General features: G+C 36.2%; 1 protein-coding gene across 1 annotated transcript; it reads right to left on the reverse strand.

Moving 5' to 3' along the window:
* Window positions 1–2,292: 2,292 nt before the first annotated feature.
* Window positions 2,293–109,529, reverse strand: LOC148941388 (uncharacterized). Its single transcript, XM_089104542.1, has 6 exons — window positions 109,477–109,529; window positions 87,640–87,842; window positions 49,782–49,908; window positions 19,259–19,521; window positions 4,536–9,232; window positions 2,293–2,941 (listed from the first exon to the last, which is right to left on the reverse strand). The coding sequence occupies exons 2-6, from the start codon at window positions 87,821–87,823 to the stop codon at window positions 2,387–2,389; spliced, it is 5,826 nt and encodes a 1,941-aa protein (XP_088960668.1). The 5' UTR covers window positions 87,824–87,842; window positions 109,477–109,529; the 3' UTR covers window positions 2,293–2,386.
* Window positions 109,530–144,179: the final 34,650 nt, after the last annotated feature.

Here is a 144,179-nt window from a genome sequence, read left to right on the forward strand (position 1 = left end):
ATCATTAACATGTAATTTTTATATATCATTCGTATGAAAAAGCTCGTAGGTACACTGCATTTGTTTTTTTTTTTCTCTATTGTGTCTACTCTAGATTTTTTTATTGAACCATCAAATATCTTCAATATGCATGTCTAGTGTCATTCCGTCGATATAGTTGTAGCACAGAGAATTTCCTCTGTTTCTATAGGTTACAAAGGGATAGCCCAGCGGTCTGAAGCTTAACCAGGATGATGAAAAAAAAGAATATACAATCAGAAAATGATTCTGTAACTCTATAACTGGGCTTTCGTATAAATTAAGTTCCAGCTGATTCCTTAACGAAACTTCTCGAAATTTAAGGGTAAAATCTACATAGAAGTACCAGAAAGAGGTTCAAACCAGGATGACAAAAAAGAATATACAATCAGAAAATGGTTTTGTAAATCTATAACTGGACTTTCCAATAAATAAAGTTCCAGCTGATTCCTTGACGAAACTTCTCGAAAATCCAAGGGTAAAATCTACACAGACGTACCTGAAAGAGATTCTTGCAAAGAGGTACCAGAAAGAGGTTCAAACCAGGATGATAAAAAAAGAATATACAATCAGAAAATGGTTTTGTAATTCTATAACTGGACTTTCCAATAAATAGACTTGCAGCTTATTCCTTGACGAAACTTCTCGCAAATTTAAGGATAAATCTACACAGACGTATCAGAAAGAGGTTTACAAAGAGGTACCAGATAGAGGTTCAAACCACGATGATAAAAAGAAGAATATACAATCAGAAAATGGTATTGTAACTCTATAACTGGACTTTCCAATAAATGAAGTTCCAGCTGATTCCTTGACGAAACTTCTCGAAAATTTAAGGCTAAAATCTACGCATACGTACCAGAAAGAGGCTCTTGTAATTTTTTAACGATTCTTATTGGTCTCGCTTCAAAAATATTTTGTCCTTTTGACAACTGCCAAAAATAGAAACAAGCAAGAGTGGAAGTTACAAGTAAAATCTTAGAGATTGTACTTCATAAGTACCCGGTAAAACTCCCCGGTATACTTCATAAGTACATACATCATAATAACCCGGTAAAAGAGCTTGATAGACTTCCAATATTTCGATCCTGTAGAAAATAACCCTTTTATAAATACCATTTTATAAAAGAAATTTAAAACCTTGAGGTTTCAAAACGAGGTAGTTGAATAGCGGCATATCAGACCGCTTTAAGTGCCTAAGGCCCATGAGTATAGGAATAAAAAATGTACTTTCTTTTCATAAAAGTGAAAGTTACGCTCTGATCTTCAAAGTGGGTGCAGATTTTTTTTTTTTTTTGCAACTAAAGAGTCACATAGTTATAGAAATGCAGTTAATAAGACAGCTCTAATAAAAATAAAATTATCTTGAAGTTTTATTAATTACATAAGTAGATAATCTAATTTAAATTAATCTGAAATTAGTAAATCTGAAATTAAGTTCACATTTTATTGGCTTTCTTTTAAAATGCTTGTTCTTTAACTTAACGTATTTTCTATTACCACAATGTTTATGGTAGCCAATGTCTTTTCCAGGGGGGGGGGGTGGACTACGTAATGGCCAGGGGGGCCATTTGTTTTGTGTATATGCTTTATTGCTCATTAGTACTCTCCTCTGTTAATTTGCCTTTTGGTTTGTCTATCTATCATTCTATTGCCCACTTTATCCTCTTCACTGGCTGGCATATAATGCATTGATTACAAGGATCGGTGGGCCAGTTACTGAGAAACAAAAATTAAATATAAGACAGATGCTTTACTGTGTCCACAGATACATTCAAAATTTAATTTATAGGTTTTAAATCTATAAAATCAACAAAATATTTTAAGATGCTGGAGACAGCAAGATTATTGAAAGACTGCATGTGGCAAAAGATTAGGAAAGGAGATTGAAGCTCCACTTGCTCTTTGTTTAACAAGTATAATTGGCTGCATGTGGCAAGTATAATTGGCTGCATGTGACTGCATGTGGCAAAAGATTAGGAAAGGAGATTGAAGCTCCACTTGCTCTTTGTTTAACAAGTATAATTGGCTGTATCAATAGCCTATATGTTTACTACTAAAAGAACACTGTTATAGGTCAATAAGAACTTTAAAGCAGTACAGAATAGTCTTTTCAACTATTTTATCTAAATCGGAAACGTTTAGTCATCAAATAGTGATCAGATTGCCTTTTCTACCATTTAGTGGACAGATTAAAATATACCATTTTGTTTAGCCTTATACTGTTAGATGTGAAGTAAACACTAGCCATAAAGATTAAATACCTGCTAAATGTCAGAATTCAAAATTTTAATTGCAGCACGCCGAAAGACATAATTATTTAAGTGATTTAACAATTTAAACACTCCTTTTGAACAGTTATAACATACTAGTAGTTTGGTGGTAAATAATATTCCCACCTTGGGCCTCTTGGCACTCTCATTCCAAAGAAGATAATAAATAGCACGAGTAGCAACAAACACACCATTAATATCTTAGAAGAATCTTGCTCTTTTGCGTCTAAATAGATCCCACGATCTTCCAAGTATTCATTCACTCTAAACCACATTCCTTCAACAATGTTTCTTAGTACGAGTTGGGATGCTGAAGAAACGGTCGTAACTGCTTCAGCAGCTATGGTTCCAAGCTCTCTGGCAGATGTTGTTGCAAGTTGTGTAGCTAGTTCACGAACAGTAGGGTTCAAAGATTCATCTGGGGCTCGAAGAGATGAAAAGTTTGAAGGAGCCTTAGAGACGGCCTCTTTAGATTCATGGTCTTCATGTGTGTTCTTCTGTTTTATTACCTCAGCAGAAACAGGTGTTTCACTTCGTTCATGCACATGAATAACTTGCTGAGGAGGAATTTCTGGTACTTGTAGCTGAATCGTGCTTGGATCTACCGTGACAGTTACATTAAGAGCCCCAAGACTCTGTATCTGGTTCACCTGAAAAAACCTTTCACTTTAGGATGCATAAGGACAAAGAACGAACAAAAGACTTTGTTTCTATTGGAAGTCCAACATTTTGGGGAAGGTAGACACTTAAAAAAAGAGAAAACAACACGTCAATTAAATGAAAACCAAGAGCAAAGTCAATATCAAGTGAGGGGGGAGCAAAGGCTACAAATTCAACACACTCCGTGAGTCCCATTTCAGAAGTCTCATATCAGAATTGTAGTCACTGCATAGGTACCAGATAACACAAGCTCTATCAAAATGAAGGAATCTAGAGGTGTTATGAAATATAAGCATTTTGAAAACAACCTTAATGTCTCGAATTTTGAGTATATGCTCTAAATTACCAACAAGAATAAAAAACCCTTCGCTTGCTTCACAAATTTCGTTCGAAGGCTCAGCTGGGAGGATGGAGGTGACACAAAGCTGCCAAAGCTGACTCTTTTTATAAAATAATTATATTTACGTCCTTCTGCTACATTTGCTTGCTACGGCCGCTTTGTTCACTTCCTACCCTTACATACTTGTTTTCATAATGTTATATTTCAGGTGTTTCGGTTTTGCTTTGATTTTTTCTCTGGTTAATGCTTTCAGTTTTGTAGAGTCTTTATCCATCTTGATCGTTCAAAATTGCTTATTGCTAGATTTCTCTTTTGTAGCTCAAAAAATTAAACGTATTACTCAATGCTAAGGAAAATGTAAACACCCACGCACTTGAGCGTTTGGTTTGGTTGATCTTTCTTTACATAATTGCTAAGTTTCTGTAAGGATTTTTTACAGGAGTTTCCGTAGTGGTGTAGCAAAAGTGTAAAACCAACTAAAAGGCTTGGCTAGCTCAGAGGGTAGAGTATAAGGCTCCCAATCTTAAGGTCACGGATTTGACCCAAATTTAGGCCTTTTGCCCATCAGCAAAAATTGAAATATTGTAAATAAATAATTTTCGAGTAAAATTTGTATTTGTGGAGGAAAAGTGATTGTCAATAGTTTTACAAGAGGGTAGAGTATAAGGCTCCCAATCTTAAGGTCACGGGTTTGACCCAACTCTAGGCTTTTAGCCCGTAAGTGAAAATTGAAATATTTTGAATAAATCATTTTCGAGTAAAATTTTGTATTTGTGGAGGAAGAGTGATTGTGAATAGTTTTACAAGTGCAGTTAACAAATCTGATTAATGGGAATATTTTTCTTCCAATCGTTTTCTCCATGTGTGTAGATTAAGTTGAATAACTATTCAAGCTTTAGAGTCCTTTCTCATTTGAGAAAATATGTAAATAAGCAGAAATCGAACTCTTGTTGTTGAGTTGAGATGAATTTATATGGGAGTTGAATGAAAAACTACTTTAGCAGGTATTGTCTAAGTCACAAAGGCATCCTAGGGTCCCAATTTCTTAAGAAATAGGAGGGTTGCTTGGACATCCGACTGCAAAACCGAAACGGAAAAATGCATTTTTACTCCACGAATTACCCATCTCCCGTCCCCAAATTGGCCCAACCTGGCAAGGGCAAGCCAAAATGTAGTGTACTGACTAAAAAAGTCCATGGATTGTACTGGACTCGTCACTCTTAAGTCATGATTAGTGCTCTTACCTGTATTGAATTACCAGCAATATCCTCTGTTGATACTGATCGAGCCGAGAGACATCCAACAGTTAGTCTATCTACTTCAAGCTCAGTAAGTCTCATTCTTTGAGGTAGGTCTACCCGGATGGGAGGAATTTCTGGAACACGAATAGGTATACTTAATGGAAAACGAATGTCAGGATTCTCAATATTCGATTGGATACCAACAGACTCTTCAGTTCTGGAGATTTCAACTCCACCTGAATCTGAAAGAGGTCTGCCCATCATATTGACAAGTGGTTCAAATTCAATTGAAGGTTCAGTTTGGATTGATATTGACACCTCATCAATAGGAGTGAAGCACTCTTTTTGCGTTGTTCTAGGACTGATGAGTATTATTTTGTCTTCTATGCCCTTGTCAATATCTGTTTCTAGGTTATTTTCGACTTCATTCATTATTTCATGCAACTGTTGATCTTTTTCCGTGCTTGAATTATAGGCCGAGGAAGAGTCAGGATTTAAATTTATAGGGTCTGACCGAATGTCTGAAGATTCAAAAACTGGGTTAGTTAAATTTAAATTTATTGTGTGTTGTCCAAAAGTATTTTTTGTAACTTCTGATTCCGCATTTTTTACAGGAAAGCCTGATGTACTTTGAGTGCTTTCTCCGTTTAAAATTAACTTTCTGTCAGGTTCAACCGAAGCTACCATTTGATGTTCAATAATAACACCATGTTCTTTTGTAGATGGTATAGCAACAGCCTTAGAGGGTTTTTGATTGGAGTATTTTACATCCACGGTGATACTATTATCACATGGTGAAACTTCAGGGGTACTAAAACTATCCCTTTTTCCATATTTGGATTTTTCTGCTTGTGACCTGTCCTGTACGGTTTCGCTAACAGGCGTAGAAGAACAAGAGAGAGAGAAGCTTAATTTACCAGTTTGTTCATTTTCATCATTTTCTTGATTCCATTCAGTGGAGATTATTGTGGACAATGGACATGGTCTTATGTTTCTATGCTGGTCATCCTCAGATATTAAAGCAATATCACTTGCCGAGTCACGATCACTCCCATTGTCGGACTCTAGTTTTTCCCGTTTCTTCTTCGTCCTTGGGAGAGGTGGAAGAGGTCTTTTATTCATACGATCCACAATTTCCCGTGACTGCAGCTCCTCAATGTGATCATTTTCACATGGGTGTGTTGATTGCTTTTTCTCTTCAGACGATCTGCGACGAGGTCTCTCTGGCCTGAGAGTACAAAAAGTAGATTCACATTGAGAATCAGTAGGCTTTGCATGTTTTTTTCTTCTTGGTACTGTGCAGTATATTTCTGTCACAGGGCGACGAGATGGGCATATAGGGTATTCGTACTGTTCACTTTGATCATCCGGGACTGGTTGGGGTGGACGTGGAGGCTTCTTTTTCATTTGTTGTCCAACTTTTGTTATTACTGCGTAACCATATCCATCATCAACTGCTGAGACAGGATTTTTAATTTCAATCCATTTTACTCTGTCATTCTGAAAGGAGTCATCACCTTCAGGAACAACACTCAATTCATCAGGCCTTAAGCAGGGCAATTTCTCTAGACTTTCCTTTTTGTGAATTGTACAATTTTCCAGGTCATTATCTGTGCCCAACAAAGATTTAGATACATTTGAACTTTCTTTAATATTTTCGGAAAGCTGCTTTTTGGATGATTCCATAGGCTTTTCTCCTGTGCTCTTTGAAGATTGGCTACCTTTTCTTCTTCTTGGTAAAGTAGTAGGCTTTCCCTCATTTTCTTGTAGAGAGTCATTTAAATTTTCTTTTGATACATCGAATCGAATAGATTCATTGGGGTCTTTTATTTCTTGCAGCTGATTCTTTGATGCGTTTACTTCATTTTCTGTCTTAATTCTGTTTTTACGTTTTTGTCGGGGGAAGGAATTAATGCTTGGATTGTTTTCCTCATTTTCTCTGACCGTTTTGGACACGTTCTTTTTCCTTCTGGGAGCTGTGGTTATTGATTGGGCAATGCTTTCACTATCCAAAGTATTTAAGTGACTATGACGTGGTTCTTTCGGATTTCTGAATTTTTTTCGGGGCAAGGTAGAAGGAGTCTCTTCAGAAAGAGCAGTATTTGAATTTAAGACATTTGGTAAGTCTCTTGAAAAGCTTTTCCTTTTTCTTAGTGGTATGTTTTGATAAATATCGGTCTTCGTTGACAAAACAGCCGTTTTCTTCTTTGCTCTGGATCTTGATGGTCTTCCTGGATTTATGGTTCGAATGTTGTAATCTTCTTCAGAAGTCATGGCAGCTTTTATCTTTTCGTTGAATATTTCGATATCAACGTCAATTGATTTAGGGATTGAGTAATGTGAAACATCAACCGGAAATGGATTTTTCATTTCTAACTGTGTTTCAACTCGGCAGTTTTCATCCGAAAGAGTCCTTGATTTCTTGCTTCGAATGGGTCTTAGTGTCTTTTGGTTTTGTTCATTTATTGAATAGCATTTACAGTTTTCTATTACATCTGTTGGAGCATCTGTTGACAGAATCTTTGAGTGTCTTTCTGGATGTGATAAAGATAGAGAAAGGACTTCCTTGTCCGAAGTTTCCTCTTCTGTATTTTCTTCCACAACAGTATTCGTTATTTGAGGCTCCACAGTTCTTTCATCATTGCCATGCTCAATGGTAACTTCGACTTGAGAGATTTTTGTGGGCAACTTTGATTTTCTCACAGGCTTTTCAATTATTTCATTTTTTAGAGGTACATCTTCCAAGAAATCCTTTAAAATATTGTCTTTTTTGGCCATTGAATTTTGACTGTTTTCAAAAAGCTGTTGAGTTGCTTTGGTTTCAAAATCGACCACAGTAAGGCCTACGTCTTCGTTACTCATTTTTTCACCATTTCTTTTTTCTACTACAGCTTCTTTGGATTCTATTATATCTTCATTATGCTCAACTTGATGGGCTGGTAATGATTCTTCTAAATAAAGCTCTGGATCATAATTGAGAAATTCCGAGTTACTTAGTGCCTGATTAACTGGCGGGTCCACTCTAGTTTGGTTTGGGTGGAAATAATTACTAAAATCTTCGGATGTGTCAGAAATTTCAAAACCTATATTTTTAACTGGTTGATTTGACTTTGGAGTAGAATAGACAACATCACATGAAAAAGAAGGCACTTCATGTGCATCTATATCTTTTTGGCAATTGATTTCGGATCTTAGGTCGTCTAATGGACTTTCGACATCAAAGATGGCACTTGAAGTGCCTTCAAGACTATCTTCAGCTTCCAATGTTGGCATTTTATCAGGTTTTTTCTGCATCTTCAATTTTAACTTTTCACCAGTAGTTTTTAATACTTCTTTACTTTTCACGGCAGTGTTTTGCAATAAACTTTTTGACTTGTTTATTGCAGTTTTTGATTTATTAGCTGTTGCTGCAAAAGCATCTTTAGACTTTGATGCAGCGGTTTTCAAAGCGTCTCCCGATTTGGCAGTCGTGTTATTCCACATATATTTTCCCTTACTCAAAACACTTGCAGCTTTTGGCTTGTTCAATATCTTTTGTTCTATTTCCTCAAAATCAGTACCTGCTCCCTTTTGTTTTTCTTCTTCCTCAAACTCTTCAACTTTAGAAACCTTGTCAGCATATTTAGAAATTCCTTTTTCTACCACTTCTTCATCCTCCTGTTTGCTCCCAAAGTTTTCTCCAGGTACGTCTAATGCTGCTTTTCCTAGTCCATAAACCTTAGGAATTTGATCCTCACTTTCATATGTTGTCATTTGGAACGGTACCAGTGAAGGATGTGCAATTGGCTCATATCCATCTTCCACATCAATTTCCATTTTTGACTGGATTTTTTCCTTTCCGTTTGTTAAGCTTGAGAATCTTTTTTTAACTCGACTAAAACCTTCTCCTATTCTCTGTCGAATAGGGCTTGGACTCTGGGTCCTTTTCAGTTTTGGCGGCTTAAGTTTTTTCATAGTCTCTGAATTGACTTTCTGAACATTGCGTTTAATACTACTGAAACCATCAAGAGTTGGAACCGAAATACTCCTCATTGCTTCTTTGACGTTACTTCTGAATCTACGCTTTTTTTCTGGCTCTACATGATCTTTGTCTTCTCTAACTGACTCAGTAGACCATGTAGCCAATTTTTCATTTATCGATTTTTCTGCTTTGTTAGTTTTGGCAAACATTTGATCAAAAGGGTCCGATACAATTTCTTCTGGCTGGCTTTCTTGCAGGTAGTGGTCATTGTAGCTGCTAAACTGATTTCTATCAATATTTCTTAAAGTCTGCTCAACTAACTGTAATTCATCTAAGTCCTCTAATTTGATTCGTTCAGATTCTTTCTGGAGGTACTGCAGAATGTTTTCTGGCAGACTATCATCATCTTGTCTATTTAACAAGTAAGCTTTAACAAACTCTGGAAGCTCTTCAGAAAAAGATTCTTCCACTTTCGTAATATCTTCCTCTTCATCTTTTTTTCCTTGCTGCTCTTGCTCTTCTTTTTGAAGTTTTACAACTCTGTCTTGTAAATATTCAAGAATATGTTCTGGCAAGCTATCGTCATCGGTTCGTTGAGATAAATAAGCAATAACGTAGTCAGGAAGCTCCTCTTCTGACGGAAGATCTTCAATGAACGCTTGGACTTGTTCCTGCACTGTTTGATCATTTCCTTCAGCACCTTCCGTTTTGGAAATTTGGTCAGATAATAGCGCCTCTCCTAAAATGTAAAAAAAAAATATTTTTAGTTCTAGCACATATTTTGTAGATAAGGAATACCATATAAATAAGCGTATTTGTACTTTTCTTCCGTAAATCTCATGAGGAAAAAGAAACACTTAGATTACATTTACTTAAGATCATTTAATATAATATTTTTTTGGTGTAAATATTATCCACTTAATACGATGTAATACAATATAATAGATTTAATATAATACTGTTTCGGTTAATGATTGCTTACAGAATTAATTTAATAAGCGTTTAGAAAAAAAAATGAAGAAAATTAAGAACGATATTAAAATCTAAGGCGAGTAGATACATAAAGTCAAATAATAAACCAAAACAAAATTAAAATGAATGACCCAGTCAAACTTAAGATGAACAGATATTACCACAAATAAGACAAGGCTAAGATCTAGAATCTCATTTGCGCTTCATTAAAAACATGCTAATTTGAGCAGCATTTAAAATAGTACGCTATTATTGGTAAAAAATCAACATAAAAGAAGAAAATGACAGTCCTTGTCGAGTTTAAAAGAAAGACAATCAATTCTTAGAATAATTATAGGCTATTCGTGACTCCCAATTTAATTTTATTATTTCTAAAAAGTCATTCTTTGTCAAGTTTTTGTTTGATTCTATTGAACCTGAAAATATAGAAAATAATTACACTGAATGTTACCACGGATATTACCACATGTATAACCGGTACAACCCAAAGGTATTACAGATATAATATATATCATCAGGAATAAGAATGGGGAGAAGGCTATAGTGCCATTTGCGCGTAACGAAAAGGGATTTGTATTTCAAGTAGTATGTTTTTATTCATAAAGTATAAAAAATGCAAAGAGGAAACTCATTATCATAATCACGCTTAAATAAAAGACAGCACAATTCTTAGAATTCTAATTACCCTGAAAGTTTCAAGCTTCGGAAGAATAATTCAAGCCGAAGCCCATTATTAGGATGCTTGTGCACCAATTATAATCTTTTTTCTTTAAATTTTGTTCCTCTTCGCTCAGGAGGTAAGCATGTAAGTTTCAAGCCGTTCGCAAAAACGGCCCTTTTTCTGACCCTGTTTTTGAAAGGCCCGTGTCTCCAGCCCAAGTTTGCTTATATATTAGAGTCCCGTTGTTCCGAGGACTTACCGATTTAGCTTTCAAATTCATTAGAAACGAAGATTTGTCCAACCTATTTTCAGGCTCATGGACAGACTTCATTCCCTGCAAAAAAAAAAAAAAAAAAAAAAAAAAAAAAAAAAGGAAAAGATCTACTCAAATTTCAACCAGATAAGTAAATATGTTTTTTTTCAGGCCAGTATTTGGGGGCTTGTGTCCTTTACCTAAACAGTTTTTTTCTACATCAGGATACCATCGATCCAGCCACTAAAGGATATAGTGTTTTAGCCATTCAAACGAAAATTGTTTACCCTTTGTAGGGCCCCATTTCGGGACAAATCAATGTGCTTTCTATGTTCTTTGTGCACTGGGATTTAAGAGATCTAAATTTTTGGCCCAAAGATTTTTTTGTGTATTGGGATTTAAGAGATTTAAATTTTTGGCCTAGAGATTCAAGAAAAGAAAACTCAAAATTATCGGGTTTAAAAGTTGTTTTTTTTACCTTTTTTCGGGGACTGATTCCACCACTATAACTCTTTTTAATTTGAGTCCCTTTGTCTAGTGGAAGTCAGTCAGAAAAAACGAAAAAAAATTAAGCTTTTAAACTTTTCTTGACCCCAAAACTGTAGGATATAAGTTTCAAGCACACTAAAATCAAATATGTTTTTATTCTATTTGCGTTCTTTAGTTTTTGGGGAGCCAGTATTTTTTTCTAGTTTTGGGGTTTTTGGGTCTACTTTTTCAAACAACTTAAGATTAAAAGTTTCAATATAATTAATCCCAGAGAATTATGGCTCAAATTTCGAAAATGATCAGAGACAATCATTTTTCCAGCCCATTTCCAGGCCCCCTAAAATTCCCACTGTCTTAACGAAAATAGGAGATTTGTTTGGCCAAGGAAATTACCCCTGAAAGTTTTGATCCAACCAGTCGTCCAAGATAAAAGATTTCCACCTTTTTCTGCATAAGGTCTGTCAGTAAGCAATGACCAGTTTGTACAATTTGGTGCCCTTGCCCCTGGAACTGCATAGGTCCCCTCAGGCATATTTATTGGATTAAAAAAAAAAATGGAAAAATAAAAATCTGTAAATTATATCTAATGCCTAAATAAGATTTAATTTGTCTCCAAAAAACTATCATAAGTTCTAATAGAGCCACAATCACTTTTATTCTCAATTCAAGGATCTTATCAAACAGTTCGTGGTAACGAACTGTAAGTAAGGAGCGACCCGGCTAAATGGTAACTGAAAGTCTAAGAAACGGAATTTTGATACCAATAGATACATCAAAGAATCAGATTTTAATGCTGATTTCAAATATATAAGTTTCTTCAAGTTTAGTTTTACCCATCGAAAGTTACGCGCCTGAGAAAAATTTGGCTGATTTAAGAAAAAAGGGAAAAAGATCCCCTAAAAGTTATAGAACCTTAATGAAAATCCCACCATCATATTCAGTGTATCAGAGAACCCTACTGCAGAGGTTTCAAGCACCTATCTACAAAAATGTGGAATTTTGCATTTTTTGCCAGAAGAAACATCACGGATGCGTGTTTATTGGTTTTTTGTTGTTTTTTTTCCCCAGGGGTGATCGAATTGACACAATGGTCCTAGAATATCGTGGGAGGGGTCATTAGAACGGAAATTAAAAGTTCTAGTGCCCTTTTTAAGTGACCACAAAAATAAAGGGCAACTAGGCCCCCTCCCACGCTCATTTTGTCCCCAAAGTCAGCCGATCAAAATTTTGAGATAGCCATTTTGTTCAGCATGGTCAAAAATATGATAACAATGTCTTTTAGGATGACTTAATCCCCCGAAGTCCCCAGGGGGAAAACTGAAAGTTATGAACTTTACCCAATGTTAACATCTAGCTTTGGTTATTGGGAAGTATACAGACGTTTTCAGGAGGTTTTTTTTCTGGTAGGTGGGGGGAGGGTTTGGGGGTTATATGGGAGGATCTTTCCATGAAGGAAGTTTTCATGGGAGAAGGGACATTGTTATGAAGCGGGCACCGAATTTCCCAGCATTATTAAATAAAAAGATCAGAAATTAAGTAAAAAAAACAACAAGTTTATAAAATTAAACAAGTTTCGAGAAAGCCATTTAACCAAATAAAAGTCAAATTAATATGCAAATTTTGTTTTAATTATTCATGTACGGGGAGCCAAAATCAATACCTGCATTAATTCAAAAACGTTCAAAAATTAAATAAAAAAAACAAGTTTTTTTAACTGAAAGTAAGGAACGACGTTTAAAATTAAAAAGAACACAAATTATTCCGTTTTTGTCGGGGGTTTTCCCCTCCTCCACGCCTCGCTCTTTACGCTAAAGTTTGACTTTTTCGCAACTCTATTTTTTTTAACAATAAAAAAACTATAGCGTAAAGAGCGAGGCGTTGAGGAGGGGACAACCCCCTTCATAAACGGAATAATTTCTGTTCGTCTTAAGTTTTAACGTCGTTCCTTACTTCCAGTTAAAAAAAACTTGTTTAGTAAATAACTAGCTACCACAATATGAACTATGGAAATCAAGTAACTTCTCCTTATACAACGGAATATTTCAACTTATGATACAAATTCCAAGCTAGTCTATAGTTCTAATCAGACAGTTCGTGGTAGCGAACTGTAAGTAAGGAGCAACCCTGCTCAATAGTAACAGAAACTCTAAAAAAACGGAATTTTGATACCAGTGGATACATCAAAGGAATCGGCTTTTTATGCTGATTTCAATTATATAAGTTTTATGAAATTTAGTCTTACTCATCAAAAGTTATGAGAATATTTGCCTTATTTTTAAAAAAAAGGGGGAAACACCCCCGTAAAAGTCATAGAATCTTAATGAAAATCACATCATTAAATTCAGCGTATCAGAAAACCCTAGAGGCATCAAGCTCCTATCTGCAAAATGTGGAATTTTGTATTTGTGTGTCACGGATGGGTCTTCATTTGTTTATGTTTGTTTTTTGTTGTTGTTTTTTCTTCCAGGGGTGATCGTACCAACCCAGTAGCCCTAGAATATCTCGATAGAGCTCATTCGAACGGAAATTATAAGTTTTAGTGTCCTTTTTAAGTGATCAAAAAAATAGAGGGCAACTAGTCCCCCTTCCACGCTCAATTTTTTCCCAAAGTCACCCTATCGAAATTTTGAGATATCTATTTTACTCAGCATAGTCAAAAAATTTAATAAATTTGTCTTTGAGGATGACTTAATCGCCCACAGTCCTCCGGGGAAGGGACTGAGCAAAGTTGGGAACTTTGCCCATTGTTTACATATAGTATTGGATATTGGGAAGTGTACAGACGTTTTCAGGGGTGATTTTTTTGGCGGGGGGTCGTAAGGGGGTCAGGGAGAGAAGGTTGCGTGGGAGGATCTTTCCATAGAGGAATTTTTCATGGGGGAAAGGAATTTTCCATGAAGGGGTGGTCGGATTTTCCAGTATTATTTAAAAAAACGATCAGAAATTAAATAATAAAAAACTTTTTTCAACTGAGAGTAAGGAGCAGCATTTAAACTTAAAACGAACAGAAATTATTGCGTCTATGAGGGGTTCACCCCACGTCAATACCTCGATCTTTACGCTAAAGTTTTTTTAGTACTTTCAAAAGAGCTATTTATTCTAATTTAACCCTTTTTGATTCAAGGGTCATTCTTAAGAAATTGAAACAAAAATTGAACTTTAGCGTAAAGAGCGAAATATTGACGAGGGGCGAGCCCCCTCATATACGTAATAGTTTCTTTTCGTTTTAAATTTTATATGTTGCTCCTTACTTTCAGCTGGAAAAAACTTGTTTTGTTTTATATTTAGCCTAATAACATACAGATAGCTTCACTCCAGATTTGTCTACAAACTAATCATTAAATGTCCTTTTCAGAGAAAAAACGAGATTCAATCATTGGACTGAGTACATTGTGCAAGAGTGATACCAAATTACACGAAAAAAATATAACAGAAATCCTAAAATGATTCTTTTTTTTCAAAAAAAGTCCTTAATTGGTTGGCTTCAACTGTACCAAAACTCCTAAATTGTTTTGTATTTTTAGTGAAGCGCTAGTTTTCTATAATCATACAAACATAGTGAAATATTATCAGTTGGTTTATTTGCACTAGTTTTATCGATGTATGTTAGATATACTGTGAAGTAATAATATTTTTCGTTTTGAGTTTAAACTTTGCTCTTTACTTCACGTTTTTTTTTTAATTAATTTAATTAGACATCATCAATGGTGATCCTTACCTAAAACATTTCAGTGCTCTATACCTTTCAACTAGACATTTTTCCCTACAACACACACAAAAAAAGAAAATCAGAGTAACACTTTTTTTTAAATATATTCTAGACTTAACAGTGATTCAAATAGATAAATACGATACGCCTAGATTTTCTTTATCATTTAAGTGTTACTTCCACATTTTTTGTATGCACTTTTTCTGTTGCGGTTTTCCTTTTCTAAAACCTTAGTTTTCCAAATAACGTGGTTTATGCCAAGTTTATAGTTAAATGAGTCAAGTCAAGGCTGTATTCAGGGGGGGGGTTACCCGATTTCAATCCCCCCCCCCCGAAATGTTTGACCGAGTCGAAAATTAGTAAAACCTAGGTAAAAATCAGTAAAATTAGTCGAAAACTGAGTCAAAAATTAGTAACCCCCCCCCCCCCCGAAAAAAAATCCTGGATCCGCCCTTGAGTCAAGTTCATAAAGACGGTTATAAGTATATTTTATCGCTGCATTCTGTTGGATATGTTTACTGGATTGATAAGAAAAACACTCTTGCTGGCCCCACCCCCTTACACCAGGCTCTACATGGTTCAAGCGAATGCTTCATGCTCACAAATGATAAGATGAGCCAATCAGATAATTTCTTCGTTTTTTTTTTTCGTTTTTTTTCAGTGCGTTCGACTTAAAGTGTGATTTTTAATTCACTTCGAAGCGGCATTCCACGAAAATAATTTCATAGACCAAACTACCCCTCCACGTACAATTGAAACAAAATGAAAATATTGCAAAGCAGGTGGAAATTATGAATAAGACATTGAAAAATAGAAACTTTTTTATACAAGTAATAATAAAATTTGGAATATTTCAACTCCATACCCGGAATCTTTATCAACACAAAAAAAGAACGACTAAAGAATAAGCTTAAAGAAACACATAAAATGGTGATGAAAACAAGCAAAACAGAAATGATATGCAAAAACAAAATGAAAACCAAAATACTGCTAAATATATGAAAAAATGCCCTCATTTTCACCAAAGATATTTTAATTGAGAGTGGGTATACAAAAGAATAAAAATTATGTGAGCCCAGAGAAATGGCAAAAGATGAAACAGACCAGAAGATCAATAATATGTCTTTACTATTTATTCTTTATTATCAAAAAATTCAAAAAAGAATAAATAAAAACATAATATAAAAATTGCTTGTAAATCCCAACGATCTATAAGATCCTGGAAAAGAAGTAATACCGAATAAAATACAAAGTGGTGCGTCTGCAATACCTTGATCTTGTTGCATATTGTATGTTGTCAGAATAGAACAAAATAAACTTTGGGAAATAGTAATGTGTTTCAACTAGATTAACAAAAGACAATATACTCATAATTTTGGATATATAACAATATTATAACTCTCTTAACCAGTAGTTGACTTTAATTTCTTTATGGTAAGGCATGCGCAAGTTGTTGTTTTTTTAAATAAAAACTGTTTCATTTTACTACATCCCAATATTATAAGATAAATTAAGATAGCAGACATTATTTATTGTGCATTATGTTTTATTAAAAGATATACTTTATTGGAATTGGCTAAGATGTGAATTTTCTTTTGGTTTTCATTTTATTTTTGTAGACTGTTTGTATTGTTTTCGCTTTTTCTTACCTTTTTATATCAATTTAGGCTAAGTTTTCAGCTATTTTTCACCCGTTGATAAGACTTTTTAGATGGGAAACCGATACAAGCGGGCTTTTATTATTTGTACATTTTTTTTTCATTTTTTCTCGGTCTCATTAAAAATGTAACCCGTTTTTCGATATTTTCATCTCGTTTTATTTGTCAGTTAGGTTCTAATCTGATCAGACACGTAAGTACAGGGGGTTGTCTAGCCTCTGTATATTTACCGTAGTTTCTCATTTTTCAAAGTTTAAGCTTACCTCTCATTTACATCAGAAATAAAATTCACCCCCCCCCCCCTAATGTTCAAATATATACCCTGAATTGGTATATATATAGGGGTGGGGGTAAAATTCCTTTCTGACAAAAATGATTATTATATTTGGAAAGAGCATAAAAAAGGCATCGAGGGGCATGTTTACTTTATTCTTAAGTCAATAATATGAGTAACGAAAAATTTACCAGTATAAGTCATCTATTATGAGCGATTTTTAGTTCCGTATCAGGTCAAGGAGGACAAGGAGGAGGTCAAGGGGGAAGAAATTTATCTAAAAATGGGATTGGGTCCGGAAGATTTGAAATGGGTGATGTATGTAAGGGGAAATTTTATGCCTCTTGGAAAACGTAGGAAATATTTAGGGAGGGCTATTTTGAGGGATGATCCTTCAGTTACCCTATGTGTACAGAGATGGATGAGTCTTTGCATCATTTGTTTACGGGAATATAGGGAGTTGCGCTTGGAAACGTTTGCTAGGGAGGTCGGGGGGAGATATTGGATTTTTGAAATTTTGAGAAGTAGGTGTTACTTAAATATAGATATCATTGGAAAGTTCGTCCGGGTAGGTATGAGGTATCGTGATGATTTTCTTAAATAATTAGTTTTAACGTTTTTTTTTCAATTTAAGTTTTGTTGTTGTATTTTGTCGCTTATTTTGTGTATGTCACCATGGCCCAATTGGGCTTTCGTGTGAATAAATCTGTCTATCTATATATCAATCGCTTCAGGCTTAGTATTTAACCATTTATAGACTATTAATTACTTCAAATCCTTAAATCTACCTCCCTACTATCATAATAAATAAATAACGGATTGATTAAAATACAGAGATAGTATTACTTCATTTATCCTCTCCAACAAGGAGCCGGCAAATAGGAGTCCCGTTTATGGCAGGAACCTGTGCCAAGCTTTACTAATTGCTTGGCATTTTCTCGAGCGAATCTTGGCAACTTTTGAAGCTATCATTCGTGTGGCAATGACAGAGGAAAACATAAAACGAAAAGTTCAGTAGAAAATCTTTTCGATCCCATGAAGTAATCTTGGTTGATGACTTTTTTCTTTGCCTTCGTGCTTTGGTATTGACTTGAGGCGATAAGAAAAAAATGGTTCTAGGAATAATCCGTTTCTGCTTTACTTGTTTTACGGCTATAAAAGTAGATGTAGTAATAAAAGCAGATATAAAAGTAGATGCATCACGCTAGTATCAGTACAAACACTATTAAAGATTCACAGGTAAGAGCTACCACAAACAAGAGTGGGAGTAACACCTCCTCAAGTCCTCTAAAAGGTAGAAGTCATTTTTGCTCCATGGGGAACGATATGCATTCCAAATAGTGGATTATTATTTTTCAATGCATCACCTACTAGCAGGGCCGTCACGTATGGGGGGAGGGGGGACATCCCCCAATGTTTTCGGTCACTCGGTTAAAAAGAAAATCGGTAAAATCGTGGCACTTTGCGCCACGATTTTTCTGACGCCGCTAAAATTCTTAACCAGTGGAGGTGTATCGTGTGCAGCATCGTTGACCTTAGGCGCCTTGATGCTGCAGTGGAGTTTTTAGTACTAGTAGGCAGTGTCGTTACTAGCCAAAATGTTGGGGGGCGGGGGGGGGGCAATAGATTTTACCGACTGGATGGCCATTTTTACGGACTGTTTTTTTAGTCAATATAATTAGCATGGTTCTAGGCGTTTATCCCCCCCCCCCCCAGCGATTACAACCCCCTCCCGCGGAAAATACCCCCTGAAAATACCCCCGGTAAATACTCCCCCCTGGAAAATAAGGTTTTCTAAATTTAAGAATTTTACTAGGGGGGGGCTAAAGTATAGCGGGTCTGCATACAAAATGTGTTTGGTACAATTATTCTGCTTATTAGATAGATAGATAGAGAAATGTATTTTAAAGCCAAATATACGGTCATGAACATAGTAAAATAACATAAATGAAAGGCACAAATAACATAAACTTTGATCAGCGGTCATCATAAAACACTAAAATGAAACACTACATTAACCTAATAATAGTGCTTAATACTTGGAAAAAAGGTCATTTATAAAACAATTAACACTTGGAAAAAACACTTAAATTAAACATTACATTTACTTATGCTGGGATTTTTTTTTTTTTTTTTTTTTTTAGTTAACAAAATTTATAAATACCTCGCTATTCCTCTGTAATTTTTTAGTGGCCATACCTAGAAAGAATTGTTTTCTGACTTCAAACTATCCAAATACTTCACCCCGCCCCTTATGTGCAAATGTGCAAATATATAGCCCAAATTATATATTCCCATATACTCTGTCACTTGTCTTTGTCTTGTCTCGCGCTAAGCTGAAAAAAAAACTAACGAAGAAACCGGTTTGTTCTCGAGTTTTACACAGCGTAAACTTGAGTGAGTTGCCCATAATGCACAAGTGCCAAAATTCCTTTCCCCTACGGAAATAAAAAAAATAAAACTCAAATAAAATTCTCAAATTTGGAAACTTCATAACTTAATAAAACTGGTCTAAGAACACCACCGACCCTAAATAACAATTGTTGTCTTCCTTTATTCCAGCTGCCTTAGGTGTAATTTGTTACTATCGGAAAAATCTTACAATTATGCGTCGAAACATGCTCGCTCTCTTTCTTTCTCTCTCTCTCTTTCTCTTTCTTCCTCCTTTTAACTGTCTCCTGCATAACAGATATTGAAAAATGCACTAAACTTTAAATATTCTGGAGAAGATTAAAAGAGTAAAACAAACTTTTATCTCTCTGCACTTCGTCTTCTTCTTGTCTATCTGCTTCCATTCTATCCTTCACATTGATTCCAGCCATGACATGATATTCAGAATTCAGCGAGTCAGCCAAACTTGCATTATTTCTGTTTTGTGATGATGTATAAGAAAGTGCTTGGAGCTCCGGATTATTGTCACTGCTTGAGTAGCTATTTGAACGATTATGCCGATGAATTGGGCAGTCAAGTGGCACTGGACTGCTGCTCAAACTTCTATATAGTGCGTCATCACTAAAAAAAAGGAGAAAAACTACAAATAAGTAATCTGTCCAATAAACAATAATTCGAAAAGATCGCAATACACACGGTGATCACCTAATGAAACGTTCAAGAGGCGCTTTTGAAGTTTCTTGTGATCGTTCTATCTATATCGGGCAATTTTCAGAAGCTACTTTGAAGGGAATTAAAACTTAAAAACAACCATCCAAAAGAGCTGAGAAAAGGTCTATTCACCACTGTTTTGGTTTTTGGCGGTATAAAGCTTTTACAAGTTTGCGGTAATTCTGTTGGAAGTCACGACTATACGGATATCTTTATTCACACCGTTATATATATATATATATATATATATATATATATATATATATATATATATATATATATATATATATATATATATATATATATATATATATATATATATATATATATATATATATATATATATATATATATATATATATATATATATATATATATATATATATATATATATATATATATATATATATATATATATATATATATATATATATATATATATATATATATATATATATATATATATATATATATATATATATATGCCGAGAGCCCTGGCACTCGGCACGCAGCAGGCTTCTATATACAGATTCTCAATGTCGCTTGTCTTCTAACCGCAGACAAGTTGAGACAATTTGCTGTCTTTTCATATTGTGGCTTTTTTGAAGATATTTGGTTATTAAAGCTATTCCAATTCCTAACAACGATATCTACTAAGCTTCAAACTTTTCGTTTTCTTTTTTAAGGTTTTCGAATTGTTGTAATACCTTGTTAAAATATATAGAAATATTTTTGCAACTACCAGTTTTTTTTTATCTTTATGCAATCTAATGTCTTTTCATACTGTGTCTTTCCAAAGATATTTGATTATTAAAGCAAGTCTAATTTCTAACAACGATTTCTACTAAGCTTCAAAATTTTGGTTTTGTTTTTTAAGGTTTTTGAATTGTTGTAATCCCTTGTTAAATTAAATCCAAACATTTTTGCAATTGCCAGTTTTTTGCTCTTTATGCAATTTAATGTCTTTTCATAGTGCTGTCTGTTCAAAGATATTTGATTATTGAAGCTAGTCAGATTTCTAACAATGATATGTACCAAGCTTCAAACTGTTAGTTTGAAATTTTTGCAGTTACTAGTTTTTTGCCCTTTACTCAATTTAAATGTCTTTCCAAAGATATTTGATTATTAAAGCAAGTCCAATTTCTAACAACGGTTTCTACTATGCTTCACACTTTTGGTTTTCTTTTCTAAGGTTTTTGAATTGTTGCAATACGTTGATCAAATATGCACAAATATTTTTGCAATTACCAGTTTTTTGCTCTTTAAGCAATTTAATGATATTTTCATAGTGCTGTCTGTTCAAGAATACTTGATTATTGAAGCTGGTCCGGTTTCTAAAAACGAAATGTACTAAGCTTCAAAATTTTGGTTTTCTTTTTTAAGGTTTTTGAATTATTGCAATCCTTTGCTAAAATATATACAAGTATTTTTTCAATTACCAGCCTTTTGCTCTTTATGCAATTTATTGTCTTTTCATACTGCCGTCTTTTGAAAAATATTTGATTATTGAAGCTTCCCCTACTTCTAACAACGATATATACTAAGCTAGGAACTTTTGGTCCTCTTTTTTAAGGTTTTTGAATTGTTGTAATCCCTTGTCAAAATATCGAGTCATCATTTCTAATATTTACTTATTTTCGTTTTTTGGGCCTTCGTACTGACATTATAAAACTGGTTACGTCCAAACCTGTAAGCTTAATCTCCTAGCGAGTGGATTTTATCTAAAAAAAAAAAAAAATAATTTTAAGAATTTCATAATGACTTTAGCGATTCTGAACTGAACTTAAAAATTTTTCAATTTTTTTTCATGTCTTAAACACATTGCTTATCAAACAGTTCGTGGTAACAAACTGTAAGTGAGAGGCGAATCGGCTCAATAGTAACCGAAACTCTTAAAAACAGAATTTTGATACAAATACATACATCAAAGAATAGGATTTTTATGCTGACTTAATTTCTAAAAAAGGGGGAAATCCCACCATCAGATTCAGCGTATCAAAGAACCTTACTGTAGAGGTCTCAAGCTCATATCTTCAAAATTGTAGAATTGTATATTTTGCCAGAAGAAAGATCAGAGATGCGTATTTCTTCGTTTTTTATTTTTCCTTTTTTCCAGGGGTGATAACATAGTACAAGACGTCTTTGCATAAAACAAAAATTAAGGCTCTTAACGAATTTTCGCAAACTTTTGCCCTATCTAAATCGTTTATATATACATATATATATATATATATATATATATATATATATATATATATATATATATATATATATATATATATATATATATATATATATATATATATATATATATATATATATATATATATATATATATATATATATATACATATATATATATATATATGATTAGATTATTTGATTTTATTTTTGCTCATTTTTTGTTTAATGGAGTTCTTTACTTTCCTTTGAAAAACTTATTTTGTGGAAAAAGTTTTTTTTTAATTAATTTCTGTTCGTTTATATTGACATAGTTTTTTAAGACTTTATAGTTTGGCCTGCTATTTGTATGCTGGAGAAAAATTTTCAGCAGTTTTTAACAACATACACCCTTTTAAAAATCTGAACACAAATAGTACTGTTTAATTTAGTTTCATACCTCCTCTAGTTGACTGAAATGGAAAATTTGATACCATTCGCAAAAAAATCTGTTTGCTTTCTTTGATAGCTTGGATACACTTACGCTATTTTGATTTGGTTAAATTTCAAGAGCAGAAATAACCCCGAAAGTTTGAACATAATACCCTTAGTCGTTCTTGGGATACTGCTGAGATGCCTTATTGGGAATTAGCATTATCACAGTACATTTTCATTTAATCTTAAGGCAACATTTAGTTTTTAAACATAATGCGAAAATGGGAGGGTGGGCGCGGGAAGGTGGGAGTGGAAGGGGGATTAGTTAACCTCCAATCACTTTCGACTATTAAAAAGGGCATCAGCCCTTTCTATTTTCAATCGAATGAGCCACTTTCGAAGTTCTCACAACAACTCCTTCGATACGAAGTGCCCTGATCTGAACAATAACAACAACAAAGATAACACTAATCACTTTTATTAAAAAGGGCACTAGCCCTTTGAATTTCAAATTGAATGAGCCCTTTTTTGAAGTTTCTATGACAACGCCTCCTATAAAAACCTTATATGCCCCCAGGGCATAACTTAAACCCTTGCCCTGAGAGCTGTGGGGGAGTACCCTCCTCAAAAACATATTTTCCATCTGGAAATCAACTACGCTGAACAAAATGGCTATCTCAAAATTTTTATTGGATGTGTTTGGGGGAATGATGGACGCGGGGGGGGGGTAGTTTCCCTCCGATCACTTTCGACTATTAAAAAGGGCACTAGCCCTTTGAATTTACAATCGAATGAGCCCATTTTGAAGTTTCTACGACAACGCCCTCTATAAAAACCTTTATACCCCCAGAGAATAACTTAAAACCCTTGCCCATGAGGGTTGTGGGGGAGTGTCCTCCTCAAAAAAATATTTTCTATCTGCAAATCAACTAGCCTATACCGGGGAATTATGGGCGTGGGGGGGGGCTAGTTACCCTCCAATCACTTTCGACAATTAAAAGGGCACTAGCCCTTTGAAATTTATAATCGAATGAGCCTGTTTTGAAGTTTCTACGACAACGCCTTCTATAAAAACCTTATATGCCCCCAGGGCATAACTTAAAACCCTTGCCCTGAGGATTGTGGGGGACTGTCCTCCTCAAAAACATATTTTCCGTCCGGTAATCAACTACGCGGAACAAAATGGCTATTTCAAAATTTTGATTGGATGTGTTTGGGAGAATGATGGGCGTGGGGGGGGGGGCTAGTTGCCCTCCAATCACTTTCGACTATTAAAAAGGGCAATAACCCTTTGAATTTCCAATCGAACGAGCCTGTTTTGAAGTTTCTACGACAATGCTTTCTATAAAAACCTTGTATGCCCCCAGGGCATAAATTAAAACTCTTGTCCCGAGGGTTGTGGGGGAGTATCCTCCTCAAAAACATATTTTCCATCAGGAATTCAACTACGCTGAACCGAATGGCTATTTCAATATTTCGATTGGATGTGCTTGGGGGAACGATGGGCGCGGGGGGCCTGTTGCCCTCTAATCACTTTCGACTATTAAAAAGGGCACTAGCTCTTTGAATTTCCAATCAAATGAGCCCCTTTTGAAGTTTCTATGACAACGCCTTCTATAAAAAACCTTATATGCCCCCAAGGCATAGGTTAAAACCCTTGCCCTAAGGGTTGTGGGGGCGGGTCCTCCTCAAAAACATATTTTCTTCCTGGAAATCAACTACGCTGAACAAAATGGCTATCTCAAAATATTGATTGGATGTTTTTGAGGGAATGATGGGCGTGGGGAGGGGAGGGGGCTAGTTGTCTTTCATTAAAAACTTTATATGTCGCCAGGCCATAACTTACAACCCTTGCCCTGAGGGCCGTCGGGGGGGGGGCGGGGTTGTCATCCTTAAAGAACTGATTTCCAAAACTTCCAACTACGTTGAGTAAAATTGCTATCTAAAAATGTTGATTGGATGTGTTTGGGGAAAAGGTGGACGTGAGAGGGGTGTTAGTTACCCTCAAATCGCTTTTGACTATTAAAAACGGTACTAGCCCTTTGAATTTCAAATCGAATGAACCCTTTTTCAAGTTTCTACGACAAAGAATTCAATAATAAACCTTATATGCCCCCAGGGCATAACTTATAATCCTTGCCCTGAGGGTTGTGGGGTAGTGTCATCCTAAAAAAATTTTTTTTTTATCTGGAAATCAACTACGCTGAACAAAATGGCTATCTAAAAATTCGTATTGGTTAAGTTTTGGGGGAATGATGGGCGTGGGGGGGGCTAGTTGCCCTCCAATCACTTTTGACTATTAAAAAGGGCACTAGCCCTTTGAATTTCCAATCAAATGAGCTTCTTTTGAAGTTTCTACGACAACGCCTTCTTTAAAAACCTTATATGCCCCCAGGGCATAACTTAAAAGCCTTGCCCTGAGGGCTCTGGGGGAGTATCCTCCTCAAAAACATATTTTCTATCTGGAAATCAGCTACGCTGAACGAAATGGCTATTTCAAAATTTTGATTGGATGTGTTTGGGGGAATGATGGGTGTGGGGGGGGGGGGCTTGTTTCCCTCGAATCTTTTTCGACTATTCAAAGGGCCAATCAAATGAGCCTATTTTGAAATTTTTACGACGACCCCTTCCATATGAAGTGCCCTGCTCTAAAGGAAAAAATAATAAATAGTACATTGAGCCAACATCGCTTTTATATGCCCTCAGGGCATAACGTAAAACCCTTGCCCCGAGGGTTTTGGGGGAGTGTCCTCCTTAAAAACATATTTTCTATCTAGAAATCAACTACGCTGAACAAAATGGCTATCTCAAAATTTTGATTGGATGTGTTTGGGGGAATGATGGGTGTGGGGGGGGGGGCTTGTTCCCCTCCAATCTTTTTCGACTATTAAAAAGGGCACTAGCCACTCCAATTTCGAATCGAATGACCTCTTTTCGAAGTTTCTACGACAACTCTTTCTATACAAAGTACCCGGGTATGGAGGAAAAAAAAAACACATTGTGCCCACATCGTTCTTTACTGAGGCAGCGAGCTAGCGCTGCCTAAACTCATGTATTATTAGGGCGCTTTGCTTTATTATTAGACTTGGTACAGATAAAAACCCGTGAGGTAGTATTACAAATCTTACCCGTTGACTTATGAAGGCAAAGCCCTCCCTTTTTTGGGGGGGAAGGTGGCATAACATCTAACCGTCAGGAGCACTAACGTCATTTCGTCTACAAAATCCGTCATAACATCGACAGAAAAATCCGTCAGAACCACTAACCGTCATAGTATCTAAAATTTTAAAACTTTAGGTTTTTCGGGTTTAGGGGTGAAAAGGTACCTAGGTTAGGTTAAATTTTTAATTTATGCTATGCTTTGCCCCCCCCCCCCCCTGATGTGCAAATATATTACCGAAATTTGTTTCTAAACTATTATATACTTATCACTATTATATAAACTTATATTTTTTTTAGATGTTATGACGGTTAGTGGTTCTGACGGATTTTCCTTTTAGATGTTATAACATTTAGTGCTTGTGACGGTTAGTCGAAATGGTAGCACCCCCTGTTTTTAATTGTTTGTCCTGCTTGTAAAAAAGTCAGTGCCATACCTATAGGTAAAAACTATAGTTTTTCCTCAAAACCAAATAGAAATTCGCTGAAGAAGTACTTATTCAAAAGAAAATCTAGAGTTCGGTGAACTTTTCTGATAAAACAATGTTTGTGGCATGTGGTGATACAGTTCTTGCAACATTTAGTTATTTCATAAATTGATAGGGCTGGGGAATCAAACCCTTAATTACTCTGCTGGACATGTCTAAAAACGTCCAAGGACTGAATTTCAGCATCTTGGTTAATTGACTTGTCCTACTTTTAAACATTCTTGCCTTGATCATAAGAAAGGGTGTGCTAAGAAATTCTAGGTTTTTGAGAATGTGCCCTCTACCGCCTCCCCCTCTACCTCCCCTTCCCCAGCCATAGCTTAAAGTACTCGTATTTGGCAGCTGGTCCCAAACCGTTAGAAAGTCTTCAACTAGTTTCTCGATAAATCCTTTCAGCTTCATACATAAAGCACTTACTTTCTTTTCTAAAAGCTTTGTTTGATTCATCTTTTCGCTTGTTTAGCTTCCTAACAAATAGAATAGAATAAGAGTAGGGTACGGATTGAATCGATAAAGCAAAGGCCAGGTGATGGTTTCGGTGAAAAGAGTCTGCATAACAAACCCCAGGCAGATGTTGAAACTTTTATTGATGAGCTTATTGGGGTGCGCGCCTATTTTCCCTTTCCAGTCTTCCCGTGCCGAAAAGATGAATAAGATTGATTTTTATAATACCAATTCAAAATTAATCTTACGAAGGTATTGGTTATTGTTGCTAGCTTCCAATAGATACCCTATCAAGTGTTCCGCTTCCCTTCTTTCTTTCTTTCTTTTTTTTTACCTTTAATTGCAGGAATTGGAGCTTACAAGACACATGTATGGACCAGCATCCTCTTTACGCGAAATATATGAAGCTGATATAGTTTGCTTTGAGTTCGACTCCTTGATCTATTTGACTCCTTGATTTATATATATATATATATATATATATATATATATATATATATATATATATATATATATATATATATATATATATATATATATATATATATATATATATATATATATATATATATCGTTCAAATTCGATCCCTCCAATCTGTTCCTGATATAATACCGATTTATGCTATTATGGTGGTATGAGTGCACTCAGTTTCTTCGGTCTACATTGCAGCTTCACTGGGAGTAGGTTTCAGCTGTGAGTAGATGCCAAATTCTTAAATAAATTGGATACATTCAAAACTCTCCAAATTCAAAACTTGAGGCTCACTTACCTCCTCCAACACTCTTGGAGAATTTTAAATTGATCCACAATCCCTTGACTAGATATGTGAGAAACGCTATTTTGATAATCTGGTAGCATAGTATCATATATAGACCCCGGTGCCACGCCAGCGCATCGACCTAAAACCGCCACCTAGAGGCCCGGTTGACCACCATCGAAATGTCGCTACGCCACCGGCGCACCGCACGCGCGCCGCCACCGGCAGATGCGGCGGCGTTTGACTGACTTTGAATTAATTTTGCGGCAATTCTTTATTGCGTCAACCGCAAAGTCGGAGCTTTTCCTTCTCGTGTGGTTTAATATTTCGATTTTCCTGATTAGAAATCAAGCAGGGCTTGCACTATCCCCGAATTTTCGGGTATTTCTCCGAAAATGTATGCGTTAAGTATCTCGATTTTCCTGATTAAGAATCAAGCAGGGCTTGCACTATCCTTGAATTTTCGGGGATTTCCCCGAAAATTTATGTGTCACCCCGAAAAAAAATTGTTTCACCGAATCCCCGAAAATCATCCAATCACGGTGCCATCCCTAGTGATTTATCAACAGTGACTATCCCTGTCAAATATTACTTTTTACACCATGATTCTTCACTATTCTTTTGTTCGTTAATTTTCGTCTCTTGTGTTACTTTGCACATAAACCAGACAGATACAATTGCATTATACACGGTTCTTCATATATTGACAAAAGTATCGTCTTTCTGAAATTAAATTAAAAAAACTTTTTTAACTGAAAGTAAGGAGCGACATTAAAACTTAAAACGAACAGCAATTATTCCGTATATGAAAGGGGCTATCCCCTCCTCAACGCCTCGATTTTTACGCTAAAGTTTTTTATTGTTTTAAAAAGTAGAGTGGTGAAAAAGAGTCAAACTTTAGCGCAAAGAGCGAGGCGTTGAGGAGAAGACAGCTCTTTTCATATATTGAATAAATGCTGTTCGTCTTAAGTTTTAAAGTCATTCCTTACTTTCAGTTAAAAAAGACTTGTTTTTTATATAATTTTGAACATTTTTCAACTAATACAGGTTCGATTTTGGCTCACCGGCAGGAAAAATTAAAATACAATTTGCATATTAATTTTGGTAGATTTATTCCGGATATGAAGGGTCGCCCCCTCCTCAATACCTTGCTGTTTACGCTAAAGCTGTTAACACTTTTAAAAAAGTTTCCTATTTTAATTAAACAGCCCCTGTGTTTCAATTTTAGTAAACAGTCAAAATTTAGCTTAAAAAATAAGGTGTTGAATTATGCCATATATGGCATAATTACTATTTGTTTTTCAAATAATTCCGGTAAATCTGAGTCACCCTCTATGAAATATACCCCTCTCTCTCACGGAAAACTCCTCTGAGGAAATTTCATCCAACGTAAAGTGCGCCTCTCTTCCGGCAAATTCCCTCCAGACAGTTCCTTCCTCTCTGAGAATCCTCCCCTCTCTGTAAAATTGCTAGTGGACGATTCACCCTGAAAGATTCCCGTTAAAATTTTTTCATTGGAATAAGATTTTAATCTCTAATCGGTTTCTCGATCAATCCGGAAATGCCCGCTTCCGTGGAAATTATTTCCTAGAAAACAAAACGCGCGGGAAAAAGCACCCGGATAATTCCCCCGGAACATCTCCATATAAAACATTAGGCAAAGAGAATGTAAGACAATTAAAAGAATTTCCTATAGTAATTCTGTCAAAACCGCCCCAGTGCATGGGCGCCCATAAGGGGGGGGGGACAAGGGTGCGCTAGCCCCCCTGGATGAATGATGGTGTCATATATTTGCATTATTCTAAAAAACTTTCCACAGGATAAGTTTTCGAAGAAAAGTAAAGAGCTCTATTAAACCAAAAATGGGCAGAAATAAAGTCAAATAATCTTCCAATCGTAAAACAACCACAAATCACTTTCAACAATTAAATGAAACTCAAACGAACAGGAATTATAATAAATAGCCGAGTCAAACTCAAAACGAGCAAAAATTAACATTACTAGGGCTGACAACCCCCATGCCGGTGTGCGTGGACCTGAACCACCGTGTAACTGAACCACAAGCAACTGAAGCCCTGTAACTGAACCCCTGTAACTGAACCACCGTGTAACTGAACCACCGTGCAACTGAACCCCCGTGCAACTTAAGCCTCGTGTAATTGAATCACTGGGCAACTGAACCCCATATAACTAAACCCTCGTGTAACTAAACTCCCATGCAACTCAACCCCATTTAACTGAACCCCCATGTAACTTAACCCCCATGTAACTAAACCCCCGTGTAACTGAACCCCCATGCAACTAAACCACCATGTAACTAAACCCCTGTGTAACTAAAACCCCGTGCAACTGAGCGACCGTACAACTGAACCACCATGCAACTGAACCACCGTGCAACTTAACAACAGTACAACTGATCCTTCGTGTAACTGAACCACCATGCAACTGAACCCCCGTGCAACTGAACTACATTGTAACTAAACCACCGTGAAACTGAATCACTGTGAAACTGAACCCTCCTGCAACTAAGCCATAGTGTAACTAAACGATTTCACCAAAGTAGGTAATGAACCTTTTTCAAACCAAATGATAAACAAATACGAGCGTCGAAAATATCATAACAAGAAAACAACAAAACAAGCAAAGTGGTAACAAAAATTATAGTATTTAGACGGTGAGATTCGCCGTTTACCTCCCCCCCTTCACCCCCACCCCCTCCCCCCTTAAGAAACATCCCTTAAGGAAAATACCCCGCGGAAAATAACACCTCACGGAAAATACTCCCCTCCCAGAGAATACCTACCCGTGGAAAATACCCCCCACACAAAAAAATACCTCTTGCGGCTGGTTAGTCTCCAATCGCTTTCGGCTTATAAAAAAAAATGACTAAAAATGCCTGGGGGTTATCAAACAAACTCTACCTCCATCCTCCTGTCGCCTCTCCCTTAGAGCTAATTCTGTATTTATTTGAAGGCTCAATGAGAACTGAGATGTTTTGGCATCAAAATGCACCCTTTGAGGTATCTCCCTCTCTTCCTAGCTACAAAACAATCAGACAACCCCATTGCAGAAGTTTCAGTTCCTTTTTAAGTCTTTTTGATTTGTCTATTGCTTACAGATAGTATTTGTCATCGGGACACATACGGATTAACATTGGAATTCTATTTAGGATGGGGGGTTTTCTGGAGGATCTTTCATGAGAAGATTGTATTTGCACGGAGGGGGGGGGGGTCAATATTTAAACATAAATTCCTCTTTTCCACTTCCCTTAGAACTTCTCAATTAAACTAAAAAATATTTAATTTTTTAAAGAAGATATTTAAATTTTGAAAACCATAATATCCGCGAGGGGGGGTATTTTCCAGGTGATGAGGTTCCTTGGATGGAGGAGGGGAAATTTTCCGTGGGGGAGGGGGATAAACGCTTAGAGCCGTAGAAAGTGACAGGGTGAAGGAAACCCCTATTAATAGACATAAAAAAAAGAGAAATAAATCTGGATTTAAGAGTTTATGACGTCCGATTTTCTTTGTTTCTGTGACAACAAAACACAACATTTTTATAAATCATCTTGACAGTAATTTATATAAAGACTTAAAAAAACAAACAATTCCAACAAGGTTGAACATGTAAAGATTCTAACTTGTGTTTTACCCAATGTAAGCACAGTGGTTGAGTTGCACGAGGGTTCAGTTACACGAGGGTTCAGTTGCACCGGGGTTCAGTTGGACGATGGTTCAGTTGCAGCGTGGTTCAGTTGCACGGTGGTTCAGTTGCACGGTGGTTCAGTTGCAATGTGGTTCAGTTGTACGGTGGTTCACTTGCACGGGGGTTCAGTTATATGGTGGTTCAGTTACACGGGAGTTTAGTTAAAAGGGGTTGAGTTGCAAGGGGGTTGAGTTGCACGAGGGTTCAGTTAAAGAGGGTTTCGTTCCATGAGGGTTCAGTAGCACGAGGGTTCAGTTGCACGGGGGTTCAGTTGCACGGTGGTTGAGTTGCAAGGTGGTTCAATTGCACGGTGGTTCAGTTGTAAGGTGGTTCAGTTACACGGTGGTTCAGTTACAGGAGTTCAGTTGCTTGGGGTTCAGTTACACGGTGGTTCAGTCACAATGGAACCACCCCCCGCCTTCTCAAGACCAGAACATAACATAAGCTTTACTGAAAAAAAGACCGTTGATTGTCAGTTTAATTTACCTATACTGATATTTATTCCTTAAAATTAAAATTTTTTTTTTTTAAAGTGAGTAAAATTTTTTTTTTATTATTTAAATGAAAAAAAGTGAAAACATTTAAGTATTTTTTGTTTTCAGTAAAGCGCATTTATGTTCTGGTCTTGAGAAGGCCTGGGGGTTATCAGCCTTATTAATGTTAATTTTTGTTCCTTTCAAGTTTAACTCGGCTATTTATTCTAATTTCTGTTCATTTTGAGTTTCATTTATTTATTGATAGTGATTTGTGGTAGTTTTGCGCTTGGATGATTACTTGACTTCATTTCTGCCTATTTTTGGCTTAATGAAGCTCTTTACTTTTCTTAGAAAAGCTTTTTTTGTGGAAAAAGTCATTTTAGATGAATTTATGTTCGTTTTTTATTGACAAAGTCATATTCATAAAAAAAAATCTCTTCAGTTTTTTTTTTCTATAAGAATCAATAGTTTGGCCTAATTGTGGGGGTTTTGACATGCCCAATATCCCTAAAGACATAGTTGCTGGACCGTTCTACTATGCTGAACAAAACAGTTGTCTCAAAATTTTGACTAGATGTGTTTGGGAAATGAATCGGCTTGAGAGGCTGATTGTCTTCCAATCTCTTTGTAGTCTTAGAAAGGACCCTAGAACTTTTAATTTTGAATCGAATTAGCTTTCTTTATATGTTTCGAAGATATTTCTAGCTATTATAGAGATACTGCCTATGATATTGCTTATACGCCTTTTTGAAAACCTGCTTGTGTATAGTTTTTTCGTTTAATTGGAACGCCCCTAAACGCTTTCAGGAAGTTTCACCCTAATGACCTTAGCATCTTCAGTTGCAGCAATTATAGTTTTAGTATACTAAAAGTATACAAATAGTGCTTTCTGGCTAGTTCAAAATCCTCCACAACTTGCTCTTAAAGATCTAACTTAATAATATAAATTGTTCTTGAGATATTGCTTTGTCCCCTTTTTGAAAGTTCACATTCTTATAGTTTGTTTTTATTTAGTTCAACATCTGCCTAAATATTTCTTAAATTTGATTACTGAAGACATTGTTATATTATCTTTGGATTATTGGCTCCAAAATGGCCGTCTCACAATTAAGATCGAATGTGTCTGGGGAAAAGAGGATATCAGGGAGAGCGGGGGGGGGCTATTTTTTCTCCATCATGCTTGACTCTTAAAATGGAACTAGAAGTATTCATTTCCAATCACATGAGCCTCCTCTAAAGTTCACAAGACCACCTCTTCATAAAAACCTTACATCCCCCGGGGCATAACTTAGAGCCCTTATCCCCACACTTTGGGCGGTTCTGTCAACCCCAAAGGCAGTGTTATGAGATCTTTGGACTATTTTTGAACAAATGTATATCTGAAAAATTCTATCGGATGCATTGGAGTAGTAATCAACCTTATACTTCTATGGGGCCCCCGTACCAAACAGATTTTTCTGGTATTCTATTCTACAGGTCATTACACCTTTGCCAAGAGACTTACGCAATTTACGGACAATTTTTTCTGACGTAGATTTCTAGTTCAAGATATACAAGTTTTTTTTAGGTTAAATCCGTGGTCATTCATCTGTAAGTTGATTAGTAGGTTTTTTTTTTTAAAATTTGCTAATAGGTTTTTAAGACTCTTAATACGAATGCTACATGCATTCCATTTTTGTAACTAGGAGCGAGATTGTGTGATGCTATAAGACTGGTTTCGCTTCATGGGTTCATTAATAGAAAGACTAATGTTTTTGAAAAGGGTAATTACTTCTTTAGTTTACGAGATTTGCGAATTTTTTGCGAAAAGGTATTTCCGTAAAGGTATTGCGATGGTTAAGAATGCCTCACGAGTAATTAAAGAATGGGATGCTTGCATCAACAATACAAAGAATATGCTCAGATACTTAATAGATTTGACGCCTACAAGAGACATTGGTAGAAGGTATTCAATAGCTTAATTGAAAAGTAACGATAGAATGACATTGTGACTTGACCTAGCTTTACCTCTCCGATGTGGTCTGTATAATACACAAGTGATGATTTGCACAGTGTTGTCAATTTTAAATAGTTTAGAAATAAAAAAAATTAACAAGAAATGGCTGAAAAGTGTTTTGAGGGAGTTGAGTTGCACGAGGGTTCAGTTACATGCGGATTCAGCTACACGGGGATTAGTTAAATGGGGTCGAGTAGCACGGAGGTTCAGATGTACAGGGTTTCGGTTATACAGGGGTTCAGTTACATGGGGGGTTCAGATGTACAGGGTTTCGGTTATACAGGGGTTCAGTTACAGGGGGGGTTCAGTTATGTTTTCTGATTTTGTGTGTTCGCAAGAAAATAACTGGTCTTTTAGCAAACTTAGCCATAGCTACCTGAAACTCTGCATAAATATCTTCATTTTTAATCTAATTGCATAGCTACTAAAGGATCATTGAACATTTTTTCTGATTTTGTGTGACCACCCGGCACCACCGATGCCTCCTGAGTCCCCCATTATAATACTTTTTAAGGCTTTATTATATCTTTTCAGAACAAATTATTATTTTAGGGAATTATTTCGGTGAAACAGTTAGAGACATTTGAACGGTGTTGTGAGGTCCCTTACCACAACCCTAAAGGGCTCCGATCCCCCCACCCCAACCCCGAAGGAAGCCCCCGGACAGCAAAGGTTCTCTGGACCCCCAAAGGACCCCCGGCGCCCCCGATGCCTCCTGAGTCCCCCATTATAATACTTTTTAAGGCTTTATTATATCTTTTCAGAACAAATTATTATTTTGGGGAATTATTTCGGTGAAACAGTTAGAGACATTTGAACGGTGTTGTGAGGTCCCTTACCACAACCCCAAAGGGCTCCGATGGCCCCAACCCCACCCCCAACGCAGCCCCCCGACAGCCAAGGTTGTCTGGCCCCCCCAAGGACCCCCGGCGTCCCGATGCCTCCTGAGTCCCCCATTATAATACTTTTTAAGGCTTTATTATATCTTTTCAGAACAAATTATTATTTCAGGCAATTATTTCGGTGAAACAGTTAGAGACATTTTAAGAGATGATTTTAGAAAAGGACTTGAGGGTGGAACTCTGTGGTCGTTATAATACACAAGTTCCATTTGAACGGTGTTGTGAGGTCCTTTACCACAACCCTAAAGGGCTCCGATCCCCCCACCCCCACCCCGAAGGAAGCCCCCGGACAGCAAAGGTTCTCTGGATCCCCCAAAGGACCCCTGGCGCCCCGATGCCTCCTGAGTCCCCCATTATAATACTTTTTAAGGCTTTATTATATCTTTTCAGAACAAATTATAATTTTAGGGAATTATTTCGGTGAAAGAGTTAGAGAGATTTTAAGAGGGTTGTGAGGTCCCTTACCACAACCCCAAAGGGCTCCAATCCCCCCCCCCCCACCCCGAAGGAAGCCCCCGGACAGCAAAGGTTCTCTGGACCCCCAAAGGACCCCCGGCGCCCCGATGCCTCCTGAGTCCCCCATTATAATACTTTTTAAGGCTTTATTATATCTTTTCAGAACAAATTATTATTTTAGGCAATTATTTCGGTGAAACAGTTAGAGACATTTTAAGAGATGATTTTAGAAAAGGACTTGAGGGTGAAACTCTGTGGTCGTTATAATACACAAGTTCCATTTGAACGGTGTTGTGAGGTCACTTACCACAACCCCAAAGGGCTCCGATCCCCCCACCCCAACCCCGAAGGAACCCCGTGGTCCTCAAAGGTTCTCTAGGCTCCCAAAGGGGCCCCCGGCGCCCCAAAGACTCCCGAGCCTCCATTATAATACTTTTTAAGGCTTTATTATATCTTTTCAGAACAAATTATTATTTTAGGGAATTATTTCGGTGAAACAGGCCCTCATAGGTGTTTGTTGTCTGAAACCTATAGTTTGGGATGAATAGTTTGCTATTTCAAGCTTTTCTGAGCTGAAGTTTCTTAGTATTTCATAGGTGTGTGTTGTCTGAAACTTATGATTTGAGGTATGTATTTTGCTATTTCCGACTTTTCATAACCAGATTTCTTAGTCTTTCTTAGGTATGTGGTGTCTGAAACCAATGATTTGGGATGTGTGGGTTGCTATTTTTTGAATTTTCTGAGCTGGATTTTTTAGCCTTTCGTTGGTGTGTGTTGACTGAAACCTATGATTTGGGAATGAGTGGTTTGCTATTTTTGACTTTTCTGAGTTAGATTTCTTAGCATTTCATAGGTGTGTGCTTTCAGAAAATTATGGTTTGTGAGGTGTAGTTTGCTTTTTGGACATTTCAGAGCTAGGATTCTTAGTCCCTCATAGGTGTTTGTTGTCTGAAACTTCTAGTTTGGGATGAGTAGTTGGATATTTCAGACTTTTCTGAGCTAAGGTTTCTTAGTATTTCGTAGGTGAAGCTTCCACGTCAGTTTTAAGTTCACCAAGACATAAAAAATTTAAAGTTCAGTTCTAATTTTTCCATAGAAGATAGGAAAAGTTATACTATTAATGTGATTATTTTCTATGAAGATAGAAAGTTTCAATTTAATTCTAAATTTTCTTAAATTCAGTTCCGACTTTTCTCAAAGAGATGAGAAAATTTAAAGTTCAATTCAAAATTTTATCAACAAAGTCAAGGAAAGTTCAAGTTCCCTACTGAATTTTACCAAAGAACACAATTCAATTCTAATTTATCCAGAAAAAATAAAAATCTTCCACTTAAGTTCTTTATTTCACAAAGACATAAAGAAATTTAAAGTTGAATTCTAAATTTTTCAGTGGAAGATAGAAAAAGTAATACCATACTTGAGAATATTTTCACAGAAGATAAAAATCTTTAGTTCAATTTTAAATTTTTTCAATGAAGTGAAGAAAAGTTCAAGGTCCATACTGAATTTTACCAAAGAACACAATTCAATTCTAATTTATCCAGAGAAAATAAAAATCTTCCATTTAAGTTCTTTATTTCACAAAGACATAAGGAAATTTAAAGTTCAATTCTAAATTTTTCAGTGGAGGATAGAAAAAGTAATACCATACTTGTGAATATTTTCCCGGAAGATAAAAAGTTCTAGTTCAATTTAAAATTTTCTCAACAAAGTGAAGAAGAATTCAAGTTCTCTTCTGAATTTTACCAAAGATCACAATTCAATTCTAATTTCACCAGAGAAAATAAAAATCTTCCACTTCAGTTCTTTATTTAACAATGACATAAATAAATTCAAAGTTCAATTCTAAATTTTTCGGTGGAAGATAGAAAAAGTAATATCATACTTGTGAATATTTTCACGGAAGATAGAAAAGTTCTAGTTCAATTTAAAATTTTCTCAATGAAGTGAAGAAAAGTTCAAGTTCTCTACTGAATTTTACCAAAGAACACAATTCAATTCTAATTTCTCCAGAGAAAACAAAAATCTTCCACTAAAGTTCTTTATTTTACAAAGACATAAAGAAATTTAGAGTTCAATTCAAAATTTTTCGATGGAAGATAGGAAAAGTAATACCATACTTGTGAATATTTTCCCGAAAGATAAAAAGTTCTAGTTCAATTCAAAATTTTCTCAACAAAGTGAAGAAGAATTCAAGTTCTCTTCTGAAATTTACCAAAGAACACAATTCAATTCTAATTTCACCACATAAAATAAAAATCTTCTACTTCATATCTTTATCTCGCAATGACATAAATAAATTTAAAGTTCAATTCTAAATTTTTTGGTGGAAGATAGAAAAAGTAATACCATACTTGTGAATATTTTCTCGAAAAGATGAAAAATTTAAAATACTGTTCCAAATTTTTCACAGAAGATAAAAAGGTTCAAGTTCTCTTCGGAATTTTACCAAAGAACACAATTCAATTCTAATTTCTCCAGAGAAAATAAAAATCTTCCACTTAAGTTCTTTATTTCACAAAAACATAAAGAAATTTAAAGTTCAATTCTAAATTTTTCGGTGGAAGATAGAAAAAGTAATACCATACTTGTGAATATTTTCCCAGAAGATAAAAGTTCTAGTTCAATTTACAATTTACTCAACGAAGTGAAGAAAAGTTCAGTTTCTCTTCTGAATTTTACCAAAGAAAATTCTTTCTTGACCTTACCTCCTGGATCAATAAAAAAGACATATCACTCAAGAAATTATGACAAAATTCTAAGTGAGTAACAAACTGTTTCTTGAATCCTCCTCCTGAATGCACAATACAGTTATTTCATTTAAGAAATTACGAAAAAATTGTAAACAAGTAACAAACTCTTTCTTGAATACACCTCTTTGATACACAATTCAGAAATTTCATTTAATAAATTATCAAAAATTGTAAATAAGTAGCAAATTCTTTCTCGAATTCGCTTCCTGGATCAATAAAAAACAGATTTCATTCAAGAAATTATGACAAAATTCTAAGTAAGCAACAAACTCTTTCTTGAAGTTACCTCATGGATACATAATGCTGAAGTTTCATTTAAGAAATTATGAAAAAATTGTAAGCAAGTAACAAACTCTTTCCTGAAGTCACCTCGTGGATACACAATGCAGAAATTTCATTAAAGAAATTATGAAAAAATTTTAAGTAAGTAGCAAATTCTTTCTTGAATTCGCCTCTTGGATAAACAAAAAAGTCATTTCATTCAAGAAATTATGACAAAATTCTAAAATAAGTAACAAATCCTTTCTTGAAATTACCTCATGGATACACAACGCTTTATTGTTTTCACGACTTAGATACACGATGTAGAAATTTAATTCAAGAAATTATAAAAAAAGGAAAGTAAGTAACAAACTCTTTATTGATTTTCATCTCTTGGATACAAAAAACTTGGCACCTTTCCAAACGAGCGGGGATTCCCCACTGGTTCCTACACATTGCAAAAAAAGTGACGTCTCTGTGTCGTCTCGGTGTCGTCTCTGTGATGACACACACACATAGAGACGAGACACGCACAGACAAGACACACAAACAGAGTCATAGTGAGAGAGATATCCAAAAGTTGGGTTGATCTAGGTACACTTAGAGTGCCGCGCCACTCTAAGTGAACCTAGATCAACCCAACTTTTTGGATATCTCTTTCACTATGACTCTGTTTGTTTGTCGTGTCTGTGCGTGTCTCGTCTCTATGTGTGTGTGTCATCACAGAGACGATACAGAGACGACACAGAGACGTCACTTTTTTTGCAATGTGTAGGAACCAGTGGGGAATCCCCGCTCGTTTGGAAAGGTGCCAAGTTTTTTGTATCCAAGAGATGAAAATCAATAAAGAGTTTGTTACTTACTTTCCTTTTTTTATAATTTCTTGAATTAAATTTCTACATCGTGTATCTAAGTCGTGAAAACAATAAAGCGTTGTGTATCCATGAGGTAAATTCAAGAAAGGATTTGTTACTTATTAGAATTTTGTCATAATTTCTTGAATGAAATGACTTTTTTGTTTATCCAAGAGGCGAATTCAAGAAAGAATTTGCTACTTACTTACAATTTATGATAATTTTTTCCTAATCTATTGAATGAAATTTCCGTATTGTGTATCCAAGAGTTGACTTCAAGAAAGAAATTGTTACTTACTGAGAATTTTTTCATAATTTCTTGAATTAAATTTCTACATCGTGTATCTAAGTCGTGAAAACAATAATGATTTTGTTACTTACTTGGAATTTTGTTATAATTTCTTGAATGAAATGTCTTTTTGTTTATCCAGCAGGTGAATTCAAGAAAGAATTTGCTACTTACTTACAATTTTTTCATAATTTCTTTAATGAAATTTGTGCATTGTGTATCCACGAGTTGACTTCAGGAAAGAGTTTGTTACTTGCTCACAATTTTTTCATAATTTCTTAAATGAAATTTCTGAATTATGTATTCACGAGCTAAATTCAAGAAAGCGTTTGTTACTTACTTAAAATTTTTTCATAATTTCTTGAATGAAATGTCTTTTTTATTGATCCAGGAGGTGAATTCGAGAAAGAATTTGCTACTTACTGACAATTTTTGATAATTTCTTTAATGAAATTTCTTCATTGTGTATCCACAAGGTGTATCAAGAAAGTTTGTTACTTGCTTACAATTTTTTCGTAATTTCTTAAATGAAATAACTGTATTGTGCATTCAGGAGGAGGATTCAAGAAACAGTTTGTTACTTACTTAGAATTTGTCATAATTTCTTGAATGAAATGTCTTTTTATTTATCCAGGAGGCGAGTTCAAGAAAGAATTTGCTTTAGTAAAATTCAGAAGAGAAATTGAACTTTTCTTCACTTCGTTGAGAAAATTGTAAATTGAACTAGAACTTTTTATCTTCCGGGAAAATATTAACAAGTATGGTATTAATTTTTCTATCTTAAACTTAAAAATTTATATTTTAAATATAAATTTATTTATGTCTTTGTTAAATAAATAAATTAATTGATATATTTTTTTTTTCTATTGAGAAATTATAATTGAATTGTGTTCTTTGGTAAAATTCCTAAGAGAACTTGAAATTTTTTATCTTCTGTGAAAAATTTGGAACAGTATTTTAAATTTTTCATCTCTTCGAGAAAATATTCACAGGTATGGTATTACTTTTTCTATCTTCCACCGAAAAGTTTAGAATTGAACTTTAAATTTCTTTATGTCTTTGTGAAATAAAGAACTTAAGTGGAAGATTTTTATTTTCTCTGGTGAAATTAGAATTGAATTGTGTTCTTTGGTAAAATTCAGAAGAGAACTTGAATTTTTCTTCACTTCGTTGAGAAAATTTTAAATTGAACTAGAACTTTTATCTTCTGGGAAAATTTTCACAAGTATGGTATTACTTTTTCTATCTTCCATCGAAAAACTTAGAATTGAACTCTAAATTTCTTTATGTCTTTGTAAAATAAAGAACTTAGGTGGAAGATTTTTTTTTTCTCCGGAGATATTAGAATTGAATTGTGTTCTTTGGTTAAATTCAGTAAAGAACTTGAACTTTTCTTCACTTCGTTGAGAAAATTTTAAATTGAACTACAACTTTTTTATCTTCCGTGAAAATATTCACAAGTATGGTATTACTTTTTCTATCTTCCACCGAAAAATTTAGAATTGAACTCTAAATTTCTTTATGTCTTTGTGAAATAAAGAACTGAAGTGGAAGATTTTTGTTTTCTCTGGTGAAATTAGAATTGAATTGTGTTCTTTGGTAAAATTAAGAAAAGAACTTGAATTCTTCTTCACTTCTTTGAGAAAATTTTGAATTGAACTAAAACTTTTTATCTTCCGGGAAAATATTCACAAGTATGGTATTACTTTTCCTATCTTCCATCGAAAAATTTAGAATTGAACTCTAAATTTCTTTATGTCTTTGTAAAATAAAGAACTTAAGTGGAAGATTTTTGTTTTCCTTGGAGAAATTAGAATTGAATTGTGTTCTTTGGTAAAATTCAGTAGAGAACTTGAACTTTTCTTCACTTCATTGAGAAAATTTTAAATTGAACTAGAACTTTTTTATTTTCCGTGAAAATATTCACATGTATGGTATTACTTTTTCTATCTTCCACCGAAAAATTTAGAATTGGACTTTAAATTTCTTTATGTCTTTGTGAAATAAAGAACTGAAGTGGAAGATTTTTATTTTCTCAGATGAAATTAGAATTGAAGTGTGCTCTTTCGTAGAATTCAGAAGAGAACTTGAATTCTTATTCACTTCGGTGAGAAAATTTTAAATTGAACTAGAACTTTTTATCTTCCGGAAAAATATTCACATGTATGGTATTACTTTTTCTATCTTCCACTGAAAAATTTAGAATTGAATTTTAAATTTCTTTATGTCTTTGGGAAATAAAGAACTTAAGTGGAAGATTTTTATTTTCTCTGGATAAATTAGAATTGAATTGTGTTCTTTGGTAAAATTCAGTAAGGAACTTGAAATTTTCTTCACTTTGTTGAGAAAATTTAAAATTGAACTAGAACTTTTTATCTTCCGTGAAAATATTCACAAGTACGGTATTACTTTTTCTATCTTCCCCTGAAAAATTTAGAATTGAACTTTAAATTTCTTTATGTCTTTGTGAAATAAAGAACTTAAGTGGAAGATTTTTATTTTCTCTGGATAAATTAGAATTGAATTGTGTTCTTTGGTAAAATTCAGTAGGGAACTTGAACTTTCCTTGACTTCGTTGAGAAAATTTTGAATTGAAGTTTAAATTTTCTCATCTCTTTGAGAAAAGTCGGAACTGAATTTAAGAAAATTTAGAATTAAAGTGAAACTTTCTATCTTCATAGAAAATAATCACAATAATAGTATAACTTTTCCTATCTTCTATGGAAAAATTAGAATTGAACTTTAAATTTTTTATGTCTTTGTGAACTTAAAACTGACGTGGAAGCTTCACCTACGAAATACTAAGAAACCTTAGCTCAGAAAAGTCTGAAATATCCAACTACTCATCCCAAACTAGAAGTTTCAGACAACAAACACCTATGAGGGACTAAGAATCCTAGCTCTTAAAAGTCAAAAAAGAAAACTACACCTCCCAAATCATAATTTTCTGAAAGCACACACCTATTAAATGCTAATAAATCTAGCTCAGAAAATTCAAAAATAGCAAACCACTCATTCCCAAATCATAGTTTTCAGTCAACACACACCTACGAAAGACTGAGAAATCCAGCTCAGAAAAGTAAAAAAATAGCGACCCACACATCCCAAATCATAGGTTTCAGACACCACATACCTACGAAAGACTAAGAAATCTGGTTATGAAAAGTCAGAAATAGCAAATTACATACCTCAAATCATAAGTTTCAGACAACACACACCTATGAAATACTAAGAAACCTTAGCTCAGAAAAGCTTGAAATAGCAAACTATTCATCTCAAACTATAGGTTTCAGACAACAAACACCTATGAGGGCCTGTTTCACCGAAATAATTCCCTGAAATAATAATTTGTTCTGAAAAGATATAATAAAGCCTTAAAAAGTATTATAATGGAGGCTCGGGAGTCTTTGGGGCGCCGGGGGCCCCTTTGGTAGCCTAGAGAACCTTTGAGGACCGGGGTGTTCCTGCGGGGTTGGGGTGGGGGGATCGGAGCTCTTTGGGGTTCTGGTAAGGGACCTCAAAACACCGTTCAAATGGAACTTGTGTATTATAACGACCACAGAGTTTCACCCTCAAGTCCTTTTCTAAAATCATCTATTAAAATGTCTCTAACTGTTTCATAGTAATAATTGCCTAAAATAATAATTTGTTCTGAAAATATATAATAAAGCCTTAAAAAGTATTATAATGGGGGACTCAGGAGGCATCGGGGCGCCGGGGGTCCTTTGGGGGTCCAGAGAACCTTTGCTGTCCGGGGGCTTCCTTCGGGGTTGGGGTGGGGGGATCGGAGCCCTTTGGGGTTGTGGGAAGGGACCTCTAAACCCTCTTAAAATGTCTCTAACTGTTTCACCGAAATAATTCCCTAAAATAATAATTTGTTCTGAAAAGATATAATAAAGCCTTAAAAAGTATTATAATGGGGGACTCAGGAGGCATCGGGGTGCCGGGGGTCCTTTGGGGGTCCAGAGAACCTTTGCTGTCCGGGGGCTTCCTTCGGGGTTGGGTGGGGGGGATCGGAGCCCTTTGGGGTTGTGGTAAGGGACCTCACAACACCGTTCAAATGGAACTTGTGTATTATAACGACCACAGAGTTTCAACCTCAAGTCCTATTCTAAAATCATCTCTGTAAAATGTCTCTAACTGTTTCAACGAAATAATTGCCTAAAATAATAATTTGTTCTGAAAAGATATAATAAAGCCTTAAAAAGTATTATAATGGGGGACTCAGGAGGCATCGGGGCGCCGGGGGTCCTTTGGGGGTCCAGAGAACCTTTGCTGTCCGGGGGCTTCCTTCGGGGTGGGGGTGGGGGGATCGGAGCCCTTTGGGGTTGTGGTAAGGGACCTCACAACACCGTTCAAATGTCTCTAACTGTTTCACCGAAATAATTCCCTAAAATAATAATTTGTTCTGAAAAGATATAATAAAGCCTTAAAAAGTATTATAATGGGGGACTCAGGAGGCATCGGGGGCGCCGGGGGTCCTTTGGGGGTCCAGAAAACCTTCGCTGTCCGGGGGCTTCCTTCGGGGTTGGGGTGGGGGGATCGGAGCCCTTTAGGGTTGTGGTAAGGGACCTCACAACACCGTTCAAATGTCTCTAACTGTTTCACCGAAATAATTCCCTAAAATAATAATTTGTTCTGAAAAGATATAATAAAGCCTTAAAAAGTATTATAATGGGGGACTCAGGATGCATCGGGGGTGCCGGGTGGTCACACAAAATCAGAAAAAATGTTCAATGTTCCTTTAGTAGCTATGCAATTAGATTAAAAATGAAGATATTTATGCAGAGTTTCAGGTAGCTATGGCTAAGTTTGCTAAAAGACCAGTTATTTTCTTGCGAATACACAAAATCAGAAAACATAACTGAACCCCCCATGTAACTGAACCCCTGTATAACTGAGACCCCCGACAACTGAGCCCCCCAATTAAGTGAGCCCCAGTATAATCGACACCCAGTACAACTGAACCTCCGTGCTCCTTAACCTCCTTTAACTAATTCCCGAGTAACTGAATACGTTTGTTACTGAACCCTCGTGCAACTCAACTCCCTCAAAACACTTTTCAGCCATTTCTTGTTAATTTTTTTTATTTCTAAACTATTTAAAATTGACAACACTGTGCAAATCATCACTTGTGTATTATACAGACCACATCGGCGAGGTAAAGCTAGGTCAAGTCGAAATGTCATTCTATCGTTACTTTTCAGTTAAGCTATTGAATACCTTCTACCAATGTCTCTTGTAGGCGTCAAATCTATTAAGTATCTGAGCATATTCTTTGTATTGTTGATGCAAGCATCCCATTCTTTAATTACCCGTGAGGCATTCTTAACCATCGCAATACCTTTACGGAAATACCTTTTCGCAAAAAATTCGCAAATCTCGTAAACTAAAGAAGTAATTACCCTTTTCAAAAACATTAGTCCTTCTATTAATGAACCCATGAAACGAAACCAGTCTGATAGCATCACACAATCTCGCTCCTAGTTCCAAAAAATGGAATGCATGTAGCGTTCGTAGCAATAGGTTTAAAAACCTATTATCCAAGTTTAAAAAAAAAACCTACTTATCAACTTAAAGATGAATGACCACAGATTTAACCTAAAAAAAACTTGTATATCATGAACTAGAAATCTACGTCAGAAAAACTTGTCCTTAAATTGCGTAAATCTCTTGGCAAAGATGTAATGCCCTGTAGAATAGAACTACCAGAAAAATCTGTTTGGTACGGGGGCCCCATAGAAGTATAAGGTTGATTACTACTCATTGGGGGAAAATATGACTTGGGAGGGGGGTGTAGCTGCCCTCCGATAAATTCAACTCTGAAAAATGGCTCTTCAACTTCCAATTTCCAATCCAATGAGCCCCCTCCTAACTTTTTACGACCACCGTTTCCATAAAAACATTAAACGCCCTCGGGCACACATTACAACCCTTGCCCTGAGGACTGTGAGGGGTTTCTCATCCTCAAAGACATAACTTCTGGACTTTTAAACTATGTCAAACAAAATAACTATTTCGAAATTTTGACTGGAAGTGTTTGGGGAAATGATGGGTAAGGGGGGAGGGGTGGTTGCCCTTTAATCAATTTTGACTATTAAAGAAGGCACTAGCCTTTTCAATAACCAACCGAATGAGCCCTTTTCGAAGTTTCTACGACAACAAATGGCCATCTTAAAAATTTCTATCAGATGCGTTTCTGGAAAATACGACGTGTGTGTGTGTAGGGGGGGGGGCAATTTGCCTTCTGATCACTTTGACTTTTAAAAAGTGCACTATAACTTTTGATTACCAATCCAATGAGCCCTCTTTGAAGTTTATACGACCACCATTTCTATAAAATAAAACCTTCTATGCCCCCAGGGCGTAACTTACAACCCTTGACCTGAGGGCTATATGGGGGGGGGATATTTTATCCTCAAAGACATAATTTCTGAACCTTTCAACTACACCGAACAAAATGGTTATCTCAAATTATGATTGAATATGTTTGGGGAAATGACTGGTGTATGGGTGGGGCTGGATGACCTCTAATCACGTTTGACTGTTAAAAAGGCCAGTAGAACTTCTGATTACCAATCAAATGAGCCCCCTCTGAGGTTTATACGACCACCGTTTCTACAAAAAAAAACCGTATTTCTCCACAGGGCATAACTTACAACCCTTGCTCTGAGGGTTGGGGGGGGGGCTCATTCTCAAAGTCATAATTTATGTACCTTAAAACTACACTGAACAAAATGGCTATCCCAAAATTTTGACTTGATGTGTTTGGGAAAGTGACTGACGTGGGGGAGGGGGAGCTCTTTGCCCTCCATGAGCTCTTTTGAAGGTCCTATGACATTTCTTTTTTATAAGAAGTGTCCTGGTCTAAAAAAAACAATATATTGTGCCCACGTCGCTCTTTCCTATGATATTTTGTCTTGAGATGTCAATTATACAGCACTGGAAGTGCCGATTAGACCGGTTAAGCCCTCCCCCCTAAAATTCAGTCTATGGGTGCCCATGCCCCAGTGTTAAATTTCCATTAGAATATTCACTCATCATAAATTTCCCTCCCAAAGGAAGGTTCTCCCCTTAGAAATCCACCCCAAGCCCAAGCCCCCTCCCACCCAAAAAGAAAAGTAAAAATGGATGTATGCTTCCCAATAACAAATACTAAATGTAAGCAATGGGCAAAGTTCACAACTTGCAGCCCTTCCCCCGGGGACTGTGGAGGGTCATTTTATACCTAAAGACATAGTTATTAGATTTTCGACTATGCTGAACAAAATGGCTATCTCGAAATTTCGATACGGTGAGTTTGGAAAACATAGGTGCGTTGGAGAGCGCCTAGGTGCCCTCCAGTTTGTTTTCGGTCACTTAAAAAGGACAATAGAACTTTTGATTCCCGTTCGAATAAGCCCTCTCGCGATATTTTAGGACCACTGGGTTGATACGATCACCCTTGGGAAGAAAAGAAACAAACAAATAAACACGCATCCGTGCTCTGTCTTCTGGCAGAAAAAAAAATTCCATTTTTTCCATATAGGAGCTTTAAATCTCTACAATAGGGTTATCTGATAAGCTAAATCTATTGGTTTGATTTTCATTTTTTTTTTATTTTCATAAAAAGTCATTCTATGACTTTTTGGGGGTATTTTCCCTTTTTTCGAAAATAAAGCAAATATTCTTAAGCTTGTCACTTTTGATTACTTACAGTTCGTTACAACAAACTGTTTGAAAATTTAAACCATTTCAAATGCAGTTTCACAATAGCTGTAAGATTTTTACATAATTCGCAGTCAAGAATTTTATTTTTAAGTTGAACGGACCGCATACAGTATACAGGTTCAGTTGGATTTTGACATTGATTAATTAAAAAAACTTTTATTATTAATTGATTAATTTAACAAAATAAGTTTTTCAAAAAAAGTAAAGAACTCCTTTAAACCAAAAATAAACAAAAAAGAATCAAATTATGTACCAAGCATACAACTACCAATAAATAAATGAAACCCAAAACAAACAGAAATTAAAATAAGTCAAACTCAAAACGAGCAGAAATTAATATGAGTAGGGTTCTAAACCCCATGCGTTCTAAAAGCTAGAATATTATTTGTATTTTACTGAAAAAAGATCAAATGAATTTACTGAAAAAAATGTGTATGGTCAGTTTAATGAACAAAATAGAATCAAACAATCTACCAAGCATACAACTACCACAAATCAGTATCAATAAAAAAATTAAACCCAAAACAAACAGAAATTAAAACAAGTCAAACTCAAAACGAGCAGAAATTAATCTGAGTAGGGTTCTAAACCCCATGCGTTTTAAAAGCTAGAATATAATTTGTATTTTACTGAAAAAAATTCAAATGAATTTATTGAAAAAATGTGTATGATCAGTTTAATGAACAAATTAGAATCAAATAATCTACCAAGCCTACAACTACTACAAATCAGTATCAATAAATAAATGAAACTCTAAACAAACAGAAATTAAAATATGTCAAACTCAAAACGAGCAGAAAATAATCTGAGTAAGGTTCTAAACAGAGGCGCCATTTCAGCCAAACCTTAGGGTGGGCAAGCAATCGACATGGGCCCCGAAGCAGGCTTGTATAAAAAAAATTGCCTCTAGCTTTATCTACTGTCTACTGCCTACTGCCTTCCTATAAAAACTGCCTTCCGTGGGAGTTACCGTAAAAATTAAGGAAATTGTCTCAATTGCTTTGCCTTTCCTTCTTTCGCTCTTATGCCATAGGTTCAGAAAAGGCCAGATATCTGAAGAAAGCGGAAACGGTATGTGCGATGTTAAAAAAACAGCCGTTTGGGAATCTTCCACTTTTCCGAACCTATAACTTGACGAAAGCCGAAACTCTGTAGACACTCACGCTTTGACTAAAGTATATTCTGTAGCCGAATTCTTCAGCTCACTGCTTACAGTAAATACTTTAGTCCAAGTCGGAGCCATGCTCCGGCTATGACGATGCAAAACTTAGCTCGATCAAGTATATTTACAAAATCAAAAATACAACAAAATTTTGAAACAGATCAGTGAACACTCAAGGCAACAAGGGGAACCGTCGTGGTTTCATCTTCGCAACTTCGTCAACAAGCTGGTCAAAATCCAAGTTTTTAACTAAATTCTTCTCTGCAAAGATCAAAAGCAGGTGACTAAGACGATCGTCTCCTGTGGTCGAGCGCCGATAGTTTTTCACTATTTCCAGCCCAGAAAACAAGCGTTCATTGCTGGCTGTCGTGACAGGAAGTGTGGCAGCAATATGAAGAACTTTGATAATTTCATAATAGGCCACTGGAAGTGTCTCGATATTATCGATGACGTCCATTAAGTTCTTCGGCTTTGCCTTCTCCTCGAGCAAAAACCACTTGAGAATACCAGCTTGGGCCTCAAGAAGAATCTGGTCAATGTCCATTTCAGAATAAAGTTCAGAGAATTGCTTGAGGAGCCCTGCATCCATGAACATGGTAGAGCTGGGGACCAGAGCTTCGAGTGTACTGAGCACTGGAAGGTTATCTGCAAACCATGTGTCGAATTCCACAATCAAACATCTACAGTCTCCAGGTATTCTCTTTTCAGTTCTTCCGCTAGAGTTGGAGCTCTATTCTCGGATTCAGCAAAGTGTTTTCCTAAAGTCGAAGTGGTCATGAATTCTTTCAGGTGTTTGAAAATTTTTTGGATTCTTCTAGGTCGTCCCTTCTGACCGGCAGGGGAGAATTTTGTCGCGGTTCCATTCATGCCAGGTACTTCAATTTCAAGGCCCTCAGCAAACACTTTTGCGTTCTCCAAAAGCGATGCAAATGAAGTGTCAGAGTGCAGTTCAGCTATTTCCTTCTTAATTGCTTGAATCAAGGTGTGGGACCTAGATATTACCAGCTCAACTGCCTGAAGCTGCTCAGAAAGGGAGTTTGTTGTCCTCAGAATTGCTTCCATATAGAGCAACTGGAATATAACTGTGAAAGATTCCATTTTCTCTGGAGCCCAGCTGCTTCTGCTCGAGCTTCACTATCAGCTCCCTCGCTGACTGCAGACAGTACAGCCAGAACAAATTAATATCGGAGTCTTAGCTTCGATATTGATCGATACCAGTATGACCCTCTTGTCGCAGCACTCCTTTCTATTTCCAGGACTGGCAGTTGAGTAGCGTTTTGGGACTCGACAAAAAAGCTGATGTCTGGTGTTGCTGTTGGAAATGAACGTGTACAGATTTTGAACTAACAAAAAAATGAGCCAACAGTCCCAACACCTTCAACGCAGTTTGCAATGACCAAATTTAGTCTCTGCGCATGGCAATGAATGTATATTGCTTGTGGCGCTTTCGCTCTCAGTCGCGCTTTAACACGAGAGAAGGGCCCACTCATCACGCTTGCTCCGTCGTAGCACTAAGCAACACAAAATTTCTAGTCGATACCAAGTTTCGCCACTGTGTCGTGAATGAAGCTGGCTAAACTCTCAACATCCAGGCTTTTCATATGATAGCATCCTATTAGTCTTTCTTGTACTTTTCCCTCGTCGAAGTACCTCATTAGAATGGCGAGCTGTTCTTTCTTCGAATTATCTTTTGTCTCGTCGACAAGACCAGCAAAGTATTTGGCACGCTTAACTTCTTGCACTATTGTAGACCGAAGCCAAGATCCAATAACTGAAATTAGATCGTTCAGGTATTCGTGGGACGTATAGTGAAGTCAAGTTTTATCACAAAGAGTAGTGGGTTGAGGAAGGTCATCTCCCTTACATATGGAATATTTTCCATTCATTTGAAGTTTTAATGTTGATCTTAATTTCAATTTAGAAAATATTGTTTTGTTTTTTTTATTTGAACCCTCAAGGATTCGATCGATCATATCTCTTTAAATCTAACTTTCAAAATTGAAAAATTACTATGTAAAAATGATAGCTAGCTTAAAAAAGTTTAGAATTTCTAACATCATACTATGCACAGTGATGACCTCCTAGAAAGCTGGTAATTAATGATGGAGATAACGTTTGAAGATCAAGATTTAAAACTTTTAGAAAAGACTTTTGTTACTCACCCTTGTAGGATAACTTCTGGGTCAATGGCTTCGGGAAGCTGATTCTTATCCAAATGGGTCCAGGGGTAACCACCTCTGCTTCTCGATCGTCTTATGTCTTCCCAAACATACGTAGTGGGAGGTCGTACTGCAAGACAATTATTGAAGTTATCCTAAAAACTTTTCCGTTTACCTCCATCGACACAACTATTACATGTTGAGGGAAACCAAAAAAATTTTAACGGATCATAAACTGTGACAATTTAGCCGCGACAGGAGAACTGCAATATATCCATACAAACATCCATCACCTCCTAAATTTTATAACCCTCGACTGTTTTCCATCGCACCCTTCAAAATACGGGCTACCTTTTAGGCTCTGAAATTTTCTCCACTTTAATTCGAATTCATGATTATTTATATTTTAACATTACTTTTTTCCTAATTATAAACTGTGACATTCTATAGGTCTTATTATAAACAGTGCCATTTATTATATTATAAATTTTGACATCTTATTGCAAGAGCAACATTACAGCTTAAAACAAATAGATATTGTTCCATATAAGAGAAAAAGAAGAAATTTAAATTTTGTAGTTAGTGAGTGCTTTAAAGAGTCATATATGTTGAAATTTTTATTGCATAATTCGCGTCAAGACCAAACCTTTACTGCGAGAATTCCATTCCTGTTTCTATAATTATGCAAATTTTCACGTGATAATAAATTTTAATGAAATATTTAAGCAAGCATCAAATATTTCGTTGTTGCATGCATTGAAATTAAAATCTTATTCTATACATTTACGGTTTCTATTGAAAAGCTTTATATTGGTTTCTATTGGTGTTTATTACTACCAACAGTTTGATCAAAGGCTCTCTTAAACGTGAAGGACGGTAACTGCTCCCTTTTTCATCCTGCCGTTTCTTACATTTAAGTTTGATATTCATAAAACAATGGTCCGAGAATAACATCATCCCTGAAAAAAATCTACCCATACAGCTATATATTAAGTGGAGGGGGCCTGGCCTGAAATATCAAAACAATTATAGGTTCATCGTTTCCATGGTTTCCAAGCCAAATTCTAGTAGAGGGGGCCCAGAAGATACAACCGGGAGTGCAATGCCCTTTGAATCCGACCTGGTGTTACATCACCAGACTCCCTGGAATTTCAGCATTTGATTTGCGCAATAGCCCCAAGAGGTATTAGCAAGCGACACAACTAATATAAGGAAGGATTGTCAGTATAGTTGATATTAGTGTGATAATAGAATTCAAGGAGTGAGAACAGTTTGACTTTACTCTTTTATTTATCCTGCAAGATATATATTTGCAATAATGAGTGGAATGTTTAAACTATTAGAAGTTGATAGTGGAGCTGAGAGCAGCAGCAATGATACAAGAGCACCAAACATTGCGGTAGAAATCACGAGAGAATCTAGACTTTGTCTCGAGTGGGAAGAAGTATATGAAAGATACGTGTTATCTTTGAGTAAATTTAAATTGAAGGACCAATTATGCTTCGCTGCGAAAGTCGATATAGTACATATACATAGACTTCAAAGTGCTTTAAATGCAATAGTGAACTATATCGAGGACAATCGGTAATTGTATATCTGTAATTGTATATCGGTAATTGTATATGGTAATATCAGTAATTGTATATGTGTAATACATTATTGTTGTAATTATGCTGACACACACAATAAAATTGTTTTGAAATCGAAAATGTTCCCATTCTTTTTGTTTTATTTTTTTAAAGTAGGTTATCGAATATTCTTGAAGTAGAACGAAACGTGGTTAGTCTAGAGTCAGCAGTGAGAGTGTTAGGATTGAAAAATGAATAAATTTGAGAAAGAGAGAAATAAGTCGAATCTTGTGATTATGGGAAAACGTTTGATTCTAGATAACGATTTTCTCGAGTTATCTCTTCAACGGAAGATATTTTCTCAGGGACAACTTGACAATATAATGGGGAATGATTCTCCACCATTGGACTATTGTATGAAGATTTTACGACGTGACTCAAATGCTTTTACTCAATTTATTGATATATTAATTGAAACAAAGCAAAATAATATCGTGGATATACTTTTGAAAACATTGCCATAGATTCTATGTAGATGACTATCCCTTCAAAACAGGTTATGTAACGTCACAGAGTTACTCTTCTCTCTCCTATCCCCCCTCTGAATTTATCGAACGTGGATCAGTTTCTTTTTAGCTGTGAGAGAGAGAGTTGACACTGGAAACCAAAAAAATGTTCTATACATGTCCACTATGCATGTATACTCTTTGCAGTTGGTGATCATGTGAGAATTGTACAATTATTGATGAGTATAATGAAAAGTGTAAATTATGTAATCCAGGTAAATTACATAGATGATATCCAGTACAGATTGAAGGCTCTAATTCATGTCTTGGAAGAGATTTGTTACTCTCACCCTAGAGGGCAACTATGCTCCAATTGCCGCTATGACAAATGTGATCAGTGGGAGAATACTTATCCTGGTAGAATTGGAAAGAACCCTAACGTGGTCTTAAATTATTTTGGGAGGAAGAATCAAGTCTACGATTCAACTGTTGGGGTAACAAGACAATTTGGTTTCTACGTCATCGTTGTGACGACACTGCCTATTATGACTATAAACCTAGTGATTTTTATTTGGCTGTTACAGAATGTGATTCGCAACTTGAAAACACTGCATGTGATATTGCTTCAAATAGACAAAATGAAACAAGTGAATTTCACAATATGAATGCAAATAGTATCATTGACTATACAAAGAGATATGATAAGAGTGAAGTTACATTGTACTGTAGAAAAGTTGACCCGAACTTTGCAGCCAATCAAGATCAATATACAGTAAATTCAAATAATCTACTAGCTTTAGTGGTTCTCGACCGTTCCCTATACTCAGAAGAAGAAATCTAAAACTGAAGAATAAAGACATTGTTGTTCTGTATATACATTTTTTTTACTAATAAACAAATTTGCATACATTTTTAAAACACTTTACTCGTAGGGCACTAAAATCAATATTATATAGGTCTGAGAAAATATTTTCCACCATAAAGTCATTCAGACGTGGATTGTCTACTTAAATATTAAGAAACTACTATAAATTATAACCACGACATCTGAAGGCGAAATACAGTAGCCCATGAAAACCGCAACTTTTAGTCGTTAGATCCTAAACTCTCATCCGGTTTAGAACAACAGTTTTTCCACTGCTTTCAATATAGTTGTTCATACTATACTCATATCTTGAGTGCCAGACAAGTCTAGTACAATGATACCATGTCTTTTAGAGAACATTTCTTCGGTTATACCATTTTCAAATAGTTGTGAATCATGATCTAGGGTTTGCATTGTATACTCATACAATGTTCTATAGGACTTATCAAAAGATAGATTGTAGAGTGGAATTTCATTTACTTTGCAGACATAGATTTTCATCTATGTATGCGCAAACATCTCGTATTTATGCGGGCAGTCAGTACACGAACCTATTGCACTAGCGCTTTTTACAAATGCCAATGTTAATTTCGATGGAATTTCTCCATTGATAAGGGATGAGTCGGTGAAGGTGCACCAGCCTGTGGCAATATGATGTTGATTGGTGATTGTATGAGGAACAAGTACTTTAATATTATTTCCAATGGCTCTCAGTTTTTCCACTGCCAAAGCATAAGAACTCATAACCTGCTGCTTTCGTACATGTAGTATTGCCGAGGTGAGGGAGAAAGTTACATCAGGATTGGCATGAAGTGTTTTCCTAAAATGAAATTGGATGGAGCAAGCTTCAATTTTATATCCACTTTAATATTTGGAGGTAGCCATTGGGGTATATTAAATATCTCAAGAAATATTTTTTCAACTAGATGTAATTCACTAGTTGTAGCATTTTTAAGTTCATCTGTACTATTAGTATCTGTAATATATTCATATCCATTGAAGGTGCCTCTCAATTCCTTGTATCCTTGGGTGTCATTAACATAAAGTGCATATAGCTTGTATGATTTGATAGACCGTTGCTTGTGCTAACCAGTGTACCATTTATGTTGACACTGATTTGACGAAAAAAATTTTTTAATATACAATTGTCATAGGGAATTCCATCAGCATGAACTGGCACTCCATTGTCGGATTTCTTGATTATCATATGTAAATCTATAAATTTTGAAGACATTTCCATAAAGTAGTCCTCATCGGAATAAATTTTAAAGTGGATATTATCGGAGAGTGGTTGTTCATTTTATCCATGTTTTACACTCACATCTACATTTTCTGCATTGAATAGATTTAAAGATGAGGTGATTGAAGAATGCGCGGTAGATATGTCGTTGTTCAGTCTATGAAAAGAAATCCAGTTCCGAACTAACAATTCTCTTCCTGGGGCTTCTTCTTCTGTTTATTGTACGTGTCGTCTTTTTCCATTCTTTTCTTCGACAGGGGTGATGTCTTTCGTTTCTGACCTGAGTAGAGACTGATGTGTGATGCACTTTTTCCCAACCTGTTTAAAACTTTTCTATTTTGTCGGGATTTCAATTGCTCGCCAAGGGATCGTGCACTGGACCTAAGATTGTTCGAGATACTTTTTTTTTAAAATCGTTTCAAGAGCTCCAATCATATAGCCTAGTGGATTCGAAATCCGTCGTAGTCGGTGCAATAAATTTTCCAGCCAGAGGTAGTACAGAGTGAAATAGCTTAGCCAACCAAAAGCAATGACCATAGCCGGGCTTGATGATCGACCTATGTAATAGTCTATTCCATTGCCCAGTTGTCTTGGGCCAAGAGTATTAACATAGCAGTCAATATCAGGACAAATGAATACCACTTTTCTATTAGACATCTTGTTTGTTTTGAACACTGACAACGATGGGTCGAAAATGGCATGTAATCCCAGCCAAACCTTTTGATATTGCTAGGGGCTCACCTAATTCAGTTCTTAGTGTTAACTGACAGAGTTCCAAATAGGAAGTGTTTACGGAGATATATTGAAGATGCTTTATATTGTAATGACGAATATGATCTTGATTGGTTTTTCGTTCAAGAGCTCGTAGGAGGGGAACACTGCTATTGCCAATTCTGGATTTTTCAACAAATGAAGCATAAAGAAATACACAAGTGTACGAGAAGAAGGCAGGCGGGTAGTCAGCAAGAATAACATTTTTGTTTCCGGCACTTTTACCATTTATTATATTAAGTTTAAAGCCAAGAAAATTTTTTAGATTATCATTGAGAATAACCTTTACACTGGCAATGGGTGAACTAGTGTAGATCTTGCCCTCTTCCTTGGAATAGTGGAAATGAAAGGCTCCTTTTTTTACGAGCAAAAACTCTTCTACTGATAGAAGGACATATATCATTCATGGATCTAAGTTCCTGGCTAGATCGTTCAGGGGAGTAATAATCCAACCAATTGATCTGTTGATTTTTGTTATGCTTGTTAACGACTAACGGTCTATCATGTGGTCCGGCTTTCATGTTATATATACGATCTTTTCTCAGAATATTATATGTATTTTTGAGAATACAGTCGACAAGAGCCACTTCATAGGCGCCATCAAATTTGATAGTGGGAGAGAGTTTCGTCCAAAAATCACTTGTTTTATTTAGATCATTGTAGAGAGGCTCGGAGATATTGAACATGAATGTCACATAGAAATCATTGGGCATTGTTAATGTCTTCTACTGCAACCCAAGAATCCGAATCAGAGTTGTATCCTAGCCAACGAACAAGCAACTGGCTCTTGCCCCTGAAAGTACAGCTATTTAATATCTTTTCAATTTGATAAATTTGACTACTGTTTCTAACTTTTTGTAGTTCATATTCATAAAAACCGCCGAGAATCTCATCATCTTTGGTGTCTCGCAGAAGATATGCCGGGGGCTCAATGTCTAGGATTTTTTTCACTTTAAAAAGTTCAGTGGGCCATAAACAATTCCCCTTTTCAAAAAAGTTGCTGGTTCTATTAATTCGAACAGTATCGCCAACATCGAATTTTTTCTTCACAATTTATTTTCACTGGAATATTGTTTAAGAAAAGTTTCAAATGTATTTTGACTACAATAAACTTCCTGAGGGCTAGCATAGGACAGAGATCGATGAGGTCATTGGTTATATATTTGCATGATTTTATATAAATGATGAATAAAAACAGCAGTATTTTTCAGTAGAGCTTTGTATTATATTTCATCGTGGATTAACAAATTCACTACCACGGTCACTTTGAATTTAACTATAGTTATCTTGTTCAAGAATACTTTCTACAGCCTGAGCAACTTCAACACCTCTCTTTGTTCGCAATGGAATGACTTATGCATAGCGACTAAAGACACTGATTGCTACTAGAATATATTTATAGGGTGTATTGTAGCGTCTTTGAATCTCATCTAGAGTTAAATGATCTTTTTGCATTATATGCATCGGGAAAATGGCTTTAGTTCGTCGAAATTGTTTGCAACAAAGCCTGCGATTTCGATGTAGAGTGTAACTCGGTTCATTTTCTAGATATTCTTTTGCATTTTCTGAAGTGCTGTTGCTGCTTCTGCTGCTGCTGTTACCACCAACGTCAGAGGCAACTTTAGAAAGTGTTGTGGGGGAACTTAGACTTCCCACTTCACCAATATTTTCATAGACATGTTTTAAAACTTCATCCATTTTGAACGCAAACACGTAGTGTAATGCTCGCTACCCTTTTGCACACTGAAGGGTCGTGGTTGTAACAATGAGTTGGTATCAATACGTCTTCTCTTTTGTCTAGCCGCCATCCTCGTTGACGTTATTTAATCATTGCTGTTACTAAGAGTGCTAGCAACTTCTAAGATTGATTTAAAATCTTCTTCTTCTTCTTCTTTTTAAATGGTGTTGTTGTTAGATGGCTGACAAATCTACTATATTCCCTTAATTTCTTTAGAATTTTCTTATTGCCAATAAGACTTTTGGGAAAGTTTGATTTATTTAGAAATTTTTATTGATTATTGTAAAATGATAAAAATCCTTCAAAGTTGGTAGACTTTTTGCAAATTAAATCAAGTGAGTTATTGCCGTGCACCTGAGACATTTCTCGTTTTTAAGTTATATTGACTGGAAATTGATGATAATAATCACAGATTTCCAGCATAAGCAATGCTAGTACTCTTTTAATCTGTGCCCAGTAGGTGTGCGGCAGTATGTTTCCAATTGATGTCAGTAATAAATTCAATTCCTTCTCTTCTGATTGTGCTGTTGCTGTTATTGCAGAGTCTTGAGGAGATGTTTTCTATTTGGGAGGGTGGGGATCAGTGATATTGACGGTGGGTCTCTTACGATACGGTCTATGTTTGTCCACGCGACGAAGTGCATCTTGAAGTAAAACTAGCTTTTTATCATCGGCAATATTTTCATCTTTAATCAATTTGCTTACATTGTTCTCAAATTGTTCAATTGGTGAAAGGACAAGTTCTATTGGAGTCAATTTTTAGGGTTTAGCCATCTAGAGAAGACTGTTTACAAGTCCTACGATTATTGGCAGTAAAAGTGTAAAAAAGCTACCACCCGCTTGAAGGAAATGTTTTCTTTTAAAATATTTTCCTTTGTTTTTGCAAGCCAAGGCGCGCACAGCGGAACTATGTTGCTTTGTCTGTTGTCTAACACCTTCTGGCCAGTGTACATTGCCCTCAGTTAAATTTAAACAAAGTTCAGATATTAGTTTAATAAATTCTTTGCCAACACCATGTTTGAGTATGGCCTTCTTGACTGGAGGTTTTGAAGTGTTTAGAACGGAAAATAAGTGTCTATTTTCGTGTAGTTTCTTCAGTGTCATAATAGCAACTAATAGCCCTTTCTACTGTTCACCGGAAGATATACAGTAATTTCTTTGTCGAAAATATCTCTGACTACACGTAAATCCTCGGGTGTATTATGATTAACATCCAGCAAAATTTACCCGAAGGGCTTATTTGTCACCCGACTGTACGCTGAAAGTAGAAATTTGGGGGCACAGGGATTTATTTGCTTATTGAGAGTTATTAGAGAACTTGAATCACGAACAAAACGGTAGATAATATAGACGATGTAGTTCAAAGACAGGGTCCTCATACACTTGATCTGATTAAACATATTAAGTAGAACTAGGGTTATAGAAACATGTTCATGATGAGAGCGAACAGTAAACACTTGTAGCATTTCCTTCGAGAACCGTTCAATGGATTCAGCTAAATCATCAATAATCAGTCATGAGTTTGGCTCAATACTATTGAAAACGCCAAATCCTTGCATGAATTGTATTGGCATGGATGTGGCAATGGCAATAGCTTTTATTTGGTCATGGGACTCTTGCCAAATACTATAGCAATAGTGAATTTTCTTTGGTTTTTCCAAAAACATTTTATTACAATTTTTAATTATTTTAGCTAAAAGTGTCGTTTTTCCCGACATTGACGGACCACAGAGAAACGATCTGATTTGTTTTAAATTGATACATACTGCTGTTGACAGCAGTTGGACTACTACTAACTGTAAACCATACTTGTCTAATGAATAAATAATAATAATTTTCCCTAGAGTCGCAGCATATACCTAGTACGTTATTCAATAGCAACAAGAACTACAAAAACATATTTTTTCTATTATTAACAACACTTTTTGTACAACAGCAATAATAGCAAAAGAACAATTTAACATTTTTAATTTATTGACAACAACAAGAAGAAAAAACAACATGTATTCTAAGTAATGCATACAGCAATAGCAGCACAATTCAACACATTTGTAGACTAAGAGATAAAAACTATTTACAACATTTAAAAGATGAGAATCCCCCCCCAGGGCCGGGACCCCTCCCCCATCCAAGGCCGAAGGCTGGCCCGCGGGCAGGACCCCCCTATTCTCGGGGTTGAAGGCCGGCCTGCATCCGGGACCCCCCTCCCACCCCCAACCCTCGGAGCCAAAGGCCGGCCCACAGTCGGGACCCCCACCCCCTGGGGCCGGAAAGTGGAGCGCTGCAGCGGAAAAAACTCTGTATACAAAAGCAGCAGCAGCAAAAGTTAAATGATGATGATTATGATGGCAACAAAAATAGAATGTAGATTATATGGGAAATTGCTGTCCTCCCCACCCACAAAGTTCTATATTTTTTTTAATTGAGTTATTTTATCCAGACCGAGTTGGTTTGGATAGTCCATACATTCAACTCAATCTGAAGTAAGGTAGTGCCTATGGGGGAATACTTTCAAACCATCCTCGAGTAAATAGACCTTTGCGGATATGCAAGACTTGGTATTTTTTCCACTCTAACAGTATAGTTTCTAAATTGTAGAGAGTGAATGGTCATTACTTTTGCTCTTGGCACTAGACTACTCTCCACATAGTTTCTGTAGACACTCATGTTGAAATTATTTTTTACAAAGTGTGTAGGCACCCCTTTGCACGCTTGTTTTACATCTTTATCTTGTGTATCCACACAGTATACTTTTGGACCGGGAAACACCCCATTGGATGTTAAATCGCTCCCCGTCTCAGATTTTAACATTAATAATTGATTGGGGGCCTGACTTTTCACCAGATAGGGGTAGATAGTCTCATTCCAATTCGTGTAATCCATCCGAGAGTTGATGTGGGCGCCATCTTCCAAATCTTTCATTAGATTCTCGGTTTTAAATTTCAACAATAGAGAATATGTTTCACCATAGTACACTTGAACCTCCCCCTCCCTTGGCCATTGTACCTTACACATATTGTAAAAGAATGACAACATGAGTTTTTTTAAAATTTCCAGCCCTGAACTTCCTCCCGCAATATTCTTATTCAGAACAACATTTCTCTTTCTTCTGCGTAGGAGAACCATATTCGGGTCTATGATCGTGAAAGTTGTGAAGTTGGGATCGGCGACGATTCGTGCAAATTCTCTGTGGAAGGTTACAACTTCACAACGAGATCTGTTTCGTACGCTTTCACACATTTTTCCAAACGCTGAATTTAAAATAAGTTGATACATTTTTTTTTACTTTATTTTTTGCCTGTGAACGTTTACTGAAAAGAGTTTCAATAAACGTTTTCAAGTAGGGTTTCTGATCGAATTGCAGGGCTCTGTGTATTTTTGTAACCCTGAAACCATTGGTCACCATCCACTGCAAAAGAACACGGTAAACAACAATATTCTGTTTCGGGTCCAAATCTGTAATTAGTTTCTGCTTGGAGGGGGCCAATGCATGTATATTTCCTCAACCAAAGACCGATTGTATGGAGTCAAAGAGTTCTTGGTCACTAGTCTATTTACACATGGAAAAACAAAATCTTTGACAGAATCGTGGAGCTCGATTGGTATGTGACCGTCAATTTCAAAAAACCCTCCTATGGGACCATTTTCCTCGACAGTGTGAATGTCTGGGAAATCTAGGGCACAAGTACATTCAAGCCATTTGTAATTGCCACGCGGTAAAATATAGTGAGACATTGCCGAGGGGTAGAGTGAGTTCTTGTCCAGAAAAACAGCATTGGACTTTACACCGTCGACAGAGTTCTGCCCATTTGGATCAGTTTTTTATGACGCAATCCCCGTGGAAAACATATCCCCCCCCTCCTAGATCTTACGACAAATAAGTGTTGATCCACATCAGCGATTAGACCTATTTCCTCCCTACTGATTCTTAGATTTAAGTCCATCGCGAGGCTTGGTGTTGAAAAATAATAGCCAATGTCTAGCCCAAATTCCGAATAAATTTGGTCTTTGTTCTTCCAGACAATATCTAAAAGAGTTAACACATTATTTGCCAAGTACATCTTACAATAATCCCAACCATTTTTACAGCCCCCCGTAGCCCAAATCCTCTTGGAAAATTCGTAGTCTTCGGCAGTCCATTCACTATCGGTAAGTGAATTATAGAAGGCTATAATGGGGGGGGGAGTTTTTTCTCACTTAACCTTGCGCCAGACTTGTAATAATCATATGCACATATGCCTTTACAAGTCAGTAAGTCATATCTTTCATTGTCGGGAAAGCGTTGTTTACGCAGATGGAAACTATCAAAATTGGCACTTTCCTGCACTTGAATTAGTAGACTGAGAGCTTCGGGGAAAAAACTATAAAAAAATTAAAAAACAGATTTTATTCCAACATGTATACCGATTATCCATTGTCTGCCATTTGAATTCTAAAAGCAACAACTTCTCAGCTGATTCCGGTAAAATATTGTAGGTAAATGAGTTATCTACCCATGGGTTTCCTGCAACTCCCTCTCGGTGCCAGCATACCAATGCTAGTAAAATCTATTCGCAATCGTAATCTGAGCTGTGAATGAAGGTTGGAAATAAATACTACTGGTTTAATTTTGTACGGACTAAAGGATGTACTCTAGCGCTGACATCGTTACCCCCTGATAATCCTTTTTGCAATAAATGATCATGGTCACTGACTTTCCCCCTCCTCCCTTAGTCTTTTTTCCCCTAGTCCCTTTCCCCTTAGTCCTCTCTTCAAATTTTCCCTTACATACCAAAAATATTTTCTGATTTTTAATGGCCAGGCGATCCTTTGCTGATAGTATCGATGGGTAGTATGTGTGTCTCAAGTGGGAAATTACACCATTTGCTGTGACAATTAATTTAGTCAATGCTTTGACCATGAAATCTTCCTCGTCCAATGTCTCAACTATTTCTAAGAGACGCATAGTGTTACTGCTGTCTCTTTGTGCATGGGCATTGGAAACTGCAATAGCTTGATGTTCTTTGATACGATTTAGATATTGGGGGTCATTCACATCTGTGAGTTTAGCCTATCAATTTTCGATTATTTTATCATTTTGCAGAAGAATATTATAAAAATTTCGTAATCGTAAAATTGCTTGATCACCACCAGAAACTGACTCCACTGATTTATATCCGTGTCTTTTGCAGTTTTTTACATGATTTTGTAGATTTAATTTGGTCCAAAATCTAGACAAAGACATTTAGAACTAGTAGCGTACCCTCTTCTTCTTTCCCTCCACCAGAACTCTACTATCTTCCGTTATTGGATTAAAATGGCCGATTGAATTAGGTTAACTAGATGGTGTATACAACAGCAGAACCCAGTATTTCACAGATTCAATCGCTGGCGCCCTTATAGTAAATTTTACTTCCTTTTTGTTAGGGCACACATCCCATTCAATTTCCGTTGTCTATTGTAGCACTTTAACAGCAATCGTTTAATGAACGTCTGCCCGTTCAAAAATATATTTTCACTGTATTGTTATATGAAATTTACCTTTTAAACAAGTGAAATCTACTCTTGGGAAATCAGAGCCTTCTTTTCCATGCACGGCCCACTGATCCAAATTTCTCTTGGAGCTTTATTTTGCAGAGGTCGGAAAGCCGATATGAGAAATGCGTTCATAAAGCACCTTTGGCCTGCTTCGAAACAGATCCATTGGACACCCTTGCATCCTTCTAAATCAGGATTATATTTTAAAATTATACCCTCCTCCCTATGCCCCCCTCTTAAAATAAAATCTTTTTTTAAATTTACATATATTTACACTTAAATTTTCAATAAATAAAAACACTGAACCACTACCATCATCATTATAATTGTCCAGATGTGTGACAACATTGTCAACCCATTGCATGAAAACATTCTCTTAATTCTCCAAATGAGGGTACAACACCAACATTTCAGTGTGGACATAGTGGTCATAGACCTCACCATGATTTTCATTCAAATAGAATATTTTTAAAACAATTGAGGCCTTAATACTGTCTCGCCCTCCCCACAGTTGAATTTGGTGCTCAAGAAGTGCCCAAATTTTCTCCGCATATGCAGGGATGATATTTATAGGGTCGTTTATTATATTCCCTGCCCTAAGTGTATGAAACAGATCGCCCAAGGTTGCAGTAAAAATATCTATTGTATTCAGAATTGAATTTGTTTGCTGAAATTCCTTTAGCGGTGAGAATTGTATATCAACCCTACCTACTCCCCTCCCCCACTTTGTTCAACAATAGAGTTGGTGTGTGGAGTGAAATATCCCAGTTCGCTTAATATATGTTTTAATGCGTTGGGAATATGCGAATCAATCCAAGCGAATTCAATTTTTGTTCAATTAAATTCATTAAATCTGAGGGGCAAGGGTTCTCATTTAACTCGCGACTAAAATCATCTAAAATATTTATAGTATTAGGGCTCAGCCAAGGTAAATCGCTCTCTAGAAAATCTTGTTCTGAGCTAACTTCATTGCATTGTTCAAATGTACTAGCGTCTACATCTAAAGAATTATTATAAACACTGAAATATTCTCCTAATAAATTTTCTGCCCATTCCGTGTCGTTATTAATGTCAGCAGGTGTACCATCTAAATTATCACTACCATAACACTCCCGTGAAGATTTACCGTAACGTTCACTGATATGTGGTGGTGTTTCAACGGCGTCACGAAATTGCAATGGCACTTCCATTAAAACCATTTCGTCGATGCGATCATATAGTTCATGACTTGTTTCTTCAGGTGGGGGAGAAGATAGTGAAGAATCCGTTCTAACCTATAAAGAAAATAGACACTTATTTTCAAAGCGTATAAATCACCCTTTTTTTGAAGAAAGTCGAAAATTGAATTAAAAGTAAAGGAGTCAATAGGCCATTGTTGACAAATTGACGGTTATGAGAGGTAACATGGCCTTTCAATTACAGCTACTAATGTATTTGCAAAGCGATAGCTGAATCAGCCTATATTGATAGCCTTCAGATTTGATTCCGTAATTTATTTACTACCTAAAAGTTGAATGGCGAAATGAAAAGTGCAAAAGAGGTATTTCAATTCCAGGCTATAAACAATGTCTCCCTAGGAGAATAGGTGAATATAGCGCTGGTACTGTACATAGAAATTACCAGGAATAGACATTTTGAACATGTGTGGCTACAGCGTGGCGCATGCGTCAAACTTGATGTATTGGATTCTTACAATAAATTATTCATGCACAAATAAGGCGAAACCTAATAAATAATGGGTACTCTTGCATTATATGGGCCTGTAAAAGGAAACCAGTCACGAGAAAATCGTTTTTGACGGGTACCTAGGTTAACGGGGAAGGTACCTGGGTTAGGTTAAGTATTTATTATATGCTATGCTTTACTCCCTAATGTGCAAATATATAGTCCAAATTTGTTTCTTAACTATTATATATTCATCCTGTTTTATTTTATTTCATTAATCAAACTTGACTTTTGAGAAAGGCCGAATATAATGCAAGAGTACCAAATAATCTGTGTACATGAAGTGGTGTAAATTTATGAAAATATAAAAAGTTGCTTTGTTCAATGAAAATGCCAAAAATTTAATTTTTTCCAAATCCAGAAGGGGGTAAGAAAATCTAGGGGGTCAATACCCCCCTCCCCCCCCCCCCAGAAATTAACATCCCTGAGACCAAGAAATCCCTATGCCTCTAATCTTACCACTTGGTAATAAAGCGTACTACATGTAAAGCGAATTGACAATAAGGACACGTTGCTCCTATATATATATATATATATATATATATATATATATATATATATATATATATATATATATATATATATATATATACATATATATATTAATTCTCTTTTTTCATGTGTCTAAAAGCTCCTTAACATACACACAAGGCTAATAGGCCTAAAATTTTATTGATTATACATTCAATGTTTCAACTTCAATTTACTAAAATTAAATTCATATTTAAGGAAAAGCCTTCAGTGTTACGCATCATACATTCATAGTTTTTTTTCCTTTTTCATATCTGATAACCGCTACAATCAAAAGCTGCAAAACTCTACATGGAACATTATAAACAACAATATAAAACATTACAGATTTATTCTAGTTTTGTATTTTACGAATATCCAAGAATCATTTCCATTAATGTGAATCTGTTATTTCCAAGATTTTTGGCTCCTGGAATGTATGATAAGGGAACCATTAATGCTGATACATGGATATCACATTTCTCATCGAGTGCCCAAAATCCGGGTGAGTCGTAATTGAAAGTTGACAACAAATATTGCGTAAATTAGAACATGTATTATTATTCTGGAATTCTTTCGAAGCCTTTATAACGCAACTTGACATTCACATGTGAAAGAAGAAATGAAAAAGTACAATCCGTGTCCTTCAAATTGACTATTTCCTTTTGTGAGAAAAAATCATTGGTGAAAATATCGATAAAATTGAAAACTCACTGTATTCGTTCCTTGCAATGCCACCGTATTCATAGTCAATTTGCTTTTTTCCTGCATTGAGGCCCGTGTATTCTCGCCTTGTATATAGGACGGTGCAGGTCCGATGTATTTAATTACTGAAGGACGTAAGTGGTTTTCATCCTCAATTTGACCCTTTTTGACGGCTGGAGGGGCATATTCTTCAAAATTATCCTTAAAAAGAAAATAAATTATAGTTTTTTTTCATGTAGAGAAAAAAGCATACAAAGTGTAGTGAAAAACCAAACTCGTCTATCTATTATAAACCCCCCTTTTTGGGGGGTGGGGTGGATGTACCTAGGTTTGGTTATGTATTAATTATATGCTATGCTATACCTCCCACCACTAGTGTGCAAATATATAGCCCAAACTTGTTTCTAAACTATTATATTTTCATCCGATTTAATTTCATTAGCATTAACCAAACTTGACTTCTTTCGCGTCTTATATAATGCATAAGTACCATGTTTTCTGCGACAAAAAAAAAAATAATATAAAAAAATCCTGTATATATTATAGAAATTATGTTTCTAAAAAAAACAGGGCCAATGAAAAAAAACAGAAAAGACTAAAACCCGGCATTAAGGGATATAAATTTTCAAACTTAGATAGCTAGGTAGGCTACAGACCCATAACATAACTTTCAAAATGTTATCAGCTCTAGATACAAGGGGTACTTAGATATAAAGGCTTGATAATACAGTTCCAGCATATAGGCTTAAAATTAGATATATAAGCTTGATAACACACCCTCGGCATATAGGCCTAAAATTTATACCAAACGACATTTTTCAAAAGCTAGCCTAGTAGAAAATAAATTAATGTGTCCAGAGAAAAAATGCTAGCTGGGTTACAATTAACACACACACTTCATGCAACCCCAACCCCCCTAATGTGCAAATATATACCCTGAATTGGTATATATAGGGGTGTGGGTCTAAAATTTATTTCCGAAAAATAAATATTTATTATATTCGGAAAGAGCACAAAAAAGGCATCGAGTTGTATATCCCCTTTATTCGTCAGTCAATAATATGATTTGGTAAAATCTATCATGCAAATATCGCAATTAATTATTTATAAACAAAACTTACTATATAAATTTGCGTTGCAATAACATCTAAATCATCCATTCTATCTGATGTTTGTTCCACAATGTCTTCAAACGAACCGTTACCTTAGCCTCGAAGCGCGATCAATATAAACAAAGTCTCAAGGTGGAATTGTTTCATAACAGAAATTACCTAAAATTCAATGCTGAAATTCCAGGGAGTCTGATGATGTAACACCAGGCCGGATTCAAAGGGCATTGCACTCCCGGTTGTAACTTCTGGGCCCCCTCTACTAATTCTTTTGAAAAGTGTCTCTTACAGGGTTGTTCCCATGGATACCAGTAGAGGACAACGCTCCAAGAAGGCATTAAAATATATTGCCGTTTAAGCAACGGCAAATAAGTCTCCTAGTAACTCTTGCCCACTTCCCCCCACCTAAGAAAATTCACTGATGACACTGATGAGCTACCTCCCCTACATTTCCACCTTTTTTCTGGTAGGTATCTAAATGTAATCTTTCATGTTATACAGGAATGTAATCTTTTACATATAATTAATTTAAAAAAACTTTCCGAAAAATAAATTTTTCAAACAAAAGTAAAGGCCATTTAAAACTTAAGCTCAGTAGATACAAATACATGTTAAAATTCAAACTCAAAACGACCAGAAATTACTATTAAAAAACAAATGAAACCCAAAACAAACAAAAATTGAATAAACAATCATAGCCATTTTTCCCCTTTTAGCTCTGTTGTTTTGTTGATGTTTTTTTTAACTCTTTATGATTTAATGGTTTTACTTATGATTCCAATTTATTTTGTTTTACATTATTCTTTTAAGTAAATTACATAAACCGTTGATAACTCTTTCCACTGGCTCCTTCTTTATTGTTTTTCCTTTTTCTTTATTTTGTTTTTGCCTTTGTCCTTGTAATTTTTTGTTATTATTTTTTTTTTTTTGAGATTTGTAGCTTGTTAGTGTTCTTTGTCCTGCAGTTTTTTTTCTTCTCTCTCTGTTCCTTGTTGCCTATAAGTCTTATCTTTTTAGTTTCAATTTACCCTCTGCTATTTCAGCCTGCTTGTTTGATATATTGTTCATTTGTAAAGAAATTGTATGAATTTGTTATGTTTGGCAAATCTCGGAGATTTTTGATTTGTTTTGAGCTTTTCCTTTATAAAATAAACTATTTTTGAGCAACCGAGTAGTGCTGGCAAACAAGAAGCACACACACTAGACCCTAATCTTGAACATATGTTTAATTCAAGTGGTAATGTTAATACCACCAGTGCTTTTTGTGATATAATCACGTCCTCTTTCTCTTTAAAGAGTTGCTTAAATTTATTTTGTTTCAATTTACATGGGATACGAGATAAGTGGGATAGTCTGAAATCATATTCGTGGTCTGATAATTCCTGCCCTTTTGATGTAATTGGTTTAACGGAAACATGGTTATCTGATGGTGAAAATTTAACAGCTTATGATATGCATGGTTATATTGCTATTTATGTCCCTAGAATGGTAACAAAGTGCTCAGGGGGCATTTCTTTATTTATAAAATCTGATATCAAATTTAGTAGACGGTATGACCTTGAATCCTTGTTTACTTCAGTAGTGTCTAATAGTAGGACTGTTTATTCTCTTGTCATTGATCTAAAAAGCCAGTTTGCATGTGATACTGTTTGTTTGTTTTATAAGCCCCCTCCTTTTCCATCACATGTTTTCTTTGATTTGCTTGACCAGCTTTCTGGTGTGAGGACTTTCTCTTAGAAACGTATTTGTGTTTTGGGAGATTTTAATTGTAATATGTTAAATGTTGGATCAAGTGATGAATTTGACCATCTCTTTGATGTGCTTTCTTCTTCTGGGCTACTTCCTTCAATTTTTTTTCCGTCTCGTGTTGATCCTACAAGAAATTCTGCCACTTTGATAGATAATATTTTCATTTCTTATTCTCCTAATTCGGAGATTACTTCCGGTCTTGTTTTTACTGATCTGTGTTATTGCTTCCATATTTATTTATCACTTTTTGGGCCTAAAACTAAGACTGCTGTGGATCAGGAAGGTGAGTCTTCTTTTACAAATTTTACGGATAAAGAAATTTCTAATTTAATTCTTAGTCTTCAGAGTAATGATTGGTCTAGTGTTCTTGAAGCTAATGATGTTGAATGTGCAATAAGTTCATTTTTGTGTCGTATGGGAGCTCTGTTGACTAAGCATTTTCCTCTGGGGAAGAAACCAAGGAATTCTATACCCAAATGCCCATGGATGTCCATAGGTCTGATCAATGCTACACATATGAAGGCGTCTCTGTTCAAGGTTGCATGTAAAAGTAAAACACAGGATGATCTTTTGAAGTATAAACATTATAAAAATGTACTTACGACTTCAGTAAGTGCAGCCAAAAAGCTCTATTTTTCGCGTCGAATTGATGAGTGTAAGGGGAACTTGCGAAATGTTTGGAATGTAGTTAATGAAGCTATTTCCTGCAAGAAACTCAAACAGTCCCCCCCCCATGTCATTACAGGAATGTTGAGGGATCTATTGTGGATAAAAATTCTTCATCAAATGCCTTCAGTTTGTATTTCACCACTCTTCCTTCGGTCTCCATTCAACTCAAGAACAGAATAAGTAGTTTTCCCATAGCAGAAAAGTCATTTTTCCTTTCCCCATGCAGTGATATTGAGATTTATAGTATTATTTCCCAGCTTCCAAGTAGCCGTTCAGTTGATGGTTTTGATTCGAGTAATAATGTTCTTAAAAAAATTGGTCAGTTTTTTTCTAACCCCATCTCACACATAACTAACCTCTCTCTTTCTTCTGGTGTTTTCCCTCATTTATTTAAAGTTGCTAATGTTTTACCTTTACATAAAAAAGGTGATTCATCTCTAATTTCAAATTATAGGCCCATTTCTCTTCTTCCTGTAATCTCTAAGGTTGTTGAAAGAGTAGTGTATTGTAGACTCTCTTCATTTGTTTTTAGTACTAATACGACTGCAGGAAATTCTCTCATAACTAACCATCAGTATGGTTTTCGTCCCACTTTCTCTACCTCTTATGCACTCTCAGATGCAACAGAGGTTGTGCGTGTTAATCTGGACAAGAGCTTGTGTGTTTTTGGTCTATTTCTTGACTTTTCAAAGGCCTTTGATATGGTTTACCACTCTGTTCTTTTGTCTAAACTATCTTCATTTGGAGTACATGGAGTCCCACTAGAATGGTTAGGGTCTTATCTGTCGGGAAGATCTCAGTATGTTTCAGTTAATGGTAATTCTTCCACTACTTTGCCTATATTGAAGGGTGTCCCACAGGGCTCTCTGCTTGGACCACTTTTGTTTTTAATTTACATTAATGATCTCGTTGATGGTCTTCACCCCCTTGTGCACCCTATTCTTTTTGCTGATGACAGTAACTTTTTCATTGCTGCAGTGGACTTGCCATCTGCCACTTCCCTAGCTCAAGGTCGTCTTGATAAAGTAAAAGATTGGTGCTGGTCAAATGGTATAACTCTCAACAGCCAAAAAAGTGCCATTGTACAGTTCAGGACCCCTTATCGTATGAGAGATGTAAGGGAGCCAATCATCCTGACTTATGGGAATGATGTTATACCGCAAGCTGCTATGGTAAAATTTCTTGGTGTGTATCTTGACTGTTTTCTCTCTTTTAAGCCTCATATAACTCACACCCGTTCCGTCATCTTCCGCCAGTCTTCAATGTTGCACCGGGTTAACTCATTTCTTCCCCCAGATGTTATGCTTTCTCTTTATTATGCTTTTATATTTCTGTACCATTCTTATTGCTGCTCTGTCTGGGGTAATACTAATAAATCTCTTCTCAGCTCACTTCAAACAGCCCAAAATAGGGCAGTGAAGGCTACTTTTCTTCTCCCTCGGCTTTACCCTTCCTCTGATCTTTATAATGATACTGGAATATTTCCGCTGGATCGCATTGTGGGTAAAAGTAATCTTTATTTAGCGCATTCTGGTTTTCTAGGTACACTTCCACCGCCTCTGCAGCAATTTTTTTCACGGACAGGCTCAGGTAGTAATCTACTTTTTTACGTAGTTCTTCTCGTAGACTTATTTTGCCCAAACATTTATCTACAGCAGCCCAGAGGTCTCCTGTTTATAAATCAATTCAATTATGGAATTCAATCCCACCAGATGTCCCGTTATTTCTGTCTGTAAAGGCAGTTATTCGTCATGTCTTTTCAGTTTAGTAATTTCTCTCTCCTTCGTTTATTTTCTCTTTTTTATCTTTTCCTAGTGTTTCTCCTTTTTGTGTTTTTCTCTTAAATATAGTTATTATTATATTTTTTTTCTTTTTTCTTTTTTTCTTCACTGTATGCTAGTTTTTATTCTAGTTAATCTTTATTTAATATATATTGTTTGATTTAGAGTAATGTTTATGGTTGTTTTAGTGCTTTATTATTGTGTTGTAAGGCCCACAACAAGCTAAGCTTCTTGGGCCAAATAATTTTTCTTTATGTTTGTAATAGAGTTTAGTATTAATAAAATGATTGATTGATTGATAGCAAAAAACATACAACAAGTAATAATAGAAATGAATAAATAGATCTTAAAGCGATTAATGCTTAAATTCAATAGGAAAATCAAGCTTAAAACGAAAAAAAAATATTTGGCTATTAAAGTATAAATGAAACTTAAATCGAACAGAAATTAAATCAACAATCAATGTGAACAAAGATACAATATATAATAAGGTAAATGAATAAATAAATCTTAAAACGAGGGAAGCTTAAATTGAATATGCAAATCAAGCTTGAATCGAATAAAAATAACTAAAAACAAGAGTTTGGGTATCGCCTCACTGCAGAAGCCTAAAACCTGCTGCGTCATTGGCGCCTTACTGAAAACTATATGAGTCTTGAACAGTCTTGGAAAGTATAAACAAAAGCAAATTGAATATTAGATACATAATGATATTAATTGTTTAAAGATCTATCAGTTCAAGATTTGTTTTTTCACTGTAATTTTTATTTTCATTTTCAATGCTGTAAGAACTGGAAAAGAATAAATTTTTAATATATGAGTAATTCGTTTTCAGGGAAGCGCCAATGACGCAGAAGGCTTTAGGTTTTTACAGTTAAAAGAGGGGGCAGTATCCAAGTTTTTTTTGTGGTGAAACTATATTAGTCTTGACCAATCTTGGAAAGAACTAATAAATCAAATTGAATATCTGATGTAGGCTATAATGATATTAATTGCTGAAAGCTCATCAGTTCAAAATTTTACTGTAATTTTAATATTTATTTTTAATATTAAGTAATATTTGAACAAAAAGAAAATATTTGTAATATAATTCATTTTCAGTAAAGCGCCAATGACGCAGTAGGTTTTAGGCTTCTGCAGTGAGGCGATACCCGAACTCTTGCTTGTAGTTATTTTTATTCGATTCAAACTTGATTTGAATATTCAATTTAAGTTTCACTGGTTTTAAGATTTATTTATTCATTTACATTATTATATAAATTGTATGTTTGCTGGCATTGATTGTTTGTTTAATTTCTGTTTGTTTTAAGTTTCATTTATACTTTAATAGCAAAATATTTTTTTTCGTGTTAAGCTTGATTTTCATATTCAATCTAAACATTACTCGCTTTAAGATCTATTTATTCATTTACATTATTACTTGTTGTATGTTTTTTGCTATGATTGCTTATTTAATTTCTGTTCGTTTTGGGTTTCATTTTATTGTATATTTTTATTGTATGTGATTGACAACAATGAATGGATTGAAAAAGTAGCTCCAATGAGGGGGTTTAGACCATTTCACTTGCTGGCACAAAGGGATCACGACTGTTTGGAATTGACCTTAATAGGATTTTGTGTGCCAAAACAATTTTGCATCTATCACAGAGTATGTATTTAACCTTATAATTGGATAATTATAGTAGATTTACTATGTGTTCTTCCAATACAAAACTTTACCTTATTAAAGTCTTTGGAGTGGGGGCGGCGTACTTGGCATAAAGAAGAAAAACCTTAGCGTAGACAGGAGAAGAGGGGAGGGTGAGGTTGGAGACTCATCCAATACGGGGAAGAACTACAGTGTTGCCTCTGATAAAAGGATTATTTTCTATAAGAGCAGTCCTACCATCCCCCACCATCAATATTGCAAGCCTAGACCAAAAACATTTCCCGGAATCAGGAGCGATTATAAATTAATTTCTACCATTAAATGTGAGGTTCCAAGCTTATCAGAGGCAATGCTATAGCGCTGCCTATAGTAAAGGCCATACGGCTTTAATGTTTTATTATTATTAATTAAAAAAATTTTTTACACAAAACTAGTTTTTCAAAGAAAAGTAAAGAACTCCATTAAAGAAAAAATTAGCAAAAATAAAATCAAATAATCTACCAAGCGTGAAAATACCACAAATCAGTATCGATAAATAAATGAAATCCAAAACGAACAGAAATTACAATAATTAACCGAGTCAAACTTTTATTTATTGATGCTGATTTGTGGTAGTTTCACGCTTGGTAGATTATTTGATTTTATTTTTTCTAATTTTTTGTTTAATGGAGATCTTTACTTTTCTTTGAAAAACTTATTTTGTGGAAAAAATTTGTTTAAATTAATTTCTGTTCGTTTATATTGACATAGTCTTTTCAGGGAAAAGAATATAATACTTTAAATCTTTTTGTTTTTTAAAACTTTACAGTTTGGCCTGCAAAATTTTGATTGGATGTGTTTTGGAAAATGGTGGGCGTGAGAGGGGCGTTAGTCACTATACAATCACTTTCAACAATTAAAAAAGGCACTAGCCCTTTCAATTTCCAATTTAATGAGCCCTTTTGAAGTTTCTACGACAACGCTTTCAATAAAAACTTTATATGACCCAGGGCATAACTTACAACTCTTACCCTGCGGGTAGTGGGGGAGTGTCCTCCCCAAAAATATAATTTATGTCTGGAAATCAACGACGTTTAACTAAATAGCTATCTCAAATTTATTATTTGATGTGCTTAGGGAAATTGTGGGTGTGAGAGGTGGGTTACTGGCCCTCAAATATCTTTTGACTATTGAAAAGCGTACTGTACCTTTGAATTTCCAATCGAATGAACTCTTTTTGAAGTTTTTAAGACGAAACATTCCATAAAAACCTTATATGCTACCAGTGTATAACTTATGATCCTTGCCCTGAGGGTTGTGGGGGTGTGTCCTCCTCAAAAACATATTTCCTATCTGAAATTAACTACGCTGAACAAAATGGCTATCTCAAAATTTTGATTGGATGTGTTTTGGGAAAAGGTGGGCGTGAGAGGGGGGTTAGTTGCCCTCCAATCACTTTTGACTATTAAAAAGGGTATTAGCCCTTTCAATTTCCAATCGAATGAACTCTTTTTGAAGTTTCTACGACAAAAATTTCCATGAAAACCTTATATGCCCCCAGGGTATAACTGAGGTTGCCCTGAGGGTTGTGGGGGGAGTCCTCCTAAAAGACATCCTTTATATCTGGAAATTAACTATGCTGAACGAAATGGCTATCTCCAAATTTTGATTGGATGTGTTTGCGGAAAAGGTGGGCGTGAGAGGGGGGTTAGTTGCCCTCCAATCATTTTTGACTATTAAAAAGGGTACTATCCCTTTGAATTTCAAATCGAATGAGCCCTTTTTCAAGTTTCTACGACAAAGATTTCAATAAAAACCTTCTATGATCCAGTGACATAACTTATAACCCTTGCCCTGAGGGCTGTGGGGAGTGTCCAACTCAAAAATATATTTTCTATCTGGAAATCAACTACGCTGAACAAAATGGCTATCTCAAAATTTTTATTGGATGTGTTTGGGGAAAAGGTGGGCGTGAGAGGGGGGTTACTTGCACTCAAATAAGTTTCTACTATTAAAAAGGGCATTATCTCTTTAAATTCCAAATCGAATGAGCCCTTTTTCAAGTTTCTACGACAAAGATTTCAATATAAACCTTAAATGCCTCCAGGGCATACCTTATAATCCTTGCCCTGAGGGTTGTGGGGGAGTGTCCTCCTCAAAAATATATTTTCTATCCGGAAAACAACTACCCTTAACAAAATGGCTATCTCAAAATTTTGAGTGGATGTGTTTGGGGGAATGATGGGCATGGGGGGGGATAGTTGCCCTCCAATCACTTTTGTTTATTAAAAAGGGAACTAGCCCTTTGAATTTCCAATCGAATGAGCCTTTTTGAAGTTTCTACGACAACGCCTTCTATAAAAACCTTATATGCCCCCAGGGCATAACTTAAAACCCATGCCCTGAGGGTTGGGGGGAAGTGTCCTCCTCAAAAACATATTTTCTATCTGGAAATCAACTACGCTGAGCAAAATCGCTATCTCAAAATTTTGATTGGATGTGTTCTGGGGAATGATGGGAGTGGGGGGCTAGTTGGCCTCCAATCATTTGCGACTATTAAAAAGGGCCCTAGCCCGTTGAATTTCCAATCGAATGAGCCTGTTTTGAATTTTTAACGACAATGCCTTGTATAAGAACCTTATATACCCCCAGGGCATAACTTTAAACCCTTGCCCTGACGGTAGTGGGGGAGTGTCCTCCTCAAACACATATTTTCTATCTGGAAATCAACTACGCTGAACAAAATGGATATCTCAAAATGTTGATTGGATGTGTTTGGGGGAATAATGGGCGTGGTTGGGGTTACTTGCTCTCCAATCACTTTCGACTATTAAAAAGGGCACTAGCCCTTTGAATTTCCAATCGAATGAGCCTTTTTGAAGTTTCTACGACAGCACCTTATATAAAAACCTTATATGCCCCCATGGCATAACTGAAAAATTTGCCCTGAGGGTTGTGGGGGAGTGTTCTTCTCAAAAACATATTTTCTATCTGGAAATCAACTATGCTGAACAAAATGGCTATCTCAAAATTTTGATTAGATGTGTTTGGGGGAATGATGGGCGATCAGGGGCTAGTTGCCCTCCAATCACCTTCGACTATTAAAAAGGTACTAGCCCTTAGAATTTCCAATCGAATGAGCCTGTTTTGAAGTTTCTACGACAACGCCTTCTATAAAAAGCTTATATGCTCCCAGGGCATAACTTAAAACCCTTGCCCTGAGGGTTGTGGGGGAGTTTCCTCCTCAAAAAGACATTTTCTATCCTGAAATCAACTACGCTGAACAAAATGGCCATCTTGAAATTTTGATTGGATGTGATTGGGGGAATTATGGGCGTGAGGGGGGGGGGGGGGGCTAGTTGCCCTCCAACTCCAATCACTTTCTACTATTAAAAAGGGTCCTAGAACTCTCGATTTCCAATCGAATGAGCCCCTTTTGAAGTCTCTACGAGAACCCCTTCCATATGAAGTGCCCTGTTCTAAAGTAAAAAAATAATATATGGTACATTGTGCCAACATGTATGGTACATTTGTTCTTATATGCCCTCAGGGCATAACTTAAAACCCTTGCCCCGAGGGTTGTGGGCGAGTGTCCTTCTCAAAAAGATATTTTCTATCTGGGAATCAACTACGCTGAACAAAATGGCTATCTCCAAATTTCTATTGGATGTGTTTGGGGGGATGATGGGCGTGGGGGTGGGGGGCTAGTTGCCCTCCGATCACTTTCGACTATTAAAAAGGGCCCTAGCCACCCCAATTTTCAATCGAATGAGCACTTTTCGAAGTTTCTACGACAACTCCTACAACTTTCTACAACATCATTGGCAGCTCTAGCGCGCTGCCTATGATTATTTTTTTCCCAGATGCACTTCATATGTAAGGGGTGGTCGTATAAACTTCGGAGGGGGCTCATTTGATTTGACATCGAGAGTTCTAGTGCCCTTTTTAAGAGTCAAAAGTGATCAGAGGGCAACTACCCTCCTCCCACACCCTTTTCCTCCAAATGCATCCGATAAAAATATCGAACTAGCCATTTTGTTAAAAATAGTTCAAAAATCAGATAACAAAAACTCCAGGGTCAACACAACCCCGCAGGGCCTGAGGGTAGGCGTTGTTATGTCCTGGGGGCATATATAGCTCTTATGGAAGAGATGCTCGTATAAACTTCTGAGAGGGCTCATTAAATTGGAAATTGAAATTATAGTTCACTTTTTAAGAGTCAAAGGAGATCAAAGGGCAACTACCCCCCCCCCCCAACGCTCTTTTTTCCCCAGCCCCATCTGAAAAAGTTTGAGATAGCCATTTAATTAAAAATAGTTCAAACATCAGATAACAGGAACTCCAGGGTCGACACAAACCCCCATAGCCCGGGGTAAAGAGTTTTAAGTTATAGCCCGGGGGAAAGTGTTTTAAGTTATATCCCGGGGGCATATAAGGTCTTTATGTAAAGGGTGGTCATATAAACTTAAGATGTTTCTCATTTGATTGGAAATTGAAAGTCCTAGTTACCTTTTTGTGAGTCAAAAGGGATCGGAAGGTATCTAAACCCCCCCCCCCCAAACACACACCCTCTTTTGCCCAAATGCATCCAATAAAAATTTTGAGATTACTAGTCTGTTTGAAATACTCCAACGATCGGATAACATAAAATCCCCAGAGCCCAGAGAAAAATTTGTAACTTAATCCCTGGGGGAATATAAAGTTTTTATGGAAGAAGTGGTCGTATAATCCTCAGAGGGGACTCAAATGATTAGAAATTGAAAATTCTAGTTTTCTTTTTAAGAGACAAAAGTGATCCAGTGGCAACTAGCCCCCTCCCCCTAACCCTGTTTTCCCCAAATGTGTCTGATCGATTTTTATATAGCCATTTTGTTCAAGTAGACCAAATATCATATAATAAAAACGTCGGGGACAAGACACCCCCCCCCATAACCTGGGCGCAAGTGTTGTAAATTATGCCCCGGGGGCATATGAGGTTTTTACGGAAGGAATGGTCGTACAAACTTCAGAAGGAGCTCATTCGACTGTAAATCGGAATTTCTAGTCCCCTTTTCTAGAGTCAAAGGTGATCGAATGGAAACAAGCCCCCCCCCCCTCCCCAAGGCCCTTTTTCTCCAATTGCCCCCGATAGAAATTTTGATATAGCCGTTTTGTTCAAAATAGTTTAAAGTTCAAATAACACAAACTCAGGGGTCAATACATCCCCCTCCCAGAGCCCGGGGGAAGTGTTGTAAGTTATTCTCCGGGGGTAGATAAGGTTTTATATAAGGCGTGGTCATATAAACATCAGAGGTGGCTCATTTCATTGGAAATTGAAAGTTCTAGTTGCCCTTTTAAGAGTCATCAAAAGTGGCTCGCATGCAATTACCCCACCCCTACACACCCTTTTTTCCCCCAATGCATCTGACCAAAATTTTTAGATAGCCATTTTTTTATATACAGTCCAACGATCAGACGACAAAAATTTGGGGTCAGCATAATGCCGCCCCCCCCCCCCCGAAACCAAGGGGAAGGGTTGTAACTATGCCCCGGGATGTATAAGGTTTTTATGGAAGAGGTGGTCGTACAAACTTCGGAGGGGACTCACATGATAAGAAATTGAAAGTTCTAGTTCCGATTTTAAGATTCAAAAGTGGTCCGGTCACAAATAGCCTCCCCCCACCCACCTTAGGACCATAAGGGTCCAATGTTTGTCTTTGCCAGAGGAACTTCATATGGAAGGAATGGTTGCCTAAACTTTAGAGAAGGCTCATTAGATTGGAAATTGAAATTTATATGTCCCTTTTTAAGATTCAAAAGTGATCGAAGGGCAACTAGTCCTCCCAGGGCCCTTTTTTCCCAGATGTGTTTGATCAAAATTTTGAGAAAGCTATTTTGTTCAAAATAGCTTAAAGATGAAAAAGTAAAATCATCGGGATTGACACAACCCCCCAGAATCCGGAGCAAGTTTTGTAAGTTATGGACCGGGGGCATATAAGGTTTTATGTAAGAGGTGGCCGTAAAAACTTCAGAGGTGGCTCATTTGATGGGAAATTAAAGTTCTAGTTAACTTTTTAAGAGTCAAAAGTGAATGGAGGGTATTTACACCCTCTCCTCACACTCACCCTCTCTTCCCAAAACAGGTTGAATCAAACTTATGAGATCACCATTTTGTTTGAAATAGTCCCACAATCAAAAAACAAACCTCCGAGGTCAACATAAGCCCCCAGAGCCCTGGGGAAGGTTTGTAACTTATGCCCTGGGAGAATAAAAGTTTTTACGGAATAAGTGGTCGTAAAATCCTCAGAGGGGACTCAGGTGATTAGAAACTGAAAGCTCTAATTTCCTTTTTAAGAGGCAAAAGTGATCCGGTGGCTGCTAGCACCCTTCCCCTAACCCTGTTTTCCCCATATATGTCTGGTCGAATTTTTTGTATAGCCATTTTGTTCAAAATAGACCAAAGATCATAAAACAAAAACTCCGGGGATAATACAGACCCCCAGAACCCGGGGGCAAGCGTTATAAATTATGCCCCAGGAGCATATAAGGTTTTAATGGTAGTAGAAACTTCAAAGGAGGCTCATTCAATTGTAAATCGGAATTTCTAGAGCCCTTTTCTAGAGTCAAAAGTCATCGAACGGCAACTAGCCCCCCCCCCTCCCCAAGGCCCTTTTTCCCTAATTGCCTCTGATAAAAAATTGTATATAGCCATTTTGTTCAAAGTAGTTTAAAGTTCAAATAACAAAACAAAAACTCAGGGGTCAATACACCCCCCCCCCCCAAGATCCAGGGGAAAGTGTTGTAAGTTATTCTCTGGGGGCATATAAAGTTTATGCAAGGGGTCGTCGTAAAAACTTCAGAGGTGGCTCAATTGATTGAAAATTTAAAGTTCTAGTTAAATTTTTGAAGTCGAAAGTGAACGGAGGACATCTACCCCCCTCCCCCCTCCCACACACTCTCTTTTCCCAAAACGGATTCACTCAAACTTTTAAGATTGCCATTTTGTTTGAAATAGTCCCGCAATCAAATAACAAAACTCCGAGGTCAACATAAACCCCTAGCAGGGTTGCCACCCTGGCCTAGAAGAATTTACTAAATCTGAGAGGAAAAATTTACTAAATCGCATCTGTTTTTACTAAATGCTCAAAAAAAAATTATTTATCCAAAAGAGTGAATCTGTTTTGGATAAATGGACCATCAAGCATCGATTTTTACTATACGAGGATAATCAATAGGATTTCCACAATCTTTTTTCCTTTTTTCTTCTTTTTTTCTCTTTTCCTCTTTTCTTTCGTTTTCATAGTATGATTGAAAATTACGGAAACCTATAAGTTCAAAAATCCTTTTTTTATTATTATTTGGATGCACTACTGGATAGGCTTCATATTTCAGATGCGGTGTATCCAAGACGTCAAACAATAGTCTGAAATCTTGGATTCTGGAAATCCTGCTGATAAATCCCGGCTTTAAATTTATCAATGGTTTTCAGGTCATAAAATTCAGATATATTGAAAAACTAAAAAATAATCAACAAAGAAAAACAGCAATTCAGGCGATGGAGTGCTTAGAATCTGAGGTGTGTTTGAAAGTGACGGCTTTTGAAATTTGTCCCCCAGTTTCCGTTTTTAGGTTTGAAATCTAAACCCTTCAATTTCGCATTTTTAAAAGGAAATTTGCCACTTTTAAAACACTAATTGGTCTGGTCTTTAGATAGGGGATAAGTTGCTTACAAAGATTTCTGGCAAATTTTAAAGCAATTAATTTAGGATTTTTCTTAAACTGGTTTTTTTCTGGATTCTCTCTCGTTTGTATTCAAGGGAATCAAAAACCAATACAATCTATGTCACTTCAAAACGGAAATGACGTAATCGACTACCAGTTTAGTTGTAAAAATATGTAAATTAAGAAGTGCACTTCAAATAGGACTAGGGCTGCCAAGAAAAAGAAAAATTATATAACGTACAATAATTAGTTTACAAAAATAACATTGTGTCAATAGTCTTCAGGTCAGGCAAATCATACAAATTGAAAAGTAAGAAGAAAAATATGTTGTCACAATTGAAAAAAAAAGTCGCACTTAAAAGGCTTTAATCATTCTCGGCGTCATCCGAATTTAAAGTATCCACTAGTGTCGAATTCTGACTTGAATCGCTGGGGATCACCTAGTCATGTAGTCCACTTGACAACCTGATAACAAGTTGCTTTGTTTTCATCAGGGACGAAACACTCGAGACATTTAGCCTATTCTGGTATTTAGTTTTGATGACCGATAAAAACGAGAACTCTCTCTGCTCCAGCACTTGAATAGGGCAAGCTGCAGAGAGTCAGAAAGAACTTGGGCAAGTATGGAAAAAGTTCGTTTCCAGCAGCGTCTTTAATAAGGGACAAAGCTAACTAACAAACGTAGCAGCTGTTATGAGAGTCTAAGAAAATTTTCTGAAAACAAATTAAGCCGGCACAACAGTCCTGATTTTAAATAGCTTGCCGTTCAAAGCGAGTATCAGGAAGAAGCCGAGAGAAAAGTGGAGATTTTTAAGCGCTAGGGTTGACACGAAATCGCAAAATGAGAGCAATTGTAGCCATAATATCTAACCTAATCGAAATCAGATTTTTTAATGAATGGACCCTAATTTTTCCCCTTAATTGATGAAAAATAACAAAAGTTTTGTTTACTACAAATCATGAATTTTTACTAGATTTCGGGAAATTTACTAGATCCTCTAAATTTGTTAGAATTTTTTTGTTTTTTACTAGATCTAATAAAATCCTATTGACTGTAGCAACCCTGACCCCTAGAGCCCGGGGGAAGGGTTGTAACTTAGGCCCGTGGACAAATAGGATTTTTATGGAAGAGGTAAACTTTGGAGGAGACTCAAATGACTAGAAATTGAAAGTTCTAGTTCTCCTTTTAAGAGTAAAAAGAAATCTGATGGCAACTATCCCCCTCCCCCCACCAACTGAAAAAAAAACTAATTAAAAACAAAATTTCTGAAAAAGAAGTTTTTTAGGAAAATTAAAGGCAGTATTAAACTTAAGATCAGAATAAATAGAGATCTATAATAACTCAAACCCAAAACGACCAGAAATTACTATTAAAGAATAAATAAAACCCAAAACGAGCAGAAACCAAATAAACAATCATAGCAAAAAACCATACAACAAGTACTAGCATAAATGAATAAATAAATCTTAAAACGAGTGAAACTTAAATTGAATATGCAAATCAAGCTTGAAAGTAATCAAAACCACTACAAACAATAGTTTGGTTTTGCCTCCTTCTCTCATTGTACAAGTCTAAAACCTATTGCGTCATTGGCACTTTACTAAAAACGAATTATATTACAAATATCTTCATTTATACTTATTACAACACTTAAAATAAACATAAAAATAATAATAAAGTTAAAGTTTGAACTGATGAGCTATCAGCAATTAATATAATTATATATCAAATATTAAGTTTAATTTTATTAGTTCTTTCCAAAACTGTTCAAGATAAATATAACTTCAATACAAAAAAGAGTTTGGATACTGCCCCTTCCCTAACTGTAAAACTCTAAAGCCTACTGCGTCATTGGTACTTCACTAAAAACTAATTATATTACAAAAATTTTCTTTCCCAGTTATTACAGCATTGAAAATGAGAACAAAATTACAGTCAAATAAAATCTTGAACTGATGATCTTTCAATAATTAATAGCATTATATATCAAACTTTCAGTTTGATTTTATTTGTACTGCCCAAGACTGTCCATTAGGCATATACTTTTCAGTAAAGCGCCTATGGCGCAATAGGTTTTAGACTTTTACAGTAAAGGAAAGAGGAAAAACCCAAACAATTGTTTCTAGTGGTTTTATTAGTTTCAAGCTAGATTTGAATCTTCAATTTACATTTCACTCATTTCAGGATTTATTTATTCATTTATACTAGTACCTGTTGTATGTTTTTTGCTATGATTGTTTATTTAATTTCTGCTCGTTTTGGGTTTCATTTATTCTTTAGTTGTAACTTCTGGTGGTTTTGAATTTGAGTAACTTTAGGTTTCTTTGTATTCTTATCTCAAGTTTAATACTGCCTTTACTTTTCTTTAAGAAACTTCTGTTTCAGAAAGTTTTTTTTCGTTTTTGATTGCAAGAAATTTAATATGGCCTTGACTCTTCTTTAAAAAAATTCTTTTTCAGAGTTTTTTTTTAATTAATCTGCAAAAAGAGAAAATTTTGTAATTTTTTTCTGAAGAAAGATCACGGATGCGTGTTAATTTTTTTTTTTAGGGCTGATCGTAATGAACCGATGGTCCTAGAAGATCTGGATAGGGCTCGTTCTTTCGAAAATAAAATTTTCAGTGCTCTTTTTAAGTACCGAAAAATATTGGAAGGAAAATAGCCCCTCTTCCTACGTTTCTTTTGTCCCCGAAGATATCCTATCAAAATTTGACATAGCCATTTGGTCAGCCTAGTTGAAAGTTCCAATAACTATGTCTCTAATGATAACATGATCCCCAAAGCCCATGGGGAGAGCTCTGTAAGCTATGGATTTTGTCCATTTTCCACTTAAACTATTTATTATTTAGAAATATAATAAAGCACAAGAGCCATTCATTTGGAATTTTTTTTTTTCAAAACACTTAAAGACTTTAGCGTAATGACTGAGGGATTGAGGAGGCAGGAGCCCCCCTCATACACGAAATAATTTCTGTTTGTCTTGCGTTTAAATGTTGTTCCTAACACTCAGTTTAAAAAAACATGTTTGTTTGTTTGTCAACATAAGAAGACCATTCTTTTAATGTAGATATTGCTATCAAAACTCCCTCTTTTTAAAGTTGAATTGTGCAAGTATAAGCACGATTTGCTCCTTAGCTATATTTCGTTGTCAAGAACAGTTTAATATGTATATATATATATATATATATATATATATATATATATATATATATACACACACACACACACATATATATATATATATATATATATATATATATATATATATATATATATATATATATATATATATATATATATATATATATATATATATATATATATATATATATATATATATATATATATATATATATATATATATATATATATATATATATATATATATATATATATATATATATATATATATATATATATATATATATATATATATATATATATATATATATATATATATATATATATATATATATATATATATATATATATATATATATATATATAAAGCTAATACCCTATGTTTCCGCTTTCATGTCTATAAAAAAAAAGCTCCAGATAACAATTGCCTCCCACTCCAGGGATGTTTCGCAATCGAAGGAGCAAGTGAATTTACATTTTGTACATGGTCGTATTCTTGCTTTGATACTGTAGGCTCAACTCCGCCTAAAAATTAACACTAATTGCCCTCAAATACGTGGATGGATGACTTTTCGTGAAAAATATTCTAGGTAGGTACGGAACAAAAAAATTGGCAGTCACCATTGGCTATAATTAAACCTATTCTATGTGAAAAAGCATGCTACGTAAGCAAAGTTTTGGTTCAAACTCTTTCTGAGATTTTCTGTATTCTTGGCAAGTAGTACATTGAGTTTCGTTTTTATTTTGACATTAAATTAAAAAAAAAATCAGCTGAAAGTAAGGAGCAAAATTATAACTTAAACCGAAGAGAAATTATTCCGTATATGACGGAGGTTGCCCTTTCCTCAACCCTGGATTGTTATACTAAATTCTTAAAGTTCCTTCAAAATACCTCTCATTCAATTTCAACGACATTTAAGTTTTGTGACAAAAAGTCAAAGTTTAGCATAAAGAGTGAGGTTGAGGAAGGGGCAACCCCCCTCATATACGGAATAATTTGTGTTCGTTTTAACTTTTAATGTTACTCCTTATTTTTATGCCAAAAAACTTGTTTTTTTTTTATTATTATTTAATTTGAGACAATTTCAAACCATGCCAAGATGTCTCCTTAAATTCCCTCTTGCAAACCTCCTCCTTATGGAATGGCCTTCCCGTGGGAAATCCCCCCCCACTGAAAATTCCTCCAAAAAAATTTCGTATATTCACCAATAACAAAAAGAATGGGCAAATTGCGTAACTTAGAGAAATTTCCCCATGAACTATGGGGGTCAAGTTGTCCCTAAAGACGCAGCTATTGGACCCTTAAAGTGTGCCAAATCAAATGGCTAACTCAAAATTTTGATTGGATCCTTTCATTCCTGAAGTAATGCAAAGAATTATCGACGTTTTTATTAAAGTACTCTAGAGTTGACGCTATCATTATTAAAGCAACGAAAAAAAAAAGTCAAACTTAAGTGTGAAGAAAAAAAAACAAAAAAAAACAAAAAAGAAAAACAAAAAACAATTCAAACTTAAGCTTGAAGAGGGAAGGATAGAGGAGGCTGCAGTCGTTCTTGGATAAAGTATAACTTATGTTGGTTTTTCTTATTAACAACGCTCTTTACTTCCATTTGGAAAAAACTTCTATTCGTATTTGATTTTTTTTTCGGTTTTAAAATTAGATTGAGAATAATCTAAATGTTAGGGGCAGCAATGCGCCCTAACAGCAACCTAATGCTGTTACAGAAATACAAAGTACAGCAATGCGCAGCGAATACAAGCTCATTTAGTCATACTTGCATTATATAATTAAATTAAAGCTTCTTAAATACGATGTAAAAAGCTACCAGAAAATGACGTATAAAATTTGTCTATGACTTATGTTCAATTTTCTTCCAATACTTGGCGTTTCAAAACTAATGCTTCCAATCAAATACACCGTTTCTGCTCGATCACCAGTTGATCGAGTACCAAATACCCCTTTGTGCTCGGCATACCAGCTGAACAGGGGTCAGGCAGAGACGGATCCACAGTGTGTTTTTCTTGGAGGGAAAGGAGTAGGAGACCGACACTCGAAAGGGGGAGAGGGTTTCAAAATGTTGGGTTTTAATAACTATTTTTCCATTACAAAGAAAGATTATATTTTATGTTTTTGGCAAGTTTTTCAATAATAAAAACATAAAATAATAACACTGGTGTAATAGATATCAGCGGGGGATTGATCTTAAATAGCCTACAATTAAATGTACAAGTAAAACACGCTTTTCAAATGAAATTAAAGAGTGACATCAAGCTTAAAATGGACTGGAACTATGCTTTATGTAATTGGGGCTGCCAAACTCCCTGCTCTTTACACTAAAGTCTCAGTAATGCTGCACTGAAACCAATTTTGCAGTACAAAAATGCAATCAGTGAGTTATTGCAAATGCTCTACTTAGTTATTGTCTTTTGATCCGTTGGAATTTTCAAAGCAGGCAAAAATCACCACTGTGATATGGGGCGATCTCTTTTCTCGCTTAAACAGGGCACTAAACCTTTAAATTCCTTTTTACTTAGCCTTTTTTCTACGATACAATATAAATAAAAAAAATTAATTCGTATCCATGAAGCTTCCCTCTTTACCTCGTCCCAAGAAGTTCCGATTTCCTTAAGTCCTTACTTAAGACCCTTTCCCTTCGGATTTGGTGATAGCCTTTTTTTTCGTTTGGCCCCGGATCGATGGCCAAAAACGACAGTTTTTGGCAATCTGTCATTCTTCATCCGGGAAATGTGTCTTGTTCATTTTTATCTTTCTCAAATTATAGCCCTAAAAAGTAGGATAGAACCGCATTTTTCATACAGCTTGTTGTTTTTTTCTATACATTCAGTCAAACGGGTACCCAAAAATGTCCGAACATTATCCCTCTAAAAAATATCTAACAAATCCTCCTCTGTCTTCCAAAGCAGAGACGGTTTAGAACCATATTTGACCTTATCATCACTGCAGCTTCCAGTGTTCTAATTTTGATCCGTAAATTTATCTTCTAATTCTTCCGAAGTTTTTCCAATTTCTTAAGAGCACCCTGGACCATGGCTCTTCTACTTTTTTTACATCTTCACAGCATACACTATCTTTACTACCCAGGTAAGTCAAGCTATCCACTCAATCGATCTTCTCGTTACCCAACATCACCTCCACCTTCATTTATCCCTAGTCTAAGTGACTTAGTACTCTTAACATTAACTAAATAAATAAAAAAAAATTTTTTAACTGAAAGTAAGGAGCGACATTAAAACTTAAAACGAACAGAAATTATTCCGCATATGAAAAGGGCTGTCCCCTCCTCAGTTAGTGTCGCTCCTTACTTTCAGTTAAAAAAAAAGCTTGTTTTTTATTTAATTTCTGAACGTTTTTGAATTAATGCAGGTTTTGATTTTGGCTCACTGTACATGAATAATAAAAAACAAATTTGCATATTAATTTTACTTTTTTTTGGTTAACTGGCTTCCTTGAAAGTTGTTTAATTTTATTTACGAATGTTTTTATTAGTAATAAATATACATAACTTACGAATTAGCTTACGTAACAAAAAAATGTTCGAATTTTGTTCCAATTCTTTAAGAATGACCCCTTAATCGCAATGGCCGTTAATTAGAATAGATAGCTCTTTCGAAAGTACTAAAAAACCTTTAGCCTAAAGAGCGAGGTATTGACTAGGGAGCGAACCCAATCATATACGTAGTAATTTCCGGTCGTTTTAAGTTCTGATGTTACTCCTTACTTTCAGTTGGAAAGCTTGTTTTTTTCAATTTAATTCCTGATCGTTTTTTTTAAATAATGAAAGTTATTATATTAGTTATTTATAATTAAATAATGAAAGTTATATTATATTATATTTTTGACCATGCTGAACAAAATGGCTATCTCAAAATTTTGATTGGGCGACTTTGGGGAAAAAATAGCGTGGGAGGGAACCTAGTTGCCCTACATTTTTTGTTCACTTAAAAAGGGCACTAGAACTTTTAATTTCCAATTGAATGAAACCTCCCACAGTATTCTAGGACCACTGGGTCGATATGATCACCCCTGGGAAAAAAAACCTTCTGATTATATTGATATTTCTAGAGTTTCTGTTTATATTGATATTTGTTGATTTTAATCCTCTGCAGGATGAGGTATTAAGGCGATTACACTTAAGTTTAACATGTTATGGATAATAATTTATTTGGAAGATACCCCTACTACCAACCGTTTCATCTTTTTGCTGTTAAGGACACGAATATGAATTTTTTTTTCACATTAAAAATGTTTAACAGTAATAAGACGAGTGCCCATTAGCATTCATTTTGCACGCTTAATCGAAATATTTTCTTTTAAACGAAGGGATTTCCGGGGTAAATTTCCATCAACATTTATCTGTAGGACCCCTCATGAAAATTGGAAAGTTTGCCTCTCAAATACACTTTTTGATGCTTCAGACACCCCTTGCAACTGCTAAAATATACACTGGCAACCCCTTTCAATAGCTGGTTTGCAACTAAGCAATACTGCATAGCTGTTAGTAATATTACATGCGCATCCTATATAACGGCCAATCATTTTTATGCGTTGTTTAGCGTCAGAATTAAATTAATAGAATAATATCGAAAGAGTAACCTGCTGAGAATGCATGCATTCAACTTATTGCGATCAATTACCATGCAAAATTGAAAATAAAAAATCCCGCTTAAAAATGTTACTATTTCATACTTATTAGGCATAATGCTGATATATTGGTATACTGCGGCTTTAAATGCGGAATTCTTCCACAGTAGGATTTTAGAAAAATACGATCGAAAAAATAGAGATTGAACAAACAAGACAGTGAAGAAATTATATAATAAACTATCCTCACCCCTTTAACATACAAGTTCGAGATCTGGAAACTAAATCCGTAACTGAGATGTATGAAATTGAGAAAATGAATAAGAAATAACTCACTCGGACTATTTGGTCGACTCCGAGACATAGCCCACTTTGTCCACTGACTGGAGCAACATTTTATTTTAGTCTTTTTCCATCTGGCAGGTCGCTCAGGAGTATCAAGGCAGGTAGTTCTCGTGTAAGAAATCATTTCTCCAGTATTACCTCCAGTAGATTCCTTACACATAATGTCATACAACATAATGTCATTTATTTATTACCTAAAATAATTATTTTATACTAGATAATATGATTATTCGGTACTTGTGCATTTTATGGTACCCACGAAAGAAGTCAAGTTTAGTTAATGTTAATTAAATATAATAAAATAGGATGCATATATAATAGTTTAGAAACAAATGTGAGCTATATTTCGTAGCATATATTAAATACACAACCAACCTAACCTAGGTACCTTCCCCACCCAAACCCCCAACCCCCCCCCCCCCAAAAAAAAAAAAACAGTTTAAATATAGTAAACGCAATGAAAACTACGCTTTGCATTCCATTTCTCTACTGTAAATACTCGTTTGACGGATATCCATTAGTTGTTCCTTGTACAATATATAGCGGTGGGTACCATAAAGTGCACAAGAACCAATTTTTTTCTAGAAGCTTTTACTTGTTTGATGGTACAGCAGTCCAACTGAAAACAAAAGAATACAAAACGTACACGCAATTCAAAATATTAATAAGAGGAAAAGATAGAAAAATGGCAGGAAAAAAAATCAAAACTTCATTACAAATATTTAGAGACCAAGCATTTATTATTTCCCCATCCTCTCTCCGACCCTTGCTTGTTTTTTACCATCTCACCACATTCCACCTCTAAAAAAGTGTGACACCAGTGTGACACACTTAAAACTTTAAGTGTGACACCATTTTGTTAAAAAGAGCAATTAGCATGTCTCAGGCCCTTTCGCTTATATCACATTAGCCATGCAAGTTAAAAAACAACAACATACAAGTATGACGAAAAATATACACGGCATAGAACTGACTTATTATTTGTTTTGTTTTCTTTACTGAGCCAGCATGCAAAAAAAAATTATTTTCATGATGTTTAATATCAATTTAAGAAACTCAATCCCATTTCATATCATACAAAATATAGTTTCTAATTGTATCTTCTTTTCTTTTTCAACAAGTCGATATACATTTTTTTTTTTTTTTTTTTTTTTTTTTTTTTTTTTTTTTTGTACAGAAATGTAATTATGTTCTATAGAATAGCATTTTGAAAAGAAAAAAACCAAACTTCTATCTAATTTTAATAAGAATGTCATGATTTGGCCTCAAAAAACTATTTGCCCAGAATTTTGCCATAACTCTATAGGAATTTGCATGATATTTCCTTTATCCTCTGCCAAATTTTTGCTTAAACTTTCTTGAAAATCCAGTATTCTATTTGTTCAATTATATAATTCAATATTGCAAACAGAATTATCATTAATAAATAAATTAATTTTTGATTGCGCACAGCAAGTGGGTTTAACTGTCCGGCTGATTGTCCATACAAAGGCTTTTAACTAGTTGTCTGTTTTGCGTCGCTGAGATCGTTTACGGTCTCAATCGTATAAGACAACCTCCTTTTTCTTCATTTTCTTCATCTTTCCTGCCTAAACAGTGCTAGAACGCTTCTTCTGACAGCGGCCGGCATTTACCCCCTCCCCTCAGAAAATAACCATCGCAGAAAATATCCCCCGGAAAATACCCCCGCGGAAAATACTGCCCGGAAAATAATCCTCTGGAAAATATACTTCACGGAAATTACCCCCCCCCCCCACACAGAAAATATCCCCTCGGAAAATAACCCCGCCCCGCGGCTGGTTGGTCTCCAGTCACTTTCGACTTATAAAAATAGGATTAGAACTTTCAATTTCTGATCTAATGAGCACCCTTCGAACTTTCTGCAAACAGAAGGTGGAGGTGGGAATGAAGAAACGTGCAGTTCCTCTCTTATACGGAAAAAATTCTGCTCATTTTAAGGTTTAATGTTACTCTTTACTTTCATAATAATAGCGTAGACGAGAAATATTCCCCGAAATCATAAAGGAGTTGATATTAATCTTACATTTTGATGCATTTCTTAAAGTTCCCCCCCCCCCCGCAAAACAAAATACTCCCCCAACAAAAATCTTGCTTACGGTCTTGGGGATTATACACAAATTTCTACCTCGACCTTCCCCTCGTCTCTCCCTTAAAACTAATTCTGTATTTATCTCATGGCTCAATGAGAGATGGGATGCCTTGGTATTAAATGCACCCTTTGAGGTATTTGCCCCCCTCCCTAACTACAAAACAATCAGAAAATCCCATCTCAGAAATTTAACTGCCTTTTTGAGTTTTGTAATTTGTCCATTGCTTATAGATAGTATTCGTTATTGGGAAACATACCGATATTTTCCGCGGGGTAATTTTCTGCAGGGGGGGGGGCGAGTTGTCTTGGGAATTTTCATTGGGGAACAAATTTTAGTGGGGGTTATCTAGTATGCATGCAATAAATTTCTTCGAAAAGTCTTCGTTCAAAATCCTTGTTTGAAGATAAGCCCCTTTAAAGCTTAATTACCCAAAGAACACAAACATTTTCCTTTGGAAAATTTTCAGTTTAATAGGAAAGTTACAAAAAATAACCGTTCAAAAATTGATTTTTAATATGTCTGAAGTTCCAAAAACTAATAAAAATTAGAATTATTATAATTTTTTTTTTTTAACAGTCAACGCAATGGTGTTGATTTAGCAAAGAATGGTGTGTTTCCCATGTGATCGTTTTTTTATCATATTCTATGAAACGGAAGGTCTTAGAAACTAAGGAAAGGGCTCATTGGATCGAAAATTCAAAGCTATAGTACACTTTTTCAAGAGCCAAAACTTATCGGAGAGCGATCTCGAGCCTCTTTAACGTCTCGTTTTACATTCCGGTGCCCCTTCATCCTTAAATGGTATTAGATGAACATTTCAGAACGTAGTTACAAATGAAAGGTCCAAAATAGGCACTTCTGGGGCAAAATAATAACTGTGGCTCAAGGGCATCCAGCTATGAAACTTGTCAATTCTTCATGAATTTGCCCATACATCTAAATAGAAAGATGGACATATTATACTAGGCTACACATAGCTGTTACATTAAGAGAAAAGTGAGTATTTTTCAGAATGAATGATTGGAATGCATTTGATTTTGCCCTTGCGCTCCTCCAAGACACCCTCTTCCCTCAGCCAAAGCTTTGTACACATACGAATATACTACCTTTTCTGACTCATGACTATCCGATAATTATTTTGGGGTAGGCTCCTGGGCTATCAAATATTAATGATTGATCTTCATTCACAGTGGCAGATGCTGTTGTACATATTTCACAAATGGAGTTTGATTTTCGACGAAATTGGTATTTAAGGATTCCAGAAGTTGTTGATGTTAAAACTAAGGTTAAAGTTGTAATATAGAAAAAGTCCCGAATCAGTACATATTTCAAAAGAGTGTTTCATATCCACAAAATTTGGTTATTAAGGATTTTTTATCTTACTATAATAATATAGAAGTCTAAAATCAAGACAAGTGATCAAAAAAATGATCCAATCTTCATAGAATTCCGGATACCAGAGAACCCACAAGCAAAGTGTTCAAGTCCCTAACTGCAGAAACGTAAAATTTGGTCTTATTCGTTTCATGGGTGCATTTCTTCTTTTTTTTTTTCTTTTTTTTTTGAAATTATTTTTTCTTGTCACCGGAGGGAATCGTATTGAACCAGCTGTCATAGAATTTTTTAATAAAAAATTCTCATTTTACCGCAGATCTTTGTTTCTACTCCTACTCTTAAGAGCCAACATTGATCAGAAGGTAACGAGACCTTTTTTACACAATTTATCTCCCCTGGGTACCTCACCACCAAACACGGTGTCAGGTAAAAATTTCAAGTAGCCACTTAAATCACAAAGATCAAATAGAAATTCCTCGGGTTATTGTCCCAATGTAATGAAAAAAGCTCATTTCTTTAAAAGGATTCATAGTTAAACCCTAAAAAAAATATAGGGTTATCATACACTGTCAAATTCAAGATCTTAGAAACATTTAGAGATTAAAAAAAGATCATTTTGCTCCTGGTCTAAAAGTGCTGCCATCTATTTTTACAATCCATTTGAGTTTAGGATTTTGGTTGAGATTGCTAGTCTATTACCTGGGTTTGGGAATAGCATGGGCACCCATATGTGGGGGTCAGTGGGGGGCTCCAGCCCCCCCCCCCAGACTGAATGATTCTGCCTTATATTTTTGGTTTGAAATTTCTATTAGGCTTATAAAGTGTTGGAAGTGCCAATTAGACCAGGTAAGCCCCCTGAAGTTCAGCTTATGGGCACCCATGGTCAATAGTCCTTGAAGACCTGATGAGAGTGTTTTATATCATTTTTTGTACAAAAGTTTACTAATTAGATACTTCATTTTGAAATATTTGAAAGCTGACAATTTCGTTGTTGTTGTGCAAATCCGAAAAAGTCTAATAATGACTGCTCAAAACGCTCAAATTCCTGATTCAGTGAGAAAACGAGTTAAATCAAGATTTGCTGGTAAAAATTAATGCAAATATAAAGTTCCCCCCACTCCCCATCATGTTTTCACAGAAAACCAGACACGTTGCACTTCGGTTGAAGAAAAATCGCATCAAAATTTTTGATATGCATTATTGGAGACACAAAGAAGACCAATGTTCCCTCCAACACCCACTACTCTCCCCCTCTGACTCCTCATGGTGCCAAATCGCTTGGGGGGTTTGTAGAGACGTTGAATTTTATGTCAACTAGAATCACAATTTGAGAGAAATGGTTTCAGTAAACCACTAGGTTTCGGTAGTTAAGATTTTTCATGATTAGTTAAAGTGCGGGGGTTTTCCATGATTAAATACAAAAAAATTCTACATTGTACAAACTCAGTTATCTATCTAATGCGGTTTCAGGGCATATTTATAACTTTTATGGTATTCAGGCTACTGGGGCTTCAAACTTCAAATGGTAACCCCAGTAAAATATTTCACATTTTCAGCCTGCGAGAAAAAAGAAGTTAGTTTTGTTATTAAACAAAAGTTTTTTTTGGATGCTGCAACCCATTTTTGCCCGTTTGAATCGTACATACCACTGGGAAAGTGTTGGAATTACGCCACGAGAGGCGCGATTTGAGGTGCTGACAGGCTCCCTCATATAAAGGATAGCATCTATTCGTTTTGAGTTTTTATGTGAGTCAGCAATTAGGGCATTTTTTTTTTTTTTTTTATGTCCTTGAAACATTAGGTAAAAGTATGAGGAAACAAGATTTTGATAAAGGCTTGAAAATATCCTTCCTTTGTTCTCAGTTGTCCCCGAAGCCACGCCAAAACCGGTGGCGCACCGCCGATAATTTATAGCGCCAAATTATTTTCTGAGATTACAGAGAGGAAACTATAGGACAGAATCCACTATTTAATTGCGTATTCAAAAATTTTGGATTTCCCTCAAAATGTTTTTGAAATTACTCGTCTACTATAGATTTAAGATTATCTTTCACTTGTTTCTGTCCTCTTCACACCAGCATAATAATTCCTAATTAAAATAATTTCTACAATACAATATAATAGTTTCTAATTAAAACAAGTTTCGACAGGCCCTGATATTCCTAGAATACCTTCTTTATAGATGTTCTCTTCTTTTTGTTGCACAAATATATGTAAAATCTTCAAAAAGCTTCTAAGGTCAATAGCATTCAACCAGCCGGCCCACACTATACCTAACATTGGGTTAAGGGCTAAGACACATTGTGTTTCAAAACTTTGTATTACATTACTCCTAAGTGAGAGGATTCAATCGGGAAGCAATGAGGAACAATAGTCAGTGTAGCGTAGAGAGTGAGATGTTGGAAAGTATCAACGCCCTTATTATGTAGATTAATTACTGACTATTCAAGTCCTAATGTTGCTCTGTACTTTCATACGATTTTTTATACAATTTATTTCTATTCATTTTCAGTATCATATTCATTTTAATCCAGCCTTAGGTTTTACGCCGAAGTTTAACTTCTGGATTTACAATGCTTCGAAACTGAAAAAAGGGGGCCTTAAACACCAACATCGTCATCCTCGTCCTGTCCTGCATCCTCACATCCCCGACATCATCTGATCAAGATGCCTCCAATTTTTTTTATGTATGATCCTGAATTTTGAGGATATTTAGAGTTACTGTTCTTTTGAAAAAACCCAAAAGCCACATTCACACAACTGATTGAGGTAGCTGATCCATTCACGGCACCTGAGACTACAGCCTTATCTTTGTTAAGTTTATATTTTTAGAGGATGATTCACTAGAAAATATTGTTCTTGGCAGATCCCCCGTATCATACAGTGCCGGAACCCACTGGGCCAGGGCGAAAAACAAAATTAAAAACTAGTAACTAAATAGAATCATATTAGAATAAAAAGTTTTACATAAAAGCCGCCTGATAGAATAATGTGAATGTAATCTATTACTTCACTGTAAAAATACTTTACTATAATTTAGGAGTGAAATTCCATTTTACAGCCTAATTGCATGCATAGTCTGTATATTCCTCCAGCTGAAGAAATGCTAGAAGTTAAATCATCCCTTCGTATTGACAGGAAGAATCACTCACGAGAATTTGGCCTAAAAAACTATACCTTTGAAATTTTCTGGAACCTCTTCCCCAAAGAAAGGAAATCCACTTACTTTCCTAACTTTCCAAATACTTGCGTGCAACCACCCCTCTATTTTGTGTGGACTGTTTAACTTAATGTTTAGATACAAATGTGGTGGCATGTGGCAATGTGACCTCTAAAAGTAGGACGATATTCATATAGCTTTTTTGAAGTCCCAAACCAATTAGCAATCTGCTAATTTTCTCCCTAAGTCTGGTCAAAGTTGAGATTTGTCTATTTGGAATTACCGTATGAAGGAGATATATTTTATAAAATTATAGTCGTCCCAATTTCTTTCTTTAGAGTTTCAGTTACTATTAGAGCAGGTCATGTGTATGTAGTTTTTTCTTTGTTGCCAGAAGTTCTAAATGTTGAATGTGTTATGTATTGTTTTGGTAGTAATTACGGATTTATTGAACTATAAATTCTGACGTCTCAAAGCTTTGTTTCCATGGCACAATCAGATCTGATTTAAGTGATACGAATTCTTATAGGCCAGCAGGGGTTAGAAACATTCTTCTAAGCCGTGGCGATAGGAATTTCTCAGATAGCGCCGCTTATAGCGCTGGAGATTGTGGCGCCGCTTTCAATTAATGGGAGAGGATCGAATATGTAGACATATAAATGTGGCCTCTTCTTTCTTGAGCTATCTGGAGATCAGATTCCTTTGGGAGCATTGTCCTTGGAGACTTACGAACTAGTTACCTATTATCGGACTAGACGCAGACATATAAATGAAATAAACACAGATAAGAAAGACAATAGATTTATTGAACTTACATGCTTAGTCGCACAGCAACGGGTCACTTCAATGTCAACAACGGTGACCGAAATAATTTCGTACTAAGCGTTTCAGATCTGACTTCATATTCAAATTAAAAAATACATTTTCCCCACTCCCAAACGCAGTTCTTTCGTCCTGCACTGTAAGGATTGCTCGCCATTGGACCAAGAGGGCCAAGGATGTAAATCTTTCGTCCAATAATCTTTTTTTTAATATTTTTGATGATTCAAGCATTCACACGATTTTTTTGCCATTAAAACTTCCTTAGAAATATAGTACGTAGCATTTTTCTTGCTACTAATTATCTTAGCGAAATTCGAATGACTAGCGTCGTTGTTTGACTGAAGATAGAACGCAGTTTCTCTTTTTGCTGATTAAAAATTTAGACTCTTGGAAGTTGTCTTTGAACTCAATTAGGGGAAGTTTAATTTCTGCCCGAATCATCTTTAGAAGGAAAGAATATTGTACTATAAATATATGGTATTCTACTGCTGGTGCACATCACCCTTCCCATCAAATAATGACGTCCCGTCATTAGTAACTGCTCATTAAGAGTGCTTAAAATTTTTCAATTATCTTTCTTATTTTATTCTACATCCCTATCTAAAATTTGTCTACCGGACTAAGATTAATTTTGGTTCTAGGTTAGCTACTATATTAAAGATTTTTTTTTTTCTATATCTAACACTGATTACTTTTAAATTTACAATAAGGTTGGGACTATTCTACTTTTACATTAATTTTTTTTTTTTATTTTGATGTCTATATGACGTACTACATAATATCTACACAACTTTAAATGAATAACATGATAATATTACATCTAATTCTACTTGTGGTACATACATGAATGATTTATAACATACAATATTTGGTTCATTATATTCACTGATGACATTAAAACACTTTCACTATTGAGATTTTTGAATTGTCAAAGTTATTAGGAAGTAACACATGTAGCTTCACATCTATTCATCACCTTTTGTGTCCTTGGTGTACTAAACCCTTCTGTTATAACTTACTGTCTTTCACTCCTTTTGTCCTGGCGAAAATTTCGAAGTACTCATGTTATCGTTTCTTCATGGAACAGTTTGACTTTAGCTTTCTTCACACGGTAAGTTTTCTCTAGTAGTAAACTGAGAAATGACCGTTGAATATTGTTCTAATAGTCAACTGGGGAATGATTCTTCCCACTGCAGGTGTTGGTGTTTTTCTTCTCAGCATATCATTTTTTAGGATTTTAGAGGCACATAGAGAATGTATTCTCGCGTAAAATTGTTCATTTGTGCCTTTTGAAACGGGTTGTCGTCATACTATAGTGACTCTCTTAATATAATGTCTCTAACTTCAACTTCGAATATCTTCAACTATCATTTAACTTCAAATATCGTTAAATATCGTTTATCTTGTACTGCTCGATGGTGTTATCAGAGTTAAAGTTCAAATTGTCTTTAATTTCTGCTTCAAATATCTTCAAATATCTTTAAGTGTCATTTAACTTCAAATATCGTTTATCATGTGCTGATCGATGGAGTTCTCAGAATTAAACTTCAAATTGTCTTTAATTTCATCTTCAAATATCTTCAAATGTTTTTAAGTGTCATTTAACTTTAAATATCGTTTAATACCGTTTAGCTTCAAATATCATCACTATACTGTAAAACTATTCTGGGGTCCATAGTGAGTATCAACAGCGATATCTACGTATTTATATCTTGTACTGACCGATGGGTTTCTCAGCGTTTATGTGATTATATAGTTCGTTAAAGCACTTGATACTGAGGTTCAAATATAGTGTTACCGTATACATAATATGTTTCATAGTCGAAGAAACGACGATCAAAGGTAACTGTTGTTTTCGTAGACGAAGCTGGGATGAAAGTTGCCTGGAGTTATGGTGAGTACTCTTTGTTGGTTGATATATGATGAAAATAGATGCTACTGGATTGTATCTTTACTTGGCAGCTCATTGTAATGCTCAATAACCAATTTGCCATTTACTTCCTGTAATAAAAATAACAAGGCAGAATCACACGTTCTTTAAAGTAAACACTCATAGTACAAATAAGTCATGTATTAATTGGGTACATTAATTTCTAAGCTATGAGACAGAATTAAATAAATACACTAATATTAGTACTCACAATGAAAATCTAAGACCTAAATGTCTTCAAATTTGTTTTTAGAATGAACATATCGATAGTAAATTAGAATAAATTACCCTGCATTATTAAGTTTGAGGTCTACTTTTACAATATTTTTCATGCCTGCATTGTTCACGCAAGTCCGTGCTGTTTAAGAAACGCATGTTGCAGCGTCATAACCACACGGTTTTACGAAAAAAGTACTACAATGAGGGAACAAGACATAACAAGGACGAATGGAGACCTCTCTACCCACTCGTCTTCTAATGTCTTCCCTATTTCTAGGCTTAGACGTTCTCATGGGGTTTCGGGTTTAACCTCAGCTGTTTCCCCGTGTTCTTTTCTTGGTTTTCGTCTTATTGGTCTCAGGATTTTTCCGTAAGTACAAGTTAACATTGGTGCCTCATATTTACTTTTCGAATAAGGTAATTAGATGCGGGGTTCCAAGCATGCCCGTGTAGATTCCAGTTGATGCTTGGCAAAGAGTATAAGCGTAATGAAGAACTGACATCAATATCTTTTTAGAAGGCTATTGTTTGAGCAAACCCTTCAGCACTAAATAAATAAATTGATATTAAAGTCTTATTAGAATCCGTTAAGCGAGAAACACCTTCACATTAAAAGGAAATTCCTTGTGGGTTTTACTTAGTCGCCATTGGACATACACAGGGTTTCAATCTATGTATCTTAACCGATCAAATGGTTTTAAAATTTTACGTATTATTATTGAGATATAATTTCACATCCGCCGTGAAATTCTACATATAAACGTACCAATAGGTTGTTTGGTTATAGTTACCAATAGTTGGCTATTGGTACATATATTACTCGAGTAAGAAACACATTAGTGAGCAATGTGTAGGCCTAAAATAATTATAATCTGCACTAAGATAAAATATTTCATATAATTAGACGCTTCTGTACTGGTAGTTTTTTTTTTTATATATAAAGCTGCCAGATATAAGGGTATAGCCTACTGAATAGCATAGTTTAAAAACTAAACTTCTTTTCAAAATACCCGACGCTCCGAACTAGTCGTGTTTACTTCAGTTAATAAAAACAAATTCGCTCTATCAAAATATACTGAAAACTAGCGGAAATTTGTACGGGTATAATGGGGGTGAAGAAATATAGGTTTCAAGAGGAAATCTCTTCAGTGTTCACTATATCAGAATTGGATAATTTAATGTACATGTTGCTCAGATAAATTTCGCATGAACTAAAAAAACGGGGCAAACAGGAAAAAAAAATTGACAAAAATAAACGTTTTTCACTAAATGAAGCACAGTCTTTTCGAGTTAAACATAAACCTTAGTCTAACTTAAATTATCAGGTTCTAAATAGTTTATTGAGATAATTAAATTTTAATTAATAACTTATTGAGAAATTATATTTTAATAAATAATTAAAGTAAAAAATTGAGTACGAATTGATTATTAGAATAATTAAATAAGAATTTGACTGATATTTTAAGCAAGAAAAACGAACAAAACGGCAAGTAAAAAGGATGACTAAACATTAAAAACCTAAAAATAGAGCAAAACACGATTTAGATCAAGCTCTAGCTATGTGTCAGATTATCGAATTTTTAAGTCAAGTTAGGCATATTTGATTTTACTTTTGATTAATTTTCTTCATAGTTAAAATTTTTTTTTTTCAAATCTTCACGTGGAAGGCAATTTCAGTAGGGATTCTACGTCTTAGAAAACTCTTCTGCCCATTGTAGAGAGGAGATAGACAACAGAAATCATGATAACATTCATAAATATGTCCAGGATCCAAGGGAACGTAATTCATGATCCTCATGATCCGGTACATATCCAAGAACATGATCAGCTCATAATTAGACGCTTCTGTATTGGTAGTTTTTTTTTTTGTTTGGACCTGGGTCGGTTTTTTTCATAGAAAAACCGAGGGACGAGACCTGAGTCAGTATAGGTAAGATATAACGTGACTGACTTGCGAAAATATGTCACAAAAATTAGAGCACAATATATTTCATAGATAAACCAATGAAATTAAAGAACATTTTTGTCACAGAACTATAGAACGGTGATCTCTCTGTTATTATATACGTCATAGATATAAACTAATGAAATTAAAACACTCTTCTCTTTTTTTTTCTTTTTTTTTCACCTCGGAGATATAAAAAAGTAAACTCTCTGTTTCTCTTTCAAAGCATTCAGATCCAAAAAACGAAAACTTAGCTCACTGAAGTTTCTATTCAACCTTTAAGTATTGTTTTGACTGGCCCTGATTGGCAAAAAAATACTAATTTCTTACACTTGAAGGACTGAGAAATATCCCTTCTTACTGTCGTTTACAAAAAAATTACCAAAAACAATTATGGGACTAGAGTTCCTCTCCAGCCTTCCCACAAGACTTGGTCCAACGCCCAGTTGTCATTCTTAGTCGGCCACGATCTTCCTACCGTTGGTTATTTTCTGTGATCGTCAACGTTTTCACATTACTTGTATTTTTTTTTCATTAATATTGAATTGGTTAAATTTACATGCACGCTGTTAAATTTATTATGGTGTTAAATTTATTATATTTGTAATTTGTCTTTACATTAATTAGGGATATTTCCATCTGTCAGGTTTTTTAACCGTTCTGCCTGACTGTGTCGTTACTTTCTCCTCTGTTTGTTGTGGTTTTTTCTTTTTCGGTTTGTCTAGCGAAATAATGTCAAATTTTTTGTATTTTTTTTTAAAAAATTATTGTCCTTTTAATTTAGTTTGTTTCCCGTGTTCGGCTGCTGAGGTCGGCCTTGATTTCCCTATTTCTTTAGCTACTATATGGTCTGATTGACCATCAGACTCGTCGTAACTAGTTTCTGACGAATCCGGATTGGAACTTTTAGAGGTGGCACTTTTTGAGGTGTCACCTGCCCTTTCTTCGTAAATTTTTACTCCCCTGGAAGTAGAAGATTTATTCCTTAAGTCCTCGTTTTGAGTTCTCAACACGGGGGATTTGAAAGATTCTTGAGAGCTTTGAGAGGAATCAATAGTTTTTGCGGGGTTCCACCATTGTTTGAATGCCATGTCTTCAGGGGGATGGGACATTCTTTGCACAAAGGTTTCCCTCCACGAAGTCCACTTTTTAGGTTTGACCTTGGACACAGTTATATCATGATGTTGACCTTGCTGGTCATCCTTGGGAGTTTTATTCTCGGGCAATGTACTTTGACTCTTTTTTATGGGGAAATTAATTAAATCCATAGCTTCTCGCAGGTTTGTTTTAATTAAATCTTTGAGAGGAGTTTTCTTTACAGCAATGCCGGGGGTTTCTACAGCTCTGTTTAATTCTTCCTGTAAAGACAGGGGCCTTTCTATTGGTGTTGCAGGGGAAACCATATCGTCTGGAATTCTTTTGGGGGGACATGGGGTCGAAATTCTATCGGGGAAGAATTGGGTTTTTGGAGATATTGTATAATCTAAATCTCCTGCACTCGCCGATGAATAACTTTTTGGGCTTTTTGGCGTTCTTATTCTTACTGGTGTTAGTGATTTTTTTTCTGGAATAACTAGATTTTCCATAGCTAAAAATTCTTTCATAGCTTCATAGCTTCATAGCTTCAAGATTTTTCATAGCTAAAATGTTTTCCTGGTCACTGTCATTCTCAAAATAGTCTTGCTTGAAATTAAAGGGTTTTAGATCTGCCAATCTTGATTTAGGGGGTTCGTTTTTCGAATCCGACGAATCAGTAGACGAGGGCTGTGATACCTATCTCTCTGGAAATTTGGCTCTTTTTATTCGGCTAACATGCGCCTTGTAAGTTCTTCCACTATCGGGGTTTTTCATTTTAAAAGTATATACATTATCGTACTTTCTGACTATTCTGTACGGTCAAGAGTATCTGTTGGAAAGTTTTTTTCCTTCCGTTTTCGCCTCGTTCTTTAAGTAAACGAAGTATCCTACTTTGAAATCTATATTCCCCTTAACTGTGGGTTGGTTTTTTAGCTCTTGGTTTATTTTACATTTTTACAGCTTTTGCCTAGCTATTTTATAATTTTTATTCATCCTATTTATGAATTCTCGTTTTTAATCTTCTGAGCTATTATAATACTGCCGAGATTCAATAATCTCATCATACGGGATTTTAAAATCTCGACCAAAAAGTAAATAAAATGGGTTGTCTCTGGTTGTTTCGGAATAAGCCGTGTTGATTACGTTAGTTAAATAAGGTAAGAATTTATCCTAGTCGCTCCTATCGTCTTTCGTATAAATACTTAAAACGTTCGAAAATATTTTATGCCTGTTTTCTATTTTGCCATTAGCTTGTGGATGGTACGGCGCTGTAACCATTTTATCTATATTAAGGAAACTCATTAAATATTTTGTTACTTTTGCAAAAAAATTGCTCCCGTTTTCAATCAAAATTTTATTATGATTGCCAAATTGTAAAAATAATTTTTCTAATGCCTTACTTGTGGCATAATCAACTTGATTTTTTAATGCTTTTGCGAAAGTGAATCCTGAAAAATGATCTGCAACCGAAGGAAAACAAGAATTACTTCTGCTATAAACAATTAAGCATCAAATTGCATCGTATAGGTCAAATGAACTAATATCAAAGGGGTAAGTTGCAACTGGAACCCTTCCCATTGGGGGATTTGGATAAGCTGGGGGGATTTTTCTCAAATTACATGCTTCGCATGTACTTACAAATTCTTTAAGTTTTGTCAGTGCAGATTGTGCGTAAAAGTATTGTTTTAACTTATGGAACGTTTTCATAACTCCTATATGTCCACCCGTGTCCGAATGAAAATATTCAAATGCATGCCCTATCAAGTTTTGTGGTAACAGAGGTATTATCGAGGTTTGGTTTCTATTTGTCTCAGCAGTCACGATTCTACACAGTATTTCTTCATCAAGATCATAGTAAAAATTATCTATCTCTTTTCTAAGAGTTTTAAATTTATCTGGTAACGCTTTATCATTCACAAAATAATCAATTAGTGCTACACACACTTCGTCCTTTTTTTGCTTTCTTTTTATATTTTCCAAAGACAAGGGACAATAGTTATTCTTATTTTCTTTTACTGCGTCTTTGACTTTGTTTTTCTTACATCCCTGTTTGCTTTTAGCATTAATAGCATTAACTTCATTTTCTTCAATTTCCGACGGACTATTTTCTGGATATCTACTCAAAAAGTCGCAAGCTGCGTTTTGTTTTCCGTTTAAATGTTCAAATTCATAATCTAGGTCTTGGATCTTCATAATCCATCTAGCTAGAATGCTCGTGGGGTTGTTAAATGTGCGCAGGTACTGCAAGCTTTTATTGCCTGATCTTAATATAAATTTTCTACAAATTACATAATACCTAAATTTGTCCAAATGGTAAAAAATAGATAATAATTCTAAGTTTGTGGCGGAATAACTACTTTCGCCTTTTGATAAAGTTTTACTTGAATAGCAAATAACTTTTTCTATTTGTTTGGGTGTTCCCTGTAGTGGGTTAGGGTTTTCTACCGGGATTATTTGTGAAAGGATAGCGCCTATGCCTTTTGAGCTAGCATCAGTGGTAACGATGAATTTTCAGTTTTCGAAATCAGGGACTGATAAAATTGGTTCAGAAGTGAGCGCCTTTTTAAGTTGGTCTAGGGAAGTTTGAGCTTCCTGGGACTAGGTAACATAATGGGAGTTTCCTTTGGTTAATTCCGTGAGGGGTTTTGCAATTTGGGAATAATTGCGTACGAATTTTCTAAAGTATCCAGTAAGTCCTAAAATTCCCCTTAATTCTTTCATAGTTTTTGGGGGCTTGAGGTTCTCAACACATTTCATTTTATCAGGGCCAGGAGATATTTCTCCTTGGATTGCTGCTACTCCCAAGAATTTAATTTTAGATTTAAATAAATTTAGTTTCTCGGGCCGGCATTATAAATTCCCTTACCTGAACTTCTCGAACACCTTAGCTAAAGTTCCTAATTGTTGCTCAGTGTTTTCCCCCACGCATATAATATAATCAACAAAATGATTTATAATCTTTAATCCTCTTAACAGGTGCAACAGGGGTCTACATAACGTGCTTGAACTTGTTTTAAGCCCAAATGGTACCCTTAAGTATTCATAAGATCCATATTCAGATGCTGAAAATGCAGTTTTATGGACATCCTTTTCGGCTATTTTCACTTGGTGGTAGCCTTGGGTAAGGTCTAAAGAGGTAAAAAATTTGTTTTTGCTTGAAATTGAGTCAAGAATTTCGTCTATTCATGGTAGAGGAAATTTATCGTTAACTACTTGTTTGTTCAGAGCCCTATAATCTACTACGAGTCTAAGATCGCCATTCTTTTTTGGTACTAAGATCACTGGTGCACTATACGGACTTATACTTGGGCGTATAATTTCATTTTTTTCTAATTCATGGATTTTATTTTTTAACCACTCTTTGTGCTTATATGGCACACGGTATGGCTGTTTTGCAACGGGATTACCAGTCGTCAAAATTGAATGTTCGTAAAATGGAATTAACCCGATGTCATCTTAAGATTCAGAAAATAACTCCTTGAATTTACATAATAATTAGCATAATTCTTTATTAAGTTACATATACGTAATATGATCCATTTTAAATTTTTTTAAAAATTGCGATTTAGTTAAAGGATATTCGTTATTTGAAGTTTTAATACCGTTAACTAGGTTTATTTTAGAATTTTCCCATTCATTTAAATCATTTTCCGTTAAAACCTCAATTTGGACTAAACACGTCCCCTTTTTAATTGTAATTGTATCGTTTTCATGGTTATTGGTTACCCAAATAAAACCTTCCCCTTTGTCATAAGATATAATCTGTTCCTCGCATAACAGATTTTCAGGTATTTCAGATGGTGTCGCAAATCATATTTCTGATTTGCTAGCAACGGGCTCGATCATTTGTGATATTTGAATTTTTTGCATCGTTTTGGGAGGGATTTTTGTTTTTCTTATAGCAAATCCGTAATATTTTTCTTCCTTTTCATTCTTTATTAGATTCATGCCGGCGTGATGCTGTGCCATTGTGGTGTTTTGCGGCATCAAGTTAGGTGTTATTATGTTCTTTCACAATCCCACTATTTTCTTAATTTCATTTGATCTGTACTGTCGCATATTTCCTATTTTTATTTTCGCACCTTCAATACTGTTATTATTTAAATACACTTCATTTCTGCAATATCTCTTAGGGTAATTGAATAAATTTCCAATCATGCCATGTCTTTGCGAGACATGAGGTTCAAAATACTTCGCCATTATACCATTAGAAATTTTGTTTACTGTTATGTTATCTTCGTAACCTCTGTTACGATTTCTTAAGGTAGAAATTTCTTCCCCTACCTTAGCTGGGTATACAAGCTTCTCGTTGCCTACGTCTAATAGTATTCTATTAGACCTTAGAAAATTTGCCCTTATAGTAGCTTCATATGGAAAATTGTTAAATATAATAAAATTTGTCATGTACGTTTTATTGTCTCTTTTTACGTTTAGGCAAATTGACCCTTTTGCATTTAATTTATGACCTGTAACGCTTGTTAAATTGGGATTATTGGGGTTTTTTTGTCGCCTAATGTGCAGAGGCAACATATTAAATACGCAAGAGTTTATGATATTTACAGTAGCTCCACTGTCAACTAAGGCCGTAAAGTAAACGTTTTCTAAATAAAAATCATTAAATATAGGTAACTTGTTACTAATATCACTACAAGAAGGCACTAGTATTGTTTTGGACCTATTAAATATTCCTGGCACCCTCTGGGTCCAACTTATGTTCCTGAGGGGCCTGAAGCGTTTCCCTGAGAATTTATTTCATTTGTCGGTGCCTGTAATAGATATTCAGATGTCTTAGGTTCCGTAGGCATATTTAAATGATTTACGTCTGTCTGTCTTCGCCATGTATTATTATGGTAACGTGGATGTCTCGTGTCAGTGCCGTTTGCTGGCGCTGACTGCCAGTGCCGTTGGCTTGTAAAATTTTCATTTCTCATCGGCAAATTTTCATGATTTTTATATTGCATTCTTGCATTATATTGGCCTTGGCGAGTATTTGGGTTTTCAGACCGATAATTAATTTGCCTGCTGGGGAGAGGGTTATACCGATTTTGTTGGTACGCGTTATATGGTACTAATTGTCGCAATCCCCCCTGGCTATAGCCTATTGCACGACCGGTGCTAAAATTTGTTCTTCTGAACAAATGGTTACCGTAATTTTGGGTATTACCGACAGAATTTCTTGGTATGGGATTGGGGACAGAGTGGCACTGTCTCGCTATGTGGCTAACACGGTTGCAATTATAAAACCTTATTAGTGTAGGATTAATGGGCTGAAAACGTACTGTTTGCTGCCTCGTGGGTTCTGGCGTTTTATTTCTTTTTGCTACTGGGGAGTTATTCCGTGAAAAGAAATAGGTTAATGCCTGATCGCCCTTGAAGATTAGCCTAGTGTTTGAGTCGCCTAGGCTATCTATTTTCGCATTACTATGATTAGCAACCATTTTATCAACTTCGATTAGTCTCTCTACCTCTTGGACTGCAAGATCCAACGTCTGAATATTTTTGGATATTACTAATCTATATAGTTTTGGGGGTAGCCCTTGCAAAAAGGTATTTAGTATGACTTTTTCGTACAGTTGCCCAGAACCACTTCCGTATTTTGCTTCTACAGAAATGCGTATATTATCCAGATATTCCCTTATATTTTGTGAAAAATCAAAGTTCACTACTCCATGTTTTAATTTATTTACTGAACTGGTTTCTATAAATCTCTCTTTGAATGCTTTTAACAATTCATCAACCGTATTTATTGGCAAGTTGGCGTTATTGCCTATGGTATTTTCGACCTGTTTTAGAAAAGTAAAGGCCTGGCCTCTTAATCGTAGTAGGAGCATGTCTTTTAATGCTTCAATGTCTGTTTTTGTTAATTGTACAAACTGGGTCAATTGGATATTAAATTCGTCAATATCTGACTGACCATTATATTCCGGGATAGATTTTGCAATCTCTATATTTTTTGCGACTAACTTTTGCACTATTAATAACTCGTTTAGTTCGTCCATATTTGTTTTTTGCGTTTATATCAACTTAAAATTTTACTTAACCTATTTTGGGGGACTCTATTATCTCCTATAAGATATAAGGGGTTTCCTATCGTAGCCTAGCGGCAATATGCCTAATCAATTTTCTTAAATGTCTGTATCTTTCCCAACAATTAAATTCAAATTACAAAGTTTCATAGCCTAACTAGTTCGCAAGTTTTTCTCCAATTTCCGACTCGCGCCATTTGTTATGTATTGTTTTGGTAGTAATTACGGATTTATTGAACTATAAGTTTTGACGTCTCAAAGCTTTGTTTCCATGGCACAATCAGATCTGATTTAAGTGATACGAATTCTTATAGGCCAGCAGGGGTTAGAAACATTCTTCTAAGCCGTGGCGATAGGAATTTCTCCGATAGCGCCGCTTATAGCGCTGGAGATTGTAGCGCCGCTCTCAATTGATGGGAGAGGATCAAATATGTAGACATATAAACGTGGCCTCTTCTTTCCTGAGCTATCTAGAGATCAGATTCCTTTGGGAGCATTTACCTTGGAGACATACGAACTAATTACCTATTATCGGACTAGACGCAGACATATAAATGAAATAAACACAGATAAAAAAGACAATAGATTTATTGAACTTACATATATAGTTATACAGCAACGGGTCACTTCAATGTCAACAACAGTGACCAAAATAGTTTCGTACTAAGTGTTTCAGATCTGATATCACATTAAAATTAAAAAACACATTTTCCCCATTCCCAAACGCAGTTTTTTTGTCCTGCGCTGTAGGGATTGCCCGCCATTGGACCAAGAGGGCCAAGGATGTAAATATTTCGTCCAATAATCTTTTTTTTAATATTTTTGATGATTCAAGCATTCACACGGTTTTTTTGCCATTTAAACTTCCTTAGAAATATCGTACGTAACATTTTGTTAGACTACTAATTATCTGAGCGAAATTCGAATGACAAGTGTCATTGTTAGATTGAAGATAGAACACAGTTTTTCTTTTTGATGATTGACAATTTTGACTTTTGGAAGCGGTATTTGAACTCAATTAGGGGACGTTTAATTTCTGCCCGAATCATCTTTAGAAGGAAAGAATCTTGTATTTTAAATATATTATATTCTACTGCTGGTGCAAATGTGTTAAGTTTATTTAAATTTTTGACGACAAACATCTATTTTGGGAGAGGGAATTTAAACACATTGGGGTACTGCTTAAAAAACAGTTAACTTACTTACGCTCTGGTCACTTGAGCCTTGTCTTAGTGCTTATCGTCTTATTATTGTCGGAGTAGTAATGACGGTGAAAACATATATATGGTATTATAACCATAGCATTACAGTATTAACTAGCAGTAGTTCTTGACAGTTTCAAAAAATTATAGCTTACTTGGCTAATTGTAAAAAAAAACTGTGAAAAATGGTAGCTTGACTGAGTTAATTTTTACAAAATTGACGGCCGATAAGTTGTCGGAGCTGTTAGGTCATTGACCTAGGCTTAGCAATTATATTCTGTTGAAAGTATTATATTTGGAATCTCGCAGCGTTGTTTGCTTGTTTGCTATGTTTTTGTTCTTACTGTCACCGCTGTAGTTCGTTATTACCACTACTATGCATATAATACTCAAGTTTACTGTAAAGCTTGAAAGTCTGAATGCACATTTTATATATGTTCTGTGATGTCTGTAGAGCACACAATTTATTATACTATAGTAGAAAATTTGTATGGATTACATCCTGCTATTTACCTTGGGTAATGTCTCTGCGTTTTAATTTTCAATTTCTGAATGTAATTCATTAAAAAATTAGCTTTTTAGCCATCCTAGCCAAGTGGTTAGCATACTAGATTTGAAATCCTTTGTGCACGAGGACAGAGGTTCGAATCCGTGTGTCGCAGGTTATTTGGTTTGGAACGGGGATCGGTAGCCAGAGTCGACTCATCTCTAAATGGGTACCTGGAGAAATCTGGAGAAGGTAAACAGGAAAGTTTTGCGAAAGCAAAGGATATCTGGCCCCCAAACCTCATTGCACTTCCTGGCTGAAGGGCCAAGAAACGGAGATCAGCACTGCTAGAAGAAACTCTAAAGTCCAATGCCGTACTCTTTACCTTTACTTTTAATTTTCATTCGATGCAATTGAAGGAAAGACAATGGTAAAGTGAACACAAACACTATTTTTTTCAGAGTATTGCAATGAAGGGAAGAAACCAAAGGTAATTGCAAAATAGATATAGGGTAGTCAAAAGAGTGGAATGTAGGCTGCAAGACCAGGAAATCCCGACATGGAGTAAGATATTCTCATCAGATTCCCTTGAGATTTCCCTTGAGATTTCTTGCATCAAATATGGTGCAAGTAAGTTTATTTCATTTAAGTTTTAGAGTTTAAATTAAATTTTAATTCCCTATTTTGTCGGATTAATTCAATTTTCAGGGAGTTTAAGGTCAAACTGTCAATCATTTTAATTAAGACAATGTTTGGGAGAAGTCAGAATTGCTGTCTCGTCCTTATTTTGTCCAAGGTTCGGTCATGGTAATGAAGCTGATAAGAAATTGTGGACCCAAAAAACTTTTGCTTAGAAGGAATTCCAAAAAGAACCGATAACGATTTACTTTTTAAACTTTTACAAAAAAGCAAGAAAATTCTAAAAGTAGAACTAACAGCGATCAGTTTTCGGAGCCGCGCCGCCGCCGAATCTTATTACGGTGCGGCTTCAAGGACTAGTTCTCAGACGTGTTGAATTTGATGGTATAGTCTTCATTTAATTCGACTCTAAGACTATCGTTTTGTCTTTTGTTTCCTCATTTTTTTCGTCTTCCATTGCAGTCTTCATCGCATCGCATCTCCTTTCTGTAGTCTTTTTTTGCTCTTTTCTAAAAATGAAAATTTTCTTTTCCAATAACAATTGCAGAGTAGGCTAACTTCTCACTAGAATGAATTTTGTGCATTTTGAATGAAAATAAAAAGAGAATTCTATCAACGCCTATTTTTTTTTTTTATTCCGTTTTAGAGTTTCAGTTTCCATTTACAAGATTGGCTCTTTACTTACATTTTTATTTTCTTCAGATCATGGAAAACCAGAGCATTTTGACAAGGTTCCGAGGTACTGAGACGAGATTCTTCAAATAAGGACTATCCAAAGTTTTCCAGGAGGTATGGTCCCTGAAGCTATAGCTCAAAGACAAAATACTAGAACTTAGAATCATTTTAGTTATATGGATATTACGACAAAGACTCACCAAATAGCTTATAGTGAAATGTCGTCTCTCTTATGGTTATAAGTAACATTATTCCAAAACTGTTCATTAGATATGTTTCAACATTGGATATTTTGCCAAGATCAAAACCGGTTCAGAGTTCCTTTTATGCTTCTTAATTTCCGAAAAGAGCGTTAAGAGAAACTTTAAGTTAAATATTTGCATAAATGCAAAACTGACATTATTTTTGGCAAACGTATGCCTGAGTCATGATGATGAGTAAGTGAACTCAAAAAGAAAGGAATAAAGAAGGGAGCCAGTGCATTTATTTTCATTGTAAATTTAAAGTTATCCAGGTCCATTCAAATCTCTTCCGATTCTAGCCCCTAAAATTCAACAGATTTCTTTCCGATGCTTGATTTAGAAATATACAGTGAGCAGGCCGGAACATTATAATTCCAAAGGGCCATAAAGACAGCTTGTTTCAAAAATTTCGAAGTAACAAACAGAAAATAAGGATTGATTCGTACCAGTACTATTAGAAGCTCTTAAAAGGGCAAAAACAATTTCTGTTTTATAGTATATTATGGTTAAAGGTACCCATTAAAGACAATTAACAAAAAAAAACAATATATACATTTATAATATATGCTTTCTTTGGCGATTTCAAATGTATGAAATTCATTAAGTTTAATGTTATGCACAAAAAATTAGTGTCACGAGAAAAATTATATCATTTATAAGAAAATGGAGGAAACACCTCCGAAACAAAAAGGGGATCTTGAGAAAAATTGCATTGTGAAATTTAGCAAACCAAAAATCCCTTCTAGAAACGTCCCTTTAAAAAAAATACGAAATTGTGTACCAAAAAGCAGGGGCAAATCTCCAGCATTTTTATCGGGGGGGGGGGGGGAGAAGGGTCCATATCTGGATATTTAAAGGCCCCCCTTGCCACGCCCAAACGACGCCCCCGCCAAAAAGGTATCCATCAGAAGCTATTAGCAAAAAAATACTTTAGTAGCTATTAGCAAAAAAGACATTAAAATACATAATAGAAGCCATTAGCAAAAAAATACATTGAATATGATGTCCTTGCTGATTTCAAACATGTAAAATCGAGAAATTTTAATATTAACCACAAAAAATATTATTGGGAGAAAATTTATGTAATTTCTAAAAAGAGAGAACGAAAAACGAAAAAATGGGGTAATCTTGACAAAAATTGGACCGTCACGATCGGCATATCAAAAATACTTTGTAGGAGAGAATTGAAATCCTTTTCTACACAAATACGAATTTCGTATAATACCTCCGGATGATTTTCATGGATGGGCGTTCATTTGTTCCGTTTTTTTCCAGTGGTACAAGTACCAAGCCAGTGGCCATACAATATCAGGGGAGGGATCCATAATTATTCCATATATCAGGAGGCTGCCCATCTTCAGCCCCCCGTTCTTTGAGCTGAAGTACGGATTTTTGTCCCACCTCTGGAAGTATGTTCACTCACAGAAGCCTATGAATTGGAGAAAACTATTTCTCAAGCACTATAAAACCATAGCGTAAAGAGCGGAGGGTTGAGGAGGGGTAGCCTCCCTGATATACAGAGTAATTTCTGTTCGTTTTAAGGTCGCTCTTTACTTTCATTTGAGAAAACCTGACCTTTAAAATTAGTTTTTGTTTGTTTTTCATAATGTACCCAGGGTTACCCAAATGTGAGGAGGGCTTTACATCAAATTTTGCTTTTGCAAAGCAATGCTTCGAGAAAAGAGCTCTTTTGATGCACTCGCTTTTCGAAATATATTCTTATGCATCCGATCCCTTCCTAAAGATCAATTTAAAGAACTTTTCCCGCCAAATAAGTTTTTCAAAAAAAAGTAAAGAACTCCATTGAACCAAAAATGAACAAAAATAGAATCAAATAATCTACCAAGCAAACAAATACCAAAAATCAATAACAATAAATAAATGAAACCCAAAACAAACAGAAATTAAAATAAATAACAGAGTCAAACTCAAAACGAGCAGAAAACCCCATGGGTTCTAAACCCCATGCTTTCTAAAAGCCAGAATATAACTTGTACTTTACTGAAAAAAAATTCAAATGAAATCTTAATTCATTTTTGATTTCTTCAAGTTATAAAAGTGAAAACATTTAAAAGAAATTTTTTCAGTAAAGTACAAATTATATTCTGGTTTTTAGCAAGCATATTACTACTCATATTAATTTCTGCTCGTTTTAGGACCCATGTCCTGAGGGCTATGGGGAGAGGGCTGTCATCCTCAAAGACATATTTTCCAAACCTTTCAACTGCGTTGAACAAAGTGGCCATATCAAAATATTGATTGGAAATGTTTGGGGAAGTGATAGGCATGGGGCGGGGGTGATTCTCCCTCCGATTACTTTCGACTATTAAAAAGGACAATAGCCCTCTCAATTTCCAATCCAATGACCCCTTTATTAAAGTTTCTACGACAGCGCTTTTTATTAAAACATTATATTCCCCCAGGGCATAACTTACAATATTAGCTCTGAGGGCTGGGGGAGGGGGATATTCATACTCAAAAACATAATTTCCGGACCCTTCAACTACGTTCAACAAAATGGCTATATCAAAATGTTGAACGGAAGTGTTCGGGGTAATGATGGGCTTGGGGGGAGGGCATTCCCCCCCCCCCCAATCGCTTTTTATTATTAATAAGGGCACTAGCTCTGTCAATTCACAAGTGAATGAACACTTTTTGAAGTTTTTTACGACAACGCTTTCTACAAAAACCTTATATGCCGTCAGGGCATAATTTACAACCTTTGCCCTGGAGGCTATGGGGGAGGGGGGGTTGTCATCCTCAAAGACATTATTTCTGGACCTTTTAACTACGTAGAACGAAATTACTATCTCAAAATTTTGATTGAATGTGTTCGGGAAAATAGGTTGCATGAGAGGCGGTTAGTTGTCCTCCAATCACTTTCGACTATGAAAAGGGGCAGCTTTATTTTTAAATCATTTCCTTTTTTAAGCTTCTACAACACAATGGTAGATCCAGATGGGGGCGAGGGGGCATAATCCCCCCTTAAGGTAGTCTAAAGTAGTGTACTTTACTTAATTAACGCAAGTTTGCCTTAATTAAACTTGCTCCTAACGCAAGTTTATCGGATCAACCTTTTTTGCCCCCCCCCCCTAAAAAAATCCGGGATCAGCCCCTTCTACAACACCGCTTTCTGTAAAAACCTTATATGCCCCCAGGGCATAAATTACAACCCTTTACCCTGAGGGCTGTGAGGGGTTGTAATCCTTAAAGACCTGATTTCTTTAAATCTAATCTACGTTGAAAAAATGGCTCAAAATCTCAAAATTTTGATTGGATGTGTTTGGGGAAATGATGGGCGTAAGAAGGGGGTTAGTTGCCCTCCAATCACTTTCTACTATTAAAAAGGGCACTAGCCCTTTCAATTTCCAATTGAATGAGCTCTTTTTGAAGTTTCTACGACAACACTTTCTATAAAAAAAAAAATTATATGCCCCTAGGGCATAACTTACAATCTTAGCCATGCGGGCTGGGGGGGGAGGGTTGTCATAACCAAAAATATAATTTCCAGACCTTTTAACTACGTTCAACAAAATGGCTTAATTAAAATGTTGATCGGAAGTGTTTGGGGAAGTGATGGGCGTGGGGGGAGGGCATTTGCCCCCGGTCACTTTGGACTATTATTAATGGCACTAGCCATCTAAATTCCAAATTGAATGAGCCCTTTTTGGAGTTTCTATGACAACACAGTCTATAAAAACCGTACATGCCCCCGGGCATAACTGAAAACCTTTGTCCTGGGGGCTGTAGGGAGTTTGTTATCCTCAAATATATAATTTCTGGACCTTTCAGCTACGTTGAACAAAATGGCTATCTCAAACACTTTCTATAAAAACCTTATATGCCTCCAGGGCATAACTTACAACCCTTGCCCTGAGGGTTGTGTGTGTTGGGGGGGGTGTCTTCCTCAAAGATCTAATTTCCAGAACTTTAAACTATGATTGAACAAAATGGTTATCTCAAAATTTTGATTGGATGTGTTTGGGGAAATGGTGGGCCTGAGGGTGTTTGGGGAAATGGTGGACGTCACAGGGGGGGGGGGGGTTAGTTGCCCTCCAAACACTTTCAACTATTAAAAGGGCACTAGCCATTTCAATTTCCAATTGAATGAACTCTTTTTGAAGTTTTTACGACAAAGCTTTCTATAAAAGCCTTATATGCCCCCAGGGGATAACTTACAACCCTTGTCCTGAGGGCTGTGGGGAGTTTGTCATCCTCAATGGCCAAATTTCCAGAGCTTTCAACTACGTTGAACCAAATGGCTATGTCAAAATGTTGATTGGATGTGTTTTAGGAAATGGTGGGCGTGAGAGGGGGGTAATTCGCCCTCCAATCACCTGCGACTGTTAAAAAAAAGCACTAGCCCTTTGAATTTCCAATTGAATGAGCCCTTTTTGAAGTTTCTACGACAACGCTTTCAATAAAAACCTTATATCCCCCCAGGGCATTTTCTACAACCCTTGCTCTGAGGACTGGGGGGGGGGAGTGTCCTCCTCAAAGACATAATGTTGAGGTCTTTCAACTACGTTGAACAAAATAGCTATCTCAAAATTTTGATTGGATGTGTTTGGGGAAATGGTGGGCGTGGAAGGGGTGTTAGTTGGCTTCCAATTGTTTTCGACTATTAAAAAGGGCACAAGCCATTCAAATTTCCAATCGAATGAGCCCATTTCGAAGTTTCTATGACAACTCCTTCGATATGAAGTGCCCGGGTCTAAAACCAACCAAAAAAAAAAAAAATAATAATACATTGTGCCAACATCGTTCTTTACTTATGCTGCGCTATTTCGCTGCCTATGAAAAAGGAAAAATTTACTGTTCCTTTATTTCCTGTTTTGAAAATTATGTGCTAATAACTTTTAATGGCTACTCTAAAATCAACATATTTTGCATATTCAGAATCAGCATTAATAATAGATTTTGTAGTGGCATAAGTTGTAACAGAAACTCTTTTGGTTTCAATCGACAAGGATTGCTCTTTGCTTGCAGTTTGTTACTGAGAACTGTTTGACCCAAAACTCTCTTAAATGTGAAGGAAGGCTACTCCTCTCTTCTTCAACTCCTGTTTTTACATTTATGTTTATTATTTGTAAAACGATGCTTCAAGATTGACATTCATCCCTGAAAAAAAAATACACCCTACGAATATTTAACAAGAGAGTGGGGGGTCAGAAATTCAAAAATTGCGTATTGGGTCACCGTTTCCGCGGTTTTAAAGGTGGATTTTTCAAACCAACCCGTTTTATTGGGATGTTCTCCGTGGACGCCAGTAGAAGGATGATGAACAAGGGGAAACAAGAAGACATTAAACATTACATTCAAACAGGAAATGAGAAATATTTTTACCTTTTAAACTTGATGAAAACAAAGCTCCTGATAGCACTCCCCCCACCCTCGGAAGTTTTCTGGAGACCCTTGTGATGATTCACCCCTATGCCAATAAGCATGTGAATGTAATTATTTATCCTACATAGAAAAAGATTATCCCAATGGAAGAGGTGCTATCATTCCCAGCACCATATTAAAGGCGGAGGCCAAAAATATTCCCAGGAATCAAGATGGAGTAGAGATCAGTTTCAACTATAAATGAGGTGCCTGTGTGAGACTCGGGACATTACTGTCTCTGAAATCAGAAAGTTCATAAATTTAGATCGATTGGTTATTTTTGGCTATTTGATTGGCTATTTAGGGTGCTGAAATTGTATTTCAGCACCCTTTGGGGTAAAATTGTGGTTTTGTCACTACAAAAGACCATGCTTGTCGAAAAAATTCAAAATTGAAACCTCTTTAAACCTGTAGAGAGCTTGAAACCTGCATAAGAAATTTTTCTTGTTGGTGAATTCGATGGCGTTATTTTCATAAAAATCGTTCATGATATTTGGGTTACTTCCCTTTTTTTAAATTATTTTCCATTTTTTTTTTCTGAGAATATTAGGACCATTTAGAGTCTGATTTGAGACCAATCTATGAGGAATTCATTCTTTGCGAATGGGCAATTTTGTCTTTTATCTTGTTTATTCATCATGTTCCTTCTGCAGCAAATATGCTAAACACTGTGATGACATTTTTGTTAGTGTTACCTTGTGAAACCGCGACGGTAAATAAGCCAACTTAATTAAATAGATTTGATAAAGCATTTCGTCCGTGGAAAATCAAATATTAACAGCGTGTTGATTCCAAATGCATTTTCAGAGGGAAGCTACATATTCATAAAGTGTTTGGTGCCATATGTCTTTAGCTTATGTTTTGCTGAGGAAACCAATAAAAATAAAAGAGATATGTAAACCTGGTTTCATTTGAACAAGAAGTTACTCAGGTACGGAAGAAGTTGGTTTTTACTATTCGCGATAGAAAGTATGATTACATTATTTCACTTGTGCTCTTGGGGCTCATCTTTCCCATAGGAAGACAAACCTCAAAAACTCATTTCTATATAAGGAGTGTCTTTTTTTCGAATCCAGTTCTTGCTTCAGGCTCTGGACCCTCTTTCAATTATTCATACCACTTTGACTGTGGATGGGTATTCAGTGAAACCCAAGGTGTTATGACATTGACTTTCTCCTGGCCTCCATGGCATGTTTTGATCCAGAGGTTGTCACCATATTGCACTTGTACAAGTGGCTGCAGGCTCGGTTGTGCGTGTCATCTTGTACAGGACAGAAAATAAAATTATAACTTCCAGCGAAGTAGTTGAGACGCAGGTGTCGGATTGCGATAGGGATATGCAAATTTAGGGTTATTCTCAAAATATATTATAACTGATAATTTATTCACATGTTATTGAGGTATTTAACTGGATAGCAAGTTTTCCTAATTTTAGTGCCAGAATGAGTCTACCATGTGCACATATGTATATTATAACAGTTTACCGTGTAGGTAGGTTAGAAGAGTCTGTGGTTCGCAGAAATGAAACTCAAAAAGATCCAAGTTAATTGGTTTTGCTCTGCTTTCGGTTTGTCTTATCATGAAAGCAAATATCTGAGTAAAAAGCTGTTATTCAATTCTCATAATTGCAGCGACAGTGGAATATGGAGATAATCTCTCACATTCGCTAAAAGAACTTAGACCGGCTTTTTGGGATTAAAAATTTGACACAAACTCTCTCGACAGGGGAAATATTGGCCTTATTTCGGAGAAAAATTCTATGGGTTCATCTTGAAAGTGGGCATAACGTATAATTTATTATGCTACTTTTTGTTTTTTTTTAGACCAGGGCACCTCGTATAGAAGGAGGTGTCGTAGAAACTTCAAAAGGGGCTCATTCGATTGGAAATTGCGAGTTCTAGTTCCCTTTTCAATAGTCAAAAGTGATTGGAGGTCAACCAGCCTCCCTTACGCTCATCATTTCCCCAAATACTTCAAAACAAAATTTTTAGATAGTGATTTTGTTCAGCGTAGTTGGAAGCTCCAGTAATTTTGTCTTTGAAGATAACAACCCCCTCCCACAGCCCTCAGGGCAAAGATTGTAAGTTATGTCCCGAGGGCATATAAAGTTTTATGGAAAGGGTGGTTGTAGGAACTTCTAAAGGGACTCATTCGATTAAAAATTTCAAATTCTAGTGCCCTTTTTAGTAGTCGAAAGTAATTGGAGGGCAACCGTCCCCCCCCCCCCACCACGCTCATCATTTCCCCATATACATCCAATCAAAATTTTGAGATGGCCAGCGTAGATGAAAGTTCGAGTGGTTATGTTTTTGAAGATGGCAAACCCCTCCCCCACAGCCCTCACGGCAAAGGTTGTAAATTATGCCCCATGGGTATATAAAGTTTTTATAGAAAAAGGTGATAGTATATACATCGAAAGGGGCTCATTCGATTCGAAAATGAAATCTCTAGTCGTAAGCGATTGGAGGACAACCAGCCCCCTCCTCCCCGCCCTTCATTTCCTGAAAAATATTCCATCAAATTTTGAGGTACCCATTTTGTTCAGCGTAGTTAAAAAGTCCAGTAATATGTCTTTGAGGATAGCAACCCCCATAGCCCCCCAGGGCGAGGGTTGTAAGTTATTACCCCGGGGGCATATACGATTTTTATGAAAAGGATGGTCGTATAAACTTTGGAGGATGCTCACTGGATTGAAAATCAGAAGTTCTAATGGCGTTTGTAAGAGTCAAAGTAATCGGAGGGTAACTAGCCATCCTCCCCTCATGTCCTCTTTTTCCCAAATGCATCTGATAGACCTTTTGACACAGCCATTTTCTTCAAAATAGTTTCATTTCAATAAAAGAGCCTTCGGGGTTGAAAAAACCCCTTAGATCCTGGGTGCAAGGGTTCTAAGTTATGCCCTGCCCCAGGGGCATATGAGTTTTTATGGAGGAGGGACTGCATAAATTTTAGAGGAGGTGCTTTTAATTGGGATTTCTCTAGTTCCTTTTTAGGAGTCAAAAGTGAGTCAAAAGTGTAGGGCAATTAGCCCCCTCCCCCTTGACACCCTCTTTTCGCCAAACGTATCTGACCAAAATTGTGAGATAGTCTTCTTGTTAAAAATAGTCCAAAGGACATATAGCACTGCCTCCAGGGCTGACGTCACCTTGGACCTTACTTCCTCCTGCCTGTACCTTCAGAGGCACCCATGGCATCCACGAAAACTTTCCAGTAAGCTCGGAGGTGTGCTGCAGCTAGTACGTCTTCCCATTCGGGCTGTAGGGACGCATGTATATTTGACAAGTCTCTTCTGCATGAACGTCTCTGGGTGTTTTTTTGGACGGCCTCGTCTTCATGATCCTTCTGGTCAAGGGCGACCATGCCCCCCTGGAATTCAGCTTATGGGCGCCCATGCTTCTGGTTACCAGAAGAGGATGGAGTTTGGCAAGCAATTAGTGCCCATCCTGATGACATACCTAAGATAACGCCACCTACATTGACGGATAACATCTGTTATTAAAGGTAGCTGGACCTGGTGCCTGATGGTGTCATTTCTTATCCTCTGGGTCCAGTTTATATTTAGAATTCTTCTGAGGCTGGTGTTTTCGAATGATTGTATTTTTCGTCTCTTGTTGCTGATTAAGGTGCCAGGTCTCAGATCCATAAGCAGTACTGACAGAACTTTGCTTTGGAGCAGTCGTAGTTTTAGCCTCAAAGAGTATTTTTGAGATTTCCAAACTCGTCTGAGACGATGTACTTGTCAAAACCAAGTTAGACTTCCCTTGCGTGTGCGCCATTGTTTTCGATTGTACTGCCCAGGTATCTGAACTCAACCACCTTCTCTATTCGGTCATCTCCATGCCTAATATCAAGAGGAGATCACTGGTAACCATGCTTTTTGTTTTATTTGTGGCGATTTTTAGTCCAAATTGTTCTTCTGCATCTTTAACACTATTGATAAAGGTCTACAGTCTCAGTTTGCAAGTTTTAAGAAGGCTCATATCGTCAGCAAAATCTCAGTTTGCAAGTTTCAAGAAAGCTTATATCGTCAGCAAAATCTAGATCCAGAACTTATACCTTTGGGAATGTCAACCCCCCACAGCCCTCAAGGCAAGGGCTTTCAGTTTTAGACAATTCATGCATTGTTTACATATAGCATATGCTATTGAATTTCCATAAAGATTCTAAAAAGATTCCATTATTAGTTTCCAAAAAGACAAAGGGTATTCAGGACAACCTTTCAGCGCAAGTTTTCTCTGAATTAGTTTAGAGGGAGTTTCAATCATACGATGTAGGTACAATCTGTTATTTTTTTTAGGAGGAGGGGTGGTTAGACCGGGGCACTTCGCATGGAAGAAGTTATGGTAGTAACTTCGAAAAGCGTTCATTCGATTGGAAATTGAAAGGGCTAGTACCTTTTTAATAGTCGGGTGATTGGGAGCAACCACGCCCCCCCCCCCCACACCAATAATTTCCCTAAGTATATCCAATCAAAATTTCAAGATACCCATTTTGTTCGGCGTAGTTGAAGGGTCGGGAAATTGTGTCTTTGAAGATGACATCCCCCTCCCACATCCCTCAAAACAAGGGTTAAAATTTATGCCTTGTAGACATGACAAATTTTATAGAAAGAGTGCTCCTATAAACTTCGAAGGGGGCTCATTGGATTGGAAATCAGAAGTTTTAGTGCCGTTTTCAAAAGTCAAAGTGATCGGAGAGTAGCAACCCCCCACACGTCGTATTTCCCCCAAACACATCTGATAGAAATTTTGAGATAACCCTTTGGTCAAAAAATAGTCAAAAGACAATACAACAAGGCCTTTAAGGTTGACAAAACCCTCCGTAGTCTGAGGGCAAGGGTTGTAAGTTATGCCCTGGGGTCATATAAAGTTTTTATCGAAGAAGTGGTCGTGTGAACTTTAGAGGAGGCTCATTTGATTGAAAATGTATAATTCTAGTTCCCTCTTAAAAGTCAAAACTGATGGAGGGCAACTAGCCCCCCTCCCTGATACCCTCTTCTCCCCAAACGCAACCGAAAAAAATTGTAAGATAGCCATTTTGATCACAATAGTCCGAAGAGCATATAACGATGGTTTGAGGGTGGACACAACCCCTCAGAACCCAGGGACAAAGGCTGTAAGTTTGGCCCCGGGGCATATAAGGTTTTAATGGAACGGATGGTCGTATAAACTTCGGATTAGAGGGGGTTTATTTGATCGGAATTCGGAAGTTCTAGTGCCCTTTTTAAGAGTGAAAAGTAAATTAAGGGCAGACATTCCCCTCCCTCCAAGCCTATCATTCCCCAAAACACATCCGATCAAAATTTTAAGAAATCTATTTTGTTCAGAATTGTTGAAAGACCAAGTATTAATGTCTTTGGGGATGCCAACCTTCCCACAGTCCTGAGGACAATATATACATTGTTTGCACATAATAGAAGTTACTAAGAAAGGTAAGTATTTGAACATTATTTTCCAAAAATATGAAGAGCGTTCAGATGATCCTTTCAGAGTATGCTGAGTAGACTGTGGAACTAAATCAAAACACGTTACGTAAATGCGGATTGTTTAAAGGGCGTCTCAGGAATAACTGACTATATTAATTTGGAACTTCCAGGAAATAATAAAAGAGATGATTATAAATAAAGGCAATAATTGCATGCTATCACTACTACTACAACTATCACCACTACTACTACAACACACACTATTTACAATATTGTGGGGAAATTTGAACTAAATCAAAAGACGCTATGTGTATGTAAATTCTCGAAAGAGTGTATCCCTAGAGTTGATTTGGATATTAAGTTGGAACCAAGAGCGAATCCAGGATTTTTGTGGGGGGGGAGTTTACCCGATTGTTACAGGTATTTACATGTAAAAATATCTTTACAGGTATTTTTTAGACTAATTTTCGACTCGGTCAAAAATTTCGGGGGGGGGGGGTTCAAACCGGTTACCCCCCCCCCCCTGGATACGGCCTTGGTTGGAACTTTCAAAGAATGCTTAAAAGGGAAGATCATGTAACCAAAAGCCAATATGTGCACGCTACTACTAATACTACTATCACTGCTACATTTATTACTACTGCTACTACTTCAACTACTATTTCTATTGCACCTACTTGTAAGGCTAAGAGCATTGAAATGGAAATTTCAAGAAGTATGCGAACATCCAGGTTATCAAAAGGACATATCAGCAATGGCATAGCAATGGCTAATTTTACTAAGTTGAAACTTACAGGACTTGATGAGAGTATATGTTAATACTACTGCTGCTGCTAGTGTTGCTATTAATGCTACTGCCAGTAATACAAATACGACTACTGTGACTACTATTACAACTATGTCTAATGGTACGAAGGTAAAATTTACAAGGAATTTCGAAGGGGGGGGGTGAACTGAATCAAAACACGCCATCTGTACGCAAGTTGTCAAAAGGGTGTAACAGCAATAGGTTAGGAACAGTTTGGTGTGTGAAGTTGAAAATAACAAGGCTTGTTGTGGGGGATACTGAACTAACCAAAAGCAAAAATTTGTATTCTAGTGCTACTGCTTCTACTCATACTACTTCTACTGCTGCTATTATTACTGCTGCTGCTATACTACAACATCTACTACTACTACTGCCACTAAAGCTAAGGCTACTAATATTAATTCTCCTACTCCTACTTCTACTGCTGCTGTTTAAACTAAGAGTAGTAAGACGAAAAATTTATAACGTAATAAAGTTGTATGGAAATAAATCGAAAACAAAATATGCCCACACAGGTTGTCAAGGGGACGAATAAGAAATGTTTCAGGAACGGTTGATAGTATTAAGTTCAGCGTGTGTTGAAGGGAATCTTGACGAAACCAAATGTGCTATGCACATGCTGCTACTACAGCTGTTGCTACTACACAAGCTAAGGGTATTAAGGTGAAGCTCGTAAGGAATGTTTAGGTGGTTGTTGAACTAAGCCAAATCAAAGCTAGTGGATTTTCTAAAAGGTGACAAAGCAATAGTTGCGTTTTTTTTCGAAGTTCCGTGTTTCATGGTTCATGTTCCAAGTTTCATGTTCTAGCCCAAAAACGCAGTTTTTGTCGCTTTCGTGTTCTCTGTCCATGTTCCTGGTTGAACGTCTAAAAACGCATTTTAGGAAAAGTGGCAAAATATTCAAAACTGTGGAAACATGGGTAGAAGGAAATATAGCAGAAAAAGATCAGAGAGAAACAAGAAAGCTGTGCTGACTGCAGCCTTAATGGTAAGCACTTTCATCTTCAAAAATGCTGAAGAACAAAATGATATAATAGGCACTTCTTAATGCTAAATTTAAATTTTTTTGCCGCTTTGAAGCATAATACAGCTCTTTAGGATTAATTATTTCCTAACAAATGTGTGTTAGAGGCAAATCCAAAGAAAAATACAAGTCTCAGTGCATTTCTCAGAGTTTTATGGCGCTTTGTGCCAGAAGGTGCTGTTCTAGGCCATTCAAGAACAAAGAAAACAAGATTTTGGGGATTTTTACAGATCATTGTTGTATCCTATATCTCTCTAAGATGTAACACAAGAGATATTTGAAAGTATCTTTTTTTTCTTTGTCCTTGTCATGTATGGTCAATGTGGCTTCAAACCTCATCTAGGCCATTCACTCATTTTATTTTACAAGCAAATAAAGAAAAATGAAATTTATTAATTCTGAACTTGTAAAAATTTTAGACCCTTCACTGCACAATATTTGCTTCATGTTTTAGCTTCTCTAAAATAAGTGTTTAAGAGATGCTACTATAAGGAATATTATACTTTTTAGCGATATATTTCTAGAATTTCCGCCGCTTCGCAGCAGAAATTATTTTCTCAGACTATTCACTAACCCTTTAATAGAAATTTTCACCACTTCAAACTCTATTATAGAATTTAGTTTGCATATTTTATATTTTTTTCTGCACATTTTGTAGTCCTCCCAAAGGAAAAGTAGTAGTGACACCCTTGGCTACAACTAGAAATATTCGAGACAAACAATGTACTTTTATATGTTAACCCCCCCCTTCTCGAAATCCTGAATCTGCCACTATTTCTCAGTCGTAAATATAAGAAAATTTGTCCAATTTTGCGCCGCGATGCGGCAATAATTTTGGAAGTTTGCCCCCTCAATCGTTGAGAACATTGTTGGCCAACAATGAAACCTCAAAAATGGTTTAAATACCTTTTTTCACTTCAAATTCAATAGTATACTGGTAAATTCTAACCTTATCAAAACAACAACTTTCTTTTATAGTTTAAAAATGTTCAGAAAAAATTTAAAATTTTCTTATTTCTTTGCTCAAACTGACAAAAGACAAGACATTTGTTGCTCCTTTTGACCAACAATATATGGTATGTGTCATAAAATCTTTGTTGAATACGACAAAAAGATTGGTGATCAATCAAGTCACAGAAGAATCTAGATAGAAAAGCAGTATCCACTTGCATTTACATGCATTCCATTTCCATTGTTTAAACCATGCCCTGGTGAAGGCCTTCAAACTGGACGTAATCCAAATGCTGTAAGGGTATTTGCAAGTAGTAGTTGTCTTTTTTTTCCTCTTCCCCCAAACGAACTGAGTCTTTAGCTTCTGCTGCACACGAAAAACAAAAGTTGCTTTGTTATTCCGACACTGTCGAAAGGCATGATAGCGTGATTACTTTTCTGGAGTTCTTTATCGCTGTTGTATAGTCAAGAGTTTCGTCAAGTCCAGCTCAACCCATTTTTTTTTTTTTTGTATTAGCCTAATAAAAAATAAGCTCAGTAAACAGCTTACACATGAACCCATGTAAGCAAAGGGCACTGTGACAGTAATAGACTGGGTTGCTAGTAAATTTCTGAACTTCTGGTAGCTTTGAGCTGGTTCCCCCTCCCCCCGCCTCTAAACCAAAATCCTAAATACGCCACTGCTTCTTACCTTATATTTTCTGTTTCAGAAACATGTACAACTCAGTGGCTTTGCTGAACAAACTGTTCCTCATATGATTGACCAAAGATTCAGACAGCATTTTCGTCTTAGCAGGAAGTCTTTCCAGATACTGAAGAATATCTTATTAGAAGAAGACTTGACAAAAAGTCTGTTCCCATACGAGTCCCTTACTTCTTATGGAAAATCATCTAAAAACCCAGTGAGTTTCGAAAAAGCACTTTTGATTACATTGTGGTACCTCGGAAACTCTGCATCAATGAGAGGTGTGGGAGTAATATTTGGTATAGCTAAATCCACAGTTCATAAATATGTGCATTTAATCTGCAGGATACTCACTTCAACGACATCCAAAGTGATTATGTGGCCAAAAACCCACAATGATCTGATGAAGACAGAAAGAGAGTTTTTCGATCAGTGTTCTATACCTGGTGTGATAGGTGTTGTTGATGGTTGCCATATTCGCATCCTTTGTGGTGGTCTCTCACAGCAGAAAGCCTATACTAACCAAAAAGGTTACCGTAGTATGTTACTACAAGGCACTTGCAATGCCCGCAAAATGTTTACAAATATCATGTGTGGATATCCAGGGTCCTGCCATGATGCGAGAGTTTTCAGGAACAGTTTTTTAGGACAAGTCATTTTGGGAAACCCAGCTCAGCTAATCCCAAGGGACAAACGAATCTTGGCGGATTCTGCCTATCCTCTTACTAGTGAAGTCCTGACTCCATACAAAGGGATTGGGAATCTGACAAGAAGACAAAAAAACTTTAATGTCAAGCATTCCTGTGGTAGGATTTGTATTGAACATACTTTTGGCCTACTAAAAGGCAGATGGAGGAAACTCTTGTGTTTAGATGCCGATCTTGAGTTCATCCCCTATATAATCAACAGCTGTTGTGTACTACACAACATCTGTATGGCTAATGAAGATGAACTTGAAGAATGGTGCGAAGAAAACTGGAATGAAAATGATGGGCCTATGAGCTTCTACTTTAGTCAACCTCAGGCAAACTCTGAAGGCCGCAGGTTAAGAAATGAGATAGCTTCACGACTTCCAGGATCCTGAATAAAACTGCTAGATTTTCTCATACATGCCTATGGTTTTTTTTCTTTTTTTCTGTTCTGATTTTTTAAATATACTATTGAAGTGAAGGTCAGCCTACATTTGGCGAGCCACGCTGATGAAGATATGGTTAAACTGTATTGGAAAAAACAAATATAATCACGAGATTTTCGCTGATGTTAATCTAGTGATGATCGCGTAGAGCGAAGCTCGGCCCATATTAACCGAAAGCTAAACAACGTATTTTTAAAAATTCTAGTTAATGCAAAAAATTTGTTTTTGATACTGATTTAGGAATGGCAATCTGGCGCTGGCAATTGCATGTCGATGCCGTCTCTGGAACGGGTTGCGCTAGGAGGCTGGTTAGACCCTCTTTAGATTGGTCCTATCAAGTGTTCTTTCTGATATCAGAATAAACTCGATCGGCCTCTTAGGCATGGTATGAAATGTAGCGAAATGTTTTATTTTTAAAACTTGGCATATCCGGCTAGTAATACTTGTTACCAGTACGATTGACGTACCTTAGTAGCTCTACAGGTTAGCATCTTTGCCTTCCAATCTAGCGGCACCGGTTCGAGTCTCGGCTATCGCGCTTTTTCATAAGTTGCATGCCTTTATTTATTTAATTTTTTTCTATGTCAGTTCAAGGAAGCTCCAAGGTCTCTGCTGGAAATAAGCTTGTGAAGGTTATAAGGCCCAGCTTATGTACCAGCACAAGGCTCCTGATATGACAATATGCCATACATTTGGCATACTACTTTTTAGTACAGATATTTACAGAGGTTTGGTTACCAACAAGTTCGGAATAACAAAATACAGAGAGAAACTGAAGCACCTCGTTTATATTTTTCAGTACCTAATAGCTTCAATACAGTATGTAAAGCTGGTAGTATACTCCTCTTGTTTTCTTATGCTTGTTTTGGCTTTTCCAGACTTGCGTGGCTTGTCAAACTGTGTTGTAAACAGTCAATCTTATCTTCGACGAGATTAACGTCAGTAAAAATTTCCACGGAAGGTGCAGATATTTCGACTTCCCTTGGCAGAAGTCCTCCTCAGTTGAGGTACTTCCACCACTTCCGCTTTAGATGTGTCTGCCTCCACTGCCATATAACGAGTGATCTGATTGTGAGTGATCAAGAGCCCAAAATAGCCACAGCAACACCTAGAGAGGAGACGCAGACTCAGGAACCATCTAGAGTAAAGAGATAGCAGAGATGTGGACTCTAAAGCAGCGAGGATCTCCGCCCAGGGAGATCACACATGGCACTGGAGACAGATACATCTAAAGCAAAAGTGGCGACGTCAATCTCGTCGAAGATAAGATTTACTGTTTATAAGAGTGCGTCTACATTCAGCATTATCTAGAAAACTGGGACGGAAAACTGGGTAGTGTAGACTGCTACTGCCGTTCCAGTTTTCCGTTTCTGGGTATGGAACACTTTTGTCAGCATGGATCACCAGAATTTAGTCCGTTGTGGCTTATCTAAAAAAAAAAAAAAAAAAAAAAAAAAAAAAAAAAAAAAAAACACTGATAGCACACAAATACCTTAAGGCTGATTTAAACAGGAGGCAATTTTTTTTTTTTTACTCATCTTTTTACTCAATTAGTACAAAATTCAAGAAATTCTATGCTACATGTCAATCAAATTCAAAAAGTACTGAAATCAACTGAATAGCCTTGAACACTATTTTCAAACCGGAACAAAATCACAGCATTTAAGGGCCACAAGAAAAAAGTCTAACAGAATCAGTTTGATTTCCTTTGTCGTTTTGACTTGCGGTCATCTTCCGAATCGCTGTCACTATCATACTTTGATGGCTTGTTTGCAACTAGGGCCCCAAAAAGAGCCAAAAATCTGTCCGTTTGCTCCTCTGCTTTTTTGTCTCTGTTCCGTCTATAACTTATTTCCTCTGCCCTCATTTCATCCAGTTTGTCTGCACGCTTCTTTTCATGTTTTAAATGTTCTCGAACAAAAGCATTTTGCTGTTCCTTTTTCTGTTCACGCTCTTGCTGCTTCTGCTCAGTCTGCTTCAAAAACTCCTCATGTTCCTTGTGCACACTGTATCTAGTTTTGGATTTCCCAGGTAGTACGTTTCTTGGGCTGGCTTTGTCACTGTCAATTCCTTCTGGGTCTGAAGGCAAAAAATCGTCGACTGACTCTAACTCTAGTGAAATCCTGCTACTCTGCTTAGCTGCTTCTTTTGTATTAGCATGTTTATCATCCACTTTTTTCAAGCTAAGGGTTGAGGAGAGCTTCTTTGTCACAATGATTTCTGCTTCCACGGGAACGGAGCCAGAGCTAGATGGAATGTCAAAGGAATCCAAGACAACTGGTGGACAGATTGAGTGTGAATCTCCTTCTGTGTTTATGACGTCATCGAAGAACGGAGGCTTATCTTTGGTGCCATTGCCCGTCTGATTAATATGACACTTGTATGTACGGACACTCTTCAACAGTGCTACCCACTTATTTGAAATTTTCTCCCTTGTCTTGGGACCCAAGTTGAATCCCGCTTCTGTCATGACACTTGAGATTTTGACCCATAATCCTCGGCTATTTCCGCTCTTGTACACTTTATGTATGTCAGGCTCCCGCATGAGAGACAAGAGGTACTCTGTTGCCTTTGTGTCGTTCAGTCTACTGCCTTTGATTTTCCAGATTTCATCTGTTGTTGGAGTGTAGCCATTCAGCAGGCCATTGTTCCGATCAACATCATCTCCTGCTGATATGTTAGCTTCCTCAGTAACGTTGTAGACTGCAGTGACTCCTATAAAAAATGAAATGAAAATATGCCAAGAAACATATCACCTAAAATTCTACTTCAAAGCATTCCATTGATGCAGCATCATGGTTGCAGCGGTAGTAACCGAAAATTCAAAAATGTGTTTTGAAAAATACTAGTTAGTGCGACAAAAATTTTTTTGATACCGATTCAGGAATGTTAATTGTCATTCATTACCATTGAAATCGCCATGGTCAAAAATCTTGAACCGGAGGTTTACATCCCCCCATCGCGAAAACTAACGAAACCCCTTATATCGACGAAATCCGTTTCAGTGTCCCCCTTTTTTCGCCAGCGCTAGCCGATCACTGGATTGTCGCAGAGAGTCGTTTAAAGGTTCATTAGAAAGCTTATTCTTAAATATAGTGCCTTTTAATAAATTGAGACTGATTGCGCCACATTAAATTGCCATATGACACCAAAAACGGCAAATTTTTGTACCATCTCCGGAATGGGTGGGTCTACGAAACTGGTTAGACCGTCTCAAGAGAGCTCTTGTTAAGGGAACTCTATTGTATGAATATGAACCCGGTTGGTCACTTAGGCATGGTGCCAGATGCTACGAAATTACATCTAACAGAGAAATGTTATACTACTCAGATCACCCAACCTGGCATGGCTCAGTGGATAAAGCATTGGTCTCAAATGCTAAAGATCCTTGGTTCAGACCCAGGTGGTGGAACTTTTTTTTGTATTTAGGTTTGTCAAGCTTTATCATTCAGTCAGTCATGTTTGCGCAGAGAGAAGATTGTTACAGATACACATTTAGGATTTATTTCAATTTGAAAGTTGTTATGATCCCTTCTTTCTGTCTCCGTTTTCAGCTAGCACATCTTGGTAAATATTTTGCGAACATGAAGCGTAAGTGAAAATTGTGCGCAATTTTTTTTTTTTCACCTGCTACATTTTCTATTTGTTCTCTTTACATTATTATAGAAGAAAAGACATATAATTTCTCAGTCGCTTTCTCCGTGAAGTAAAAAAAAGAGCAAAAATTAATAGAAAAAAACAATGTTTTTGTGATGAAAGTGAGGAGCGAAGTTGAAACTTAAAAGGAACAAAAATTATCACCCCTCAAACCATGCCGTATACTTACATGTAAAATTGCTGTAAAATTAAGCTGTTTTAGTGCTTTACTGAAAGCACTAAAACAGCTTATACACTATTATCTCGCTCCTTGAAAAAAACAGTTGCTATTATTAAACAATTGCCAGTCGCTCTCATCAATTATTGCCCCTGAGCCCATGGGGCATGACAAAACAGGTCAAAGGTGAATTTTCTATTAGTTACTTGGTATTGTTTTAAACTTTTATCAAAAAAACAAACACTTTTTTTTCAATTAGATAACCATGTGCATACAGTAAACCTAGTTTCCAACGCATAATTCGCCTTTTTATTGTTCTGTTTTATTCTTGCAGTCCAGCGCTAGTCAATTTTACATGTAAGTATATGGCAGGGTTGAGGGGTGATAATTTTTGTTCGTTTTAAGTTTCAACTTCGCTCTTCACTTTCATCACAAAAATATTGTTTTTTTCTATTAGTATATACAAGGTTTCAATCATATGCTTTTGGTTTTACTTGCCATCATCTGGAGGCTGCACAGTATATGTTTTGACAACTGACTCTTCCTTAGGGAGTTCGAAGTGCAAATTCTCTGCCATCTCTTTTGTCACTATTTAAACAGTTTCCTCGTCACCTGAAAATAGGACCGTATAGTTTTGGACAGTATTCACCTGTACAACACACAAACCACAGGATAGACCCCGAAGCCCCGCCTAAAAGTCGGCAGCGCGCCGCCTAAAAAAATCGGTGGCGCGCCGCCGAGCTAGCATCCGCGCGCTGACGCCGCCGCTGATTCTATCGGCGGCGGCGACACTAGTACGCCGCCGTTTCTTTGTTTTTTTTCATTTTTAAAATTATAGATATCGACCTCTGAGCTTCAACCGTCATACCGGCCAATCTGTTTCTTAAAGAAAAATACTGTCATCTTGGGTTTGCCATGTATATCGGTTCGTAGGAATAAGTAGAAGAAATTTTTCTTGAAACAAAAATTCTACCTTCCACTTTAAAAATCTGTTCATTTTCTTTCTGATTTTTTGGATGAAAAGAGGTAGTTAAAAGAACATTAGGTGATTCAGGATGTTAATATAGGCAGCGCAATCGCACTGCCTAAGTAAAGAATAATGTTGGCACAATGTATTTTTTTCCCTAACAGGGCAATTTGTATCAAGGGTTTGTCGTAAAAACTTCGAAAAGGGCTCATTTGATTGGAAACTGGAATAGCTAGTGCCCTTTTTAATAGTCGAAAGTGATTGGAAGGCATATAACACCCCTTCTACGCCCACCATTTCCCCAAACACATCCAATAGAAGTTTTAAGACAGCCATTTTGTTCAGAGTAACTGATTTCCAGAGAGAAAATATGTTTTTGAGGATGTTACTCCCCCACAACCCTTAGGGCAGGGGTTTTAAGTTATGAGCTGGGGGCGTATAAGAACAATATTAGCACAATGTATTATTTATTATTTTTTCCTTTAGACCAGGGCACTTTGTATCAAAGAAGTTGTCATAGAAACTTCGAAAAGGGCTCATTCAATTGGAAATTGGACTGGCTTGTGCCCTTTTTAATAGTCGAAAGTGGTTGGAAGGCAACTAACACCCCTTCCCTAAACACATCCAATCAACATTTTGAGATAGCCATTTTGTTTAACGTAGTTGAAAGTTCTGGAAATTAGGTCTTAGAGGATGACAACCACCCTCACAGCTCTTAGGGTAAGGGTTGTAATTTATGCCCTGGGGGCATATAAGGTGTTTATAGAAAGCGTTGTCATAGAAACTCAAAAGGGATCATTCGATTGGAAATCGAAAGGCCTAGTGCCCTTTTAAATTATCGAAAGTGATTGGAAGGCTTGATATTTTCAAACAGTTCGTGGTAATGAATTGTAAGTAAGGAGTGACTCGGCTCAATAGTGACTGAAACTCTAAAAAACAGAATTTTTATATCAATAGATACATCAAAAGAATAACATTTTAATTCTAATTTAAAAATTATAAGTTTCATCAAGTTTAATGTTACCCATCAAAAGTTACGCGCCTGAGAAAATTTGGCTGATTTTTGAAAAAAGAGCGAAAGACCCCCTAAAAGCTATAGAACCTTAATGAAAATCGCACCATCATATTCAGCATATCAGAGAACCCTACTGTAGAGGTTTCAAGCTCCTATCTACAAAAGTGTGGAATTTTCCATTTTTTGCCAGAAGAAAGATCATGAATGTGTGTTTGTTTGTTTGTTCCCCACGGGTGATTGTATTGACCCAGTGGTCCTAGAATATCGTATGAGGGCTAATTAGAACAAGAATTAAAAGTTCTAGTGCCCTTTTTAAGTGACCAAAAAAATGAAGGGCAACTAGGCCCCCTCCCACGCTCATTTTTTTCTCAAAGTCACCCATTTAAAATTTTGAGATATCCATTTTGTTCAGTATAGTCGAAAATCTAATAAATCTGTCTTTTAGGATGACTTAATCCCCCACAGTTCCCAGAGGAAGGGCTGCAAGTTATGAACTTTGCCCATTGCTTACATATTGTTTTGGTTATTGGGAAGTATACAGACCTTTACAGGAAGGATTTTTTATCTGGTGGTGGGGGGGGATGGAGGAGGGGGTTACTCGGGAGAATATTTCTGTGGAGGATGTTTCTTTGGGGTAAGGGACATTTTTATGAAGGGGGCACTGGAATTCCAAGCATTATTTAAAAAACGATCAGAAATAAAATTAAAAAAACAAGTTTTTTCAACTGAAAGTAAGGAGCAACATTAGAACTTAAAACGAACAAAAATTATTACATATATAAGGGGGGTCTCCCCCAATTCCATACTTCGCTCTTTACGCTACAGTTTTTTTTAGTGCTTTCAAAAGAGCTATTTATTATATTTAAACAGTATTTGTTTTTATGGGGTTTTTTAATTAATTTTTTTTAAAATTTAACGTAAAAAGCGTAGTATTAAGTGAAAGGAGCCCCCCCCCCCTTATTTGTTCCAAATAAGGGTATATTTATACATTAGAGTAGTGGGAGTAAAGATTAAAAACTCCTCCCATCTACAACAGAAACAAAATTTGCCCCCACCCCCTCTAATGTAGAAATTGATACCCTGAATTGGCATGTATAGGGGGGGGGCTGAAATTCATTTCCGTTAGAAATGATTATTATATTCATAATCAGCATAAAAAAAGGCATCAAGTGGTAGGCCTATATTCACTTTACGTTTAAGTCAATAATATGATTTGGTAGATATTTACCATTCTTACTTCATAAAATGTGGAATAACATATTTCCTATGCATTTTTCCATTTCTTGGTTAAGTAGTCTAACTCTTTTGTTCAAATACACTTAGTGGCAAAGACACAACATATAGGCTACAAAGTGAAATACATAGAAAATATATTAGTTTGGTCTAGTCTATAGGCTAATTGCACATTTTCTAGAGGACTGGTATCTATACTAGAATGCTTGGTAAATTTTTACCAAATCATATTATTGACTTATCCCTAGGCATTGTAATCAGACAAAGTGCCTCCAAGTTTTTATCATTGAGTAACTCCACTGCCTTGTCTATATGAGGCGCCTTCTAAAGTTAGTGCTTCTGACTGTGTTAGCCTAGAAGTATAGGGTAGCTATATACAGCCTGGACTACTGGGGGAAAATCTGGATAAATTGAACCTGGACTCACTTAAGTAAAAATCTGAGCTTTTTACTTGCCTGTTTTCTTGTGCACATATTTTTCACCTTGGCCTCTATTCAAAAACTCATATTCAGCAGGATCTATGTCCATTTTCTTCCCTTCCATCTTATCCTTTCTTTTGTCATCTACAGATAACTTTTTCTATCTGGACAGGGACCAATCGAACACGCAACACGCAGAAAGAGCAAGTTCCATGTTTGAGGAAACAGACAGTCGAACAGGAAACATGATGTTTCGTGTTTCGCAAAAAAACGAAGTTTTGTTAAAACATGCTGTTATGTGTTTTGTCGAAAACGCAAAAATGGCAAAACACGATTAAACCACGGAACCAACCACGCAAAAAAAACGCAGCTAATATCTCAAGAACGGCTTACATTATTAAGTTGGACCTTTAAGGGTAAGTTGTGGCGGATTTTGAACTAGCCAGAAGGCACTATGAGTATACTATTAATACTACCACTACAGTTACTATAACTCATGGCAAAAAGGGTATTAAGGTAAAACCTTTAGGGAATGTTTAGGGGGAATTTCAAGTATAAACTAAAAAACTATATGCATGCAGGTTTTCAAAACAGCATATAAGCAATATCATAGGCAGGGCCACTCTATAAAAGCTAGAAATATTGCAAAAATTTGACATAACATAAAAACAAAAGCAAACACAAAAACATCCCTAATAAGAAAGATAATAACGTAATGACAACACAACAAAATGACACATACTACTCACACATAATATGATGTAATAATAATGACAACAATAATGGCACAAATAACATTAACAACTCATAACCTCACTAACGTTAAGCCACTCACAATTAATAAAAACAAATTCTTAGTGCCATACCCAATCTAACAAATATACCCAACATTTTAAAATTATCAAAATTTCTACTTTTTAAAAGTTTCCCAAGCCAATCAATCCTTCCAAAATGCATTGAAAACACCTCCCTCCTCAAATCCACGAACTTCTCACCCAGCACCCATAAAATGGATAAGAGCTTCTTCCTCTTCACGCAAAGGGCATTGATAAAGACCATTGTCTATTCTATAGTTTCCTCCTCTCACCAATACCCAAACAGTTGCCCATCTTTCACCCAACCACCTGGTTTAAATAAACTTCTTAATCCCAGGCCTCCTTGGACTTTGACTCAACTTTATTAACCAAAAACGCTATACACAAAGTTAGTACAAAGGAGACAGAGAGGCAACTCGCACGTCTCCTTTTATAATGAAGGAAAAAATTAATTGCACTCCAATAACTCTCACGGAGCACAGAGGGATAAAAAAAAAGAAATGATAGATAGATAGATATTTATTGGCAAAAAGACTATCACAAACCCTAGTGGGCCGAATTCGAATTTTCTTAATCAAAAAAAAATTACAATAACAAAATAATGCAATAACAACATATAGTTACCACTGTAACAAAGCACAACAGGTAACAGTCAGAAAATACAAAATACAAAAGTAATAAATATAGGTCATAATTATGAAATATCATATAGGTCATAATATAAAAAGGTAAAAAGAATAACAAATAAAATAACCAAATTTTCAAAACTTAAAAAATAATATATACAAAACAATTTAACTTTTTGGCTAACCTACGGGTCATGATTTCGGTTGTTTTTGTATGTATAAAAGGGAATAAAAGTGTTTTTTTTTATAACGTAAGGTAGAAAAGGGTATGGGAGAAAGGATGGGCATGGGTTGGGATACTATACGGGAGCGGTGATGACTTATGGGTGAGTGGCGCCTAGGAAAGAAGTTTTCAGTACGGAAGTTTATTTGTGCTGAATTTCCAAAACGGAGGCACAATTTTTTTTCTTCTTGACTCGAGGGTATCAAGTTTTGAAGTTTTAAGGGGGTAGGAATATGGGACATTGCCTTCTTTATAAATAATCTTCAAGGCTCTGTTTTGAATATTTTCGATTTTTTGGTTGCTTCAATTGACAGATCCCGATGCCATACAGGACAAGCGTACTCAACCAATGGACTTAAAAAAGAAATATATACCTTTAGTAACTGATATGGGGGGAAACGAAATTTATTCAGAAGTTTCAGAAGAGAAAGTGACAAGTTTGCTTGACGGAGGATGTTATTCACATGGGTGTCCCACTACAAATCGTAAGATATAACAACTAGGAGTTTAAAGGAAGTAGCTGAAATCTCAGGAGGAATAGGATGAAGGAAAAAAGGATGGGACTTGAGGAATCTGAAAGATGCTATGGTGGATTTACAAGGATTAACCGTCATATCAAGAGAAGAAGCCTCGCCTGCAATGTCATGGAGGATACCCATTGGATTGCTATAAATATTTTTATAACACGTCTCTACAACTGTTAGGTCATCGACAAATTTCCACCTGTCAGGGTAATCCATTGAAAGACTGTTAATCATGAAGAAAAACAATGGAATAGCAATCTTGATATTTGACTTCCTTTGATCTGTAAAAGCTGGAATCTGTAAGAAGAAAGAAAAAAGAGAAGAAGAAAAAAAAAACAGGGAAAACATAGACTCACGGAGATCGGGAAACGATTAACAAAACAAATTATAAATAAATCAATAATGCATTCAATCCCTGCTACTTTAGGTGAAAAGAACTATCTCTTTTAATTTTTTTTTAATATTATATTTCTTTAGTATTTTAATTTCTTTTATTATATATAAAGGTGATTCACTTGCTATATCAAATAGCTTATATTTGTTGGCAGTCTGGGGAAGTTGATATCTCAGATTTAGTCGATCTCTTATTTTCAACAAACAGGAAAAGGTATTTATTCATTGCTCTTGATAAATGGCTATGCTTATTTTCAACCAAAAGCTATGGCAAAAATTATCACTACGTTGGATATTTAAAAACCATGTGCCCAAATTAAGGTGAAAAATTTGTTGCAAATCAAGAATACCCAGAAATAAAAAAGATGTTATAGTTTCGGACAATTTTTTATCTTCCTATGGTGTGTTAAAAAATGGTCCATGATTCTTGTTGATTTGATTTGAACAATTTAGACTCCTCGTAAATGAGAAGGAAGAGTCAACATCTAGATACTCGGGAAAAATTGAAAATACTATTCAACTAATGAGAAATATGAAATCTTCATGATCTGGTATCATACTTACTGAAAATCCTTGCTTAATTTGTGTTTCAAACAAGGTGCTACAAGCTTACATTTTCACTAAAACGACTGATTGGGGTGGTGGGGACAAGGGTTTCAGAAACACCAAGGGCTCCTGTCAACCCCTTAGTAAAAAAAAAACTGAAAATCGTTGCACGATCCTGGTTTAAACAGGAAGCGACACACCTTAATGCTTAGTTTAACTTCAATTTAGAACCTATTCCGGCTTGATAGAGTTTTCCATTCAAAATTAGAAGCATGGCTCGGAATAATGAAAAAGTAGTGGGATAGTTTCTAATAAAATATTGAATTGCTAAGTTTCCAGAAATTAATGTCAGTATATATTAAACATTCAATTTGTTTTCATTAGTTCTTTCCTGTCATCTTGATTATTATTTTGGTTTGTTTTTATTTGTCGTCAACGCTTTGAAAAACGAAAGCAAACTGTTCAAAACATATATCGTCTTCAATAAAACGATAAAGACTTAATAAGCTCTAGAACTTATAGGGCTGAAAGGGGGCAGTAACCAATACCTTGTTTGTAGTATTTTTTATTCATTTTAAGTTTGACTTGAATATTCAATTTGATTTTTGCTCATTTTAAAATTTATTTATTCAACTATATCAGTATCTGTTATCTTCACAATTAATGTGATCGTTATAAAACCTCATAGCGCTATAAAACATCAGCAAAAAGGGTGGGGTTAAGGAGGATGTAGCTCCTTTCAAGTACAGAATAATTGTTATTTGTTTTAAATTTTAAAGCCGCCCTTTACTTTCGTTTGAAAAAACTTGTCTTTTTTATTTACTTTTCATCAAGGCCGAGTCCTTTTACCGTGATTTCCATATTTTTTAAATTATGCAAATTTTTGTAGATTCGTAATAGTTAAAATTAAGTTTAATATTTTTTTATAATTAGTCACCTTCAAAACAAAGTTATTTTAATATGCTTATTGCATCATAATTTCATTTTTTTTAAGTTAGAGTTTTTTTAAGCTACATATGAATTCTCATATTCAAAATATTCCGTAAAGGAAGTAAATAGATTGCTTCTTAAGTTACCAACGTTCGCTTTAGCAGTTTATTTATTATCTTGCTGTTTTATACATTTGAAGGAAATTAAACTAAAAATGAAAAGCTATAACGAAATACTATCTTAAAATAGAAAAATTGAATCGAAATTCACAAAATGTTATAATGCTACTATTTTTTTCTTTCTTATATACATTTTAAAGTAAATATGGTTTTCAATAGAGCACCAGACTGTTATAGGAGGCGGTAACACCATTCTTTTTTTTGGTAATGTCTGTTTGTTATAATTTGACTAATTATATGGCTTTATTTCTGCTCCACTTAGGTTTTAATGTCATTCTTTTCTCCTCTTTGAAATTTCTTTTCAAAGAGGAGAAAAGTGTATACAATATGTCAGGTAAACACCGAGCCGTAAACAAGAATATTCGAAAAAATATAAAATATTTATTTAAAAAAAAAAAAAAAAAAAAATCTTGCTTGATTCTTCAATCTAAAAATGATATTAAGACAGACATTCCTAAAAACAAAATGCTTAATTTTAAAAAAATGAAGAAATAAAAATAAAATCTGGCTTGGCAGTTTAATTTACGTTTTGTGTTATATTGGAAATCTTTTAAATAGAAAAACAGCATTGTATCTAAACCACGAAGCTTGTCCAATCGACAAAATCACACTCCTAATCTGGAACTTAACCTGTCCATCAATGTGCATGATCTATATCAGTCTACAATACTTACTGCGTGGATGCAATTAAGGTTAAGCTCTTAACCAGGGGCGCAAATGAATTTATGAAATCTTAACTGGTAAATTTATTAATTTCTAACGATTCTATTGCGAAGCTTGAGCAGCCTACAAGCAACTTGATAAATTAAGCTATTTTCACTATCAATATCGATATCTGTACATCAACGCTGTCTATATAACCTTCCTTATCAATTTCTTAAGCCTCAACGAAACTAGTACTAGATGAGTCCACAAATCATAGAGATGTTTCCAACATAATGAGTTTAGGGCCGCCCTTATGCCGGACCCTTGCTGCCACTTGAGATTTTCTTATAATTATGAATGTTTGTTTTACTTGACGGAAAGATGACTCTTTCGTCTGAAATGAACCCCTTATAATTTTGGAGCATTTGCTACTTTTATTTTCTGACTTGTTTTTTCCTTGTTATTAATTAAAAAAAAAAATTCCAAAAAATAAGTTTTTCAAAAAAAAGTAAAGAACTCCATTAAACCAAAAATGAACAAAAATAGAATCAAATTATCTACCAAGCATACAACTACCACAAATCAGTATAAACAAATTAATTAAACCCAAAATAAACAGAAATTAAAACACATAAGAGAGTCAATCTCAAAACGAGCAGAAATTAATATGACTAGGGTAGTAAACCCAATGCTTTCTAAAATCCAGAATATAATTTGTTATTTACTGAAAAAGTTAAAATGAAATTACTAAGAAAAAATGTGTGTTGTCAGTTTAATATACATATTCTGATATTTATTCCTTAATATCTAAATTAATTTTTGATTTGTTAAAGTTATAAAAGTGAAAACATTTAAAAGAATTTTTTTTCAGTAAAGTACAAATTATATTCTGGCTTTTGTATGATGTTGGCACAATGTATTCCTTTTTTTTTGGTTTCTTGGTTTTAGATCAGGGCACTTCGTATCGAAGGAATTGTCGTAGAAAATTGGAAAAGGGCTCGTTCGACTGGAAATTGGAAGGACTTCTGCCCTTTTTAATAGTCAAAAGTGATTGAAAGGCAATTAGCACCCTTTCCACGCCCACCATCTCACCAAGCACATCAAATCAAAATTTTGAGATTGCCATTTTGTTCAACGTAGTTGAAAGATCTAGAAATTATGTCTTTGAGGAGGATACTCCCCCAAAGTCCTCAGGGCAAGGGTTATACTTTATGCCCTGGGGGCATATAAGTTTTTATTGAAAGCTTTGTCGTTGAAGCTTCAAAAAGGGCTCATTCAATAGGAAATTCAAAAGGCTAAGGCTTTTTAATAGTTGAAAGTGATTGGAGGGCAACTAGCCCCCGCCCCGCTCTTACCATCACCATATCCCAAAGCACATCCAATCAAAATTTTTAGATATCCAGTTTGTTCAACGTAGATGAAAGTTCTGGAAATTAGGTCATTGAGGATAAAAAACCCCCCACAGCCCTCGGGGCAAGGGTTGTAAGTTATACCCCGGGGGTATATAAGGTTTTTATAGAAAGCGTTGTCGTAAAAACTTAAAAAAGGGCTCGTTTGATTGGAAATTGAAAGGGCTAGTATCCTTTTTAATAGTCGAAAATGATTTGAGGGCAGCTAATCCCCCTCTCGCGCCCACTATTTTCCCAAACACATCTAATCATAATTTTGAGATAGCCATTTTGTTCAACGTAGTTGAAAGTTCTGGAAATTAGGTTTTTGAGGATGACAAACCCTCCACAGCCCTCAGGGCAAGGGTCGTAAGTTATGCCCTTAGGGCATATAAGGATTTTATAGAAAGCGTTGTCGTAGAAACTTCAACAAGGGCTCATTCAATTGGAAATTGAAAAGGTTAGTGCCCTTTTTAATAGTCGAAAATGATTGGAAGGCAACTAACCACCCTCTCACGCCCACCATTTCCCCAAAAACATGCAATCAAAATTTTGAGATATCCATTTTGTTCAACGCACTTGAAAGTTTTGGAAATTAAGTCTTTGAGGATGATAACCCCTTTTGCCCCCCCACAATCCTCGGGGTAAGGGTTTTAAGTTTTGCCTTTTGGGCATGCAAGTTTTTATGAGGATCATAAAACCTTATATGCCCCGTATTATAAAACCCCAAACACACTGGGGGGGGGGGGGTGGCAGCAAGATTCACACCCTGTCCCTGAAAGTAGTGGACCATGTTTCATCTTTCCACATATAGGGGCCCACTACTGCTAATATCTGTTGCCACCCAGGCACCACACCGCCGTGCCCAGTGTCTGGCCAAGAGGTGGTATATTTTTGCCTACGCCACCAACCTTGCGGTGGCTAATGGGGTAACTGGAATTTTGGAAACCTGACACCCTAAGAACGTTGGGTGACCCTCTCCTCTAAGGGCCGAGAACTTTCTGCCCAAGGTGGTCTAAATCCTGTAAATGGTGCTCTTCAAAGAAGCGTCGAAAGCTTTATTGAGTGTCTGCTCACCACTAAAGAAAGATCCTCAAGAAAAGGGATGGGCAAGGAATGTTCGAAAATACCATGCTCGAGGAGGCATTGATTCGATCCTAGTCCATAGGGCTAGGATCAAGGACGGGGGATTATCCCTAGTGTTGTTACCGATACTGATGGCTCTGGAATTATAATAAAACAGAAAAAAATATATTAAGGAATGAGAAAATCCTTAGTCTGGAGGCAAAGGAAAAAACAAGTTTCGTAGAGGCTGCAAAACTTATTTCAATTAGGGGTGGTCACATCGAAAGTTTGAAAGCTGATGACGAACAGTGCATTATCGATACACATGACGAAGAGATTCTAATTGGGACTAATTTTTGTCCTGAAATTTTCTCCTCATTTAGTTTTTGACTAAATGTTTTTGACCAAAACTCATTTAGTGTTTGCATATTAGATTTTTGGTCTCAAGATCGTTTATAAGCCTCATGGTTGCCACATAATATGAGGCAACCATGACTTTCAGTTTCAGTTACCCATTCCATCACTTTCAGTTGAAGGGATATTGGTATGACCAACATGAATGATGTTCTATTTGAATAATTTTCTTTCCCAGGCTTAGGTGTATCCACATTTTTCTTGACCCAGTCAATCTTTAAAACCTCTAGTGCCAGCCTGTCTATCATAAATTGATGTATCTTATAAGCTGGTTTAGGGTCCTCTGGACTCATTGTGTGAGCACCATCTTCCTCAATGACTCTCTGAAGGTGGGTCCGGGTGTTCTTTTTCAGGGCCTTAAGCAGCTTAATACTGGCTTTTTCCGACTCTATGCTGTCACAACATTTTCTCTATCCTCTTTGTCCTCCTCACTTCTTTTTCAAGAAGCTTTGTACCTTACGAATATATGTTCCAATCTCCCAAGTCACTAGTCTGCATTGCGATTCTCAACAGCCTTCGTGTTATTCGTCTCCTGTGAATTTTTTCTGAAGTCCACCATATATTTATTTGATCCCTGTTTCCAGTGCTGTGAGGAGTGTTTCTTGAATGAAAGTTCCCTTTCAAAAATGGGAGATCACTCACAAGGTGTTCTCAAATTGAACTGGTATCTTAGGACAAAATTAATGCTAAATCTAGCTCTTTTTCTTCTTCTCGTTATGAAAGTGGGCAGCGAGGCTTGGTTGCACCAGACAAGATTCTCTCCAGCCAAGTAATCCAGAATGCCTATGTCACCTCTCATTTGTATTCGAGCCACCCCATATAGTGTGATGCACGTTCGCATCTTATGATAATACTAAGGAATTCTCTCATTTCCGCAAGGTTTAGCCAGTTGCATTATCTTCACTCGTGGTACCCTATCATCTTGAAACATATAAACTGATCTACATAACACATGTTCAAATTCAACCAGGGGCGATCTAGAGCAGAATCATGGGAGAGGCCCAATAAAACAAGGGCGCCAATCCGAAAATTCTTTGGGGGGGGGGGGGTGTCAAAGGTGTCAATAATTGACCAAATTGACAAAATTATTCTAAAAAAAAAGATTAAAAAGAGAAAAAAAAAACAAGAAATGAGGGCAACAGAAAAATCTTAAGGGGAACAGGGGCCGGAACTCCCCCGGAATTGAACTATGTGTTTAATTACTATTGTTACAATATTCCTAGAAGAGGAATTGGATAATTTTCAAGTGTCTAAGTTTTTGGAGCTATAAATGCACATTCTAGGAGCAATGCTTACCTTGTTTGTGAATGGATTTCGGCGTCATTAACCTTCTCTATCACTTGATTTGCAACGGTCCAAGGCTCCTGCACCAGCGGTAAAAATGCTTGCCTTCGTACCAACAGCCCCACAGTCTTAAATGAAGCAGCCTGGCAATTACGCAAATTGATGTGCCAGAAATTCAGTTTCTTTGTCTCGTTTTCTGGAACTGAGAAAAACTTTAAAGTTGTGACAAAGGTATTTCCTTGTTACCCATAATGAAAGACGTAGCGGTATCTTTCTTTTTTCGAGATGGTTCTAGCGTCTTTTATTTGAAGCGGTTTGAGAACCATATGTGATGGTTCTGAAAGTGATGGGTAGCTAAAACTGAAAGTCATGGTTGCCTCATATTATGTGGCAACCATGAGGCTTATAAACGATCTTGAGACCAAAAATCTAATATGCAAAAACTAAATGAGTTTTGAAACCAGATGTTCAATAAAAACGGTTATACAGCTGCTGGTATGGTCCATACAGGAAGAAATAAGAATAAAAAATATGCCATAAGTATATTTCTAGACATAGCTTTGACACAGCATTTCTAATCTAGCTTTGAACTGAGCTTCGGAGATACTTTAGTAATCCCCGAAATAAACCTTGAACCATTTTCTCATCAAACACGTCAACAACCCCTTAGGTCAGTACAAGGGGGGGTACCAGCGCGGACGGGACTCCTTATATGGGCATAGAATACTGACGGGGCTCCATATATGGGCATAGAGTCATTGGGGAGAACACGTGGTTAATGGGGTCAATGACCTAAATTTCCAAAACCTGTCAACAACAACAACATCGACCTTGACATTCGCTGAAAGTGTGCACTTACAACAACACCAACATCGACCTTGGAACACTTGTGCTGTCGACCTCAATTCACCTATCGTGAATCAATAATTCCCCTTAGAAACAACAAATTAATTCCCCTTTCTTGACAGATCAATCAACCATGACATCATCTGTCAGACTTTAAAAATTTTCGCCTAGAAACGATTCTCCAGGAATAGATCCAAGTCATTAATGTCATTGCCTCGGAAACAACTCTTTTGGTCAAACTCCAAAGGATATTAATAACCAAAGGCCATGGAAACAATTCTCCAAGAAACATCTTAGCGATGAATTATTTTAGCGCGGGAATCAGGTTTCTTATTAATTTGAAATGCATTAGCGCAGAGATGCCAAAAACAAAAGGAACACGCTGAAATTACGTTTAGGGATTATTTGGGCGAAACCGTTTTAGACAGGCTATGGAACTATTTCGGCGAAACAGTTAGAGACATTTTGAAAGAAGATTTTAGGAAAGGTTTTAGAAGAGAATTTGAGGGTGAAACTCTGTGGTCGTTATAATACACAAGTTCCATTTGAACAGTGTTGTGAGGTCCTCTACCCCAACCCCAAAGGGTTCCGATCCCCCCCCCCAACCCCGAAGGAAGCGCTCGGTCCTCAAAGGTCCCCCCAGCTCCCAAAGAGCCCCAGCCCCCCAAACGCCCTCCTCAGACCCTCAAAGGCCCTCCCCTGGTCCGCAAGGGCCCCCCCGACCCACCAAGAGCACCCCCGACCCCCGAGGCCCACCCCTCGGTCCTCCAAGGTCCCCCAGGCCTACGACGCACCTCGGGCCAGGCATGCGCCGCATGGGGATGCGCCGCAGGGGATGCGCAGCAGGGATGCGCCACAGGAATGTGCCGCAGGGATGCGCCGCAGGGATGCGCCGCAGGAATGCGCCGCAGGAATGCGCCGCAGGAATGCGCCGCAGGGATGCGCCGCAGGGATGCGCCGCAGGGATGCGCTGCAGGAATGCGCCGCAAAAAGTAAACTAAAAAGTAAAAATTTCGAAATGTTATCCCCCAAACGCCCTCCTCAGACCCCCAAAGGGCCTCCCCTGGTCCTCAAAGGTCCCCCGGGCCCCCAACGGCCCTCCCCCGGTCCCCAAAGGTCCACTGGGCTCCCAAAAGACCACTCAATCCTCAAGGGTCCCCCGGGCCCCCAACTGTCCCCCCAAGCTCCCAAAGGGCCACCGGCGCCCCCAAAGGCCCACCCAGACCCCCAAACGACATCCCCGGGCCCCCCAAAGGCCCATCGAGCTCCCAAAGGACCAACGGGGTCCCAAAGGCCCTCCACCGGTCCCCAAATGTCCCCCCGGGCCCCCACTGGGCCCCCGGGCCCCCAAAGGCCCTCCCAGTGCCCCAAAGGCCCTCCCTGTGCCCCCCGAGGCCCTCCCCCGGTCCTCAAAGGTCCCCCGGGCCCGAGAAGCGCCGCGGGCCAGGAATGCGCTACATGGGGATGCGCCGCAGGGGAATGCGCCGCAGGGATGCGCCGCATGAATGCGCCGCAGGAATGTGCCGCAGGGATGCGCCGCAGGGATGCGCTGCAGGAATGCGCCGCAAAAAGTAAACTAAAAAGTAAAAATTTTGAAATGTTATCCCCCAAACGCCCTCCTCAGACCTCCAAAGGTCCTCCCCTGGTCCTCAAAGGTCCCCGGGGCTCCCAAAGGGCCACCCGGCCCCCAAGGGTCCCCCGGGCCCCCAAAGGTCCACCCCTGGCCCCCAAAGGTCCACTGGGCTCCCAAAAGACCACTCAATCCTCAAAGGCCCCCGGATCCCCAAACGCCCTCCCTGGGCCCCAAAGGTCCTCCCCCGGTCCCCATACATGCACACTAAAACTTACACACACACAAAAACTTACACACACACACAAAAACTTACACACACACACGAAAACTTACACACACACACGAAAAC

The sequence above is a fragment of the Artemia sp. Qi Xiang Cuo genome, chromosome 18 (assembly GCF_049724085.1).
Source record: "Artemia sp. Qi Xiang Cuo chromosome 18, ASM4972408v1, whole genome shotgun sequence".
NCBI lineage: Eukaryota > Metazoa > Arthropoda > Branchiopoda > Anostraca > Artemiidae > Artemia > Artemia sp. Qi Xiang Cuo.

What these genes read in the sequence shown, in the direction of transcription:
- LOC148941388 (XM_089104542.1), bottom strand. Translation starts at nt 87,823, where the DNA reads ATGTTGTATGACATTATGTGTAAGGAATCTACTGGAGGTAATACTGGA. An exon ending in GAGTCGACCAAATAGTCCGA is followed by an intron (nt 49,909 to 87,639) that starts GTGAGTTATTTC and finishes ATTGTCTTGCAG; the next exon opens with TACGACCTCCCACTACGTAT. An exon ending in CCAGAAGTTATCCTACAAGG is followed by an intron (nt 19,522 to 49,781) that starts GTGAGTAACAAA and finishes CCTTTTTTTTAG; the next exon opens with TGATGACGCACTATATAGAA.